Source organism: Podarcis gaigeae (genome assembly GCF_964106915.1).
Source record: "Podarcis gaigeae genome assembly, chromosome: 9".
Taxonomy (NCBI): Eukaryota; Metazoa; Chordata; class Lepidosauria; order Squamata; family Lacertidae; genus Podarcis; species Podarcis gaigeae.
The window spans coordinates 52,021,317-52,123,419 of NC_139685.1; the positions used below are offsets into that span (position 1 = coordinate 52,021,317).

The window sequence follows — 102,103 nt, forward strand, 5'->3', positions numbered from 1 at the left end:
TTTGTTTAAAAATATCCTACATCCTGCAGTAACAAAAACATCTTTGCTCCCTAGGAAAGCTGATGAGTAAAAGGGATTTTATTATAAGGCTTATTTAGCAATACATTCTGATTCAAGTGATAAGGGCATATCCTCCATGAGCTAAATCACATAGCTAAATCACATCATAGAACAGTCCAAATATGCATTTAATGTCTTGTGCCAAAAGACAGCGTCATGCGTTGTTTTCTTTTTAATGATCAAATGTAGACTCCCAAAGATTGATCAGTGGTGATTCTGAAGCTGTCTTCTTGCCAATCAATCTAGATAATTATGAAAAAGCATATATTTATGAAGATAACAATGTTCAGTGAGCGGTAAATATCAGGCATGTCTAGACCACAAATTTGTATCAGTTTCATGCCATTTTAAAGGCTTGTCTCCAAAGAATCTCAAGAAACATACCTCAAGAGATGCTACCACCATGAGGTATTATCCTACACACCAACAGAGAACTAAGTTTGCTAAGACTGTGAACACACTATATCTTTAAAGCCTGTCTAAAGCACACAACTTGCACACATTCAGCTTTATGAATGTGGCAAAAAATAAATAAACCTAAAATGGAAAGTGATCAGGGTTGTGGGAAAAATGACTTGGGAAATCTCACCTGCCATGAAGCCCAATGTGTTTCGACTATACACAATTTTGGCTTTAGGTGCAACCCCCATGTGAGCTGTGGGCTTAATGTATAACAAAAGCTTTTGGAGGGAGAGGCTCCCATGGAGCAGTTCAGTGAGGACGAAATATGCTCAGTGGGTATGAAATGCTGGCTGGCTGCTGGAGGGAGGATTGGAAAACCAAATGCCAGGACTGAAAGAGAAGGAATGGAATAGAATATACTGGAAGAATGCACGGCATGTGCATTGAATGCGAGCACTCCATATTATGTCATTTTATTGCAGGACCAACCTGTATGTATACATTATCAAGCATGTTATTATATATAGTGGTACCTCCGGTTGTGAACTTAATCCGTTCCAGAGGTCCGTTCATAACCAGAAACCGCTTGTAACATGAGGCGTGCTTTCGCTAATGGCACCCCTCTGCTGCCACGCCACTGGGGTGTGATTTCTGCTCACATCCTGGGGCAAAGGTCACAACAAGGAGACCTACTTTGGGGTTAGCGGAGCACATAACCCAAAGGATACATAAGGGGGTACGTAACAATCAGTACAACTGTACAGCGCTATTTTTCTGTTTAAAACAAAGGTGCTGGAACTCACCAAGAATGTTTCCTTTGTTCTCCTAAAATAGCAATGGCGCCCACCTGAGAGGTTCTGGCAAGTTCTGGCTGAAAAAAGCCCTGATCGTACAGAGGCCAGGCTTGATTTGCCTGTTGCAATTACAGTAATACCTCCGCGAACGTCCGCCTCATCTAGCGTCCATTCCAGGGAACATCCATGGCAAACCTGGAAGTACCAGAAAGGGTTACTTCCGGGTTTGCCACTCACACATGTGCAGAAGTGCTAAATCATGCATCGCTCATGCACAGAAGCGCAAACCGCTCTGCGCCCATGTGCAGATGCAATGCTTTGCCCTGTGTTCTTTTCAGCTAGCGGTCAGGGCTCCGGAATGCATCCTGGTCGCAAAACAAGGTACGACTGTAGTCAGGTTCTTGGTTCACTCAGCAAAGTGTAAATGCTACCTGAACTGGGTCATTAAATGGGCTCCATTTAATTAATTAGTACACCAATGGGCAGTTCATCTAGTTTAGGTGTGAAGAACCTTTCTCCAGGCACCAGCCATTTCCAACAATCCATGGCTCCAAAATGCAAATCATCTGACTACAAAGAAGTAGATCTCAGTCCAACTCACCATTTCCTCTATTCTTCATCGTCTGCATTATTCTGCTCCTTCTTCTTCTTCTTCTTCTGACCTTTCTTCTTCTTATTCTCATCTCTCTTCTGCTCTTTGCTCTGCTGACTTTGGTCTTCGTTCAATATTTTCTGAAAATGCAGTGTTAATGTGTGTTTATACACACCCACAAACCACTTTCAAGATCTTCAGATCATTCTGACGCTGTCCCTCAAGTTCAGCAACATGTTATTCTAGTTTATGTTTATTGCTTTGAGAGATATATATCCAAAAGACAGTTTTAGCACGGGGATTCCATGACCTTTTATAAGCTCTGTGCTAAATATCCACATACCATTTTTTAAAGCATTGGAGGGAACTATTTGCACTGGCAAAGATTGCTTTGAACACGGTGGGTACAGAATTTTCTCAATAGAGAAATAAATATTGCAGGGTCCAACAAGGGGGCTTGCATTTACTTTTTGAGCACGACAAGGTGGTGAAGGGTCTTCCTTAACCCCCAAAACATTGAGGGTAAAGCCTACACTCTCTCAGATTACCCTGAATGCTTTGGATATTAAGGAAGATTCTATGCCCACTCCACCCAGCCAGCTCATTAAGATGAAATGATAATGCAACAGGCTTGTTTTCTCCTGCTCCAGAGTAAGACCTGAACCAATGGATTCAAGTTACAAGAAAAGAGATTCCCATGCAACATCAGGAATAACTTTATGATAGTAAGAACTGTAAGATAGTGGAACGGACTCCCTTGGAAGGTGATGGCCTCCTTTTCCTTGGAGGTTTGTAAGCAGAGGTTGGGTGGTCATATGTCATGGGTGCTTTAGATGACATTCCTGCATGGCAGAGGACTAGATGGCCATCAGGGTTCCTCCAGAGTCTATGCTTGTATGATAGGGTTGCCATACGGTCAGAATTTCCTGGACATAGCAGGAAAATGGCAGTTGGAAACAGCATCCGAGTGGAAATCTCTGAAATGTCTGGGAAAATGCAAACATATGGCAAGCCATGTCGGAAGTCTAGGTTTTGGCGAATTTCCTTAACAATAGCTCAAAAAGTCAATTTTAAGATTTTGCACAACCACTTTGGGCAACACTTAAAAAAAAAAGCTAAAAGCTCAACAACTTTTGTGTCTGAATTTTTTACTTTTGGGCAACCCTATATTCTATGATAAATAGAATTGCCCTGTTCTCCCTCCCCTGGGTCCATGAATTAGCGTAGCTTTCTTTTATTTACTGGGAAAGCTCATTTGCTCCTCACGATTGTATGGGAGAATATACAGTGGTACCTCGGGTTAAGTACTTAATTCGTTCCGGAGGTCCGTTCTTAACCTGAAACTGTTCTTAACCTGAACCACCAATTTAGCTTATGGGGCCTCCTGCTGCTGCCGTGCCGCCGGAGCACGATTTCTGTTCTCATCCTGAAGCAAAGTTCTTAACCCGAAGTACTATTTCTGGGTTAGCGGAGTCTGTAACCTGAAGCGTATGTAACCCGAGGTACCGATGTAAAGGCAAAACGTAGGAAAGTGATGGTCAGAAAGTGATGTTGCTTCCTGGACAATATGACAAGTGAATAAGGGCAAGGATCAGAATGACTCTTTCCTTAGAGTGCAGAAAGAATGTATTTGCTGTGGCCACTGGAATTCATGACAATCTCTTCCCTTTTGCATGCCCACTCACATTGAATCTACACTTTGGGCTTTTCATGAGATGCGTTTGGGTACCTTAATATCTTTAGACAGAAACTCACATTTTTGTCTTTATCGTCTTGCCCAGTTTTCTGTAAAGCAAAGCAAAGGGTTACTTCTAAACATCAGCATTTCAAAGAAAAACAGAGAGCAGTGCAGCACAGGAGGTCAAGGGTGGAATTCAACACCATGCTCTTCCAATCACTCTGCATCTGCAAGCATTTCTTTCAACTTGCCAAGTGGAATAATCCCCCTTTTCTCTATCTGCACACTGTTCTAGGACATATCCCACCCCCCCAAAGCCAATTTCAGGGGATGTGTGGGGCACAGGAGAGAAGCCTTGTTGTGCAAGTGGGTGTCCTTGTGCAAGGGTGAATCTAACTCAAAGTGCAAAGTGTTGTAAACAAAATCTGCCCTTTCTCCCTTATGGGGTATCCAAGAGTCCTTACGTGGGTTACCTATCGGTAGGAGGAAAATAACAGAGGCCAACCAGAGAATATTGAAAAGCAAAGCAGCTAGTAAGCCTGATCTTTATTGATCTGTTGCAACAGGGTGCTCTCCTCACACGCAGGAGGACGGAGGAGGACCTAGAACAAAGGTGCGCCTGCCCTTATATAGACATTTTAAATTCCCTGCCCTGGAGCTCAAGACCACCCCTCCATACATCGTACATACATCACAGAAAAGGCGGCCTACAACAGAAATTTGAATGTTGTTGTTTTTTCTGTCTGCCAGGTTATCTGATAATGCCTTATCTGATTGCCTTTCCTGGTAGCCTGCCCATTCCTTTGAAATGGTGATTACTAAATTCCTGTAAAAAGGAAGGTTTTTTTTCACCTCCTCCCTCCTTGCAGAGAAACATTTGGTCAGCTTGGGAGTCAAAATGGTTTCAGGACTGTCTTCCTGTGCTGCTTCAGACATGTGGTTTATATATTTATGTACGTGTTTGCTTGGTACATTTATGAACATTTATTTTATATCTAAGACCTTAAAATTCTTATTACAATAGCAGAAGGATACTTTACAGCGCTGAATTCTGAACCATTTTAAGATACCTTGCCCTGTCTAGGTGGAGGCAAAACAACATTCCCACCCACCCAATTTTATGGAATTGGTATAAGGAGAGGAAAATCACATTAAAATAAAATCTAGGAGGATGCCAGAAATCTCAAAGGAGCTGGGTTTGTCATTTAGATCTCTCCAGGGTTCTGCAAAATCCAATATTTCGTTAAGGAAAATCAGTTCTGTACTGAAAGACAATGGCATGGAATAAATAACTGAAAGCAGGGGAGGGCTAATGAGACTTACCACTCCAATATTGAAATTTATACCTGCCTGGAAGAAAAGAGACAGGGGTTAATGTATATATGTTTCTTTGGCTGGCCTACATTTCATGAGACAAAAAGGATCTTCCAAACTGGATTATTTGATGTATGATTCTTTGTATGACAGCAGCTGTTACATTTCTTTCACTCCATTCTGCTCCTTCTCTGCATCACCCCCTAGGATGATGTTTACAGTCCCTAGGAACTGTTTATAATAAGCGTATGTTGATGCTGGGTAGCCATATTAAGCTGCGTTATTACCATTGCTCTGTAGCTCAGTGTCAGTGCTGCCAACTCCGAATGGTAGCTTCTTTTTAGGACCTTAGGTAGGGATGGCCAAATCTGTCAGTAAGTCTGTTTCTCATTTTTTCTAATCAAATAAGTTTTTCTAATCTAATCAGTATGTGATTTTTTATTTTTTATTTTTTAAAAGAATCCTAATGGAAATCTATCAGCATTTGAGTGCATCTTTTTCTAATAGATATACTTTAATGCAATATTTTTGCAATCAATTTTTCCTAATATACTGCATAGGGTTTTTTGTTTTAAAAATGAATACTCTTTTTTGATACACTTTCCCTTAAAGTTCACTTTTTTTTGTTTGGAGAACATGGTTGCAAAATTTTAAAATGTGTTTTGGTTCTTTTATTACTTTGGGAAATCCCCCCCCCCCATCTTAAGCATTGAACCTTTTACAGGCCTGCTACTAGATTTCCTTTTAATTGGGACTACCAACGATTGTAATCTTCTTCTTCATCATCATCATTATCATCATCTAATCATCTACTAGATTTCCTTTTAATTGGGACTACCAATGATTGTAATCTTCTTCTTCTTCTTCTTCTTCTTCATCATCTATACATACATCACATTCCCCAAAATGTAACTCACCATAAGTAGAAGTCTCAAGCAAATGGACCCTTGGACTGGCTGAAATCCTGGAATTTCACATCCTTTATTCACTTCTACAATCTATAGTTAAAACCGTAGTCGAAATGATTCAGAATAATGTAACAAATATTTCAGATTTCCCATTTATCCCCATTTACTAGAAATTTAGCATTATGGCACAACTTGCTACATCTTCCCAGGGAGGGAGGTATTCTTTTATGCCAATCATTATTTTATGCCAAAGTATTCTCTTTGCAGTTGTCCAAGCTGACATGGCTTTATTCCAAGTAGAACAGCCACACATTGTTAAAAAGGAGGAAATGCACCAGCCAAAAAAGAGGACAAAGGGGGACACAGATTTTCATAAAATTTGTGCAACCTCATTTATATGTGTAAATCCGAATTTAGTAATACTTGCTGTAATTTAAATAGAAACGTGAGGTTTCCAGGATCTAGCTGTTAATGGCAACTTAAAGACCACTTCTGTCCCTTATTAGGGTTCTTTAACTTTAAACTAGGTTTCAGCTGGACAAAGTGACGACTGTCCTCTGGTAGCCCTTCAAACAGGGAATGGTCCTCTGTAAAGTAGGGCACACGGCTGCCCTAATTCCAAGATGGCCTGTGGGTGAGCTGATTACTCTGGTGTCACCTGGATGAAATGCTTTTGGGGTGGGGTGAGGGGAAGGAAACCAACCCATTTATAGCCCACGACAATTGTGGTCAGCAATGGTGAGTATCACATTGCAGAAATGAATTGGCACCCATTTGCTGCCTGGAAACATCTTCTAAGGTGGCACTCAGCTGAGTTAAACTCAGAAATGAATGGGCCTAACTTGGCTGTGTTCATTAATTCCAATGGGTCTACTCTGAGTAAAAGTTGAATACAATCCCTATGTTCAGAGTTCGTTTTTCCTGGCGCATTGACTGTGATCTAAGATTTCAGAAGCTGCTGTTCTCACCATATTTTAAACTTTATAGTAACAATTTCATGGGGCCAGCCCCCACCTTATTTTTTAAAAGGCTGAAGCAAAATAAAGACAGGGCCTTCCATATATTGCAGCAGAAATAATTACGTTTTAAAAATATGTCTTGATGCACTACTATCAAAACTGAAACAAATAATAACTACTATAAATGTAAGTTGTGGATCTTACTGCACTCGATTTCTCATTATAATGACAGAATACAGTTTAGCCTATTCAGCCTTAACAAAATGGACACATCTGTGACCCTATAATGCATGTAAATGCATACTTTGATTAACAGGCTAGCAAAATTGTATCTGGGTATCTACTTCCACTTTTTGTTGTTTTTTCTTGGTCTTCCTGGATGTTTTTTAAAAAAGAAAAGTAAAAAAGAAAAAAGTTATTATTTTGCTTCCACAGTGGAATTTTAAGTACAAGAAGAACATGAAAAGTTCATGGAAAACCACAGGCCATATTCTTATAACAGAAATCAAGTTCAGGAAAATGTCTCCCATTTGTGGACAAACTATGCCAGAACACACCTAGATCATTCACACACACCTAGAACTGTCCTAGATAACCCTTCGAAACAGGGTTGGGAGTTCCGGAACAACCCATAACAATAATCCTGTAAGTTCCCGTCTAAAGTCACCCATCAGCCTAACCTTTTTTGTTACTGGAACAGCCTTGGTCACCCCCAGTGCCAGAAAACAGACGAAAAGCACACCAGCCAGGAATGGCAGCCTCATTGCGTCCAGATCTAGCCTCTTCACAGCAGGTTTTGTGTTATCAAGAATGCACTGTTAGGTTACCCAGTTCTGATTTCTGTTTGTCTTTATATCCTATACAGAGCCACACAGCCTGGAAAGGCAGCCCAATGGATCCTTCTGTTATGATAGCCCTCCCCTTTCCCTGTCCTATATGACTGTCTTGCCCCCCACCCACCTCAGTTCCTCGTGGCTTTCAAAGTTCTCCTCTTTCATTCTTCTCCTTATCTCTCCTGGCATTCACGATGCCTTAAGCAATACCATTTAGGAAAAGGACTCTTGCATACATGGCTGTCTAAAAGTCTGTCAAAGGTCTCTGAGCTCAGTTGCGTAAGAGGCAAGAAGTCCTGAGGTGGGCCTCAAGTGTATTAAAATGGCTGATCAAGAGTGGCGGTTGGGGACTTGAATGAAAGATCTTCCATGAGCACCGAAGTTCTTCCATGAACTTCGACAAGGCCCCTGGCAACTCCTAGACACGTTCCATATTACCCATGGCACCATGGATTGTAGATAGATACAAATAAGCACGTGTTGATGACAGGAATGCCATATTAACTTCATGGACCTCGTCCACCCACTGTTCCACATTCAGCGCATATCTTCTCCTCAGAAAGAGCCATGGCATATCCCCCATCAGAGCTGCTTCATAGCCTCACATGTGGGTCACAGCCTTCCTACAGGAACCGGGGCATTCTTCTGAAACCAAAGTTTTCACACAGGTAATGCAGAATGCTGCAGCTAATAATAATTCTTTAAAATCTGAGTAACGAGAGCATTTCACAAGGGAGGGAAACACAGAGCCACATGGGCAAGGATAGTCACTACAATAGCCAGGTCTCAAGCAGCAATGCTATGAGTTGTCCTCATTGCTCAGATCCATATGAGAAACAGCAGGTGTGTATTTGATTCCCAATCCTCCGTAATGCAGATTCTACCATCTGCATTTCCTGATGGCAACAATAATTTTGAAAGTCTTCTAGCATGCCTGCTTTACCAAGAATGCTAATAAGCTGTTAGAATATTAAATGAAACTTCTTTATTTGCCATTGTTTTTTGAGGAAGCTTTGAAATGTAACCTACAGTATTACCCCCATTAAAAAAAGGATAGTTTAGATTAGCCTTTGCTAACCTGGTATCCTCCAGATGTTCTGGACTAAAATTCCCATGGCTGATGGGAATTGTAGTCTGGAGGACATCAGGTTGGCAAAAGCTCGTTTAGATGGCAGGTTGTTTGGGGCAGCAATTTTAAAAACAAACAGTTCTTTTAGTCTACTACAGTAAAATATTTTGTTACCCTATCTAGTTAACAGCTGTTGGTGGGATGATTGGTAAGGCCACAACAACTTCTTATAAACTCTCATTTCTTTTCATTTCACCATTACCAACAGATATAGAGTGGTAGGAAACAAAAAGAGAATGATGATGTTTTAGAAGGACTTGCGTGAATTTACTTGACAGGGCTGATATTAAATTGAATTGTACATACTAGAATGAGAAATTCTGGACTTATGGAAACACTAGTATTCAGAAGATCTTGGGCAAATACGCTTGGCAGTTAATAACAGAAGTATTTTGGGTGTCATCCTAGGCACACTCACCTGGGAAAAAGTTCAATTGAAATCAGTGGGGTTTACTTTTGAGTAGATGCACACAGCACCGGGTTGTTGATTGGGTCTTCTCTATGGTCAGAAAGACAAGCAAACAGTGGAAAAAGAGCTATGCTAGATTTTATAAGGTAATTTTTTAAGAGCCTCGTGAATAAGACAGGAGTTTATGATATGAGAAAGAATGTTCTGAATGCTGTCATAAATGTGTATTCAAGACCTAAATTTATTACTCAGTTAGACATCGGCTTGGATTCTGAGATAAGTTAACAAGGAAGTTGGTGGAAGGAGAGTTTCCCATCCCTTACTCCTCAAGCAAGTACATGAAGGGCCACGGGGCTCCTCTTTAATAATTTGGGGTGGCGTGTGAGAGGCTGCTGGGAAGGAAGGAATCATTCCAAAATTGGAGACGCCTCCAATCTCCCCTGCCCCCAGTATGGACTTAAAGATTTCTTCCAGTTTATTTTTCCATGCATTCTTTTAAAAATCTTGACCTTTTTAATGGGTTGTTAGGTCCTGAAATATTTATGGATAAAAATGTCCCTTTAGTATTTTTTTGTGTTAATATATAAACATGAAGGGATGTGGGTGACGCTGTGGGTTAAACCACAGAGCCTAGGACTTGCCGATCAGAAGGTCGGCGGTTCGAATCCCTGCGACGGGGTGAGCTCCCATTGCTCGGTCCCAGCTCCTGTCAACTTAGCAGTTTGAAAGCACATCAGAGTGCAAGTAGATAAATAGGTACTGCTCCGTCAGGAAGGTAAACGGCGTTTCCGTGCGCTGCTCTGGTTTGCCAGAAGCGGCTTCGTCATACTGGCCACGTGACCCAGAAGCTGTACGCCGGCTCCCTCAGCCAATAAAGCAAGATGAGCGCCACAACCCCAGAGTCGGCCATGACTGGACCTAATGGTCAGGGGTCCCTTTACCTATACATGAAACCATTCTATCCCCAAATTAGCATTTTTAGATATTGTGTCTGTTTCCCATGTATTTTATGCCGTAAGTCACTTGGGCACACCTTTCATATGTGCAAAGAATAAATATAATATATAAGAATAAAACCAAAAGAACCATCAGAAAAGAACAAAAGGAGTGAAGAAAGCAGGAGATATCCTATCTAGAAATAGTGCAATTTAATCTGATGGATTTTATACATATATCAAATTCCTCTTCTTGGAAATCTTCTTGTACCCATGTCTTCTTCCTTCAACATACCTGCTTCAACCTCATCAGAATGCCAACAATTCCATACATTTCTTAGATTCAGTAGATCTTTTGGTCGGTGTTTTGCTTTTAAGCTTAATAGTAACTTAAAAGGGAAACAGCATGTATAAAGTATTCTTCCAGATTCTATATTGCCAGCTTTTGAAATTAATTGAATACTGCACTCTTTCAGCCCCTAATATTGAAATTTAGATCTTATTAATGAGCTCTCCAACAAAATGTTGCAGTCGAGAGTGCTCCTCTTCTTCGTTCCCAGTCCCCCTTTTCAAACATAAATTCTTGCCCTATGCCACCATATTTTTGTTTTTAAACTGTTTACAGTTTTATGTTCAGGCTGCAACTGCTGTTCCAAACCATTTCTCATTTCCACAAAAGCCCCACAGGAAGCTGGGATCCGGCATTGACTGTAAGTATGTGGAAATGGCTACGTCAGAAAGAAGCAGACCTGAACATCTGTGATATAAAAAGTTATGGGGTTTTAGCAGGAAACTATGAGACATGCACTGATTGCAGTCAGAGTGATATTACCGGTCCATAACATTTAAAGGTTTACGTCGGGAGCACAAATGTTCACGAATGCCCAATAAAAGGGACATCTGGAAAGTCCCTCAGTCAGCATCCCATGGCCATTGAGCATGCTCCGTCCATGTTGAACCAAAAATGACAGATTCATCAATCCTTATCCCAGGATTAACACATTACAGTTGACTAACCTGAATGCTTATCGTAGCATCAGTCACTGAAGCCAGGCTGTCTCTGATTTTGCTTTGCTATTTGCAGGGGAGTAAAGACCTATTTATTTTGTTCCACCAGTTCTGTTTGTGCTATTCTTTTTCCTCTGATGTATTTATTTATTTATTGTAATTGCTAATTATAGTTTTAAATTGTTAAATTGTTATTGTTTTTAAATCGTGTCTTCATTGTTACTGTGAAACACTTTGAGAAGAATCATGGCCGAAATGTGGTACACCAGTATTGTAAATAAAAACATATAGATAAGTAAATGTTCATAGCTTTCTTCATAAGGCTACAGGATCTAACTCTCTCAGTAATGCTGCCCGTATGCAAGCTTTGCACTAGATGAAATGAACTGTGTAAACTACTCTCTCTGGACAAATACATTTTATACTGTGGACCAGAAGAGGGTGTTAGAGTTATAACTACCAGAAAAAGAGAGGCATTATTATTTAATATAGTGAGGGAGCTGGCAAGTAGATCTCTAAAAAACCAAGTGATTGTTTTCTTCCACATATAAAGTGGCATTAAAGAATTGTAACCCAATGATTCTTTATACATGGACTGACAGAACTTCCAATAATAAATGTTCTCCTAATTGTGGAATTTGATGCCTAATTCCTTGTGATTAAGTCCCACTGAACTCAGTAATTTTCTGAGTAAATAATAAATAATAATAAGTGCTGTAAAACGTGTACAGTAATTTTCACTATCATTGTCTAGGGGCTCCTATTAAGGTCTCTGTTGTTGGATTTACTGCACCAACTATTAAAAATGTTCTACTTTAATCTGTGGAATTTCAAATTTTTGTGTTTTTCTTTTTATTTAAACGCGCATAGGATGTGCCTGGGAAGAGAGGGGAAGGGAGGGGAAGGCAGGGGGCTAATGACAGTGGTTTTTGGTAGGTGGCAGGCGGTATGGGGGGTGCAGAACAGGTAAGGGACACACAGCACAGGCAGTTGGTGACTGTGCAGTGCGCCAACCCCTCCTCCAGCCTGGGGAATTGTGGCTGTCCTATCAGCCAACCCTCAAGTCTGTGGCTGCTGTTTTGAATGACAGGTCAGTTTGGAGTAAGACCTCTCTCATCCATGATCTGAATAGGAATGAGGAGACCAATCTGGTCTCTATCATTATCACTGAGACTTAGGTGGGTGAACAGAGTGGAGTTGTGAATCAGCTATACAGGTGCAAATACAATGTATTAAGTGTGTTTTAAGTGCATTATACAAATGTGACACTAGATGATGATGGTGAGTGAATTCAATATATTTTTCAAAACGCTTTTTAAAAAAGCATTTTCACAGTGTTTTTTATATGTGTCTAGAGTCCACCTTGGTCTCATTCAGCTGTGCCCACCTGGGTACTTAGTGCAGCACCAGGGCAGGTCTGATGGTCAGGGAGGAGGAGATGCTGTGGTCTAATAGAAATTCTTGTCAACAAAGGTTGGTATAGTAAAAGCTATGGTTTTCCCAGGAGTGATGTATGCAAGTGAGAGCTGGACCATAAAGAAGGCTGATCGCCAAAGAATTGATACTTTTGAATTATGGTGCTGGAGGAGACTCTTGAGAGTCCCATGGACTTCAAGAAGATCAAACCTATCCATTCTGAAGGAAATTAGCCCTGAGTACTCACTGGAAGGACAGATCGTGAAGCTGAGGCTCCAATACTTTGGCCACCTCATGAGAAGAGAAGACTCCCTGGAAAAGACCCTGATGTTGGGAAAGATGGAGGGCACAAGGAGAAGGGGACGGCAGAGGACGAGATGGCTGGACAGTGTTCTCGAAGCTACAAACATGAGTCTGACCAAACTGTGGGAGGCAGTGGAAGACAGGAATGCCTGGCGTGCTCTGGTCCATGGGGTCACGAAGAGTCGGACACGACTAAACGACTAAACAACAAATAGAAATTCTCTGTCTTCTCTTCAGGCTGTTTGTGTGTGTGTGTGTGTGTGTGTGACATTGGGCATTCGGTTTGGATTAGGGACTCTGATGGTTTACTGCTCAGTGGTCTCCCTGACTGAGCTGACAGAGCTGGTCTCAGAGGTGGTGTTGGGGACTCCTAGACTGCTGCTGGTTTTGTGTGCTTTCATGCCGGTGAGACTGGCTCTGGGGTGGTTCAGGATCTCTTGGCTGCCATGACGACGGGGCTGTTCCAACATGTCATTGGCCCAATGCATGTGGAAGGCCACATTCTGGACCTTCTTTCTCTCAACTAGGCAGGAAAAGAAGGACCTGAAAGTGGGGGGTATTGATATTAGCCCCTTTTCATGGTCCGATCACTTCCTGTTGAGATTTAGGCCAGCAGCACCTTTTCCCCTCTGCAGCAGAGGGGGACCTGTTAAGGCGGCCTGCCCTCAGAAGCTAATGGATCTTACTGGTTTCCTGTCGACTTTAGGATTTTCCAGCTGAGATGAGTGGTACTCCTGTCGAAGCCCTGGCTGACCTGTGGAACATCTAAATGGCTTGGGGCACATGAGCGCCTCTGAGCTCCCTCTCCCGCTTTGTGGTGTCTAATGGGCTCCCTGGTACTCTCCAGAGGTTAGGGCGAGGAAACTAATGACTTAAAACCAGGTACACATTCAAACTGAGCCTCTTCAGTTGAGGCACAAGTTTAGTCATGCCAGCCCAGGTCTCTTTTTCTGTAGCAACTGATAATGCTTTCAGACCTTGAAAGAGAACCTGACCTTTGGAATTCTGCTCAATTCTTGTGGGGCAACTTTATCCTATATGCTCTTGATTATCAGTGATGGGTTGATTAGATGTCTTTCTTAGTTAATGATTTCTTCCGATGGGCCTAAATTAGCAGGCACCAGCTGGCACTGCAAGAAAACCCTTTCATCAGGAAAAGATTCTTGGGCAATTGAGGTCACGCAACTTATCACAACAAACTTGCTCTCAATAGATGCCTTTAGAAAGAATTCATTGACCTCAAACAAGATCTGCTCTGGGAGCTAAAACGCATGGTCAAGAGAACCACATGGAACATCTCCTACATAGCTGAAACATTTCAGGTTGCAGATTGGGAGACATGGGTCTCAGTGGTCCCCTCTGTGCATGGACACCCCACCCAGAAAAGAAAACATACCAGAGGAAAAGGTTGTAGGCTGATTTTCTAAAAGAGATGCTAGTTTTTTAAGTACAGCTTGTTTCTATGTGGAGAGCATGCAGACATGTGTTTTCTTGCTTCCCCTCTTTGTGGTTGTTGTTCGACTCTCCGTGACCCCATGAACCAGAGCATGCCTTGGAAACTCTCACTTTCTTCTCAAAGCTTCTCCTTTTTTATGTCCATGGAGTTTTCCTGGCAAAATACTGGACTGGTTTGCCAGTTCCTTCTCCAGGTGGATCACATTTAGTCTAAACTTTTGGCTATGACCTGTCCATCTTGGGTGGCCCTGCACGGCATAGCTCAGAGCTTCTTGGAGTTATTCAAGCCCCTTTGCCACGACAAGGCAGTGATCCATGAAGGGGCTCTTTGTGGTAGACTCCAATAAAAGCTTTCCCATATGATTCTCTTGACTGCTTCAGCTCCAAGTGGCAGCATTTACAAGGTCCCCCATGCAGTTGTAAACCACTCACTCCCTATGCACCTTTGCAACCACAATGGCACTTTTCTGGTCCCCAGCTACTGCCAATTCTGCTGTGTGTGCGCTGCATACCCATGTTTAATTGAAGCCATGTTGATCAGAGGGAGGGAATGCAGGAAGGCGGAGGAAAGGCTGACACACTCAAGGGGCAATAAAGCAGTTGGTCACGCACGGGCATCAGCTTATGCCTCTCCATTCTGGGCACCTTGGTGTGCATCTAGTTCATCCCTGTCTTTGATCTCCAGCAGCAGAAGCAAGGCATGGGCATTGAGGGCCAACTCCAGTTGGTTGGAATATGGTGCTGATAATGCCAAGGTTGCAGGTTCAATCCCCTGTATGGGACAGCTGCATATTCCTGCATTGCAGGGGCTTGGACTAGATGATCACCAAGGTCCCTTCCAACTCTATGATTCTATGATCACACACTTTGGATTTCTTTTTTGGGTGGGCACCCACCTGATGCTAAGATCCCCAGGCTGAGTAACTTGCAAATAACAAATCCTCTGTCTCTGCACAATCTCTTCTCCTGGGTTCTCATTTTGCCACTTACAGAACTGAATGGAGGAGTTCCTATTGGGAGCCATTTGTGAAATTATCGTCTGATATATTGCATGGTTGAAAATCATTGCTGATAACAAGAATGTCACAGTTCAGGTGCCAAGACCTGTTTCTTAACTGCAGCAATGAAATCGATAGGATGTGCCAAGAGTATGGTTGATCCTCATTTAGCTAGCTGGCTAAAACACAGGGAAGTGCTTATCTTATCTCTCAGAATATCGTTTGAGAATTGCAGCTGAAATGTACCTGACAAAGTCCAGCCTGGCATCCTGCCTGCTAAATAGTTCCAGTCAACATTCATCCAATCAACTTAATATAGCAACTCCCTCCCCTGACTAGTAGAGCAATTTTGATCTCACAGATGGGATAGAAATATGAATGGGAATAGTGGGGCTCTTGGCTGCAAATATACATTTATAGCTTCAACTTCCCCAGTGGTGCTGTATCCAAAATTTCAGCTGCAAATTATATACACACTATTCTTTTAAAGCATGTTCAAAGCACAGTTTTCTCCTCAAAACATTCTGGACACTGTAGTTTGTCAAGGGTTTCTGGGAATTTGAACTCTGTGAGGGATAAACTACAGTGCCCAGATTGCTTTGAGGAGGGGAAATATGCTTTGAATGTGGTTTAAGGGCACAGAACAGGCCTTCACCGTGTTGGCGCCCCACTTCTGGAATGCTGTCCCAAGGAAGGCACCATTATTACTTAGCTTTTCTACATTTCTTGCATTTCTTTTCCACCAGACCTTTGTATTTTAGTAATCTATGGGCTCCTTCTCTCTTGAGGTAATGTAACCCTGAAGCTACAGACCTGCTCCTTCTGGGGGAGTGCAATCCCATCTAGAAGAGGCCATCTCTGTACTTCTTGGACCCGAGAACTTGGAACACAAAGCAGCTCTGTCTTATCAGCATTCTATTTCAATTTACTGGCCCATATACATGTTCAAGCCCTGGTCTACCACCTGCACGGCAACTCCTGATTCATATGGAACAGACAGATAGAGCTTAGTATTATCTGCATATTGATGACATCTCATGTATATCTCCGAAGGACAGCTCCCAGCATTTTCAGATAGATGTGGGGGACACAGGGGGCAAGGTGGAACCCTGCATTATGCCACAAGACAACTCCCATAGTGCAATAGCTCTCACCGTAACTACTTTCCGGAAATGACCCTGCAAGTAGGAGCAGAACCACTTAGAAGGATGGCATGGTTAACAGTGTCAAAAGAAATCTAGAAATCTAAGAAGTCCAGAGCAAACAGGGTTGTACTTCTCCTATCTAGCTCCCAGCAAATGTGGGTGACCAAGGTAGTTTCAGTGTCATGAGCCGATTGGAAACCAACCGAAATGGGTCCAGATAATCAATTTCTTTCAAGTATCCCTGAAGCTGGGCCACCACTCTTCCCCCACAATCACCTTGCCTCCAAAGTGGATATTCATCACTGGTGATAGTTGTTACACCAACCAAAGCATCACAAAATAGTGTGCAAGCTCTAGAACTCTTCATCAAGCTGAACAGTAAACAGAGTAATGGGTGGGTGGGGAGAGGAATCTTTTTTGGCTGATGTTGTAGCCAAACAATATTAAGATGAATGTGAAACGAGACAGTAAATATTCAAATGAAGCTCTTTATGTGCTGTGCAGGTATTAGGTTCCACCTGCTGGGAACAAAAAGCAGAACAATGACTAACTCCTCATTTCTGAAAATGTAACAAAATTGTTTAACCATTTAACCACCTGACAAAATGGTATGGAGAACTCAGAAGCTTGCCACACCAATTTTGTATATTTTGGTTGCTTTAATATTTTGGTATTGTCCTAAAACAAACTTTGGAATTCTACTCATATGTAATGCTTCTTCAAATATTTAATCCAAGCACCCAGCCTACAGACAAGTGGAGTGGGACTTTTTTTAATTTAAAAAAAAATCATAATCATCAATGTTTGTTAAGTTTTTTAAATCAGTGGGCATTTAGAGAGGCCTGGAGAGGAGGAAAGAGTTAAGAAAGTATGTGTGGGACTTCAGACGTAGTCTAGAACTGACTGAAGCCAAAAGTAGGTTGCTTAAGAGCTATTATCATGCATGTTTGAATTGCTGGCAGCACACATTTCAAGTTCCTGATAGGTTCACATAGATGTAAGAGTCGTTGTTCCTCAGAAAGTCAGTGTTGACTTTTTACTAGGCTTAGAGTGCTATATGGGGACGCAGGTGGCGCTGTGGGTTAAAGCCTCAGCGCCTAGGCCTTGCCGATCTAAAGGTCAGCGGTTCGAATCCCTGCGGCGGGGTGCGCTCCCGCTGCTCGGTCCCAGCGCCTGCCAACCTAGCAGTTCGAAAGCACCTCCGGGTGCAAGTAGATAAATAGGGACCGCTTACCAGCGGGAAGGTAAAACGGCGTTTCCGTGTGCGGCTCTGGCTCGCCAGATGCAGCTTTGTCATGCTGGCCACGTGACCCGGAAGTGTCTCCGGACAGCGCTGGCCCCTGGCCTCTTAAGTGAGATGGGCGCACAACCCCAGAGTCTGTCAAGACTGGCCCGTACGGGCAGGAGTACCTTTACCTTTCCCTTTAGAGTGCTATACAGTGGTACCTCGGGTTAAGAACTTAATTCATTCTGGAGGTCCATTCTTAACCTGAAACTGTTCTTAACCTGAGGTACCATGTTAGCTAATGGGGCCTCCTGCTGCCGCTGCGCTGCCAGAGCATGATTTCTGTTCTCATCCTGAAGCAAAGTTCTTAACCTGGGGTACTATTTCTGGGTTAGTGGAGTCTGTAACCTGAAGCGTCTGTAACCCGAGGTACCACTGTACTTGCTACTCATGTGTAAGCTTTACTGAGTTTAGTGGGGCGGTATATAAAGTTAAGAGTACAGGATTCTCACCCTTGTTTAAAATACTTCGCCACCAATTTAGAAAATACACATGCTAAGATGTTGCTCTCAAACCAGTCCTATGCTGAGCAGGCATGTCAATGCTTTTTTTTTTTTTTTTTGGGCACTATGGAGACACAGACATCTTCAGCAGGAGAGGTAATTTAGTACAGTCTGATCTTGTTTGCCTTGGCTGACCTGACAAATTCAAACCAATTAGTTGCCCTATACTTAGATTCTCAGAATTTGAATTGGCAAAGCACCTAAGGCAAAACGGACAACAATGGTCAGGGTCCAGATTGAATGCTCTGCACTTGTCTTTCCCGCCCTTATTATACAGAGTGGAACAGCTTCCAAACACCACCTGGGGTTGGTTGCAACAAGGCAGCATGAAGAAGCTTTGTGCTCTCTCTCCTTGGGTCAATATTTAATTTCTCTCAGCAGTAAGACACCCGCAAAGAGGATTGATAAAAGTTTGCTAGTTCAAATAAGGACTTTCAATTAAACTAAACCCCCAGCCTGATTCCTTTTCTCTCTGTGTTTTCTCTCTCTCTTTAAATCAACAGTCACAGTTTAATATGTTATTCAAAGCTGTACCTCAGAGAACTGTGGACTTGGGAACACTTACTCACTTCAGCTGGGTTTTCACAGGCACTCTTTGCAACAGGGTAAATAATCAGTTTTAGAAGCTAAATCTTATAGGGCCATGTGACTAAATTGCACTTTAGTCAGCCACACCAGTGTGTGAATTGCTTTCAAGATAAGTGAAGGCATAAATCCCCCCCAGGGAACTAAGGAATACCTCAGGTTGAGCAGAAATCACCTCTGCGTTAAGCTCCCCTCTTACAGCAGATAAGCATGGCATTTGATGGCACCTGGAAGGTGGAGAAGAGTGAAAACTATGAGAAGTTCATGGAGGCGATGGGTAAGATGTGGATCCCCTTTGCCTCCTATGGCAATGCTTGTTATCACTGCTATTTGAAAGCTTGGTGGAGATGCTGCCCTTCTTTTCATGGTCTCCTTAGCCACTGATGTTCTGCTGCATTGCCTGCTACCTACTAAATCTTCTATCCTTTAGAGGGAGCTTCCTGAAAAAGAAAAAAAAACCTTGCCAGTAAATGAATCTTGCACAACCATTAGGGTTGCCTCTCCTCCTCCTCCTCCTATTCGTCCAACACGGGAGATGTAGTGATGTTGAAATGTTTTGCTAGGTTTTTTTCCCCGCCTGCAGAGGGAAAAAATATATTTAGCACTGCTGGCACGTTCAACAAAGAATTCACTGGTCTTTATTTTTATCCTGCGCTTTTCTTGAAGCAGCTCAGTGTGGTGTGCGTAATTTATGCCCTTGCCACCACTGTTTTATCTTCACAAGCACCTCTGTGAGGTGGGATGGCTGATAAAGCACATTTGAAACACATTCTTTCCTTCAGAGAATTCTGGCAATGGAGTTTGCCCCTCACAGTCACAATTCCCAGTACAGTGGTACCTCGGGTTAAGTACTTAATTTGTTCCGGAGGTCTGTTCTTAACCTGAAACTCTTCTTAACGTGAAGCACCACTTTAGCTAATGGGGTCTCCTGCTGCCACTGCATCGCCGGAGCATGATTTCTGTTCTCATCCTGAAGCAAATTTCTTAACCTGAAGCACTATTTCTGGGTTAGCGGAGTCTGTAACCTGAAGCGTATGTAACCCAAGGTACCACTGTATCCCTTAACAAACTACAGTGCCTATATATATGTGTATATATACACTGGTGGGGAAGAATGTGCTTCCTATGTGCTTTAAAGTTATAGTGTTTATGCAGCCAGTCACCCTGTGAGCTTCACGGCTAAGCAGATATTTCAACTCAGGTTTTCAATCTCTTGGTTTCACACACATGCAAGCTCTTATCTTAGAAAGTTTAAGGTAAAGGTAAAGGTACCCCTGCCCGTACGGGCCAGTCTTGACAGACTCTGGGGTTGTGCGCCCATCTCACTCAAGAGGCCAGGGGCCAGCGCTGTCCGGAGACACTTCCGGGTCGCGTGGCCAGCGTGACATCGCTGCTCTGGCGAGCCAGAGCCGCACACGGAAACGCCGTTTACCTTCCCGCTGGTAAGCGGTCCCTATTTATCTACTTGCACCCGGAGGTGCTTTCGAACTGCTAGGTTGGGAGGCGCTGGGACCGAGCAGCGGGAGCGCACCCCGCCGCAGGGATTCGAACCGCCGACCTTTCGATCGGCAAGTCCTAGGCGCTGAGGCTTTAACCCACAGCGCCAACTTAGAAAGTTTACCTTTCCTCTTAATCGTGCTTGCAAAACTCAAGGCAATTATTTCCTGCTCTCATACTTTTCTAAGACTTAACATCTCCTTGAGCACTCAATGGAATATGCCATATGCCCGCTATACAGCATTTGCAGCCCTCAAGCTACTGCTGGGAGTCCAATTTTTAAGAAAATTAAATTTATATACCACCCCATATCCACAGGTCTCAGGGCAGTTCACAGGATTAAATCTCATCAACACCAGCCCTCTTCAGCCCATACCTTCACCATATAGGCCAGCCACGTATATGCAGCTTTCTTCAGTTGACTCTCACCCACTCCCAAAAAAACTTTCCTGCCCAATATTTGGTGCTTCCAAGTAAGGGCTTAATACTGCAAATGCATCATTGAGAAATTCCAAATGGGTGGTTGATAGGAACGAACTTCGATTCAGTTCACATTTGGAGGCAAACTTACCTAATCTACACTTTCTAAACACTGTATTTTACTCTGCAAACCACCTTGAGATCTTACGATGAAGTGCAGTATCTAAATCTAAATAATAATAATAATAATAATAATAATAATAATAATAATAATAAACAATACCCCCATTAAAAAAGAAGTCACATTTTTCTTAATTTTGCAATGCAATCCTCTAGTCAAGTAATGTGTGTGCAAAAGTGCACACGCTAGGGTAAAATGTGCATATAAAAATGAATATGTTAGTGAAAATAGCAAAGAAAAATGCTTTATAGTAGGGAAGGTTGCTTTGCAAACATGACCAATATTTGCATACCAAAATGTATCTATTAGGAGAAAACGTTGGTGAATTTTTGTGAAGGTAGCTTTTAATAGTTGCAAACTGATGTAAAAATGTGAAGAACTGAAGACTGGAAAAATGAGAAACAACAAATTATTTGGGACAGGTTTTTTTTTTTATTAAAAAATTTAGTGCATTTTCCAGGGAAAGAGAAAATCCAAATTAAATGAGAAGAAATGCAGGCTTTGATACTGACTATATCAGGTACACACTGCAAAAAACATGCATGCATGAGGAATGTACATTCCACAACGAACATCTGGAAGCAGCCCTACATAGCTGTTTCACGTTGAGCAGCATCAACTTATGCCACCCCCAAGATGTTTTGCAATGATATCTTCCTTCCCCCTGGCTCAGAAGAATATAGAGAGCAACATAAATCAATTGCTGAATGGATTTACACTAATAAGGGCTCTTTTCAAAGAGAGCAGAACAGAAGGACAGAAAGTTATCTATGAACTCAGGGTTATTGAGGTAACAAATATTAAAGAGAAATGTCAAGAACCCAGCATTAGTTTATCCAATGTGCTTTCCAAGCCTTTGTCTATGGCATATTGCAGATCACATATGGTTCACACACTGCCTTAAAACCATGGCAGGCCAAGAGCATGGGGATATGCAGAAAGGATATCTAGAATGGGTGTGTTAGCAGTGAACACCATAGAAAACTATTTCAGAGTTCAAAAAGAAGAGAGTCTTGGGTACAACTTGCTCAGTGCTAGCCTTCTATTAGTCAATTTGCTTACTTTTTTTTCTTTTTTAAAGAACATTCCTACTGGGTGTTTTACTTGCTACCCTCTTCCCTTCCCAGGTATTAATTTAGTAAAGAGAAAACTAGGGGCCCATGACAACCTGAAGATCATTATTCAACAAGACGGAAACAAATTCACCATCAAAGAATCCAGCAATTTCCGCACAATAGAGATAGTATTCAACCTGAAAGAGAATTTTGACTACAGCTTGGCTGACGGAACGGAACTCCATGTAAGACACCTGTTCTCCTGTGATGGTTTTGTTCCTGTGGGGCGAGTCTGCAGAGAGCAGTACACAACTGATTTGGTTTGGGGTGGTTTCTAGGAACGTTTAAGCTGAACTGTATTTTAAAATGTCCATGTCTTTCTTTATGTTGTAGGGCAACTGGGACCTGAAAGGCAGCCAACTTGTAGGCACATTCAACCGGAAAGATAACGGGAAGGAACTTAAGGCACTGAGAGAAATCGAAGGAGATGAAATGATTCAGGTACGTTCAGCAGGAAAAGCTAATGGATCTTCTTAAGTTTTATTTTCCTTTGCCAACAACAAAAATCATTTACCGGTAGGTTCTTGATGAGGAACAAAGGAGTTGTTCTTAAATTCTGACCCTAAGCCAATTTCCTTGAAAGCACAATTTACTTTCTGTTTAAAGGAAACAGGAAGGAGATACCTGTTTTTCTTTGGTGAATTGAAAGGGTTAGGATTACTACCTGTGGGAGACATTTCTTCTTGGCCGTAAAAGTTCAGAACTTGGGTTACCTCAACCTGTTAAAAAAAAAAAAAGGTATTATAACAAGTTGGAGCTGCCACAGTGCTCAGCGACTCAGCCAGCGACTCACTCGATCAGACTTCTGCATGTCATCCCCAAATTCTTATTTTTCTGTATCTTCACAATAAGCTTACTTATTGGGATGATTCTGGTAATTCTGGAAACCTTTGGGTTTCCCCAAACCTGCTGATACTGCCCTCTTGTGTTTCCGGTGCCATTTTGGCTAACCAACTTTTACTTTCTAAAATAATGCATAAATGGAAGCACAACCGTCCTTTGAAATTCTCACCTCTCCAAATTTTGTAGGGCCTCTCCCTAGCCAAGTAATGTCTATGAAATAACAGCTACTAGCATAAAATGTATATATTTCTGAAACTGTCATACAAAATCGCATTACTAGCCAGTTGAGGGAGAGGGGAGTCCACCCATTTGCTGTCTTCCAGAGATTTACTTCCTTTGTTCCCCTTAATGTCCCTCTAAATATGCATTGGGTGTGCTTTAAATATAGGGTGTGGATCTGCTTAGTAACTGACAGCATTTTTCTCTCCTCTCCTTCCTCTTCACTCCAATAAGTAATATTCTGATTCTCTCTCTCTCTTTTTGTACTATTTCAGACTTACATCTATGAAGGAGTTACAGCAAAGAGAATCTTCAAGAGAGGTTGAACAACAGCCCAGGATTGAAATCTGAAATAAAACTGTACTTTATTTATGGCAACTGTAATTTCCCCACCGAGCACAAGAGTAATGGAGTTCTGATATGCTTGGCAACATACTATAACTGAAATGCAACTAATGTATGTTTATCTATAATACCCATGTCTGTTTAGATAAATCAGCAATACCATTCTACCTTTTATAATATCTACCTTTTATAATAATAATGATGATGGTGTTGGTGGAAATAAACATTACTTCTACTCTGCTTTTTGGAAGCTGCATTTGTCTTTCATTATTGCACATGAATGTTGTTTTGTTTTTTTTAAAAAAACCCACACAATTAGATCACTCCATTTACATAATGAAAACAATATGAGGGCACAACCCAGCACTTAAGTCCGTTTACTTGATCTGTCCACCCCATTCCCTTGATGAACAGATTTACAAGTGATATTAATATTACCAGTTTAAAAGATTTTAAAATAATTAAAAATTATTAGTAAAAGAGGTGAAAACATCAGCACCTATGTGTCTGGATAGGCTTGCCTAAGCAAAAAATGTTTCAACCAGGCACCGAAAAGAGGACAGCAAAGGCAGCCGCTACACTAAAGTATCAATTTCTTACAACCGCAGAGCAAATAATATTGCAGATCACCTATTCAGTACTTGGTTTTTCCGTTTGACACTTCTGCCCCTGAAGGAAAGAATGGAAAAAAAGTCTATTGAAACACGACAATATCGTTCTCCGACTCTTCTTTCTTTGACTATCTCTATGTCCTCTATGACGCAGTCACGCACGTGGCAATGAGATAGGAAACTAATAGAGTCGCGCCTCACAAGCACATCCTGAGCCTCTACCTCCGCTCGCTTCGGCTTTAACCTTATGGGCGAAAAGTATAGAAAGTTTCCGCGAGGTGAGGCTCCGATTTCCGTGTTCCGCCGGAAGTCTCTGTCCGGGTGCGCGCGTCTCTCTCTCTACTTTTCCGCCGTTGAATCTCTACGGGCGCAGGCTGCGGACGTGCGCCGGGCGTCGTCTTGCCGGCCGGACCTGCTTCCCGCGTGGGCGAGCCGCATCCTCCCTCCGCCGCGCCCTGCCTGGCTTGCTCACTTTCCGGCGCAGGGGCGATGGAGGTGCCGAACGGAGTGGAGCTGCGAGAGCGGCGTCCGGCGCAGCGGGAGCCGGGGCTGGCGGGGGCCGCGTTCCGCGGGCCGCCCCTCTCGGGGACGTCCTACTGGCTGGACTTGTGGCTCATGGCCGCCTTCAACCTGGCGCTCTTCGTCTTCGTCTACCTGCTGCCGTGACGGTAAGAAAAAAGAGACCCTCCCCTCCCCAAAAACCCTGCATTTCGCATCCAAACTTTTCCTCCAAGAGGCTGGAGGCGACTTGCGTCTCCTCGCTGCCCTCCAGCGTATCCTCAACATCAGCCCTGCGAGGTAGGCTAGGCTGGCCCGATGGCGAGGTGGGGATTCGAACTCGGGTCCTCCCTAGTCGAAGGCTTCCTTCTACGCCAAATGGCCTGAGGGTCCTTTTTCTAGGGCTCTTCCTCAGGCTGGAGGTTAAACAAATTGGAGAAGGGGAGCTTGATGCTTAAAGCCAAAGCTTTCCAGTGTAGGAGGAGCGTAGGAGGAGAAGACAGCAAGCTCCTTGGTCGGGTTCTGCTAGCCTAGCAAGGGTGTGCAGGTAACAAACAGCGCTGGGAGGAGGAAATACTTACCTGTGACAAAAGAGGGAGACAGATGTCCAAGGGGGGGATTAGGGGTGAGCTCGTGTTTTTAAGTTCCTTCTCCAAAATGCCACCCTGCCGTGGTGATAAGGGTTGTGAGAGTTACCTGGGTGAGAGGCAGCTTGCCTGTGGTTGACCCCCTGTTTCAGTTGGGAATTATTGGCATGCCTCAAATAGCTTTAAAACTCTTTTGGTTGCTAGAGTCTTTAGGCAAGAATTTGGACTCTTAGAAAATAAGAAATCTTCGCGGTGCTGCTACCTTTTACAGTCATACCTCATGTTGCGTTTGGTACAGGTTGGGCGTTTTCAGGTTGGGTCCCGCAGCAGCCTGGAAGTAACGGAACTGGTTACTTCTGGGTTTCACTGCTCAAAATGACGTCATGCGCAGAAGCGGCGAATCGCGACCCATGCAGATGCAGGTTGCATTCTGCTCATGTCTCCAGAGACAATGGAGTGTGCCTCCGGAGGGTGAAGTTGAACCTCTGCATTAGCAGCACCAAAGTGACCTTCCCAGGGTGCAAGCCTAGGAGGTGGGCTGTATGGAGGTCCTGAGCTGCCCAGATGGCAAGACTCCTTGATCTCATTGATATGATCCAAAGGAAAGCAGAGCAACGTGTTTGGCAGCAGCTTGGCTGCAGTAATTGCTGGGAGGAGGCGTACAAGGCGACATCCAACTGCTTTAAGGGACTCCACTCTGCATTTGAGTAGGTTTACTTCCTCAGCTTTTCTTCTCTCCAAGATCTGAAAGGCAACAGAAGTTTAGGATGGGTTTTCCTTCTTTTGAAGTTGAGCCCATCCCCCTCTACAGCTCCTGCCGAAACCACTTTCTAGTTCAGGGGTCAGCAACCTTTTTCAGCCGTGGGCCGGTCCACCGTCCCTCAGACCATGTGGTGGGCTTTTTTGAAGAAAAAATGAACGAATTCCTATGCCCCACAAATAACCCAGAGATGCATTTTAAATAAAAGGACATATTCTACTCATGTAAAAACACACTTATTCCTGGACCGTCTGTGGGCCGGATTGAGAAGGCGATTGGGCGGCTTCCACCCCCCCCCCCCGGTCTTAGGTTGCCTACCCCCTGTTATAGTTTAACCAGCCAGTTGAAGCCATTTCCCCAGGTGTGGCCACTGTTGCATACTGAAAGCTTCTAGGTTCCATAAGTGAGAGCTGAGTGCAGTGTGGGGACCAAAGGTGGACATACTACCGCTGAAGGAGCACAATGTGTCCCCCACCAGCGGCACTACCCCTCCCCGAATTAGTTTATTCTAATAGCCCTTTACCAGAACAATATAAAGCAAAGCATTAAAACAGTCGGAAACAAATTACACTCACAACTAGAGTGGGGCCTAAATTGCTACTTAACTATTCCTTTGGTGTGTATGTATAAAAGGTTTAAAAAGTGGGAGAGGGGGAGCTGAAAATATGTAAAATGCTGGTTTGGACCATAAGATTCACACATTTTGGCCAATTACAGCTCAAGAGAATTCAAAATGACTGGATAAGGTCCATAATATTTTGCTTAAAATTTTTTGGGAGCGTCATTGAAAAGATGTGGGGAAAGTCTTACCCTTTAGATTTTGCTTAAAAATAGAAGTGTTCATAGAGGTGTCATCTGTCTTCTACGTGTTATTCACCAAAATTTTATGAATATAGGAAAGTTATTAACCACTAGTGAGAAGTGCCCAGGAATTTTCAGAATCCAGAAAATATTGAGATTTTTAAATGGATAGTGTCATTTGTGAATTTTGCTCCGTCATGCTGAAGATCAGGTGAAATAATGCTGAAGTCACATTTTGGTCAGCCTCCTTGACTCAAAATGGAACCTGGCATCCAGACGTTTGTGAGGGCCCCTCCCCCATTTGGGTGGCTCTCATGCCAGCCTTAGGGACGATACCTCAAGAGGCAGCCAAACCCATAGAAAACAAATCGTTTCCCAAAATACATAGCAGATGATGGTTGTTGGTAATGAATAACTTTCACTATTCTAAGGCAGCCCACTCGTCTATCTAACTAGATGACAGCAAGCAACTCCCCAGGGTTTTATGCAGGAGTCTTTTTCCAGCCCTATCTGGAGATACCAAGGATTGAACCTAGAACATTCTTCAAGTAGAGCATGTCCTTTACCACTGAACTCCCTGTTAGTTTCTGTTTTGCCACTGAGCAGTTGCGTGAAGTCACAGGGTTACATTCCTGGGATTCCATACTATTGGAAGTCTCACAGGAGAGGAGACGAGATGTGACATTAGTGGTTTCCTGTTTCCTTTGTTCAGTTGCTCTCTGCTTTCATGGAGAGAGGATGTCTTTTCTGTTTGCGTAGCTTAGAAATACAACTCTTTGCAATGTACAGTGGTACCTCGCAAGACGAAATTAATTCGTTCTGCGAGTTTTTTCGTCTTGCGAATTTTTCGTCTTGCGAAGCACGGATTCCCATAGGAATGCATTGAAAATCAATTAATGCGTTCCTATGGTCAAAAAAAGTTTAAAAATCACCAAAGTGTACAGTACTGTACGTACATTTTCTAAGACTCTGGGGGACAACTCGAAGAAGGTTCCTCTTCCACTCTTTGTTTCTTGCTGAAGAACCTGTCCATGGTCTGCTGCTTCATCCGCCTTTTCAGCACCTCCCTGAAAGACGACATGACCCTCGTATCAAAAGTGTTCACAAGGTCACGTGACAGGTCCTTGTCAGGGTGGTGCCGCTGTGCAAAAGCCTGCACATCTTTTCACTTCTGGCAAATGTCCCTCAGTTCTTTCTTCTCCTTCTTCTCGCCGGCCTCTGCAGCAGCAGTCTTCTTGGGCCCCATGGCAGCACAGCTCCTACCTTCGCAAACCCAAAAGAAATAATAACCAGTGCTTCATATCCAAAAAAAATCAAAAGCACCAAACCTCCTAGAAAACACCCCAACCCAAAATCCAAAACCCCCCAAAAAAGTTTTAAAAGTTTAACTTACCAAATGGCTGCAAAAGAAGTTTTGGAAAAGCTTCAAAAATCACCAAAGTCTTCAAAAACCTCAAAAAAGGCTACCACACTATGAGTTGTGCTATGAGTTGCTCCTCGAAGTCAAGTCGCAACTGCACCTTTTCAAGCAATGCACCCTGGGTATTAACGGTTTTAAGAAAAAGGAAACAAACTTGCAAGACGTTTTCGTCTTGTGAAGCAAGCCCATAGGGAAATTCGTCTTGCGAAGCAACTCAAAAAACGAAAAACTCTTTCGTCTTGCGAGTTTTTCGTCTTACGAGGCATTCGTCTTGCAAGGTACCACTGTAGCCATAAATCTCATCACTTTCACATGCTGCTGGAAACTCTGCTTAATGGAATGTGTCTGAGGCCTCATCAAAGGCTCGGGTTGTTAATTATTCATCGGAGGTGATTCTGAAGGCTCGGCCGGAGGAAAATGAGGCTTTATCAGCTTGGCGGAGTGGAAATTCCGATTATAAGGCAGCCCACTCGTCTATCTAACTAGGTGACAGCAAGCAACTCTCCAGGGTTTTATGCAAGAGTCTTTTTCCAGCCTTATCTGGCAATACCAAGGATTGAAGCTGGAACCTTCTTCAAGTAGAGCATGTCCTTTACCACTGAACTCTCCCCCCCCCCCCCGTTTTTTTAAGGTTGTGTAAAAAGAAAAAAGAAAGTCCAAAGTCTGTACTACTCAAACGTTCTCATAAGGTGAGAAAGCAGCTTGGCAAATGCAACATTTTTGATGTGAAATAAAAGTGAAGAGGGGGAAAGAAAGAAAGAAAGAAAGAAAGAAAGAAAGAAAGAAAACTCAAATCAAAAGTGGGTACTTTTTATTATTCCAGTGTGTTGCTATCATGCCTTCATCGACAAATCCAAAAAACATAAAAGTTGAAGTGCAAAGTTTTCTCAAACATTTTAACTGTTCGTAAAACCTAGTTATTATCTTCCTCAAGGACAGCTTGGTTGTTGCAATACATATATAGAGGCCAAATATTGTTTCTATTGCATCGGTTGGACATGGTTGTCTGGCATGCTGTCAGTTGGACTGGGCTCAACATCAGGGTGGGAGGTGATACCCAACTTTGTCCAGCATCACATTAGTATCGTCCTATAATTGATGCTGCTGTGGTGTCCATCAGTGGATGCCAAAGGTGTAAGAACAGGCTGAAAGAACGCACGGCCATTTAGAGAGACATTACTATGGTTGGAGGAGTTTCACATATGTGTTCTATTAAGTACTGCAGTCAAACATTTTACTGATGCTGAGATTAGATTGGATTTGGAGCTTTTGCAAATAATGGCATACTGACAATGCAATAGAGCCGACTTGGTAAGTGATTTTGCTGATTGTGGCAAATGTACAGGCTTGCCCAGAATTTCATGTAATGTTTTCAGGATCTGGAGAAACGGCATACAACGGAACTCTTACAATGTCTTGAAGTTGTTGTTTTTTAATATGTCACCTGTGGTTTTGAGAACACAGAGGTAGTCAAAACACGTGCAGCAGAATGTATCAACTGCCACCTTGCCAAAACTAACTTCAGCACATTAATTAACAGGAGTGCCTGGCGTGCTCTGGTCCATGGGGTCACGAAGAGTCGGACACGATTAAACAACAATTGCCAAACCTGGGCTTGGAAAAACTGCTTGTTCCAATTTGTGCATGTTCACAGCAGAAAAGAAACCCCACAGGCACCAGTCACATTATGTGATTAGCACAGATCCAATTGTGCCCACATGGAAATCTCTGGATGCCAAGTTGGCAACTGACATCTCTATCTAGCTGGCTTCTGTACCTTTCTTAAGCAGATAAACAGAGCAGCTCATTTATTGCCTGTACATCACACCTTGTTCTCCAAGGAGTACATGGTTCACCCCCCCCCTTTAATCCCTACAGCCACCTGTGAGGTATGGTTAAGGCAGGCATGGCCAAACTTGGCCTTCCAGCTGTTTGGGGACTACAACTCCCATCATCCCTGACCACTGGTCCTGATAGTTAGGGATGATGGGAGTTGTAGTCCCAAAATAGCTGGAGGGCCAAATTTCGCCATGCCTGGGTTAAGATGCTGTGACTGGCTCAAGGTCGCCCAGTGAGCTTCATGACTGAGCTTTGATTTGGACTTTGAACTGCCAGTTCCTAGACCGACACTCTAACCACATATCACAACAGATTCCTACAGTACTTCAGCTGTTGGACCCCTATTTATTAGGTAAATGAATATGGGGAAAGCAGAATGTCACTTAGAGAAGGATCTGAAGTATTTTCCTTGAAGCTTCATTTTGCTTTCTTCTGCATTGTTTTCTTTGATGTTTTAATGTGTTGCATTGGGATTTGTTCTTTAAAATCTAAAGTGGTATAGAAATGAAATGAAATGAATAATAAGAATTTTCATGGGGTGGAAATGCCACCTAGACACCCCACTGTGCAGACCATAACCTAGGTTTAAGGTGCCATTTGGCATTAGCTTATATACCCAAGTTTCTAACACTAATTCAGTCTTGATGGTTATGGATGAAAAACAATACAGTCGTACCTTGGAAGTCAAACAGAATCTGTTTTGGAAGTCCGTTCGACTTCCAAAACTTCCGGAAACCAAAGAACCGATTTAAGGGGTGTGCATGGTGAGAAAATCTTTATGGTGGTTGAGCTTTTACCTTAGTGCTACATGGACTGCAACCTATGGTGGGTGTGGGTGGTTTTTGTATGATTAAAAATGCTTTTATGTCCTGCTGGCAGGCTTTGCAGAGGCATCTGCTTGGCTACAGTGGGAAACAGAGTTCTGGCCTGCTTAGGTCTTTCGTCCGGTTCATTGGGTCTGCTTACATATTCAGTTTGTAGCGGGCACATTGACATACTATGTCCTAACTCCAGTTTTCTTCATCCAGCAGGACAACCTGATTCCATGGTAGCAAAGCTATTGTTGCCATTCCTCCAGCAGCATGTCTGTTCGGAACAAAGAGACGTTTGGGAAACTGTTACAGACTGTTCTCTCGAGAAGTGATGCCTGCGACAACTGCATTTGAACTGTTAGCACTCTTTGTTGAGCCTGCCAGACGTGTGGTTTGACCTTCTACTTTTCAACCTGAAATGGATGGAAGTTGTGCCTTATGACAAATGTTACGCTGCTGTTGATACACTTAAAGGTTTTCCACTATATTAAAATGGTTCATTTTATCTATGCATTCACACTTTAAAGAGTAATTTGGAATAGATTGGAAGGCATATTTAACTGTTGATGTGCAGAAGAGTTTAAAAGTCTGTTGTGCAGATGGTTAAGGGTAAGCGGATATCCCTTTTATTGGGCATTATGGCCAATTCCAACAGCCAAACTGAATTAGATAGGACAGCTGTGTTTGTCCTTTGCAGTGACTGGCCTGTGTGGGTTCAGAGTTTCAGAACATAACATATGCATGCCTGAAGGTAAGCACAGTGCCTTCCTAGCCTCTTATCACACACTGAGCAGTTTCTCTTTAAAAACACTTTGTTCTCAGCGTTGCCTAAGAGCTGTCACATGGAAGAGGGAGCAATCTTGTTTTCTCCTGCTCTGGAGGGTAGGTCTCGAACCAAAGGCTTCAAGTCGCAAGAAACGAAATTCCGGCTGAACATTCAGAAAAAACTTTCTGACAGTAAGAGCTGTTCAGCAGTGGAACAGACTCCCACAAGAGGTGGTGGAGGTGGACTCTGCTTCATTAGAGGTTTTTAAACAGGTTGGATGGCCATCTGTCATGGATACATTAGCTGAGATTCCTGCATTACGGGGGGGGGGGGGTTGGACTAGATGACCCTTGGGTCCCCTCCCAACTCCTAAGATTCTATGCTATGAAAGGAGTGGTTGAGAAGAAAAAAACCATTCAAAAATGGAGGGGTGGGCAGGGAATGAAGGTGTGTCTCCCTTGCCATACAATACGAACAGGGTATGAACTAACATTGCTGCCACCAATGTGGGCCCCAGTATCACTGTGCATGGTAGTTACAGTATATGCTTATACAGTCAAATCCATTCTGCAAGTCCGTTAGGCTTCCAAAAATAGTTCGCAAACCAGAACAGTCACTTCCAAGTTTGCAGCGTTCTGGAGCCAAAACGTTTGGGAACTAAGCTATTCCAAAACCAAGGTACGACTGTATGTATTGAAAATCTGAAACTAGAGCACATAAGAAAATTGGTATTTAAAAGGTCAATCACTTTTATGCTAGTCTGGTTATAGCCCCAAAGCTCTTGTTCCACTTGTGTGTACAGAGCTGCAGGCTTATCAAAGAGGAGACCACACTAAATGGACTTAATCCTGAACTTGACCCATGTCAAATATGTTTCACATCAAGGAATTCATTTCATTTCAGCCTTTGTACAGCACAGGCAGCTGCACCCTTCCAGATTTTGTTAAATTCCCAATTCCCAGCAGCAGCTGGAGGACCACAGGTTAGCCACCTGTTTACAGGAACACAAGCCTCACAAGGTTAATTCTTAGATGCAATGAAAAATGCAATAGAGCAGAAGGAAGTCACGAAAACCGATTTTCTACCAGCTAGCTTGCTCATTTGACACAAAGGTTAACAATCCCAGTGTGAGAAGTCTTTCAGTGGTAAGCAACATTATATCCCTTTTCTTGAAAATAACATTTATCAACAGTAAAACGCAAACCTTGCTAGGAACAAACACACATACAAGTGAAGTAGATAAACACTCCGTAGGGTAACTCCATTTTTATCTGACAGTTGAATGGGCAGAAAAATGCAATTTTGGATTAAAATTTTCTAGACAATGAAAATATTTTTACAAGACATGTTAAATGCATTTAACATTACAAAAGTCATACAAATCTATAATCTGAAGGGAACAATTATAAAAATAGGCACCCTGGAGAAGTCAAAAATCAATGTATGCACATTTGCTAGCAAATATTCATCTACTAAGAGTGCATGGTCAGTTAAAATTGACCATCTGTTATGACAGAAGCATTATCTGGTAGCCACAGATCTGTACAAAAGTTTGTCTACAAAGACTGAAAACGAAGAAACATCTAAGTTTCTTTAAAGGACATGTACACTTCAGAAAGTATGACGCTACTCAACTTTCTTACAAACAGAATACATTTGTTGACTGTGCCCACAAGCACGTTAGAAACAAATTTACAAATTAACATTTCTTGTTTGTAAAGTGACACTTTGCTATGCACATTTTTAAAATGTAGTAACGCTCTTACAGTAGGTCATTCACATTTGTTAGTCTTTACATAAATACTGCAAATTCAAATACATTTCAGTAAGAGCTTTCAACTGTACACTTAAGATTCCAGTACTTGTCACAATGCCACTTCTGCCTCTGAAGGCTTTACAACAACATCACATGTTATTTGTGTATAAGGAATGAGAGAGAAAAGTTTATTTACTTATTTTAAAAACCCTCAAGTACTGTATTAGAAACAGGAACTTTACACGACTGCTTTTAGATGAAATTCCTTCTGTCCTAAATGAAGGGGAAAAGGTTTGGTTTCACTTGCAGTTGTAAGTGTGTGTTATATGTACAAGCTTGCAGCAGCACTACTGATAGAAGCAGCAAAGGAGGCAAGAAGATGTGGAGCAACTGTTGAAGGATATTTGGTCTGGTGCATACATACTGGTAAGCAACAAATCTTAGGTTATGTTTATGGTTAAGACACTTAACGTAAACGTAAGAGGTCTGTTCAGACATTACATGGCCTCCAAATCTAGACTAGGCATGACTGAAGATCCCAGATTCAAATAAATGTGAAATCTCACAATGCAGACATTACTTTATGCCAACAATGATGAAGCATGCAAGTCCTCAAACAAAGCAATGTCTTGAATAGACCCAAAGTCTTGGGCAGCTATGCTATGATTGTCACAATTTGGTTAAAAGCACAAACATATTCTGGATTTAATCCAAGTACAGTGCAAGCATTATGGAGTGTTTGAAAAATATATTAACTATCACTACGATTAAAGCTAAAAGGCATTTACATTTTCTCTCCCAGCAATCATCTTGAAGGCCTTATTTATTCAAAACACTTCTAAAAAGTGAATTAAAGGGTTTTATCCAGTAAAGTTGTCCTGTCCATGCAAGGACTTAGGCTTAAGCATCTTCAGACAGTTGAGGAACCCCCAGAACATATTTAGGGGGCAGCTGAGAGAGGGAGAGGAAGCTCCATAATACAAGTGGAAGTCCTTTCACAAACAGGATCACTTTGCAGCATGCAACCCACAGTCTTGCCATAACATTTCCCATCCTCAAAGATCTGACTGATTCCATGATAGCTCCTGAGGAATATTTTGTTTTGTGCCCCCTGCTTGTAGTTTTAAATAAAATGTTTGGAAAGCCAAACAGTATTTTCCATACATGCAGAGATATATAAATAATGTTTTCCAGAGCAAGTTTCAATATAAAAATATATTTATACAATTCATGATATGAAAATCTTTCCTGCAGCACAAAGACAGTCCCAACCAACCCCTAGTACATCCAACTGCTATGCAGAATTTGCAATATTTAAAGTAGGCTGTGTGGAACACCAGCTATTGCTATTTGAAATTCTAGCTACTATTTTATATATTAAACTCAAAGTCACTTATTAAGGCATCATTTCAAATACTAAACATCTGATGGACTGACTTTGTTACAAGATATCCAGGGCAACGGAAATAATTGACTCAAGGAACTCAACATACTTTCTGCACAATTTTTCAGATTATATGTACCATTCTGTGCATAGTTCTGATATCAGGATATCCTCCAGCATTTGTAAGATTGAAGTCTAAACTAAAATAGTTTTAAAGCCTACAACAGCAAGAAAAACCTACAACAGCAAAAAAAAAAAAAAAATCTTACCAATGTGGCAAGGCGACAGTAGTATTAGAACTACTGTAACTTTTTAGTTAACAGTACCTGAATATAAAGGGAAAGTCAAGACAACACTCCCATTAAATGCACTTTTCACAATCTTGCAAGGAATTCCAGGTAAGAGTCTTAGGTCGGGCCAGTACTTTATAAAGCATCTTCAAAAATACTTATTCTCTGTTTGCTCAGAACTCCTTAACAAGGGTCTGTCTCCATAGAAAAGCTCACCTCCTTACACCTATAACCACATACAGCCTGCAAAGGTTCTTATCCTGGAAATGACCAATCTACAGGCAGGTAGCTAAATATTGATATCACAAAGCTATGTAAGCCTGGGTCAGATGCAGCATGCAACCCATACATTGGCTACCCCTGAACTAACGAAATTCCCTTGGTTTATGTACACTAAGGACAGACCAGTGGCGGAGCTTCATGCTCTGGCACCGGGGGGGGGGGGTGGAAAGCAGACGGGGCGTGCGTCCTGGGGGCGGGGCGGGCCACCCGTAGGGGTGTGGCGCCCAGCGTGGGCGGTGGGGGGGCAGCCACAATGGCACCCCACCGGGATCGTGCTGCCGGGGGTGGTACGCTCCCCCCGCACACTTCTTCCTCCGTCAGTGGGACAGAATCAATATGCCATATTGAGGTAGTACAGTTCCCAAAAGTCTATCACTTCAGTTTTAACATGAGCTGGTCTGAAAGTGCCTCCATGGTAAAATAAACTTCCCATACAAACACACAAATCATTCCTTATTGTGAAAACTTTACATTACCAGGGAGCAAAATATTCCAATTGAAACCCAAGGTGACAGAAACCCCTAGGAGACTGTACTTCTTTGTTACTGCATGTATCCTTTGGCGAAGTTTGTAAGTATAAACACCAAATAAATAATACAACACTGTAGCCATAATTCATTAAGCCAGAACAGAAACCATCATGGGATGGACTTCCTTACCCACAACCTACCATTCTAAAACCATGAAAGGCTATTCTACATTAGAGATCTTGAACAATTATGCATAAGCATTTCCTGCCTGGAGAAGGGCCTTGGCTCAGTGATAGAGGACATGCTTTGCATGCAAAAGGTCTCAGGTTCAATCCCCAGGTAGGGCTGGGAGAAATCCCGGTCTAAAACCATGGTGAGCCCCTGACACTCAGTGCAGACACTACTGAGCTAGATGGACCAATGATCTGACTTGGTGTAAGGCAGCATCCTATCTTTCTATGACTGATAAAATGGTGGTTGGTGATTAAAAGAGGCATGGTTTCCATTATGTAATATAAAGAAAGTGCCCTGAAATAGAGATGAGTAACTAATATTAAACACTTGTGAGATCGGAACCCAAAGGAGGTATTTCATAATGATTTCTACTAGTTAGTCCAAGTCATATTAAAAAGGTGCAGCATTCATTAGTTGCAAAAAGCAAACTATTCCTATTTATCAAATGAATGCCAGTTTAAAGGGGATTTCTTGTAGATTCTAATCTTAAAAGTGTAACAATGCTGGCTGAATAATTATGCATTAGCCTATAATGAGTGCAAATCTTGTTAAAGCACAAAAGTAACAGGTCCAAGTCTTTGTATCTCTCTTAAACACGCATGCATGTGCAAAACCATCATTCAATAGCGGTAACTTCTAAATGAAGTCAAAACAAAAAAAATTCCTTTCGTGTGCATGCACACTTCTTCAGAAGTGTACTTGGCATCTGAAGAAGTGTGCATGCACACGAAAGCTCATACCAAGAACTGACTTAGTTGGTCTTTAAGGTGCTACTGGAAGGAATTTTTTTTGTTTTGACTATGGCAGACCAACACGGCTACCTATCTGTAACTTCTAAATGAAGTATAAGTGAGGTACAGAAACCTAAACATTGCAACATGTTGGGGCGCCAAGCATTTATGCTCAATGGTTGCATATTCTACCTATTGCAATATATATTTCCAAGGCTGGGTTTATGTCTCTGATCAGTTGTAGGATAATTTGATTCGGAATTACTGTGGTATGAAGTGTTCATCTGTATTCCACTTGGTGGCAAAGGTGTCTCTTTGTTTAACACGCCAGTGTCTGCAAAATACAGCTTGGGTCTCTGGTGGTATTTCATCCTGTATGTATCAGTCATACAGTTGTCAACTGAAAAGTAAGTAGTAAGAGATACAATATCATTGGCATTTGCATCCAGGGAGCTAGCACCTTGTCCTGTGAGGCAAGCTCCCTTATGTATAGGATTATTGGATACAGCCTGCAGATCGTTTACTGATAAACTTGATGGAAAATTCATCTTGGAAGACTCATTCCCGTGAAATGATTTAAGTCTTTCTTCATGTGTAAATGGACTTGCTTCAGGTACAGTCTTTGAAGTTACTCTTGCAACATGCCTTTCAACACTGGAAGGATTTGTGCCCGATACTTCTGTTGGTTTTAAATCCACAGCAGATTCATATTCTAATCCATGCAAACCAGTGAGAGCATATTTCTTTGGTGGTAAAGGAGGAGGAAGATTTTGGTAAATCGCTTCTTGTGTGTCATCATCAGTTCCACTACTATACAAATGAAGTTTACGTTCAGCAGGTGCAGCAGATTCAGTATAGGAAGGTTTGGATATATTCTGTTGTAAGAAAAATGCAAGCGCTGGCCTGGGTCTAACGGTCCTTGAATGAGGCAACTGCAAATGGGAAGAGAAAGACTCACTGTTCTGAACCTTTTCAGACATTGTTAAGTTCTCGCCATTGTAAGAAGCTGAATTATCAGCACTGTGTACTGCTATGTTTGTTTCATCAAGTATCTCTTCAGTAGGCCACTGTGCAGAGCTTTGCTCACTAAGTGCATTGTACTTCATCTCTCTCTCAGAGTGGTCTTTTAAAGCAGTATGTAGTGTTAACGAAGGAAAAAGCTTCTTATTGCCATCAGGTATGTCAGTCCTAGAAAACAAAGCATTAAAGAATGAAAACCACCGAACACTTAAAACTGCAATCCAATTCTAGTTGAAGTCAACAAAAGAAGTTTCATGTTATTTCAATTATTCTGGTTGAGCTGCATATTTTGAAGGTTAGGCTAAGCCAGTTTCAACACTACCCAGCATTCAGAATGGATTGCTGATTAAGAGGCAGGACTATATAGTTATCAGTATGGTTGATTATTCATGGCTGAGTCATTAGGGCAGAGTGTGTGTTTAAGAAGGCCTATCCCAATTCAGCCCTCTTTCTTATCAAACATATGAAAAATTGTCACAACACACTACATCTCAGGAGAATACTGTAGAGAAAGGGCAAATCTTGCCCTACACTACTGATGGTGAGTGGCCTGATCCTCCCCAACAGGGAAGCTGTGGAGAGCACAGTATTTTGCATTATATGGTCTTCACACCACCACATCATGACCACAGACTTTTTGCTAATTTTCAAATAATTCAACATCCAGTTGTTTTTCAGGATCTCGGGGGGAAAAGTAAACTATTTTTATTGCACTGTTTTCTATGCATCTGAAGTGACCAACACCAGTTAACAGCTACAGGTATCACCTGAAGATAACAGAATTCAAGTTAAAACACAGAAATAAAAAGGATTAACAAAACACCTTCCTCAAATGCTCATCAGAACAATACTGATTTTACCTGGCATCACAAAGAAAGGATGCCACAATTTCCAAACCCTGAGAATCACAAAGCTTTATCTGGGTTGCCACCTACTACATTTTAAAGCAGGCACACAGAGCAAAGCTTAAACTAATTATCACAGCATATTACTAGTTTGGCATTAGAAAAGGAAAGAGATCTTAAAGGCAGTTCCACACAGTACCCCTTACACTAATTTAACCTACACATTTACAAAAGAACAATGGTGCAAGATTGTCTTTAAGATTTTCAAACAGGGATGGGTGTTCCAGTTGTTGTTGGACTGGAACTATTATCATCTCTGACTTTTGGTCATGGCACCTGAAGGAGCGACAGGGCCCCTTAAAACAATCTTGCATTGTTCTTTATGCTCTGAAATCTCAAAAATGCAATTTCAAGGCAATGTTCAGGAATTAGGCTAAGCCTTCAACAACTGGCCAAAATAACTAACAAACCTGAAAACCCAATATTTGCTATACAATGGCTGTGTTGGCACCGCAATGCTAAGCCATCCTGTGCACACAGCCCAAGTACTCCCACTTCACCTTCTTTCAGATGTGTGCGTAAGCAAACCATGACAACTAGGTTAGTGGGATGTCCAAATCCCAGACTGTGGTTTGTTTTGCCTTAACAAACCATGACTGCAAGGTCATCAAGCCATGGTTTAGGCTGACATAGTCATTGTGAGGGGTGGATTGGAGTCGGAGTGCTTGGACTGTGTACACAAGCATGTAGCTCATGCACAGTATGACTTACCAAAGCACATTTTATGATTTGGTGTTATGTGAGAACACTGCCAATTTGTAGAATTGAGGATCTTGGATATCAGCAAAAATTCTTTTAAAAATATGAAAGTTCTAAATGCAAATTTAAAACATTTTTTACAAAAAAATAAACTTGTTTTTTCTACAATAGCTGCTTTAGACTACATAATTGCATAAAGGTTACCTTTGCATATGCAGATGAGATGTTGAAGGTAGGTTATGAGATCTATAGTTCATATGAGTATTAACCTGGTCTTTCTTCAAGGCTGCAAAACAGTGTTGTTGTTTACCTTAAGCACATTATGATGTATTTTTTTTAAATATGCACAGGAAATATCAGCAATACCAGTAATGAGCAAAAAATCTTGTGAACTTAACATTTGCTTTCTAAAATAAAAAAATCCCACTTGAAATCCTATGGTAAACGTAAATAAAGCATGAGGTATGCCTAGGATTCTTTTTAAGTACAAGGAGAATCAGCCAAATGTAATACCTTAATGCCCCCCTTCTACCATAATGCCTGAAAAGGACGACAGTCTAATATTTCAGCTGGAGATATTAAAGCAGGAGCTTGCAGTTGCCATCAATGCATAAAAATTCTATCATCTGTAACTAGACATCTGCCCTTGGATATCGGTGAATTGTATACTTTCAGGCAGCAGGCCAACACAACATGATTTGAATATATGTTTTATAGAAGTACATAATTTTCTTGCTGATCATTTGCTTTTTTCTGCTTTTTAACTGTTGTTCTTATTTTGAGCATTAGCTACCCTCAGGACAAGGTTTGGTTTGAAGGTGTGAGATACAAATACTTTTATAAATAAATCTGCAATACACTTAGAAATTTACAAGATATAAAACTTACCAATAGAATATAGAAGCCATACTGACAACCTTATTTTAAGATTTGATGTATTCACAAGTAAGTTAACAGAGAGAGGCATGTTACCAGTCTTTTTGGGCAGTCAAGCATAATGCTGTACCGGTACCAAAGATAGATACACCTGAACAAATTATTAAGGTGCCAAATACAATTAAGTCATCCTGAAGCATAATGTTTTGAAAACATTTTCTACATAGATTTCCATGTGAATATATTTAAGCTTCCAATAATGCACTGCTGACAAATTCGCTACAAACATAAATGGTTAAGTTGTCCATGCAAAATCTTTTGAAGTTTCAGAGTTACTTGACTAGATTGCTCTTTGTTACCATGCAGTTGCCTGTACTGTACGTAAGATGGCAGCAAATGCTTACAAGAGAGGACTCCTATATAATATCACTATGGCAAGTGTTCAATCAAAGCTGCTCACTGACACCCAGAGGCTTGTGCCTTCAGAATTCCAGCTAATTTAAAAATAGATGTGTTATTTTTCTCTTCTGCTGACATGAAGATCCATGCATGGTTAAAACCAGAGACAGTACGGTAGGAATTTTGGCTCTAGGTTCTAGTCAAACTAAATATGGCAGATGTTAGGCTCACATAGCAGAGGTTTCACTATTATCAATGGAGCACAAATAGTTTAACAGTAATAGAAGGAATTCTGACTTTTGTAATTATAGAACTTATTTGGAGAATTGTTACATAGCAGGAACACTTTTAAAGCTTTCTTGGACTGGGTTAAATAAGCTGCCTCTCCATCAAAGTAGTGAGCTCTCTTTTCAGAAAACAGTTCAGAATACAAATGACTAAGGTGGACAGTGATAGAAGAAATTAGGGAGCAACAAAGCACAATGTGATGAGATAGAAACTTAATTTTTTAGTGTTAGATAAATTTGTTTTATAAACTTAGAAACCTTTAAGAGTTGAATACACTTAAACTGAGAACAACTGAGTTCTTACCATCTGAAGAGTTTTTGTTCAGCTGGGAGGTAGACTGCAAGATACACCCAGAATATCTGATTAACTGGTCACTGTGAAAAAAGATTAAGTAAAAACCGTAAGATTCAGATTCTGCCAAGATTTCATTAAACCTAAAGTATCAAACAATATTTCACAGAAATATTTACTGATATTTACAACATCAGAAGTTCAAAATTCAAAATGGAACTCCACTGTACAAGACGACTTATTTGGAAATATCTTTTAATCCAAATTTCTCCCTCTCTCCCACCTTCCAATCTTGCAAGAGCTTATATTTTGTCACACTATTTGTCCACCTTTCAATAACATATGCACAGCCAATGCAGAAGCACCATTATAATGTGCCTGACCAAGCAGAAGGTATATTGGAAAATACAAGCAGAGAACTTTACAAGGTCACAGACTTCTTATTCTGCATACATACCCTTCTGCCATATTCTGCCTCAGCTTTAATGGAAAAATAAATCTATTTTTGCTTGTGCATCTTTCAAGTATTTGCCAGCACAAGTAGCTCAATCAATGTCAAATATGAATTACTACAAATACAATGCAGTAAGGACAGATGAGTTCTCATTCTCACAAATGTATATAACAATATCTGTGCTGAGTAGCAGCTTAATGAAACTGTACTCAAACACTAAATTCCCTTTCCAGCCTGCAAATCTTAAAGGCAGACCCAAGGTTTGAGTAGCAGTCCAAAGTTTTGAGTTGCTTCAGAGAAGCTCTGTTTTGTCTCAGACAATGTCCAAATCACTCCAAAGCAGTCTGCTTTGGTTATGGATTCAGGCTTCATCCAAACTGGATCCCCACTCCTAATTACACATACTTTCACAAGACAACTTTCATGTTTATTACCTGCAGGAAACAGATTCCTTAACTGTGGTAGTATCTACTGGGCTGGTTCCTTCAATGACAGGTGAATCCAGATTAGCAGATGCATTGCTTATATGATCACTGCTTTCATAACCAGATTCAGTCCTTTGTATCTGCCAACTATCAGTATGAGTTTTCCTCTCTGTAAATCCTACACTTTTTTCTGCATTTCCTTTCCCTTCTGAATCCAACGAACTCCGGCTCCCTTTCTGTTTTGCTTCATCTTCATAGATAGTCATCAAGCCTTTTTGACTTCGAGTTTCTTTCGGCCAGTTGTTTGAACTCTGCTCCTTTTCATGTTTAGGTTTATTGCTTGCATTTAATTTGGGCTTTGAACTGTGTTCTTTTTTCTCAGATTCACTAAAGATGCTATCCACATTTAGTGTCTCTCTCATTGGCTTCCAACCTCTGCTTCGACTTTTGCTGCTACTGATGCTTCCCTTGTCTTTGGAGTCTTGGCTACTGTCTGTATCGTAACCAGTGGTGCTATCAGTCTTTACACGGCTCATCTTCTCTCCATCAGAAAAGCCATCTGTTTTGTTTGAGCCCAACACTTGTGCAGTGGATCTGATTTGGTTATGCACTTTTTCATGTCTGTAAGGTCCTTTTCCCTGACTGCCATACACACGTTCATTAGAATGCTGCTTAAATCCATTCCCAGAAGGTGGCGATCCTGGCTTAAAATTGTTGCGGACCTCTCCAGATAGATCTATGGGGGGGAAACACCACAACATCACATTTTAAATATTCTATCGCATTAAAGCAACCTCTTTTAAGCTTTAAGGGCAATTTATTATTCTTGTTAATACAATCAAATTTCAGAAAAAATAATAAATAGCACTTTTAAGACAGGGGGTTCTTTAATCATAGTAGGTGAAAGTTAGTCATTGGAAGTGCTCTCCTCGAAGTAGGTTCTGTTACCTCTCTGTTTTCCAGATTCTCTCTTTGATCCTCTGTCAGTGTCTTTTCGTAGGGAGGATGAGAAGCTTTTCATCTCAGCTACCTTCTGAGCGCACTCTCTGGAAAGATCCTTTGCCTTTTCCCTATGTTCATTATGCCCTAATTTAGCTGAAAAAATAGAAATGAATATGCATTAAAGGTTCACAGTCATAGAAACAACCAAAAGGCCAAATAGTCCACCCCCTGCCATCAGACAAAACCATCTATCTCAGAGCCACCAGACCAACATGGCAGATTTCAGCATGCTACCAGCAGACCAGCCAAGCACTAGAAGTATAAATAGCTGAGGATGCTGCATATATGTAAACCAAAACATTCTACGGGGAGACCCTAATGGTCAGAAATTTCAAAACAGCCAAAATGATATATCTAAAATAATGTAATGTTACATTACTGTTCAGTTCAAATGTGCTACCCACTAAAACTATTACACATTCAATTCAACAATACCAGTGCATAATAAACACTGTAAGTAAGCATTACTATAATGTTTAAGATATATACCTGATCCTCTGACACCACCAGACTGAACATGGTTTCGACTAAAAGTTGAGTCATCTGGCTGATATTTTTTAGTGCTCTTCTGAGTAACTGATTCTCCAAACCCATTCTCTTTCGGACGATCTGACTTAGAAAAAGTAGACTTTTCAAATCCTAGGGAAAGGAATGTTAAACTATGTTAATATATTTGAGGCTAAAAAACCCGAACAATCATCTCTAGCACTAGAATTAAGGCCTAAGCTCTGTATGTGTCATCAAGCATGTGTTTAAGTGAGCATATGTAAACCTGACTGCCTTTTCTCATTGGAGTACCACACAGGTTTTCTGCTGAAAATCACCTTCTACCTGATGCTATTTGCTCCTGACAATGCTGTTTACGGTAAGCAACACTGTCAGTCAGAAATTGTTCCCATGAGGGAACTATTTTCAGCAATGCCCACCCCTCAGGCAGAATGATTCCTTGGTCTGATTTGGAGGTATTTTCTGGATCACACCATGCACCTGCTTTCTCTTCAAATGAAAAGCAGTCAAATTAAATGGCAGTTTGTTGAAATATGTCATTAATGTGACTGGTAGTTAAGCCCTTTTCTTACCAGACTTGTTTGAAGTTCCATGTAGTACAGTGGAAAAAAATGTCAGCATAAATGTGATAACATTCAAACAATTCTATAGCTAGATGCTGAATGTAGAAAATCAAAAAAACCTACAATACTAATTTAACTCCCCACATTGAAAAACTAAAATACCTAAGATTTCAAACTATATTTCCAAAGGACCTCCTTCCTATGCTACCTTACTCCAACAGAAACACTGCAACTGTTCTAAGCCCATTCCTCCTTAATATGGGAGGTAGGTCCATTATATTGCCTCAGCTGAAATATTAATAGTACCCAGACCCTTCAATCTCCTCCACACCCACCGCCCCCAGCTTCCCTGACACATTAAGAACTTACCTAACTACTTTCACCACAGGGATACTAATTTCCATGATGTTTCCCACTCTCAGATTGTATCATGAGAACCATCAAGTAGTCAGTTTCACTGCACAGCAACTGACATTAAACGTAGATCATTAGGAATGGGAAACTCAGCATATACAATGGCTAGTTAATACTACCCAAGGCTAGAGTAGAGGACTGGCTGCTTCCTTCTTTCCAGCTACTAACTCAGGACACACCAATAGATCATGTATATGTAGACTGTGTACAGTTAAGCACTTAGTAAATTATTTTTTAATAATATGAAGAAAGAGCCAAGTGTATTACCAAGTTCTTCTCCATTTCCTGCACAGGCTTTATAATGAGACCAGTGAATTGTCTGCCTTGGTGCATCTTCTGTTGATACAGGTGTACCATCTGGATTTGCATAAAACAGCAGCAATGGCTGATAGTGACACCGAATGCATTTGGACACCACATCTTTCCATTTTGTTCCAACCTAAAAAGTTATGTTTTCATGAGATATGTAAGTAATTTAATTTAGTTAAGTAATAGTTATAATTCAATGATAAAATAGATATAATCTATATTCAATTGACTCTTAACTTCTCAGAGAGATTATTCTGACTTCTTAAGAGAAAAGAGCTACTTTCATGTCAGTGTTTGATCTCTTTTCTAACAGTGAAAACAAATTTCCTTTCATTTAAGTGCCACCTTGTCAGAAAGTATGTGTGCTTTAGAAGAATTCAGGTAATTTGTTTGACATCAAGGCTGTCAGAACTACATATAAGTATTGCATTTTACTTTTGAACACATCTAGGCAGTTATGTAGAAAGATACCAAATCAGAACAGCTAAACATACCTCTTTCACATTAGCATCATCAAACAGCACCCATTTGCAACTCTTGGTATGAAAGGCAAAGGCACAATAATGTTTGCTTGCGTAGCAAATCATCCCCACGAGATAAAGCTCACTATTTTTGGCATTTTCATCTGTAACTCTATAGAACAGCTGCAAAAATGATTCATCAGTCAAAAAGTGTGGCAGAGCTAAAAAGCATGAAAACTATGTAACAAAGCTGAAAAATTGGATATATATAAAAACAGTATAAAAACAAACTGTAGACAAAATCATTGATGTCAAGAATTGGTCATTATATGATAATTAGTCACCTTTCCCAGCACTGTAATTTACTACACATAACTGTGTATGTAGTTGCTATTGATGACATGTTCCCAATTACAGCATGACTGGACCACAACAGGGCAAACTCCTTCAGGCAATCTCAAAAATGATTCAGTCAAATTTTTTGCTCTGAATCAGGATTTCCCATCTCCTTAAACTGCTCTAAAATTTGTTTGTGTCCTGCAATCTTTAGTCAGAGAACTGAAAAAGATTAAGAATTGTTGGGTTTTTTATTGAATTGTTACTGTTTTTAAAAAGTTATTTATACTAGTTTAGCTATACTATAACCCACTGCGCTAAAGTTTCGGTTTGTTTTGTAGAGGTATAAATACCTTAAAATTTAAAAACTCTATAAATAAGCATGCACCATCTTGTAAGGTGGCATCTTTGTCAACAGAAATGACTATTTGTCCACACAATACAATATTTTCAATACAACACAAAATTTACAAATAGATGTAGCATTACATGTAATGAAAAGTATTAGGGACTTAACAAAGATATGCTGTCCATTTAATTTGGAGTGCCTTATTAATCAAAATATTTTAAGTCTATTGACAATTAATCAGCCAATGCCCTGATTGTGGAATCCACTTGGCACTTCCTTTCGGTGCCAGGTGAACACCAGGTGAGCACATTATTTTCCAGGGCTTTTAAGTAAGCTTGTTCCCTGATGAAATTAAACATTATTATTTGCTTTATCTTTTGTTAGTTGGTGACCAAGGAGATCAGGTACCACTGTTAAACACACTATCTGTGAAATACCCTCCCCGGACAGGCTTACCAAGAGTCAACTATGATGTTATTTTGACACTAGGCAAACATCTTGTGCTACATTCAGCTAACTATTATTCAGAGTAGACCCACCAAAATTAATGGATCTAAGTTAAGTTTTGTCTACTCTGAGTAAAAGTTAGTTGCATACAACCTTTTTTATATGCCTGGCCATGTCATAGTGTAATGTAAGCTAGTCCTGATTAAAGTTTTGATTGTTCTGCTGGATTTATATAACCTTTATAAATGCTGTTTCTGCAGCTTTATTTTACAGGATTTCATACATTTATTTTACTGCATGCCACCTGGAAACGTTACTAACCACCACCAATGAATTTTTCAAAATAAATGTTTTTAAAAATTGTAATAGAATAGTGGGTGGAAACTCTAAAATAGTTTAAAGCAACGTAAATTCTGTAGCTGTACTGCAGCATTTTATGGTAACTGAAAAGAAGACATTTCAAATATTAAGGTATTTTTTAAAAGAGACTTTTCCTCCTTTCATCTTGCAATCCTATGCACATTTACCTAAGATAAAGTCTCACTGAACTCAGTGGGGCTTCTGAGTAGATATGCATAGGATGGCACTATGAGACAGGAATGAATGAGCACCTCTTTGGCACACAAAGCTCTCAAAAGAACACAGAAGTTTTTAAATGGTGAGGATGACCCAAAACAATTATATTAAATGCTGTTGCTCAAATACCCCTGGAAGATGAAGTTGTGTTGCCAAATTCCGGATGACATCTTCTGTTAGGTCAGAATGTTCTGAATCCCAGACTAAGCCAATTGTGACAATTTCAGGACAATTCATGAGAACACGTCGGATTTTTATTTTTTGGCCACAGTTACTCTAGAAAAAGGAGAAAAGATAAAAACTAATTAGTTTAAATCCTCAGGGTTTATCTATTTCTCATTGAATTCAGAATAAATGTTACAATATATGTCTCACAATTACTTAACAGCATGTTACTTTAGCAACTTATTATTTAGATCTAAAATAAACACCAAACTAATCATAATTATGCCCTATTCAGCTGAGTTTCTTACTACTACTTTCTACAATAGATTCCAGAAGACAGAGAGATAGATTACTGTTATTTAGTCCTCAGATCACTGCTCTTTGACAGACTTGGATATTTCTGCAACACATCCAGATACTGACAGAATGAGGAGGGAAGTAATTGAAGGCAAAATATTATTTTTGTTTAGTAAGTCATGCCACTTAAGGGACAGGCTACACCACTGTGTTTTATAAAGCATTATATTTTACTCTGACTTCTTAAGCCCTTTACTACCACATAATTTACATCTGAAAGGTCTAAATCACAACAGTTATTTTCAGGTCAAATGATCTGAAAGGACCATTCCTATACTTCTAAGTTTGAGTGTATGCAGAGTAATAAATTTTATGAATATATATTAATTTAGCCGTGTGCACAACTGTATGCACTCTAAACAATAAGCACACTGTCCTGCCCCATATATAGAACCCAATAAGGTACACCAATTTTAAAAAATAGATGCCCAAAGCGACTTGCTTCATTTGAGAGCCAGAGGAAAATAAGCAGTGGTCCTCATTCACACATCCAAGAGGCAGTTTTCTATCTTCCTGAGGACCTTGTCCATGCCCTACTTGCCTTCTACACTCAAGCCGTCTTTAGGTATTCATAGACACATGGCAGTAACCCCATGAAAGAGAAGAGCATGGCAGTATGTGCTCATGGTGACCAGTCTCAAAAACTGTCTGTGGATTAAGAGCATGTGTGCAGCAGAGTGGCCTACTGAATGCATGTGGGGTGTCCCTGTGAGCTGGAACTCCAAGCAGGCTATGTGTGTTTGGTACAGTGAGCTGCTGCAGACATGCCCCCAACCCAAAGAGAACCTTTGGGAAGAATCTGCACAAGTGGAGGGCAAATGTGTGCGTTCCCATTCTCCTCCTTCATGGGATTATCAGTACATGTTTTTTAACATCTAAAGAAGGCTTCAGAATGTGGTAATCCAAGGCAGTTTTACAATATTAGTCTAAATTAAAGATAAATCAATGAGAAAGAAACAGACCAAATTCCCTTTTCAGTTATGGAATGTTCAGCTTCATCACTTTTATGAAGTTGAAGTTAGCCCAAACAGAAACATTTTTTGTTTACTCACAGGACAGCTCCTGAAGTCATCAGTAGTATTTGCAGTCTGAAGCAGTTCTGCAAACATTTCAGGCTTGAGCCGCTCATGTCTTTCCAACATTCTATCAACTTCATTGCTGCAGAGAAGTAGTAGTAAATTTTAAACTTAGCATATAATACTATAGTAGCAAACAGCTATTTTCCGCTATTTGGCCCATGTACTATACAACAAATATGGGTGTTTTAGAACTCTAAAATCTTAATCTATGCAGAGAATGAAGAATCAGACAGAGGTACTATGTATGAAAAGGAATAAGGGAATTATATAACCATTACTATTTTGCACCCTAATTTCTTTTGAAGGATTTCAAAAATCAATAATATTTGAGAAATGCATTCCAGAGTAATACCAGAGTAAGGCAACTCAAATACCCTGCAGGTTATGGACACATTAATAAATAGTTTAAATCTGTATGTTATGCATTCAGTATTGGTATACATCACTGTAAACCAGCCATTTTATTTCTGGAAGGGGCCATTTATGACATATAGTCTAAATACTCATAAATGTGATGAAGTGTATGGATAAAGTCTTATAATAATGCCATAATCATATGTTTTGTAATATTCCCCTGGTTAAAAGTATTTTGATAGCTTCTTGCCTGCATTCTACCTAGAAGCAGAACTACAGCCTAAACTGACTGGAGGTTACTCTACCTGGTAGGGCAAGACCCAGGACTGAAATTGAACATTTGGTCCCAAGAGAGAGGCTTCCTTTGTTGCCTGCTCAAACCGTCCAGGGCACTCACCTCCCGACCCTGCTTAACTCAGCAAGGTGTGAGACTGGGTGAGAGAAAGGCAAATAAACTGTCCCTAGTGTTCCCTCATCAGAGGCCAGAAACAGTCGTGTCTTTAAGTAGCTCCTGCCATGGAACATAAGTCAATTCCAATCTTGCTTCCTGTCGTCCCAGTGGGATTCAATTCCTATCAGTCCAAATTGATGTCCTGCTCTTGAGGGTGAAAGACAAGAGCTGATTCAATGGCCTGGCTCCTACAGAACACTGAGCCATAGTTTAGGGCTACATGAACTTCCCTGCAGAAGTCTGGTGCTCAAGCATGCAGCTTCCCCTCTCCTTATCTAGCAAGTGCCAGAAGGAGGAGATCAAAAGCATCTGCTACCTGATTTAAACTTATAATCTGTTGCTATGTCCAAACTAGGTTAATAACTATGTTTTATTAGAAAGAACCAGAATCAGATAGATGGTGTGAAATGTTACCGCAGAGGAAGGGTAGATGTAAGACATGTTGAATGTGCGTATTTTCAAGCATGACCCAATTCCACTGGTTCCTCAAATGTCATTGAATCCTTAACTCTTGCAGAATAGTCATCTCTCTTGTTTCTCTGTTTTATTGTGTTATGATGTATTAGGATATTTCAAATAAATAAATAAACCAGTGATTCCCAGTTCTCATACTATGAGAATCTGGAAATAAAAAGAACAAAATGAAGGAGGTCTGGGGAAGAATAAAGGAGAAAGCAAGGTCTCTTACCATAGAGCTGTTGTTGAAATGTAACGCACAAATTCTGTGAAAGGCAAAGGATCTGAAGATGCCCCACAACTGCGACATACACACTACAAATAAAAAAAAGTTTTAATTTTTGTAACTTTGGAAACTTTAAGAGCACTAAATTCACCAACAAACACAAATCTTACCTGTTCATATAATGTCATAGCAAACTTCTGATGGGAAATGCAGGATTTAGAAGTACACATATCTGTTTCACTGCTTGGCACTATGTGATAGTGAATTCTCTCAAGGATGTTTTCCTAAACAAAGGAATGCATTGATTCATTTAATAGATTTATACCCTGCTTTCCCACCATTCAGATTCCCTATAAGGCTATGCCAGACTCACATGCTGAAGGTCCAGAACCCTCCCAGATACCCTCATGATGGTGAAGCAAAGCACAAGGCACATTGTTTCTTCACTTGTTATGAATTACAGTTCACTTAACTCCAGGTAATGGACAGTAAACAACGTCTCCAACAATAATTGTATTAAATATATACCATGTGTATTCTTCTCAAGTCCGCCTTTTTAAAAAAGGCTATAGAACTTTAGTGTCCAAAATATTTAGATTCCTTTTAATTTATTCTCATCCTAAACCCCAGTGATACCAAACACCTACAGGTTAAGATGCTTCAGTGAGAGCTGTGAATATGGCTCTCTTGTATCCAAACTAACCACATCACTGCCAGAAAGTATCAAAGACAAATTTTAAAGAAAAGCATAATATCAAGCTCTTACAAAACATTCTGCTGCATCATCCATGAAACCAAGTTGAAATCGCTGTTCATCTTTAAAGCTTTCAGCCAAGGCATGCCTCATATTATTTGATGGGAGTGCTTTTTCTCGACTGTGCTGGAACTGTGCAAATATAGTCTGAAAGTCAACAGTACCATTAATTAATACTTCTGAATAGCCAGTTTTTAAATAGGCTAGCATACTCCAATGGTTTCTTCATCTAGGAGAAAATTCAGTGAAGTCTGATGTATTGAACATAGTGCAATACCAAATACTTCTTCTAGTAGAGAAAAGATTTATTACCTGCCCTCTCTATTGGGCCATGTTCCCCATTTTCTGCACAACTACACCTTGAAGAAAATAAATGGGATTTGCAATGAGACATTGCCCTAGGGTGGTAGCAATCCTTGCACTGGTGAAGGGAATGTAAGCGCCCTCTGAATCAGAAACTATCAATCTAATCTAACAACCTGCTTCCCTCCATGTCTAATCAGTAATCTCCAGAAAACCCAAAAGCAGTGCATGAGGACATTAACCCAATTCCACAGTTGCTCCCCAGCAGCTGGTATACTGAGCATGGAAGTTCCATGCAACAATGACAAATGGGACCAGCAACACAATGTTTCAATATATCTTCAAAGAAGTGTTCATGCTCGGATTTCTAGCACTCCCTGCTCTCCCTCTGAAGGATATGCTATTAGGGATTTAAAGAGACTTCTCTGTCCACTCTTTCCCAGTTTTCTAATCCATATTCCATTGCTGTAATTACAACAGTATACAAAATCCTTAAGTGGCAGCAATTATAGCTGTTAACAAATGCTCCTTTACAAAAACAAGTTTTGAATCATGTTTCTCTTGAATAAGAATTTCAAAATCTCTTTATGAACTGGATACTGTGATTCTAGACTTACCTTTAAAGCACAGAATATGCAGGCATCACCCTGACAAACATGTCCTGATAGACCTCTTAAACTTCGCCGAAATATGTCAAGTTGCCATAAAACCTAAGATGAGGAGGCAGAAAATAAAAGCTTCAATTTCTTCAATAAGTTATTTGTCCACATATATAGCTGAAGGCCTACAATAAACTGATTTTTCATTACAGTACTGATACACCATGACAACATGGAGCACTAGACCCCGGATCCTGCGATCATTATCTGAGTCCCTTCTTTATCTGCTTCCTCTTGGGAGGTCCAGAGGGCTGCAACACAAGAATGGGCCTTTTCTGTGGTGACTCCCCTCTTGTGGAATGCTCTCCCCAGGGAGTTTCACCTGGCACCTTCGTTACATATCTTTAGGCATAAGGCAAAACATTGCTCTTCTCCCAGGTCTTTGGCTAATTAAACAATCCATGACCTTTTAAACTGTGGGGAGAGTGGTATTATTTTTGTTTGTTATTATGGTATGTACTTTTGTAAACCAGCCTGTGATCTTTCTATGATGGACGGTAAAATGAATGAATGATGGTTCAGAGCAGGGATGGGGATAACCTGTAGTTCTTCAGATGTTGCTGGACTACAATTCCCATCATTCATGACTACTGATCATGCTGCCAAGGGATGCTGGGAATTGTAGGTTCATCATCTCTGGTTTAGAAATAGGATCCTTTTAGTTGTGCCACTAGATTCACTGAAAAAAAATTTAAGTTATGCATATGCAAATTCAAACTGCTACTTGTTAGAAGGGAGAATAATTGGAAGATCAAAAACTAAGAAATATTAGAATTTTCACTGAAATACTGTAGCTACTTTCCCCCATGACAGCTGAAAGGATATCACACACAGAGCTGTTTTCACTGGCTGGGATGACCAGCTATGGTTCAATTTAAACAGTGGTTTGTCTCTAATACAGCAATTCTAACTGCTGAAACATCAAATCAAGCTTTGTCTGCACATGTAATTCTCTCCATGAACAAATCCCAAATCCTTCTATCCTATCTTACTCTTTTTGAACAAATACTAGAAAGAAGGGATACAATGTCAAAGTGCAAAGACATTTAAAGTAGGACTATGAAGAAAACCTAATGCCAGCATGGCCCTATTTAAATGCATATATTAGCAGTGCATATTCACTCCAAACACATCAATTACAAGTTATCATTTAACTTCATTTAATGTGCATTCTAAAATGCTCTCAATTTACTTCTGATGGTAATTTATGTTCACATATTCTTGAATCTTTTGTAACTGTGTGTGTGGCCTTAATAGGTTAGTAAAAGAAACCTATTAAAGGCTTTTCAAAGGAATTATTTTCTTCCTACTTAAGCAAAGCTTGATAACACCCATGTTGAAATGCTGATCAATTAAAGGGAAAGTTTTCCAATTATGAGTGATGTATTCAAGTCTGCAGTCCTACTTTGTTTAAGTGGTACCTCTTGGCCAAGGAAGATAACCACTACTTCATCAACCAATGAAAACACAGTGTCAAATTTGTTTAAATACATGTGGGTAAGCTCCCGTTGCTCTGTCCCCAGCTTCTGCCAACCTAGCAGTTCGAAACCACACCAGTGCAAGTACACAAATAGGTACCGCTGTGGTGAGAAGGTAAACGGCATTTCCATGTCTTCTACCAAAAATGATTAAATGACAAACATTGATAATATGTGCATACTAAAGCAAAATGTAATTTAGCACAACTAAGGTAAAATTCAGTTGCAGCTTAACATGTATTTTCTATGGAATACAAATGACCACAATATTATGAAGTCCTACAAATTCAGCATAAGTAGAATAAGAGCCTGTTCATACAAACAAGCAGCAATTATCAGACATGCTAGCCACCATACAAGGGAAAATGGCAGCCCTTTCTGGAAAATACACCAGCTCAATAATGGGAAGCCACTGTGGTCATTTGCTAGCCTTGTGGGTGTTTTTTTAAAAAAGTTTCAAATTACATGAAAGTTATTTGTTGGCCTGAATTGCTTAGCAAATACATTGGGAGACTCAAGGTTAGGAACGGTAAGATCTATAAATTATATACAGTAGACTTCAATTTGCTGCTGGCTGTTGGGTTCTTGTGGACTCACCTCCTCATCACAGTCACTATTGCCAATTCACTTGCATCCCCTCCTTCTGGAACCAAACTGTACAAAAGGCAAGGCAAGGAAAATGGAGGCTGTTGCTCCTTCTCTTTCTTGTCACCATGTACAATCTTGGAAGATACATAGTGAATGGCGGAGGGGGGGTGCATTTTAAAGATATTAATAGCCAGCTTTCAATATAACTTATGAAGCTTGTAGGCTTCATCTGATTGGACACTACGTGAAATACGATGCTGGACTAAATAGGTCTTTGAGCTGTGTTTTACTGCATTAAATATGAGGAGTTCCTTACCTGTACAGCACTATTAAGAAAGCAACTGTTTTGTCCTGGTTCATTTAGCAAGCCCTTGGTAGGCGCCAAAGACATCACACTTCCAGGTTGATATACTTTCCCAAGGTTTCCTCCAGGTTTCCTCAAGAACTTTACCCATGCCATTATTTAGGAAACAATGTTTAGAAAATAAGACTGAAGGATTCCAAGCAAAGCAAACCTAGTCCGGACAATTGCCTTTCAGTTACGGCATTGTGTTCAGAAGTCCAAGTCTTCAGATTGCATTAAGTCAATATCGCATCTGCTCTTTTTATTTTTAAAAATAGAGATAAAATAAAATGTGAAAAACTTTGTTCTGATGAGTAGATCATGTAATATTATGATGATAAGCCATACAAATACTTATGGACTATCTTTATAGCATTTCACCTTTTCCTCTTCTTTAATATTAGTGCAAATGACTCTTTGGAAGATAATTCTTAAATACTATGGCAGCTTTATATTGAAAAAAACCAGGAATTCTTAGCTAGTTTTAGCTATAATCAGTCTTTTTGCAGGTTGGTTCTTTCTCTTCGTTTTAAGAAATAAATCACATTTCTTCCTGTGGTTTGCAAAAGTAATTCCACCGTGTATCTGTCTTCTTTCAAAATCTGTAAGGAGAAAGGGAGAGGGAATCTGAAATTAGCAAAAGAGTTGAAGTACACAGCTGACAGCAGCAAAGACAGAACATGGATGGATACACAGGGCTTCTCTATATTCCAGCTATTTAGTTGGGATGAAGAGATGGGTTGTAAGAGCTGAAGAGAGAGAGATAGTAAGTGGATTTAATAACTTCAATTTCCAAGACCATTTCACCATTTGAAATGAGTGATCCCAGGAATCTGTCAGAAGAACATACAGATGATGCAACATGCATTTCACCTAAACATTTGCCAATGGAACCTTGGTATAAAGCATCTACCAAGTATAATACATCTACCAACTGATTAAAAAAACTTCCTAAAATCATCACCTCATATTTAACTACTGTCAACCACTACAAAAAGAGAGTGTTAGCTAATCAAGGCATTTCGTAAGCTGACCATGTTGAACTCAATCATAGAAAAGTAGAATGGGAAGGGTTATCTAGTCCAACCTCCTGCAGTGTAGGAATCATTCGCCCAACATTGGTCTCAATGTGGGGAATGTAGTTATGATAATAGAACAGAAAGCTTTCTTTCTATGGACCCTTGAATTAACTTATCTTAAGATCCAGCTGTTAGCTTTCTTTTCCAATTCTTGGTTTCTATATATTGATAGCATAACATATGAAGTCCTTGGGGCACAAATACCTGTTGGCAGCCAACTCAATGTGCTTTTGGATGAAACTCATTACCTAGACTCATTTCATTCTGTGCCTAGGTTTGGTTTTATACTGAAACAGCTTTAGTTGCCCTAATGATCACTGCCAGGAGTTGGAATGCAACCCTGCTCGTCTCCTCCTTGCTCCTACAGTGACTTTTAATAAAATAAAATGCAGTAACACAGGCTTCGTGGATTGGGGGCAGAAGGCATAGATATAGGGCGGCTCCAACCTATCTACAGGGTTAGCTTCAGAAGATGGCATGGGGGGGCTGCTCAACCCCCATGCCAGTTGTGCTGTGGGATCCCACAATGTTCTATTCTATCAATCTTTTTAACATCTATATCAGAGATGGAGAATCTGTGGCCCTCAAAATATTGCTGGATTACAACTTCCATCATCTCTGACCACTTGCCATGCTGGCTGGGATTGATGGGAGCTGGAGTCCAATATCTAGAGGACCACAGGTTCCCATCTCTGATCTATATGAAGCCACTGACTGGGTGGTGGCATTAGGAGAATTTGTGTGAGGCACCATCAATAAGCTAATAATATTTAGCTCTACTTCTCTTGCCACTGAATCAGGTGAGACTGACCAATATTTGGACGGTATTGGGTTGGATGAAGATCAAGAAACTGAAGCTAAATCCCAGTAAGTCTGAGGTCACATGCACCAGTGTTCTTGTGTTCAGACTCTGGGAGTGCAGACTGTTCTGGATGAAGCTGTACTCAACAAAACAGATGTATTGCTTAGCAATATCCCTTGATCAAGCTCTGTCATTTGAGGCCCAGGTGGCCTTTTTCCAGCTTTAGCTGGTTCAGCAGCTATGACTGCTCTTGGATGGGGATGGTCTGCCCATGATCATCTATGCTCTTGAAATATCCTGACTGGATTACTATTAATATTATTCTGACAGTTACTCAGTGCTGCTCAGTTAGCTGTCTCTTTAGAGCTACAATACAACCAAAAGGATACACAGGTAATGAGTAAATCCAGAAGACAAAATAAAAACATTAGATAGTTGACTTCTGAGAAAAGATATTTGTAGTACTGAATGAGTGTAACTACAGATAAAGGCTGTACAAAAAGAGAATAACGTTACTTTGAACCAAGCCAACATTTTATGTATTTTTCCACTAGTTCAATAGAACTCTTTGTACTCATGCAATGGTATCACTTAAACTGCACTTCTTGTAGCAACTTGTTATTTCAGTTCCAGAGGTACTAGCACTAAATTTTAACAGCTAAGGTATGCTCAAAACAAGAGCCTATATACATTTCCACATAAATTGGAATACATCTACATACCCAAAATGTCAGATGAATGAAACATCCGAAGCAACTTGGTAGAAGCCCAGCATTACAATATATTTTCAGTTACAGATAGGTAGCCGTGTTGGTCTGCCATAGTCAAAACAAAAAAAAAATCCTTCCAGTAGCACCTTAAAGACCAACTAAGTTAGTTCTTGGTATGAGCTTTCGTGTGCATGCACACTTCTTCAGATACACTGAGACAACCAATTGATGAGACATTGGATTCTTATCTCATTATACATGACAAAGCCATTTTTCACCTTCTCACCCCTTGCTTTTTCCTGTAAGACCTATTGCAGTCCTTAAGAGTCATTAACAGGCTCATCACAGCTATCTGCCAATCACTCATTCCCACCACCCTTCTGAGTAATACCCCTCCCCACCTTCTCACTATATAGAAGGGTCTGGTGACTTCTGTTTCAGTGTATCTGAAGAAGTGTGCATGCACACAAAAGCTCATACCAAGAACTAACTTAGTTGGTCTTTAAGGTGCTACTGGAAGGAATTTTTTTTTGTTTTTAATATATTTTCAAACACTAAATCCACCTTATGTGAGTAACACATTAGGTTTATTTCCCTATCCAACCTCTTGCACATTTTCTGAACCACTCCACATTTTTTGTGCTTCTAGACCCAGATTCAAACAACAGACTGACAATTTTTCTTTGTGTGTGAGGTTACTGAAATAATATGTTTATGGTATTAACCAAAATTAGAGAAAACAAACATGAAAATATTCATTTCATCATTTGATGCTAGGCACCATGGGTGGTCTAAAAACAAAACACTGTTCTCAGAGAACCAATAATTATTACAAAAATGCTGACAAATGTATGCAGGCCAGTCTCAAAAGAACTTTCTTTTTGGCTGACTTAAAATACTGTTATGAGTGATAGCAAATACGAGATACCTTTTTCAACACAAAGCAACACAACACAAAGGAATATTAACCCATGTGCAACATTCAGCAGAAGTCCAGAATAATTTGTCCTATGAACAGAAACTGCAAGTGGCTTTTTAACACCCAGAATCCCCATGTCAAAAAGAGTATCAGAGCTGTGAAAGTTGGCAACTCCAATGATCAAGGGGATGAGATACTTTCCCTAACAACAGAAAGGCTGGGGCTTTTTAGTTCAGAAGAGGGAACATCATGATAGAAGTTAAGAATGTTGTAGAGAAAGCAGAGAAATGCTTCACCTTTTCTCATACTATTGACACTCAGGCAAAATAAATATGGTAGATTCACAATAGTCAAAAGGAAGTACTACTTCACACATGATGCATAAACTTATGGAATTTCCTGCCACAAAATATAAATGATTGTCACTTGCTTAGACACATTAATGGAAGGTTTGTTTATCAACAGTTTGTTTATCAACCATAAATATCCATGATCAGTGGCCACACACCTTGGCTGTGGGAGAACTGTTGTTATCATGCCCTTTTTGTGCACTTTCAGGAAACTCCAGGGTTACCACTTTGGAAAATAGGATGCCAGACAGGCCTTTGGTCTGATCCAGTACAGGTCTTATGTACTTAGCTAACAGTGGCAGGCCATTTGTAATACCTGCTGATTTAAACAGAGTTCCTGACATCATCCCCACTGTATCAGCCATTACCACCACTATTCTTCCATGATAAAGCAGCCACAACATGCAGCATTGTCCGACTCACTTCTCCCAGTAAGAACAATAAAAAGTACAGCAACTTCCATTTAATGAAGTTAAAATATGACCATATTTAATAAATATATTTATTGACATAGTGAGCTTTTTAGTTTGAAGGAGAGCTATCTCTTCCCCAAAATCCTTCAAATTTCATAGGACCTAGGATTAGACAGGGCCCTTCCTGTTGAACCTCCAGCATCTACTGAATATGTTCTTATTCCAGCAGGTATTTTAAGTAATTTCTGATTTTATAGTTTAACTGATTTAATCTTTATTGTATTCAGTCTGATCCACAAAGCTTGGAGACAATTGTGATTTTAAATAAATACATACTCAGAAATTGCTTCTGATCCCCAATAATTTACCTTTAGTGGAACTCTACCCTTGTTTGAACCTTGGGGGGGGGGTATGATTTTAGTTCTTCCTCCTTCTGGATAAACAGTCCCTTATGCAAATGGAACGAGCTCCCCCCCACCACAGAAAATATACTTTTTTGAGTGGTGCACATTGTTTGAATATTCAGTTTTGCACGACTGTGCTAAACTAGTGCTAGTGCATCCCTCTTGCAACTAATGATCTAGAGTTATTTCGTTTTATAGCTGAAGGTCCTATGTTATACCTAAAAGGCAAAAAAAATAAAATATTTTTACCCATTTTAAAATTTCAACGCTCTACTCTCCAGAAAGCCAGTTGACATAAAAACAAGTTCTACACTGCTTCCTCAATATGCTCATATTTTTATTCTGAGAAGTTTCCTTGGAAAGAGTATTTCATAGTTTCATATTGCAAAATGGTATACTTTAACACTATAAGCCCACTCCCCTAGCACAGGCATAAGCAAACTCGGCCCTCTATATGTTTTGGGACTACAACTCTCATCATCCCTAGCTAACAGGACCAGTGGTCAGGGATGGTGGGAGTTGTAGTCCCAAAACATCTGGAGGGCCGAGTTTGCCTATGCATGCTCTAGCAAACTAAATCTTAGAAGACTTAGAAAGAACTTCTATGTCACGAGGCTTGTGAATTTAACATCAAGATTCCAGTAATAATCTTTTCATACAATGCGCAGGGGTGGAACCACGTCCTGAATACGTGAAGTCAGTTTTCAGGAAGGTGGAAATATTTACAAAACTAAATAAACGGGAAAGTTTTGAAAACATCAAATAACTATGGCTTGAGAGTTTCCACTTCTTACTCTGCAAGGCATTTGACAGATTACTGAAACAATGCCTGAATCTGATGTTTTGAATCTAGTTTGAAACGCTTCCAAGATTTATGGCCGTTTAACATTACTGGCAAATACTGCAATCTGATCTGCTTTATTCAGTTCAAAGTATGAATTATATTCACTTAAGACAATTGCTACAATATTTTTTTACTATTTGACTTTTCAATGGGTTTCTTCAGAAATGCTGTCTCCCTCAGCCTGCAAGCAAAGATGAGTGCCGCACCCCACAGTCAAATTCGACTGGACTTAACCATTCAGGGGTCCTTTACCTTTATTACCTTTACTGCATTAAAAGAATTAACACATTGGGTATTGAAGCTCGGAGGAGCAAATACTACTGTGCTCAACTGGACCTGTTTTCAGAAAGGTACTTCTGTTCACTCAAGGGTGAAGGGCTCCAATTTCTGTTAATTCTCCCCACCCCCACTGCAGCCACCTGTGCTGCACTACTTGCTTCTATGAAGCGTGGCTTTGGGCAAGAAATATATCCCACCCAACAAACAAGCTAATAATGTACATGTATTTATCCATTCAATGCATACTGCAAGTATTTATTCATCCAAATACTGTGTTATTACCAAAGTTCCCTGGGTGACTCTTTCACAAAAGCATGAATATGGTATCTGAAAAACTTCACAGAAAACAAAGTATCAATTCTACTGCTCAGTGAAGAAAACTGTAAATACCTAATAGTTATGTCACCCTTTCATTTCATAAGCACTACAGCAAGCCACACATAAACTGCCTATAAGCTTTAAAAGCAGTTTCCTTACTTAATGCCAATCACTGAGCATGTGTGTAACATCCAGGTTAAAAATTAACACTTATGTTAACACTTTTGAAGCTAGCCACATTAACAAAATGAAGTTTCATTGATTTAGCATGTTCATGAACATAAATACTTAGAATTTGGGTATCCCAAGTATTTTATGCAAACCACAAAAATATTTTTTAAAGAATATAGCATGTCATTTGTGGGTCTTTTTCATGCAAGAAGATCAACAAACTCAAATTAGAGAAGACACAGGATTAAAACAGGGCCAAAAATCTGCTGGAAACTGACTAACACATACCCAAGAATGGGAAATCAGATACTGTACTGGATACTATGCAGATCCTATTCACACAGGTTTCAATGATCTGGAAAGGTTAAATTTAGCAAAACCTTGTCTGATGCAACGGCAGTCAAAACAATGGCCCAGTGCGTAGACCAGTCTCTCAACCCCGGAGCATTCCTCGCCCTAAACACGCTTTCCAGTCACAAGCATGCTGATTACTTGCTTCTGCATTCGATGTAATAATATCTGCTGAAATTAACCATGGAGGGGGCTTTTAGGAGGAGAGGAGAGGGGGAAAAATCAGAAACCGTACCACACGCTGTGGCTGAGCGGCAGCATGTAAACACTTAAGGAAGGCTCCGGATTAAAGAGCAAGGTATGGGCGGAGAGTCATAAACCCAGCCATTTCAACAGCCAATAAACAGATACGGCTGGAGCAGAAAGCGTGAAGTAGTAAACAAGGAGGAAGAGAGTTTTATTATTATTTTTAAAGGGTTAAAAAAACGGCTCGAAGGGCTCGACAAACAGAAGGAAAAATATACAGCGGGGAGGAGAGGAACAGGTTCTTCTTGTTGTTTTAAAGGCGATGGTGGACGAGAAAGAAAGGCTTTTCACCAAGGAGACCCTACCGTCCAACACCCTCGCCCACCCCGCGAAGGGCCCTGGAGGGATGCGTGAGAATGCGAGGGGTGGTGGTGGCAGCAGAGGCGTGTCGTGTCTGGGGTGCCCCCCCCGCACAAGAAGCCGATCAGCTCGACCACCAGACATGCTGGGCCAAATCCGAGGGGGCAGCAACGAGCTGGCCCGTGAGGGGGCAAGCTCAGCTCACACCCGCCGCCGCCGCCGCCTCAGGCACCTGCCGCCAAAAACTTTCCGTGCCAGGAAGTTCCAGGCTGGAGGGAGGAGGGTGAGGGTGTGTGTGGACGTGGAAGGGAGAGAAGCTGGGCAAGGGCCCCGCTCCCTACCGCCCCCCCCCCCAGTTCACAACCGACCGGCTTTTCGAAAGGCCAGCCGTTGGCCACCTCGCTTCCCTTCCCCTCCTCCTCCTCCCCAGTCGTGCCTCTTCGGCCGGCGCTCCTCACTCGCTCTCTCTCCCCGCGTCTGAGGCGCCGCTTCCTCCTCATGGGAGCCCCCCACACCCCAGCCACCTCAGCAACACCGCCGCCACATCCCCTGAGGGACCTCACCTCCTCCAGTGCGACGCCGCCGCCACGCCAATCGCTTCTCCCCATCCCGAGCGCGGGCTCCTCCGTCCGGCAGGCGAGCAGACTATGCCGCAGGCAGGGCTCCTTCCCCCGCCCACCAGCACCAGGCGGTGGCCCCGCCCCCTCGCTCCCTCTTCGCTCCCCCCCTCCCCGCTGAGTAACTTTCTTCTTTCCCGCTTGGAGCGGCGACGCTCGAGCGCCCCCGCTGAGAGGGGCGGGGGGGGGGAGAGAGGGACAGAACCTGAGGAGGCGGGAGGAGGAAAGAGAAGCGGCTGGGCGGGAGTTCTCGCGAGCGGCGCGCTCGCGCACGGGCAGGCCGGGCGCGCGCAGCAGTAGCAGCAGCAGCAGCTGACTGGCGTGGGCGGGGCAAGTAGTCGGGGCAGTCTGGAGCGAGTTCCTGCTCATTCCGATGACTTCAGACGCTGAGGGAGAAGTGGGAAAGGGGAGGAGGGAGAGAGAGAGAGAGAGCGCGCGCGGGGGAAATGCCGGCTTCCGATTGGGCAAAGGAAAGGGAGGCCGTAGGGAAACGAAGGCTGGGAGTGATTGGAAGCGCGAGGACGTGACGTCATCCCAGGAGCATCCAACCCAAGCTCAGGGTTTTGCCCACTCCCCCTCCTTTAATCAATCAATCAACCCCAGAGCCTGGGACGACGGTGGCGAGGAAGGTTGGCCGCGCGCGGGATTCCGGTTCAGTTCATCCTGCGGGCTGCGCGACCCAGAGTGCTGATGAAGGATGCTGGGAAGAAGCCGAAGGTAGAGCTGTCAGCAAGCTGCGGAACTGGAACTGGCAGCCCACACTTCACTCTAAGGTCTCAGCATCCTGTTTTCACAGTGGCCTACCAGGTGCCTGGGTGCCTGTACAAGCTCTGCAAGCTGGACCTGAGCTGAACAGCACTCTGTGCCCACTCACAGTTCTCGATAGCTAGTATTGAGACACATCATTTTCCTGATAGTGCAGGTAAAACATAGCCATGGTGGCAAGTGCCCATTGATAAGGGGCAGGGCATTTGCCATCAAGCAGCTCCACTTTTCTTTCTTGCAGAAATCTAATGAATGGAACAACGCTGAAAACATACAAATAACCCCATAAAAGACCCTGATGTTGGGAAAGATTGAGGGCACAAGGAGAAGGGGACGACAGAGGATGAGATGGTTGGACTGTGTTCTCGAAGCTACCAGCATGAGTTTGACCAAACTGCGAGAGGCAGTGGAAGACAGGAGTGCCTGGCGTGCTCTGGTCCATGGGGTCACGGAGAGTCAGACATGACTAAATGACTAAACAAAAACATACTCTTATTATTTTTATTCGTCACACACACCGCGTTCATATCCTACTCTAGGGCTGGCAGCAGAGGCTGGTATTGGTGAATAGCTTAGGCACCAGTACTTTGGAAAGGTCCGCTGGTACCCACCCCTGACAAGCCGCTGCTGCCACCACCACCACCACTGTCAGGGGGATCCACAGAGAAGTCTGAATCCTGTTTGGATGTTGTGACAAGACATGTCACAGTGGCAGCAGTAGCTCCTAACACCCATGCAGGGAAGCAGGCAACTGTCCAATGAAGTGGCTTTTCTGTCTGCAGTCAGTAGCAATAGGAAATAGGCTGGGCACTGCTGCTTAGAAGGAGTGAGCAGGCAAGGTGAGACTGATCTGTGGGCAAGTGATGGAGGTTAAGAGCAGCCATTGCCTCCACTTCATCACCGTCTCCCTCTGGGCAGCACAGAGGACGGGGCTTTGCTTCTAGCATCTCTACTGTCAGGTATCCTCAAGGAGCAGCTTCATAGGCTCCCTCTGGGAAGGCTAGGCCTGTTTCACCCAGTTCCAGTGGCCATGCCATCTAGCACAATGCTCCTCAACCTTGGGTCTCCAGGTGTTGGACTAGAATTCCCATCATGTCCAGCCAGCTTGCCCAGTGGTCGGGGATGATGGGAACTGCAGTCTAACAACATTTGGAGACCCATGATTGAAGAACACTCAGACAGAAAAAGTGAAGGTAGCACCAGATGCTTCTTGCCTGCTCAGGTCAGCAAGTTGTGGAGGTAGTTGCAAGGAGCAGTAGCTGCTGATTTGGTCATCTCCCTCTGGGCGGTTTGTTGGGAGGATTAGACCTCTCCCGGGAAGCTAGGAGAAGTGTCCACCAGGGGATTATTGCTGAGAGCTTCCCAAACCATGGAACCTGCTTTGCCTTGTCTTGTGCTTGGTCCCCTCTTCTTACCTCACCTAGTATCCCTTTGTCTTCCCCTGCCTAGCATATTTACCATCTCTCTTGTCTCCCTATGTGCTCTCCCTCTCCCCTCCTTTTCTTGTCCTATTCTGTGACGCTGGGAGCAAGTCCGCCCAGGAGAGTCATTTTCCATGAATCCTGGCCCCTGGTTGAGGTTTGTGTAACTCAGTGATGAAGAAAACGTATGCTCATCTTCATATCCTGCTGCAACAACATGGAATGTTCATAAGCATTACAGTGGCTAAGGGAATGAAACTGTGAGCTGTTCATATGAAAAATATCATAGGCCCCAGGGGAAGGAAGTGTTGTGGAAGAGATCCAAGGAGAGGAGGATTCCAGGCATAAGGAACCCAGACATGGAGTTCATTGAGGGAGTGCAGAGTAGCCTAGGGCTGTGAGTCAGAAACCGGAGGGAAGAGTAAGTAGAGGAGGCAGTGGCCACTGAAAAGACAGGCAAGCAAATTAACCTAGGTATTGAAAGGAGTGGTTAATAAGAATGGGAAATCTTTGGGCTTAAGAAAGGTGAGAAAATGTATTCTGTTGCCTGAAGTATGATGTGAGATGGGGGCGGGGGATGGGGATGGGACAGAAGGGTTGAAAAAGCATGGAGGAGGACTATGAACCAATGGCTGATGCAAGCAGTCATGACTGATGTGAGACTGGGCCACGAGACAGGGAATTGAGGGAAAGGAATGGCCAACATGAATCTCGAAAAAGGAGAGACAATGGTCTGATGCAAGATTTCACAAAGGGCTTAAGAACTGGAGGGACTAAATATTATTGGAAGGAAGGACATGGACAAACAAGGAAGGTATGGAGGCTCAGGAACTGTGGGGCCATATCATTGCCATGAAAACTCTTGTTATGTTTGGGTTTTCCTGACATTGGAAACAGATGACATTGTGCAGTAGGGGTAAAAGCTATTGTGAATTTGTCCCGCGTTGGAATTTGTTGGGAGCAATGTGATGGCGATGGCAGAAACTTCAGATTGGGTGGGGCGATTAGGCAGTCACAATTTTGTTGTTTTACTACACTGCTTTGACCTTTCAGCAATAGCAGAAAACAAGTTTATTCCGTGTTCCATTTTGTCACTGTTCTCATCATCATGTGGACAAAGCATGTGGACAAGTTGCATGGAGAAGCTGCATGGCAGTTGTATGGGTCATATTTGGGGAACAGTCTCTTCTGCAGCTGCTAAAATGCCCTCTCTCACTTCTGGATTCCTAGATCCACTTTGAGGCTTGATGGTTCATTTGAATTTGTAGCCTGCCGTTCACTATAAGGTCTCAGGGCAGGTTATGGACATCTCCAGAACACAATTTAAGTACCGGTAATTAAAAATAAGTTCAAAACAGTATTTTAAAAGAGTTTATAAAACAGAAGCAGGTACTCCATATCACTAAGCTGTATCCAAAGGTTTGGGCAAAAAGGTGCATCTTGACCTGTCAATGGAATTGTACAGTGACAGGGGCAGGTGCATCTTGGACAATAGAGCTGTTCATTCACTGAGGGCCACCACCAAAAAGGCCCTTGCTTATGCTGCCGCCCTTTAAACCTCAGAGGTTGGTGATAGTACCAGGAGGACCCCACCTACAGATCTTTACAACTGGGCAGGTCTACGTGGTAGGACAGGGTCCTTCAGATATCTGGGTTAGACTCAATACTCATGTTGTTCCTGCAGTTTTTTTATAGCGTATACTGCTACCATGCTACCACAAGTAGCTCCAGACCACACAGGAGGAGTTTGCAATGTTGTTATTCTGCATCTCGGCATCATCCTTTGGGCTACTGGCATGGGCTCCTCCTGAGTGGTCCTGGGTTTCTTGTGCTACCTGCAAGCACAGTAGGGAGCAGCGCTGCTGTGATTTCACATTCCTACTACAACATAAATAGTGTGCCTTAGATCAGACTACAGCTCCCATCATCTCTCACCACTGGGCATACTGGCTGGGCTGATGGAGTCCAACAACATCTAGAAGGCCACAAGTTCCCAATCTCTGCTTTAAATGGATAAATGACTCCTGGCTGACATAGCTTGCAAGAAAAAGGCTAGATAAAAAAACATGTTTGAAAAATAGATATGTTGAAAAGGGTTAGACAGAAGTGTGGGGAAATAGAGATTAGTAGTGTGAGGCACCTTTAATGCCTAAAATGTAACTTTCCTCAAGATATCAGATTAGAAAAGCATAATTTTGTAAAAATAAGAACAAGGTTTGAGAAGCAATACAAAGGACAGTGTGCATCTTATAACCATACCTACCTACATTCTTAGATTTTCAAATTAAAGACAGATTTGATTTTGAATGGAAGGTTATTTTTTAAAATGAATTTACATTTTATTCAATCTGGCCGTTGGGAATTGTTTAGTTGTACTACTCACCAGACAGTTTTCTTAAATTCAGTGGAAGAATATGCACTTATTTTTTAAAAATTTCTGATTTCCTGTTGTTTTCTCTTTGAGATGTCTAATAATGTTGCAGATAATTTCACTATGCAAATCTATATTGGTTCAGTTCTAACTTAGTTGGCCTAAGCAGAATAGCATCTTCACAAAGACATGAACTCTCCAAGGCAATGTTTTCTGGCCTTTTCACTTTTTCTTGCTTGGTAGCCAATATCCTAAGAGAAATAGCTGGAGCATGTCAGCAAATTTGTAAGGATGACGCAGGCAACGAAAAGATCAGTTACTTACCCTCTAACACTGATTACCGGTATGTTTTGTTAGGAACACACTTTTCATAATACAGTGTCCAGTTCTAGCATTGCTATGTCATGTGGTGATATTATTGCAGTTTTCACAGTAGGGAACATTAGGAAGTTTACAAACAAGTGCTCCCTAAATTGTGGGAGGCTTATTTGTGTCATTGAATTAGAAACTGTATTACCGAGGAAATGAGACAGCTTTTTACAAGGCACATACAGCTCTGTTCCCACCTTTGTTCTTGTTTGTATTAATTTGTGTCCTCCTTCCCCTCTGTTGCTCCAAGCCCAGTATTAACATTAGTCATGATAAATAAAAGAAAGGCACCCTGTTTCATTGGATAGCGAATAGATTTTTTTGCTCTGGCAGGTAAGTGCTAGGGATTTTCATAGAACTTACAAAAGAGAACAAATTTGCTTGAGGCAAGTTAAGGGTGAAGGCAATGTGGTTGAAATAAACAAAGCAGCAGCAGTAAGGTTTATTACGTGACTTCTCTGACTACTGGGAAATGCACAGGAAGGAAAAAACCCAAGAGCGACTGTTTAAAGTATTTACAAGTGTGCCTGAAGCTAAGCTTGTAAGAACTGGAGGATACACGGGGAGGGGGGGGGGAGTGTTCTAAAGAAATGTACAAAGTGAGCTGGGAGGCAAAATTTCGGGCTCTGTCATGATGGGTCATACAGCAAAATGATGGCACCCAGTCAGAAAAGATAGGAAAAGAATAAAATCAATAATAAGCACAATACAGCATGGAATTTATTAAATGGATAGGAAACTCAGCATCTTCCAGCCTGAGGAAAGTTCCAAGTTAGAGGAGAAAATCAGTTCAGAAGACTGGTTCAGGCATAATAACCTTGGACTTATAAACCATGGCTGATCAACCCAAGAACAAGCTATATATAGTACCCCTGGGTATTCTTTCCTCCCCCTGACCCCCTCCCCCTGAGGAGGTGAAATCTGAGACCATGACTTGTTTAAATCACATTTTTCTATTACATCCAAACCAGGAAACTGCTTGAGTCCCAGCTTACTAACCAGGATATGAATCCAGGATCTTATCTTTGGTTCATATCCTGATTGCTAAGGGGATTAAGCCACAGTTTCCCAGTTTAGATTTAAAGGCCAACCATGGTTAAAACAAGCCACCATCTCAGCACCAACACTTTAGGTAGCCTGTAGAAATTTGATGTAACTAGGGTAAAATGCCTATAAACTGCTTTTCTTGTGAACTGCTTAGAGGTTATTTACAATTAAGCAGTACATAAATTTTGTTAAATAAATAAAATCTAACTCATGGGCATTAATCTGATTCATCTGCAGCTAAAAATAGAATCCTAGACATGCGTACCCAGAAATAAAGTCCCTCTTTCTTCAGGGGAGCTTACTTGCAGGTAAGTGGGTACAGGATTACAGCCTAAAATCCTTATTTAGAATTAAGGCTTTATAAGTCATGTAGAAAGCTCCCTCAATTATTGCTTCCTCAGGCCTCAACCCTAAATGATGACTGATTTTTGTGAGCCACTCAGATATTTTTTAACTAAAGGCCAGTACGGTATATAAAGGCCATAAATAAATAACTTCAGTTTCTCCTGTGTTGTGAATGATTATTTGTCTGTGGTAGAGCAAGCAGCTGGGCTTTCTCTGGGGGCAAAATCTGAGTTTCTGAATGGGACAGATTTAGGAAGTAGCCCATTAAGGAGTGGACAATCCCAAATATCTCATTGACACAACTTCTCCCTTTTAGAGGAGGAAGTGCCAATGTCTCTCTGCTTTTGTTACTCCCCTATTCGGACTATGTCTTATTAAGGCATATTTGAATGACATAAAGCACACATTGTATGGAAAGCAATTTTTGTTTATTTTCATAACCACAAATCATAGATTGTAAATAATTGGGACATGAGAAAAGTGCACCCATAATTAGGATTACACTGGTTTACATGTTTAATATGGAAAACTCCAGCGAATAACACATTATGCAAGGATTACATAGTATCAGTCCTGCCTTTTCACCCACCTGTGGGAAACTGCATTACCATAGATTAGGAATGGTATTGATAGCCACCTTTTTGTGCAATTATCCAGGTAATATTTTGCTTCTTTTGCTTGGAGGGTAAGAGGATCCAGTTCCCATTAAATTAAGGTCCCTTTGCATTGGGTAACATCCACACCATATACAGTATTTAAAGCATGTGGCTTTCCCCAGAGAATCCTGGGAACTGTAATTGGTTAAGCGTGCTGTGAAATGTAACTCTATGAGAAGTAAACTCTAGTTCCCAGGATTCCTTCAGGGAAGCCATGGGCTTTAAATGCGCTTAAAGTGTATGGCATGAGTGACTTTCGGAGGGCTTGCTAATACAATGGCTGACTATTCCCTGTTGATTCAAGTTCAAAGTTTTGTTGTTGACATTTAAAACCCCTAAACAACTTGGGATCAGGAGACCTAGTAAACCATCTCCCCTGCTAGACAGCAATCTAATCATTAAGTTCTTCCAAGGAGATCCACCAGCAGATTGTCACAGGTGACAACACTGAAGCAAGCCTTCTTGGTGGACAGCATCCATCTATTTAAATGCCCTCCCATGAGTAATTTGTGAAGCGGAGGCAGTCTCTCTCTCTCTCTCTATATATATATTTACCCTGGCTTTCTGGACACTTGATTTTTGTTTTATTTTGTACCCTGTGCTATTTGTGATGTTCAGTTGCATTTTGTCTTTATCTGCTTTAATGAAATGTTATCAAATATTGCTCTTTATTTATATATTTCTTACATTTCTATCCCACCCTTCCTCCCAAAGGAGCTGGGGGGCAGGGGGCAAACATCAGAAAGTTGAAACAATGCAATGATGATGATGATGATGATGATGATTATATTAAGTAGAGAAAAACTTTCTAAGTAAATAAATAGGCCCATGGAATCTCTGTGAGTCTTACTTCTGGGTAAACACGCACAGGATTGAATTCCATAGTCAATTCAGTTCACTCTTGAAAACTCCACAAACGAGCTTGTTTGCCAGCATGCAGCTGCATCACAGATAGCATGTGTACAATATCAAAGACATGAGAAACTCAGTGCGAGAGCAGGATTACGATGGTCATAGTCCTGCATTAAAGAGGGCAGTGAAGGTGACGTATATGAGGAAGACGGTCTGGTCCCAAATGTGATTTGAAAATAATCCTAAGAAGGGAGACTAGGGAAGCCTGGAAGTTGCCCATCAACAAAGAAGAAGAAGAAGAAGAAGAAGAAGAAGAAGAGGAGGAGGAGGAAGAAGAAGAAGAAGAAGAAGAAGAAGGAGGAGGAGGAGGAGGAGGAGGAGGAGGAGGAGGAGGAGGAGGTTTTATTTATACCCTGCCCATCTGGCTGGGTTTCCTGGGGAACAGACTGGACACACACACAGCTCACCTGGCCACAGTCTTGTTGACCTCTATGGTGAGATGCATTTTTTTTTAAGTTATAGCAATTATTTTGTATCTATGCATATACATTAACTCATGCAAATTACCTACAAATCGGTGCCATCCTTGAGTCTCTTTTTTTGTTGGTGATGCATTTCCTCTTTTTTGGCGAAAAATAACTGGCCACCCGAAGCATTATCTAGGCACTGCTTTTTTACTATTATTATTATTATTATTATTATTATTATTAGCCGCCCATCCGACTGGGTTGGCCCAGCCACTCTGAACAATCTAGAATGGTTTGCGATGATTGTGGTTTGGACAAAAGACTGGGAGGGGACCCAATCATGGTGAATGCTAGAAGGAAATGAGTCGTTTGCATGCAACTGAAGCAAAAAGCAAATCAGGAACCAGGCTGGAGTACAGTTGGAGGCGTCTTGGTCCAGAGAAGCAGAAGCAAGGGACAAATCAAGGCTAGAGGAAATGTAGGAGGCCTGAGCAGCAAGTAGGAGCTGGTGGCTTGTTGCCTAGAGAAGGGATCAAAGAATGAGCTGGGAACCAAGAGAGAGGCTCTGCTCCTCCCTTTGCAATCAGGAGTTGTTATGAGCTAATAGTGCTGGGACTCTCCTCCCATCTGTGGACATGTTTTCATTCCCCAGTGGCTTAAGCGCTCTTACAAATTGGTGCCTGCTTTATTCTCCAGAGCAGTGTTGGTTCCTGGTGCTCCTTCACAATAAAATTAGAAGTTGAATTTACAGACCATATTTTGTAGCGCAGAGGTTCAAATGTGACCTGTGCGTGCATCCTCCGTCAAAGCAGGGGAAAAGGCACGTCCCATTCATAACTTTTATGGTGTATTCTCATTTGTTATCCATTGATTCAACAGTCTTCCTCCTTCACAAGTTTCACATTCTCTTTTTCACACGTATCACGTAGGTGACCACGTCATTCACCTGATGAAGTGGGCTCCTGACCATGAGCAAGCTTACATCACAGTAAAGTTGCTCGCCTTTCAGGTGCCGCAAGGCTTTGTTGTTACTCTTATTATGTCACCTCTATTGCATCTGGTCCTTATTTCACTATTGACGCAGCAGCATGCATCACTATCACAGCAAAACTGGCTTTGAAAACACAAGTCTACTAAAGCATTTCATTTACTTAATCAATGCTTAACTTACAGATGATGTCATTTTTATAAGGCCTGTCACATGTAGATATTACTTGTGCAACTGCATAACTCTGCCAACCGCTGGGGATCCCAGCCATGTGAAGATCCATACACAAATAGAATCTGCATGATGCTATGATGCAAACGACGTCTTTCCTGACACATGGGACCTAAGCGTCTGCAAGCATCTGCAAGAGTATAATGTGAGCATCAACCTGAAGGCTGATGGCAAATTTTGTTTTAAAGTGCACTTTCAAAATTGATCTTACATACACAAAAAGTTATTAAAGCTGCAAACATTCAGAATTGGCTTAATCAAATTAAACTTATATTAAAATGCAACTTTACACTGTTTTGCAAACAACATGCAAAGGTTTTATTGTCTCTAATATACATTTTTAAAAGATTCAATTACCGTATTTTTTGCTCTATAAGACTCACTTTTTCCCTCCTAAAAAGTAAGGGGAAATGTGTGTGTGTCTTATGGAGCGAATGCAGGCTGTGCAGCTATCACAGAAGCCAGAACAGCAAGAGGGATTGCTGCTTTCACTGTGCAGCGATCCCTCTTGCTGTTCTGGCTTCTGAGATTCATAATATTTTTTTTCTTGTTTTCCTTCTCCAAAAACTAGGTGCATCTTGTGGTCTGGTGCATCTTATAGAGAAAAAATACTGTAATTATTCCTTCATGCAAAATATGTTACTTTCTGAATAAGGAATTAGCATTATTCTTTGATATATATTCCCTTATTTTACTTTAAACATGATCTAGTGCTTTTTTGGTAAAATTTCAGTCCATTCTTGTATCATTCACAGCAACATTTTATGCTAATCCTATGCTGTTAAACTGCTGTATGTATCGGTCAAACAAACATATGTGTTTACACTGGGAGAGTTTCTCAAGCATTTAATCTTCTATTTTGTTTTATTTACACATATTGTTTTTATTCCTGTTTATATAGACACACCTTGTTCAGAATAACACTCAGTAATAAATTGATTTTCACAGAGGATGGCAGAAGACCACATTTCCTTCATAGAATCAATAGCCAAATATTTTTCTTTCACAGTTCTGCCAGTATCTCTGTAAGCAAGTCTGCCCAAAACAGAATTGACAAATAAACTAGTAACATGAAAGTATAATTTTTATCACTTCCCCTTTTAATAGGAAAATGCAACAATGTAAAATCAAGCCAGATATTATTTTAATAAACAGAAAGAGCAAAGAGGAGCTAGAGAAATAAAAGAGAGAGAGGCAAAACTAGTTTTTCAAAGGTAATGGGCAAGTTATTTTATTTGTGTTAGTAGAACAAACTTAACTTCAGAAACTGTTAACAGCATCAGATGGTATTACATTTTAGCTGCATAAGAAAATGATGTAGCACATGTTGAAAGATCAGAGTATCACCAGACTGATTCTGATGTGTGTGGAGTGCTCCACTCTCTCTTCACAGATCATCCGTTTCTGGAACGCCATTTACCTCTGTAGGGTGTATAGTTATCATTATGGGAATATTCTCAGAGGTCCATCCTTTAGGAGTCCTGTTGAAAGACCGCCTGGTAGAAAGTGGATTGGCAAGGACCATAAATCGTGGATCATTTAGCAGGAGGAAGTTGAAATCTGGTACCTTGAACTTAACCAGTTTCGATGCTCTCTCAAAACCACCAAAAGGAGTGGCAACTCTGGACGACGGGGACAAGAGTAAAGGAAAGGTGAATCAAAACATATACCGGTACTCACTCTGCTTTGAACCTACAATTAAAAGGGGTATTTCAGAACATTCATATGGCTTTTCTTTTGAAACACTTGTTATTGGTTTCCTCTGTAGTACTTTTTAGTAGGTAGGTAGGTAGCCGTTATCTCATTAATCCTCATGGCAACCTTTTGAAGTAGGGCACTAGCATCCCCATTTTACAGCTGGGGTGGAACTGTGGTAGAAGGAGTGAGCTGACCAAGGTGATGCAGATATCTCATCAAGTCTAGCAACACTGGAACAAACCACTTCATTGAGAGAAGGCAGCAAGAGTTCAGTGTGTATCAGACAATAAACCACTGCAAGAACTGTAACTGTAAGGGATTTATTATTCCGTTCTCTCTAATAATGATGATTTGAATGGAAATAAGCATGCTACCTTACAGAAAAACCTTGAAAAATTCAGCTGAATTGCTTTAGAGAAGTTAATACTGTAGTTGAAACTCATTGCTGCAAATGTGTGTAACTACAGTGGTACCTTGGGTTAAGTACTTAATTCGTTCTGGAGGTCCGTTCTTAACCTGAAACTGTTCTTAACCTGAAGCACCACTTTAGCTAATGGGGCCTCCCACTGTCGCCATGCCGCCAGAGCACGATTTCTGTTCTCATCCTGAAACAAAGTTCTTAACCTGAGGTACTATTTCTGGGTTAGTGGAGTCTGTAACCTGAAGCATCTGTAACCTGAAGCGTATGTAACCCAAGGTACCACTGTAATCTCTTTCTAGAAATGGTCAGAAACGACAGTCCTAGTCTAGATGGAGCAATGCTTTGACTAATTCTAAGACAGCTTCATATGTAATTCTATTTCATAACATATTGTCATTGTTTCCTAATGACATTGCCAAAAATATACACATGAGCTGTCTGGTTCCTCGTAACCTTCAGTCTTGGATATTACAGGCAGATTTCTGAAAGGCCAGGAAATAGCTTTCTAATATGTTAAAAGTACCTTCTTAAAAACAAAATGTGTTACAACTAGATCAAATGTTCAGAATACATGTTTTCTGGATAGGGATCAAGATAAAGAAGAGCAGAGTAATTAATTAATTCAAGTTCAAGAGTAAATCTTCTGAAGCAATCATTTCGATGATGTCAAGGAGTTGTAATGCCCTACATTTTATGAAAGCAAAACATGTAATTTCAATCTGACTCATTGTATACAATCAAAACCCAGCATAATAAAGCTTGTTGATTGTAATAGAGAAGTGCAGGTCTTTTACACAGGAAAAAAAATTAGCCTGAGCTTAGGTTCATTTCCCAGTTTTGTGACTTGCGAAAGCAGGTGACCATACATATGCAATGCAGTTACACAACAACTAGGAATTATTAATCACATATAATTGTAGGTTAGAACACAACCATTGTTGTATGTTTCATGAAATGCAGTTCAGTTCCTAGTTTCAAATCTAGCCCATAGAGTCCCAGTGTTGGTCTTTGTGAACTGATAAAACATTTGAAGGAGGTGGTATCCAGTTTTAACTTTTTTCTTCTAATAGAAACATGGGAAGCTGGCTGATACTGGATTAGATCATGGATCCATTTAGCTCAGCAATGTCTACAATGACTGGCAGTGGGTCTCCAAGATTTCAGACAGGGATCTCTCCCAGCCTTGCGTAGAGATGCTAGAGATTGAACCTGAAACCTTTCACATGCAAAGCACATGCTCTACCACTGAGCTACAGCCCTTCCTCAACACCACTATATTTCTTGTACCTTACTTCTGCCCCCCCATCATTTCCCCCCTTCTTGGTATGGTCAACAACAGTGTCTAGCAGTTCTTGCAAAAAGCAATGGCTACCAAGCAATCAGTGTGGGAAAGCAACTTTACATTGCAATAGAAGAAAAGGATGCAGATTTGGATGAATTACTATTGTGGAATCAGTGGCTTAAAAGCTTGTGGTGCATATGTAGTACATGGCAACCTGCAGGAGATGGTTTTGTAGCTTGAGGAGTTGGGATGCTGCATTTAGTGCAGTAACACAGAACAACTTCCAGATGAACTGGATTCCTTCTAGTGCTTTGAAAACAATCCATTTCAGGAGGGGAACTTTGCTTCACTGACAAGGGAGGGAGGCATAACCGGTCAAGCCTGCTTCTTGTTACATCCAGGCTTTCTGTGGTGCCTCACTTCTCACCAAGGGTTCTTCTTTTGGATAGTTTTCCTTCTTGGGAAAAATGATAATAAAGGTGGAGGAAATTTCCTCCCCAATTCATTGCATAATTAAAAACAATGAGTCAAGAGAGTTTTGAGGTGCCTTACGTCAAGGATAACACAGGTTTCCTATTAGGGAAAAGGCAGGGTAGTAGTAATAATAATAATAATAATAATTAATAATAATGGTCAACATGATGCCTGTTCCCTCTGTCTGGGCCAAACTAGGCATCTATTAATTGTGTGAACGTAATTAACAAGTATTTTTGTTGTTATGTAAATAGCAGCAGTGGAGACAGGTGGGCAGCCTTCAGTCCATGGGGATGAAGAGTTTAACCCTTATCTTTTCCTGCCGCAGTCTCAACATCTTGTCTCTGATGCTGCTGTTTGGATTTCAAGGGAAGCTCCCACTGGCACCAGTGGGGGTTTCCCTTGACATACAAATATCAGAAAAGTAACTTTTGTCAGAATCATAGCACAGAGAGCGTTGAACTTGCCCACCACATTCCACACAGTTCTGAGGTGATCAAGCTCTGCCAAAATTACTGCTGATGTAACAAAGGTGTGTACTAATTGTATTCTCATCATTAATGTAACATCTTGTTTCTCTCTCAGAGAGGATGGGTCAAATTCAGTGTCCATATGCTGGAATACTTGTCCCACAAATATCCACTTGAATTTTTATTTCTTTTTGCTGCCAAGTGAATAATCTTCTCACTTCTTGTTTTATTTTGTTTGTTTTGTTTTGTAAGTTGTTTCCAGGCCTTTGAGTTGCTTGGTCTGCAATCCTATACCCACCTAAGTGGAAGTCCCATTGAATTCAGTAAGACATTTCTAAACAAACATTTAGGATTACATAGTTTATTTACTTTTTTCTGCTGATGCTGCTTATCGGGTTTAGATCATCTTGACCTTATTTCAGTTACTGCTTTGTGTGTTTTGACTGCTTTATAGTTTTAGTGTGTTTTATGCTGCCTGTTATGGCTTTTGTTGTTTGAGGTGCTGTGCATTGGTTTGGGTCCTATTGTGGCAGAGACTGTGACTCAAACGTTTTTTCAAAAATAAATAAATGAAGTAATAATAAATAACATTTTCCTCCTAGGTCTCTTGGATCCTTTTAGCTGTCTTCTGAATCCATTCCAGGTTTGTTATGAATTGTCACAGCCGGATGTGAACACTACACCAATATGGTAGTGCCTGATAACTGAGGGGATGTTTGCAGCTGAATTCAGTCTTTTTATCTGAGCCCATTCTATTAAAGTCAATAATAGCAGCTGATTAGAAACACACATTGCTTTCCTAGTGTAAAGCTTTTTTTTTTTTTAAACAGGTTCAGAAGTGGGAGTTGGCCTTCACAGTTCGATGATCAGGAATGAGTCTGTGTCTGATGTGAAAAACCCAGAATTACAATTCCTGGAAATATTTCTTCCTGCAGTGACACAATGCCAGCAGAAGGACCTGACTCACTGAAAGAGTGGTGTCACTATTATATCACTGGGGTCTCTTGAAGGTGATGTCATTTTCTGCATTTCCCCCGAAACAATAACCAGATTAATTACTTATAATGACTGGAGAGTATAGAGCCTAAAAATAGGCATTTGGTTGTTGGACTCTTATATTCAGCCGAGTAGAAATCCGACAGAAAGAAACATATGCGAGGAGTTGTGGGTTTTTGCTTTTGTTTAAAATACTTGCCCTGTTCTCACCCCACCCCAATCATTGCTTTCAGTTTCCCACAATTTCAGCTGGGTTGCCTTAACTGTATGCTTCGTATGTTCCCCTCACTGCCCCAAATTTGCTCTGAGTGTCTTTTTGGGCTTCTTTACTCCCACCATTTCCATGATTTCAAAGTAGGCTCTTGCACAGAAAGACTCAGGTTATCAGTAAAATAATATCAGAGGAGTTGGGGTCTTGAGAACAACTAGGCTTATTGACGTATTAGCCCGAATATAAGCTGCACCCAAACATAAGCTGCACCTTTAAAATTGGAGAGGGGGGAGAAAAAAGACCGCAATATAAGCCGCTTCATTCCTTGCTGCTCCAAACTGCATGCTGGCGGGGGGGGGGGGGAGCGAGCCATGCTGTGTTGCTGGAGGCCTTTCCCCTTCCTCGCACTCTCCCTTCCCGGCCTTGGGGGAGAGGACAGGGGACTACATGTGGGGTGGGCACTACTTTGCCGTGCTCCTGTCACTGTTTGCCCCACGTTCCTGGCTGCATACTGTAAGGTCACGAATATAAGCTGCACTTTAACTTTTCACGGTTGGAATTTGGGGGGAAAGTGTGGCTTACATTCAGGCCAATACGGTAAATCTTAGTGGCTTCAGTGAGGCCACCTGTGGTCAGGTTCGCAGCCTTACAGCACAACGCAGTTACACACTTTTCACTCCAGCTTAGACCCTATGGGAGATAGATGGGCATGTTCAACATTAGCTGTACTGTACCCTTTGCCTTTAAGTGTCACAGGACCCTCAGCTGTAGCAAACCATTGTTTGTTCTTGTGAGAGTGTGTCAGGGTAAGCCTCAGGCTTGCTTGATCCCCACTGCGCTTCTTTGTTTGTGTGGGGAAGGGGGGTACGTGAGCTCAAGGTTCACCCCCAGCCTGGTCTTGTAACAACAACAAGCCGTATCGTTTTGTTACATCTGAATGGGGCCTTTGTCTTGATTCACAGCTTATGCAATTATGAGATCACTTCCATCAGCATCTGTTGCATCATTTTATGAAGAGACCATATCCTCGGGAAGAACAGTCAGTACCAGGTTTTGCCATATATGGCATCTTCCTCTCCCCCTTCCTCATCCTACTGCGTGGCTCCAAGGTGGCAAGAAACAGCTACCCAACTTTACGCTGCCCATGTGTTCCCCCCCACTGCATAGCCTTCTGAATGAGGGTGGATCTTGGCAGTCTATGAGAGAAGTTGGAGGCAGCTACAGGAGGAATCAGAGACTCCCTGTTGATAATGGCGGACCAGATTGTGGTTATCGCTATGCCAGGTACAGTGTGGTAGGGCTCCAGTTGCCAGCTACCTCACTCCTTACTTGGAGACATTTGCTTCCTTTGATTCTGCAGAATGGAAATACTAGTCTTGACCAGCTGCTAAAGGCATGCAGTGCCTGCTTCCTGTTTTCTGCAGCAATGGACTGCTACCTTTTGGCTTTCTGAAAGGATTTTTTGTGCTGTGTTAGTCATTTGGAATTAAATGCCAGCTATTCATTAAAGGGAAAAACACACACACACACCACACACACTGTTTCAATAAATGAAATTACTGTATCAAGTTTGAATAAGCATGCGCCACAGCCTGGATGTTTTGTCAAAATGTTCCCAAAATACTTCCAGTCAATGTCAACATGTCTAGAGCTTCTGCTAAAAGCCAAAGGACACCATTTGAAACGTAAACATTTTCTTTCTCTGTTTATCTCTTGCCATTAGCACACTCGGCTCTTTGTATGCAATACTGTACCTAGATTTTATTTTCACAAGAATTTCACCAGTTTTTTGCTGGTTTTAAAAAGTCTGAAAATGTGGGTGTTTTTTTTTAAAAAAGGTATAAACAAGCTCAGAAATTCAGCTTCTTGTTATCTAGTGACGTTGTGAGCTCTCAGATTCCCTAAGGGACAGAGAGGAACATGTGTGGCAGCTGCGCCTGCCTCAGATCTTTGTGGGATTAGATCCCAACTCCCAAACCACAATTTGCATATCTATAAACCAAGAGATAGAGGGAGGATATAATGCCTATAAAAATATGTGTGCCGATATCTTAATCGGTCTTACTCATTTGCCTCATGGCAGACAAAATGGTGGTTGTGGCACCTCTAGTGTAGGGGAACCTCAGCGTGTGATACAACCTATTCTGTTCATTCTAAGACTGATGGTGCACACATACATGTTAGTTCCTGAATTTAGAACAATCTGGATCAAAGGGTGAGGGGCTTGATACATTAATGGAATTAAATATACAGAAGAAAAGTTTTCAGTTCTCCCCAAAGCTTCTCTGGAGGCTTAGCCCCCCCCCCCCTTGAAATATGTGTGATGGGGTGCAGTGCGAGGGGGGGGGAGGGAAACTTTCTTTCTGCAAACTTTCTTCCATTCTTTTGTCTTAGGCTCCAAGCCACAGTTTCCACACAAATCCATCTCTTATAAAACTTGGTGTTTGTTTATTTATTTATTGGTCAAAATTACCTGTTAAAGCTCTTAAAGTCAGGCAGCTCGGGCTTTGCTTCAGGCTTAAACAGTTTGGGGTATAAGGCCTCCAACAGCTCTGGGTCGTTGCTGATGGCTTCAATCCAAGGTGATTGATAGTACTTTGGCACAGATGTAGTGTTGAACCTCTCTGGAGGAATTGTCTTCAGTGGTCCAGAATATCCTTTGAGAGGAAAATTATACACAGTGTTTGGATTTTGCAGTAGCAACGTCCCATCTGTCTCACACAACATTCCAACTCATTCTCACCATGGTCCCCCTAGGCACCACATAAGAGGTTCTACATTAATTGTCACTTAAAGATCATTTGATTAAGATTGTGGTTTCAGCCACAATCCTCAATGCTGCTCTTCTAAATTCTGTTGTAAACAATGGATTAACTCTGGCAAGAAAAGTCTAAGGATTTAATAGAATTTCAGCTGTGGCAGTATTAGACAAATATATCTTGGGTGATGGAGAGAAAGGTAGAAGACTGTGAGTGGAAAACTCTTGTCTCATGTGCTCAAACATTTTTTTTAATAACACTGGCATATTTAACATATATTCAAAATACACTGTAAAACCTGGAGATTTACCTGCAGTGATCTCACTTTGTAACACACAGGGGCAAAGCAAACTACAAAACACATCAAGTAATCAGTTTAAGTTTTTTTTAAAGGCTTTAAAAAGCCCACCTGTTTCAAATGGCTTTTAATTGATGTCTTTTATGGGCCATGCTGTTGTTTTATTGCTGCGGCTCTGGAAAAGACTGGATTATATTTTATTGTACTGTTGGTTGGTGTAGCTTCTGGAATTTAAAAAGTTTTTATTATAATATGTTTGTATTTTTATGGTTGTATTTTGTTCTCCACTTTGGTTGGACTTGTTAGGGACATGTGGCTTACAGATATTTACATAAGGAAATAAATAAGTGCATGTACAGACACATGTAACTAGTGTGGCCAAGCTGTTGTGGAACTGCATTCAAATCACATTGCTCAGATGTAAAATCTGCCCTGTAAGATCCAGACTAGGAGAAGCAGGTTTGGCTAGTTTCCAGCAGAAACCAACTACAGTATGCACAAAGCTGATTGGCTGGCTCCTGTGATGTCATGAAGCCACTGGCTCTTCACGTCCCAGAGCAGTTTTTAAAGTTTTTTTTTAAAAAAAAACAACTTATTGAGGGTTTTAAAATAATAATAAGGTGTGAAACAAATGTCTAATCATATCAACTTGGAAGATATTTGAAAAATAAAATTTAAAAGACAGGCAGCCTGCCTGAAGCATAGGGAAAGAAATGGAGAGAGAGAGGAAATCATTGTGGGATTCAGAAGAAAATAAGTATGCAGTATGTGATGAGTAGCCGATATTCCTGCATAGTGGTGGGGGGTTGGACTAGATGTCCCTTGGTCCCTTCCAGCTCTAAGATTCTATAAGTAAAGACAACTAGGGAGGGAAGCCAAGACAACATTTTTTTTTTAAAAAAATGCACTGACTCCTTTTTATCTACACATCCTTGCAAGGTATGCACGCATCTATAAGAGAGGGGAAAGCCCATTTCAACACGAGCCGGTCAAATATTCAAAACGTTTATGATGACATGTAGCCTCCAGCTATTTAAGCATGTGTTTGGCCAGTTAACATTAAGCTTCCAAGAGGGCATGTAATTGGTACAATGTACACATCATAACAGCAGATTCTTATGTGTGCTTTCTTGTGTGTAAGTTTCACTGTGCACAGTTTACTTTCAGGGAAGTTTGTGTAGGATTCCAGCCTTAATTAAATAAATCTATACATAAATATGGTGCTGAATCCATTATGCAACAGTCGCACAAGTGGCGAAAAGGCTGTGATCAGTTTACAAATTATGCCCCAATAAATCTCTCTGTTCTTGTTTTGAAAAGGGCAGACAAAGAAAAGACTTCTTTGTTGCTCAGTGCCTCTAGATAAAGGAAACACGTGTCCTTGCTACTGTCTAAAATGTTCTTGCTACAAGAGAGCCAAATTGTCCTCCTATTTACTCTTGTATAAGGGTTTTCTTTCAAACATTCTTTCACGCTAAATATTGTATAATTGGTCAAGTCTGCATCCGCTGAAAGATTTCCCCTAACAACCAAAACAGACAGATAGATTTGCAGAGCTTTGTTGTGCATAAGATAACTCTGTTTGTGTGACCTCCCCTGACCTTTTTAATAAGATCTATTCATTTATGATTGGTTTCAAATAAAGAAGCTACACATTTAGTAGATCCAGGCTGAAGAACTTTGTGCCTACATTCTACAGATAGTAACTCAAAGATATAATTTCACTGAATTGGGCCTTCACAGGTTTTAGCACAATAAATGCAGAAGAATAAACCAAACCTCCTGCATCAAGCTTGAACTTTTGTACCAGGGCATTTATATTTCCATAACAAGTGCTGTAGATTGTATAGAGGTAAATCCTAGTGTGACCTAAACCAGTAACTGCTGCTATTATGATGGCAACATGGGACATGATTTATTTTAATGCCATTTTATGAATTGCTTTTCATGTAAATTTCAAGGTGATTTAAAATTGTACAATAAAAAGGGCTGAAAAGAATTGCACGTACAAATGACTTATTTTGCACTCTGGACTATGAGTGAAAGGGTTGGGGAGAATGACCCTCATGCAAAAATCAACCTTGATTCACATGGGACTACTTCATATTGTGCTGCTGATATGCCATCAGGTTTAATGGCAGATTTATGTGTTGGAAAACAGTGAAGGTAGAGTTATCATGTGGTAACTTTTGTACCTTTTGGCTTGGCCACTTCACAGAGGTCGTAGGTGACTCATCTATGCTTCCACTAAAGATACCACACTGTAGGTCTCCTCTATGGAAGAATTTTTATTGTTTTTACTTTGCCCGGAAAATAAGAGGTTTGTCTGGCTGGGATATTCCACGGTGGCTTACCTGGGGCAAGGGTTTCGGGGTTCGGTGGACTCCGTGGATCAGGGGTATTAGGCGGTGTTGTTGGTGCATGCTCTTGAGCTGCCTCCATGCTGTTAGCATCCAGCTGAATGCACTGTATAACCTCGCTGCGCTGCATTTGAATGATAAATAGCACAGCTATCAGGTTCATAACAGAGACGCCAAAGGACTGCTGAAAACAGTGTCCTGGTTCCTTGGCGTTTCTTAACTGGCAAACTGATACACTAAATGCTTTGTTCAAGCATCTTCTTTTTTCCTGACCACTTTTTTTTCTGGCCTTCCTATCCTGCTGTCTGAGCACCCTGCTGAACTGCTGAAGTGTTATTCTTGCTTTAGACTTGTGGGATGAAGATGCCACAGAGATTAATTGGCTTTCTAAAGCTAGAATAGAAAGTATCTGGCAAGTTGGGAATGATAGGCCTCTTGTGCTCTAGGGAAACAAGTTATCTATTAAAATATCCTTTTTCCTGAAGCAAAGGCTGTCAAATGGTGCCCTAATTTTAAAATGATGTACTCACTGTCCCCAACAAAACAAACAAACCTTATTCCAGAAACCTCTCTACTTCAAGTGCCCTGATTCAGTTTGGATCCAGGTACATAATGGGGGGGGAGAGGTTATAACCTTCCTACCTTGACGACATGACCCCGATTCATAAACACACACACCCCACCCCACAAAGTTGCTATTAACTTTGGAGGGGGAAGCATTCTAGAATGGCCCCCTCCTCCCCAAGTGCAGCAGTCCTGACCCAAATTGCCCTTCCTTGTTTGTCTTAGCAAAAGAAAAAATATGTTGGGAGATGCATGAGCACATTTCTTGCAACACCTTTGTGATCTCAGAGAGTACTCTAAGAAGGCCTTGAATTTAATAAAACATCTCAACACAAAGCTGTCTAATAGCTCCAGCAGTTGAGAGGGCTCTGATGGTTTCCACCAAGTAGGACTCACACATAGAACAAATGACGTTCCTGAGTGATGAAAGAAAATTGGGGATAAGTAACTGCTGTAATATTTAGGATGGAAATATCCCTCTAAGATGGAATTTGCCTGTTGGCTTGATTGGCAGCTTCCCCTCTCTACCCACGCAGCTGAAATTCCCCATCTGTTAAGGAGCTCTATTTTCCTTTGTGTTTGGTCATGCTTACCTCACTTGGACACCTAAATATTGGCTTTATCCCTAAGCAGTTTCCATAAAGAATTCCCGCAATGACACCTCAATTTGTAATCATAATAATAACCTTAGCGCAGGCCACTTCACAAAGATTAATGACAGGCTGGAGTGAGCCATTCTTTCTGCTGGGTCATTAGTTCCATGGCTGCATCCGAAGCCTTAATCATTGTTTCTTTAACATAGAATTAGAGCGCTCTAAAAAGTCAGAACCTTATTTTAGCCATGACATTAAAATGAAAAGGTTTGTAAGTATAGGCTGCCTTTGAGGACAATTTTCTGTAGGTATGGGTGGGGGAGAGAAATACAAACAAGGCTTTAAAACAAGAGTCCTCGACTGAGAAATTCAAACAGATTTTGTCCACCCATAGGAGCCTTGACATATCACAAGATTTACAATGCAGTTGTTTCCATGTTTACTCAAAATAGTGTGTTTTAATGTAATTTGCTTGGTCCCTGCTCCTGCCAACCTTGCAGTACGAAAGCACGTCAAAGTGCAAGTAGATAAATAGGTACCGCTCTGGCGGAAAGGTAAACAGCATTTCCATGCGCTGCTCTGGTTCGCCAGAAGTGGCTTAGTCATGCTGGCTACATGACCCGGAAGCTGTACGCTGGCTCCCTCGGCCAATAAAGTGAGATGAGTGCTGCAACCCCAGAGTGGGTCACGACTGGACCTAATGGTCAGGGGTCCCTTTACCTTTATCCCTTAGTTACCCAGCAGAGCAACATCTGCACTATACATTTAATGTCTTTGTCTTTAACACTTTAACAGTCATGGCTTCCTCAAAGGGATATGGGAACTGTAGTTTGTGAAGAGGTCTGAGAGTTATTAGATGGCCCCTTCACAGAGCTACAGTTCCCAAAGTTTCCTGAGAAGAAGGGTTGATTGTTAAACCATAATGGGAACTGTAGCTCTGTGAGGGAAACAGGAGCGTCCTATTTTTATTTTTTATTTTAAATAAAAATATTTATATACCATAGAATCATAGAAATGTGGTCTGAAGAGCCCCAGAGGATTATCTAGTGCAACCCCTTTCAATGCATCTACTGTAACAGAAACCATTAAAAAAATCGTAACAACTCTCAGCACCCTTAGCAAACTACAGTTCCCATTTCTTTGTGGGGAAGCCATGGTGACTGAAAGTGGCATAATACTTGTACTGCTTTAAATGTATGGTATGGATGTGGCTTAAGTATACTGTGGATTCCAGCTTTAGAATCCCTAGGCTAGTGCATGTAGTTATGATATGGGTTTTGGAGGTAAAACAATAAGGACTGAGGGGGGAAAATATAGCAGTTTATGCACAGAGTGTTAAGCTAGTTTTCTAAAATAGCTTCCATCTAAAAAAGGCAGCAAAGCAACCCCTTTGTCTCTCTGGAATGCAGAGATGTTTTTACTGGCATTTGTTTGAACTGACCTGAATAACTTGGTGCTTTGCCACTTGTGAGTGATGATCGTTTCCCATATATCTGGCAACGAGAACTGTAAGCTACACCACGTCAATGCATTTCAACTGACAGCAAAAGATTGAGCCCATCTTCTTGAGTCCTGGTATGTGTCCTTTCCAGTTCTTAGATTCCAGTTCTTAGATTGCCTCTGTAGCCCCCTAAGTCTAAGGGTGCATTCAGACATGCGGAAACATTGTGCTTGTTTCCCTCATTATGATATTAGCACTTTTGTCCCATTTTCTAAGGTTCTTTTCACAATGCAATACCCATTGTGTTGTGGAATTGTGGTGTTTGGACAGATAAACCAGCATGTCAGTTTCACTTTTTGTTTCAATTGATACTGTACGGACCCTGTTTAATACCCTTTTACTGTCTAGATTTGATCATTATAATGCTGTCTGGCATAAGATAATAATCTTCAGTCACTTTCCTTTCCTCCTATTTTAGGTTCCACAACACATTTAGTTTGTCTTGTAACCTAAGTTTACCCATTCTTCTCTTCTTCTTTCTGCTCTTCCATTTTCTTATAAGACCCAATCTAATCTTCCTTTAGTAGCTTATAAATATCTCAACACTCTGGCTTCTTATCTTTCTGATTGTATAACTCTAGTCCTCATTCTTTATGTCCTAGTATTACTTTGCTTCTTGTCAACCACAAAATCTTATCTCTTATTTGTACCCCTTCCCTCTTTTTGTTCCTTATCTCTGGAATGCCCTGCCTCCGAATGTCAGAACACCTCCATCATTTTTTTCCATTTTAAACTACACCTGAATATTTGTTGTTTTCTCTGGTTTTTGCTTATTATCTCATTTCAGTTCCATTTCCTTTCCTATTATATCCCTACCTTTCTGCAGTCTAATTTTTTTGTATGAGGCTTTGCTTGGTAGCCTTTCAACAATAATAAAAATTTTATCATATTTTTGACGTATCCATTGCTATTTCTTCCTATCTGTATGGTTCCTATCTCTTGCCCTTGCTTCTATATTATTATTATTATTATTATTATTATTATTATTATTATTATTATTATTATTATCATTATTATTATTATTTTAATTTATACCTTGCCTTCTTCCCAAAGGACCAAGGGCAGCATATGCTTGCTAATTTTTTATGATTTAGTGTTCTCACCTTTTATTCTAGTCTACTTCCTTCTGCCCTTTGCTATCAGTTTCTGGGCTCTTAACTGTTCTGCTACCTCATATTCTGTCCTTCCATGCTGAAATCAGATTGCTTTATCCCTTGTCTGCAGTGGCATATGATAGTAGTATCTTGTTTTACATCTAATATTCAGGACTAGTACTTCTGGCTATTAAACAGAATGAACAGCAGACAGACCTTTTTAAGCCCCTTGAGATTCTTATTCTTGCTGCTGATTTATTTACTTTGATGAGTCACTAATTGTGCAGTCCAGACATGCACAAAAAGGTGATAAAGTGTAAAATACTCACATTTCTTGGCTTGCTGGATAAAAAGTGAAGATTTTCATATGTGTATTTGTCAGATCTTCGTTGGCGCATCTTGAATAGCCGCGCTCCTCTGTTACTTAACAATGACAACTCTTCTAACATGATGTCCCTGGGGATACTGACCTTTTTTCCAAGGTCTATTCCAGGTGATTCTGCAAAATAATATAAGCACACATTTCTTAGAAAAATTCTTCCAGGTAATTGGTATGATTCAGCTAAAGTGAAGCTCTAGTAAATTCTGTTGATTTCAGTGGGAGGGTTCAACAGAGGCAAAGCAAAGCTGAGTGTGATCTCTTAAGCAAGAGACCATCAGCGGACTTTTTCACCCGTGGACATCATGAGAACATGCAAAGGGTTTTCACTTGCCACAGAAACCCACTGGGGATTTGGGAGGGAAAAGGCTGTTACTCCCATACAGCAGCTCTCACTTCATAAATTTATGAAAGCAACATACATAGTCTGGATTAAACCAAAGATTCATGTTACTAGGATGCATGGGATGCTAGGATGCACAGTCCCACAAATGCAAACCATCAGGGGAAAATGGCAGGGACTGAGTCACTCAGTGGTCTCTGGGCTCCAGAAAAGTATTATCAGTGGTGCATTGATAGCAACTGGACACCTTCGTGGGGCATTGGTCCATAGAATCTCCATGTTCAGAGGCAGGATAATAGAATTACAGTGTGGGAAGGGACCCTGAGGGTCATGTAGTCCAACCAATGCAGGTATTTCAACTAAATAATTCATGACAGGTGGCCATCCAACCTCTGCTTAAAAACCACCAAGGAAAGAGTCCACTACCTCTCGTGGAAGTCTGTTACACTGTCCAACAGCTCTTATTATAGAATAATATATATATATATATTTATAAATATTTATTAAAGATTTTCTTAGTACAATAGAAAAAACGAACAAAATAACATAATTTTTCCAATATCCACATTTTCTTCACTTCTTTGGACTTCCTCGCATCTCTCGTTCCTGCGTTCCAAATTTTCGAACTTTACCCAGCAATTTATCACCTTGTTTCAATTCTTATATTATAATTTTCTGATATTGTATCCCTAATTTTAGATAATTTAACCCAGACCTTAAAAGCTTAATTTTAACATAATATTTATCCAAAATTTATCTTTTCTTATATTTTCATTTATCTTCATATTCCTTTTAACTAACTTATTGGCGCCATATTGTTGATAATCTTACATCTTTCTTAACATTCATACAATTTACAATATTTTTGTAAATAGTCCTTAAATTTCTTCCAGTCCTCCTCCACAACTTCTTCTCCCAGGTCTCGGATTCTGCCAGTCATTTCTGCAAGCTCCATATAGTCTATCAGTTGCATCTGCCATTCTTCCAGTGTGGGCAAAATCTTGGGTTTTCCAGTATTTAGCGACAAGTATCCTTGCTGCTGTTGTTGCATACATTAAAAATGTTCGGTCCTTCTTTAACACCCTCTGGCCAACGATGCCCAAAAGAAAGGCCTCTGGTTTCTTAGGGAAGGTATACTTAAATACCTTTTTCAACTCGTTATATATCATTTCCCAGAAAGCCTTAACTCTAGGGCAGGTCCACCAGAGGTGAAAGAACGTTCCTTCAGTTTCTTTACATTTCCAACATTTATTATCAGACAAATGGTATATTTTTGCAAGCTTGACTGGGGTCATGTACCACCTATATATCATTTTCATAATATTTTCTTTCAAGGCATTACATGCCGTGAATTTCAAACCGGTGGTCCATAACCTTTCCCAGTCAGCAAACATAATATTATACCCTATGTCCTGTGCCCATTTTATCATAGCCGATTTGACCGTTTCATCTTGTGTGTTCCATTTTAGCAGCAAATTATACATTCTTGAAACTACCTTAGTCTTAGGTTCTAACAATTCCGTTTCTAACTTTGATTTTTCCACCTGGAATCCTATCTTTTTATCCAACTTAAAAACTTCTTTGATCTGAGCATAATGTAACCAATCTCGCACTTTATCTTTTAATTTCTCCAAACTCTGCAACTCCATCTTTTTCTCCATCTTTTTCTATTATTTCCCAATATTTTGGCCATTTGACCTCCATATTGAGTCTTTTCCGGGCCTTAGCTTCCATTGGTGATAACCACCTTGGGGTCTTATTTTCCAATAAGTCTTTATATTTTATCCAGACATTGAACACTGCTTTCCTGACAATATGGTTCTTGAAAGCCTTATGAATTTTAACCTTGTCATACCACAAATATGCATGCCATCCAAAAACATTGTTAAATCCTCTCAAATCTAAAACATCAGTGTTTTCAAGAAGCAGCCAATCTTTCAACCAGCAGAAAGCTGCTGATTCATAGTACAGCTTTAAGTCTGGCAGGGCAAAGCCCCCTCTTTCTTTAGCATCAGTTAGTATCTTAAACTTAATTCTGGGCTTTTTGCCCTGCCAGACAAATTTGGAGATATCTCTTTGCCACCTCCCAAAACACTCCATTTTGTCCACAATCTGTAAAGTCTGGAATAAAAACAGCATTTTTGGCAATACATTCATCTTTATAGCAGCAATTCGTCCTGACAAGGAAAGTTTCAATCTTGACCAAACTTCTAAATCCCTTTTAATTTCAGACCAACACTTTTCATAGTTATCCTTAAATAGACTCATATTCTTCGCTGTTATGTTTACCCCTAGGTATCTTACTTTTTTAACCACATTTAACTCTGTCTCTTTCTGAAACCTTTCTGATTCTAAAGGTGTCAATTTTTTCCCCAAAACCTTGGTTTTCTGCTTGTTAAGTTTAAATCCCGCCACCCGACCAAACTCCTGAATCAATTGTAATACCCTTTTCGTACTAGACTCTGGCTCCTGTAGGGTCAAAACTAGGTCATCTGCAAATGCTTTAAGTTTATACTGTTTCGCTCCGACCTACAGCTCTTATTATAGAATAATATAGATTGCTAGAAAGCAACAGTTAGGGTGGGGAGCAATTGCCTTCATGCTATGACCATAATAAAGGTTTAGATTGGATTGATTTGTGGGTTTTCTGGAGTCATTTGGGTGGCCAATGAGGAGCACTCATTGGTTTTTTGTTTATCTGACTATCTATGTCCACTGCTGACATTAATTGTGCCCACTGATATGTATGATTCCTCAAAGCACTTAACTTTGACTGGATGATACTTGAACTGGGATATCCAGTTTCTACACTGTTATGGGAGGCCCAGGAGGCCTTGGCAGGTTGCAAGGCTGTCTCTGAGGGTACCCACTGGTGCCATATTGGGGACCCCAGATCTAGAAAATATGGACTGAGTTTTCCCACCTCACAGTCAAAGAATACAATCAGAGCTCTATCGGTGAAAAGCTCTTTTATGTACCACCTCTCAGCTACATAAATCTATGGGGCCAGGGTCTCTGCCATTTTATTTTATAGGAGGAAATACTATTTTTCCACAGACAAATCCTCTTTATTTTTAAATTTCTGTCTCATGAATCTTGAATTATCCCCAAATGTTTTTCCCTGGCTGGCCAGCCAGTTGGTATTTTCCACAGGAAAGTGGGAGAAACTCAAAATGAATCTTCCAGAAAGTAAGTGTGGTTTTAGTCTGGCAGTCCTCTTTCAAATGTAAATAGCGATGAACAAAAACTCAGAAAATGTGTTTTGAGTTGGGTAAGTTCAGACCTCAAAAACAACAGCAGGACATCCTGTGTAGCATGAAGAAGGTTAATAAGCTGTGTTAATTAATGTGGTGTTATGAAACTTGCAGGGAGCAATTCTCAGAGTGCTGAAACAACAATGAAGGGTAATGTATTGTCTCTGCTGCCTAAAAGTGCAAAAGCTCAACATTTAACTACATTTTGTATGCAGGGTGCAAGTGAGTGACTTTTGCTTCCCTTGCAGACCATACAGCACATGTTGCTCTCTAGGTGGACTGATTTATTTATTTATAGCCTTTATATCCCACCTTTTTCTCCAAGGATCCCCTCATTTACCGTATTTTTCCGTATATAAGACTAGGTCCCCCCCCCAAAAAAAATAATGTCAAAAATTAGGGGGTGTCATACACGGATACATCTTCCGCCCATTTTCTTAAATCTGAGTCCCCCAAAATAGGGGGAATCTTATACATGGGAGCGTCTTATAGACGGAAAAATACAGTAATCCCCAGATCAGCTTTCAGGCAAGTGAAACCAGAACCAGTGCCAATCTCCTTACCCATCCTGACTGCCTAACAGTTGATCAGTATTGTAAGAGCTAAGAATGCTGATCACAGATTTAGAAATATGTTCAGAGAAGTCAGTAGCTCACAAAACATTTTACTAGCTTGTCTGCCTATACATACCAACACAAGTCATTTGTGGCATATCCACAGTCCTCCCTCATTCCTCAAATGACTGATTTCTCATAGAAAGAAATTTCCCTGCCTGGCCACCTGGAGAAAATTCTTACTTGCCACTGACAAAGAGCTGGGTGATAAGCTGGCATATGGAACTGGGAAAATGCATGTGCAAGTGTTGTTACATCAACAGCAATCCCTGACTTTCTGGGATGGAGTTGGTGATTGAAGCCACTATGAATAAGAACCAAGCATTCATTCAAACAGCTTGACTATAGTTGGAAAACTAAATTGAACCATCTTATTTGTTAAAAAATGCTGCAGTCCTATGTGTGTTTATTTGTCAGTATATCCCACTGAACTCAGTAAGATTTACTTCCATGTGGATGTGCACAGGGTTGAGGACAAGAGATTTCAAAAGAACTGGTAGCAGTCAGTTGCATATTTGTTTTTCTTTAAGAATCTGTGCTTATGCTAGCCTTAAGCATAAGAATTTACATTTACACCATCAAAATAACTAACGAATAAAATCCTACAGCAAAATTCCCCAAGGTTATTTGTAACATCATAGCATAAGATTACAGCAAATAAAGCATTGGCACATTAGAATTCATCTGCTAAACCATGAGAGATACATGCATGAGAGATATGTATACTTCTGGATAATATTCTCTTTCTGTACCATAATCAACTTATTCCAACTGAAAATCAAAAATACTTTCAGATTTCAAAATGGCATTTTGATTTACCGTATTTTTCGCTCTATAACACGCACCCGACCATAACACGCACGTGGTTTTTAGAGGAGGAAAATCCGTAGGCATGCCACCTGTAGGAATTCCCTCCACAACACGCACAGAAATTTCCCCTTACTTTCTAGGAGAAAAAAGTGAGTGTTATGGTGCAAAAAATACGGTAGGTCTGGGCTCACTGCTTTAGGCTGTAATCCTAAAAACACTTACTAGGGATTAAAGTGCCTACTGAACTTTGTGTGGTGTACCCTGGAATAAACATGCTTGAGATTGCACTGCACAACGTCTCTTGTCTTAATAAAACAGGGTTTGCTGGCTTTTGCAGACTGACCTCTTGTACATCGCTTGCTAGTGAACGTTATATATTTGAACTTGATTAATCCCTCAAACACATGCTTCTCTCGGCCTTTCTGCTCCAGAACTTTCATTAGTCATCTCATGTTTCAAGTGAGGATTTAAACCACTTTGTGTGTCTAGGCAGCTTCCCAGAAATGTTAAGTGTAAGATTAATTTGAGCCTTCTGTCAATTAAAACATAATTCTGCAGTCTGTTTCAATTAAGCTGTGCATAGATCTTGTCTGATGCTAGCTAAGTGCAAAGAGGATGAGGAGAAGAAAAGGTGGAGACAAGAGGAAGCCAATCTCATATAGGAAATTCACATGAAAACCCAAAATACAAGGATTCCTACCGACTTCTGTCAGTCATGGAGCAGTAGACCCAGTCAAATCAATGGACTTGTTCAATTTAATTGGCAGTTCTAGGCACACATACCTGGGACTTACTCCCAGGTAAGAATGGGTGGATTTGTCCATTTTCGTTTCTCTACATTTCTAATTTTTCCAATAGAAACTTCAGCCCTCTACAATTCCACAACATTTTGTGGGTGGTGGGGGGCAGGGATGTTATGTCATCATGGAAATTTATCAGCATTTTATTTTGAATTTATTCTAAAATACACATTTTTGTATGCAATTTTCCTTAGTGTTTTAATTTTTGCATTTATATACAGTAATGCATTTTGTGTGATTTTTCTTTTTACTATTGTACACATTTTTATGCACACTTTACCCTAGTATATGCATTTTTATTTTTATTTTACACATTACTTGGCTGGGGAATTGCATTACAAAATTCAGAGAAGTGAAGATTTTGAAAGTTAGTTGTGTTCCGGTTCCCATATTGTTCTGGAAGGTGTAAATTAAGGAAATTCATCTTTAAAAGCAAACTGCATAAATTTTCTTCCCCTTAGATGAAGTTTATGGTGGGAAATGCCGATTCTTCCAGAGAGGGGATGAATTTATCTTTCTCTGGAGAGATTACAGCACTTCCTATGAGAAACAAAATGATTTAGTGGATATAAAGGAAATAATACAATAAAAAGGAAATAATATAATATAAAGGAAAAAGCCACTCAACAGATACCAGAAAATGTGGCTTTCTGGGCTTATTATAATATTTTACATCCTAAACACAACACATGGACTTACTGAAACACATTGGACAGGGTGATTTGATTGGTGAAATTACTTAATTAAAAAAAAGAAAGTTTCAAATTAAAAGTGTTTAAGATGTCCTTTTCCCTATTATTTTTTTAAAAAATAATGTTTTCTCCATTATTAAATAATAAAACCAAATTTCCACCATTATTATTATTATTATTATTATTATTATTATTATATCTGCTCATCAGATTAAAAGGACAGAACTAGGGTATTCATGGTTGAATTATAGCTCAGTCAGTAGAGCATGAGGCTCTGAATCTCAAAGTTGTGGGTTTAGGCCCCCACGTTGGGCAAAAAAGTTCCTACATTGCAGAGGTTTGGACTAGATGACTCTCATATTCCCTTCCAGCCCTACAATTCTATGATTATGTGATCTGAAGAAACTTCAATGTGTTCTGCCTTTCATTACTAAATTATGGCTTGGATCGCTTCCTTTCACTGATGACTCCTTCCACTAGAGAAAGGGAAGCTTTTGAATTTGGACCTATGTGTTTTGCAGCACCAGAGAGCCACAACACTTTAAAAGCGAGAGAATGAATAAGGATACTTCCCCACCCCATGTAGAAATAGATGTGTTGTCATACCCTTTCTGAAAATAAAATTCCAATGTGAGCTAATAAGGGGCTGTAATAACTCTTACTTGGGACGCAGGTGGCGCTGTGGGTTAAAGCCTCAGCGCCTAGGACTTGCCGATCGAAAGGTCGGCGGTTCGAATCCCTGCGGCGGGGTGCGCTCCCGCTGCTCGGTCCCAGCGCCTGCCAACCTAGCAGTTCGAAAGCACCTCTGGGTGCAAGTAGATAAATAGGGACCGCTTACCAGCGGGAAGGTAAACGGCGTTTCTGTGTGTGGCTCTGGCTCGCCAGAGCAGCGATGTCACGCTGGCCACGTGACCCGGAAGTGTCTCCGGACAGCGCTGGCCACTGGCCTCTTAAGTGAGATGGGCGCACAACCCCAGAGTCTGTCAAGACTGGCCCGTACGGGCAGGGGTACCTTTACCTTTAATAACTCTTAGGCACTATGATCCCTTTTCAAGTTTAATATTTAATAATTATAATAATTAACACCGTGTAACTAGCTGCACATGCTTTTGCTGTGGTCACAGCAAACCTCTTGATGGCCTAATTGTTTTGATCCATGGATGCATGAAATGGCCGACTGTCCATAGGCATAGCTGTCAACTTTCCCCCTTTTTTAAGGGAAATTCCCTTATTCCGAATAGGATTCCTCACAAGAAAAGGGAAAAGTTGACAGCTATGTCCATAGGATGCCAGGTTAAATGGTGGCAGCCCTAGTATGAGGGAGAAAAATTATGCAATGGGAGTCTCTATGAAGTATGTGTCTATCTGTCTTCAGTTTGCAGATTCAAGGGGAACTTCAGAGCTGTGTTTTACAATTTCTGGATTCATGTCATTACTAGTTTTAGGTTCTGTTTCCAGTCCACAGACAGTGCAAGCGAGGATCTGAGCATATGGTATTCAAATGACCACTTTCCCTTGTGCATATCCTATCTGGGCTGAATGGAAATACATTCAGAAATGGGGCCATATGGCACTGCCCTAACATACGATGAAACCAGGAAATAAATTAACCACAGAACACTTGAAGTCTTTGGAAAACTTTTGCAAAATCCATCTCCCTGCCGGCTTACACTGGTATGAGGGAAGGAACAATCTGAAAACAGACCAGCCCTTGAGATAGAAACAGGCCTTGGCTGAGTCTCCTGAAAAGGCAGGTCACTGGATTTTCTTCTGCTCTCTAACAGGGCTTATGATATCACAAACAAGCCAGTGGGGGAATGCCTAGTCAAGCAGATTTTTGTAATATTAACTTCAAAATGCAGCATTCTTGACCATTTCAGGAAACACTTTTTTCACATTTAGCTGACATGTGATTATTAAAGTTTACGATCACACATCATCTTACTCCAAAAAACTAATAGTGACATTTCAAATAACAACAACAACAACAATAATAAAAAATAAATCAGGGTGTACTAGAAGAACTGGGTGCCATAGAGCTATGGGTGTATATGCCCTGGTTTCTAATAGAGAAACGTCAGACAGCAAACCCATCCAACAAAATGACAGACAAGTGACATTTCTGGAAGAGGCAGGGGAAAATCTTATCTAGCCACTAGATAAGAACAGCCTGGTTTTGCATGTGAGTGAATATGTGTGCATAGACTGACTGAAGAATGTTTGGGTGTTTAGATGTGAGATTCAGCATTTGGGGTTGGTGAAGAGAAGAGGGTGATAGGATCTGCGGGCCTACCCTCAGTAGTGGTCTTCAGATGAAGGCTGCTTAGTTCCACTGGTTTGGTCATCTCTATAGTAAGCCATATTTCCTACTGCTTCTTGTGGAAATGTAGATCAGTCAAACAAGCCTGTCAGAATTCTCCTCCAAAGATGGCAAAAAACCCTAATGCAAAACATTTCTTAACAGAGATTAGTTGGGAACTGTGCCTTGAATGGTTGGATAAGACTACAGACAGCTTTGAGTGGGTGGAGGCGGAAATTGAAACACAGCGTATATTACAAATATCCTTGTGTGTGGGGGGGTTTGTTGCAATTTTTGAAAATACAAAAGACAGCTCTAAAACTGAGGAGAGATACATCTTCCCTGCGTGAATAGTTCTGTAATAGGGAATCCAGACATATTAACCCCCCTCCCCAAATAATATTCCGAAAGTCAATCCCAGGCAGAATGTACATCAGCTGTTAGATTACTTCATTCCTCCACAACAGTTGTTCATCTGAAAATAGCTTTCAAATGAAAAGAGGCAACTACAAAAGGATTAGTTACCATAGGCAGCATGATAGCCCCATGAGATTATTTATGGCAGCACACCCAGAGGCAAAGCTGTAAGAAAGTTAATGCTATAAGATTAAAAAGAAAGGTTAGAGAGTGACAAGGGACATACAGTCATAACAGGGATTTAACGCTATACCATTTCTCTGGATTTCTTTCATGATGGCGGATGCTTGCTGCCTCCTCTCTTTGACCATGTCAGAATGTGAGAGCATTGTCCAGTGAGATTTTCTTACTAGAAGTAGAAGGGAAAGAGACGTTTTGATGCTATTCAGTAATGGCCTCAGGAGCTGAATAATATTCTGCGTTTTTCACTTCAGCTATCGGGAACTGTTTCTTGCACACAGAGGAAAGGATGCATGTTGTGCTAACACTGCAAATGAAGCCCCAATGAGTCAACTGTTTCTTGAATGTACAAAGCGAACTATGTGACACAGTGACACGGAACTTCTTACCTCTTCGCATGCCGGCTTATCTTCACAAGGATGGGCAAGCCTTCTTCAGCTTCCATATTGTATATACAGTGGTACCTTGGGTTAAGTACTTAATTCGTTCTGGAGGTCCGTTCTTAACCTGAAACTGTTCTTAACCTGAAGCACCACTTTAGCTAATGGGGCCTTCTGTTGCCAGAGCATGATTTCTGTTCTCATCCTGAAGCAAAGTTCTTAACTCGAGGTACTATTTCTGGGTTAACGGAGTCTGTAACCTGAAGCGTATGTAACCTGAGGTACACTGTATAGTTATATACCCATCCATGAATGACTTCAGTGTTGTTTCCCTACCTGAAGCCTCTGAAACACTACATCTTTTACAAACCCTCCAAAAATTGATGAAATAGTCAAATCTTTGAACTAGCACATGTTATTCAGCAACCATCCAGAGAAATAAGCATTGCAAAACAAGTGCAAGAAATTGTATGTTGTCCATTTACTGTTTGTAAGTTTAGAAGTGGCCGGCTCATAGGACAACCAATGTCAGATTATTTCAGGAAACAATACACTTACCTTATTGTTCTGGAGAACAGCGATCCTGATCCTTTGGGTGAAGTTTATGGAGTTTATGGAGTTTGTGATGAATGGGGATGACCTATCCGGTCCCAAGTGATTTCTATGCTTGTTCTTGGGTCTGCATGATGCCTTGTACCAAGACAAACTGGGGACTGACCCTCTCCAAAAAGATTGGCATCTAACTGACATAAAGTAACTATTTATAGAAGCAAACACTCCAGCCACTCATATCTTCCTGGCGAAAGAAGAGAACAGAAAGGATTCTGCCGCACGCCCCACAACAGTGTGTGTATCTCTTCCACAGCTTGTTGAAATATTTGATAGAACACTTCTTCATAGTTGTACAGCTTGTCCCATCATCACGTTTGAGAATGATAATCTCCACATTATAATTTAGAAGAAAGATATTTTTAAAATATGGTCAATTAAATACATGGGTGGCAAAGACTATATTTGATGGGACTGGAATGGAGTAATCCTTTGCTGAAAGATAAAACCATGCTTCTATACTGCCTAATAGCTAAAGTTAGTGTTGAACAAAGACTGCACTTAAGAGTCTGAGAGTAGTGTGCACTGAAAAAAACAATTTTCACTTTGTTGGTGGTAGTGGTGGTGGTGGGGGGTGAGAATAAAGTCCTATATCACAGTCGCATGATTTTTAATGCAGATTGCTGGAAGTGACAGTCCCAAACTTCCATTTTACACACTGCTTCTGTCATTTCCTCCATGCTCAGGCTAAAGGAACACTTGATTATTTGCATACAGCTAGTTTTACCATGTTAAAGTGGTTATGCTTGCTTTTTTGTAGCTATTGTTGCTTGATAAGACATCATACGCCATACTTGGCATCTCATAGTGAGTTGTTCCAGCGGAATGAAATGGGAAGAAGTTTCTCAGATATCCCAAGCAAGCTGTACCCGTTATCATGCAGCTATAGTTTTGGAGATGAACAAATCAGCCTCTGTTTTTATTCTTTTAAAACGGGCAGTTCTAGAGCGATAGCTTGATTTCTGAAAGCCTATCCTACTGATAAACACACAACAATTATATAACGAAATCTACGTAGTGTTCCTCTACACTTTCCTAGAGCAACTGACCTGTGAAGTACCCTCTTGTGTTGAATAAAGATGAAATGCTTTTAGACATCACAAGATTGACCCTTTTATATTCACTAGTCATGAAACTGGCCTTTACCTTCAGATAGATCACCAGTTAATGCCTTACAACTGAAAGCTTCTTATACCATTACTCCAGTGTCTACTTCAGCTTTTGGTGTGTGTCCCTGCCCAAGCCATATAATTCCAAGTTGTTGTGTTGACCTATAAAGCTCTGAAGCCCTTAAAGGCAGCTTCCATCCTTGTGTTTTGATGCAGCCCTTTAAGCTTAACAAAGAACTCACTTTAATTGTATAATTCGTGTGTTGAATTTGATCAGCAATGTCACATGAAGGTCACACACACACACCATCGATTTAGAGCATATATAGAGGACATATCCTCCCCACCAAATAACCCTGGGAACTGTAGTTTGCTCCTCACAAACCCCTGATTCCCTGTACTCTTAATGAACTACAGTTCCCAGGATTTTGAGGGCTTTTAAATTATGGTCTTCTTGGGGACTGCCCCTTGACTATGGTCTCTTAACTGATATTCTTTACAAGGTGATAATTACCCTAGGAGTTGTGTTGAGGAAATGTACAGTAAGCAGTTTTGGGGTTATTTTAGCTTATTTTGAGTATATGTTTGTTATATTACACTGGGCTTTTTTAAAACAATAGATCTCTCACCATACTCTATTGAGGGAATGGGTTAAGAATATTTAAAAATCTGTTTTGACCATCTGTACCTCTTGTTATCAAGATCTTAATGGTCCCTTTCCCAGAAAAATTCCTTAGACAAATTGTATTATGTTTAATGTAGAACTATACAATTAGTAGAGCAAATAAATTATATGCTGTATAATAGACGTTCAATACTTAGCTGTTGTGGGGTACCGCAGGGTTCTTCCTCCTAGTAAGCCCTTCTTTGGAATGCTGCATCCAAAGTGGTGTAATGTTTATTAAACAGCTGGAATTTTAAACTAGGGAGGGAAATCATTAGCAATTGTTCTGGCTGCAAAAAGGAAACCAGTAATTAACTCATTGATTAATGTATGGCCACTTCAGGAATGCCAACGCCATAAGAGTGAACAGGAAGAAACTCATTTAATGGGCAGAATCCAAAACAGATAAGCAGGAAACTATGATTTAAGTGACCAATTGAAGAGAGAAAAGCCACAGCAGCTCTTTAAGAGGCCACACTGGACAAGCAAGTGTTACAATTGCCTTTTATGGAAGTGGGTGGCATTGTAGTCTAAACCACTGAGTCTCTTGAGCAGGCTTGCTGATTGGAATGTTAGCGGTTTGAATCCGCACAGCGGGGTGAGCTCCCGTTGCTCTGTCCCAGCTCCTGCCAACCTAGAAGTTCAAAAGCACACCAGTGCAAGTAGATAAATAGGTACCACTGCAGCGGGAAGGTAAACAGCATTTCCGTGCACTCTGGCTTCCATCACAGTGTTGCCCCAGAAGCGGTTTAGTCATGCTGGCCACACGACACGGAAAGTTATTTGTGGGCAAATGCCAGCTCCGTTAGCCTGAAGTGAGATGAGCGCCACAACCCCATAGTCACCTTTGACTGGAGTCCTTTACCTTGCCTTTTACCTTACCTTTACAATTGCCTTTTGAATTTACCATAATTTTCTCTAAAAATTTTTTTTTTACCACAAATCAGGTGCGAGAAAGGATGGGAGGCAACTCAGACACAGCGGATTGCAATAGTTTGTTCGGAATGACCTCCGGGTTTTCCATAAAACCTAAGAGAATGAATTATGTACATTCCAAAGAAAACAGTTACTGTAGAAACAATCTACAACTCTCTGGACTGTGTTCACTTTTGAACATCTTAGGTCTGGCTATGTGTTATTTTTGAGTCTCCTAGTGGAGTCTGGAACAAAACAAATGGTTCCTCAAATATCTCTGGTGTCAACCGGATAATGTCCAAAACATTTTTAGCAATGGGCAACATCTCCATGACTGCACCATTTTATAAATGTTTTTAAAAGATTTATTTTTTTTCTCCCCCCCCCCTTAGGAAATAACAATATACCACTTCTCTCCAATGAGGAGTGCGTTCTTCCCCCTCCAAACAGATTATTTGCCATGACTGCAACAGCATCCCCCCGCTGCAGCAAAGATACACTTGATTCATTTTGTGAGGTCAGGATAATGCACTTACTAATGCTGGCAGGGCTACTGCTACTGAACTAAAATCTATTTTTTCCGGTCATCTGAAAAGACCATAACATTACTGCTATGACTCAGCAGTAATGTTACTGCCTTTTCGTAGAACAGTGCAGCACCTGATAAGAGGATGAAATTAAGCTGGTGCAAAAGAAAAAGTTGCTGTATAAGACAAAATATTCTGTCCATGCAGCTAAACACAAGGACCAATTGGAAAATGCAATGCGGTCTTATAACATAAAAAATAATTTGATTCCAAAGTGTACCATACTGGTTGTTCTTTATTTTAAATAAAATGCGGTTTTGTTTTGTTTTTAAATGTAAGAGAATCTTCCTTTTCTTAAGCAAGCAGACCAGTTTTCGCAAGATCTGCTTCACAAAGCCAAATTATTTACATGAAGTTTGATATTTTAGCCAGCCAGCTATGATAAATGATGCAATTTATCGTTGCACAGTCATTTGGCATTAAATATAAGAGCTGTTCAAATCAAAGAAAGGAAGAAAATGACCTAAGTGATTTTGAATAAACATGAATGACAGGGCAGGTTCACACCATACATTAAAAACATACAGTATTCTATGCATGTTTAAACTACATGACTTCTCTCAAAGTGCAGGGCAGCACTTCCCCTACGCAGCCCCTGACTAGACACAATGTCACATAGATATGCCAGCAGAGTTCTACTGAGCAAGGCTTGAAGATCTCTGGGGCCTCACAGAGCCAAGCTCAAAAGAAGTGAGTTTTACAAGTGATACAAGCAATAGTTTTACAAGCAATAGATTAATATCTGGTCATATAAAGCTGTCTTGCCTGGCTCACCAGTCTGCACAACTTACTAAGATGCAACATTATCTTCCTGATTACCTGTGGAACATTATCTTCCTGATTACCTGTGGAACCTGTGGAACCATCAGCAGGCCTCCAGATCACCAACCTTGACATTAGCTTATATTGTTGGACTGCAGTTTCCATAATCCCTGACCGTTAGCCATGCTGGCTGGAACTGATGGGAGTTGCCTCTGTAAACAGCATTGACTATCCCTGACTTGTGCTATCATAAAAGCCATCTGACATTGCAATGCTTTGGTACAGAATTTTGGTCCTCATTTTTTTCAAGCAGTAGCACAGACCCACTTTTTTCATCTGAATTTTCAGTTGTGAGTGTTGTGGATATCTTTGGTTTTTCCCCTATAAAAGCAACATCTGACTACTGCAGCTCCTTCAGGACATTTGTTCCAGTTTCATCACTGCTAAGAAGTTGGTAGTGTAGATTTGTTGGGTATTCCTGTTTTGGCTTGGGCGAGACACTTCCTACTGCCAAACTGCTTCATGTGATACTATTGGACCTAGATCTTCAACTCATATGCTGCATAAAAAATGCATGCCTGAGGCCATATTTTAAAAGGTGCAACATGAAGGAAACAAACACATATTTTTGCAAATGTACACATGGCAGTGATTTGTACATTATGACCCCATTTCATGAACTTCAATGGAGGAACAAAAGGGCCTTGGTGGAGTAGAATATTTGAGTTGCAGATGGGGAGCTATTTTTTGAATGCTCTCCTATATATAAAAGAACAAGCAGGTGATCACTACAATTAAACCAGACTAGTCTTTTCAGAGAGAAAAGTCCTATCCCAATCCTCTCTTTGCTGTATTTGTTTTCTTATTGCAGTGACTTTTTAAAAATTAGCATAAGGAACCATTCACAAATATTACTCTAGCTGTGTGCAGTCTTAAGTGGTACAGTCCATTCTACCACCTCATTCTGCAGCAGGTGTCTATGAGGTAAAAAAAAAATCAACATCTAGCAGAGTTGAGAAAATGTTTTGATTAGGTTTTATTGGAATCATAAAAACTACAGCAGAAAGTCTGAAGGCCTTTCACCAGAGATTATTTAATGATAACCATTTATACGTCAAGTTTACTGGTGAACGTTCTGTACTCAAGC

The 102,103-nt window shown here is 40.9% G+C and overlaps 3 protein-coding genes and 3 long non-coding RNA genes across 11 annotated transcripts; 3 read left to right on the forward strand and 3 right to left on the reverse strand.

The window, feature by feature from the left end:
* Positions 1–232: 232 nt before the first annotated feature.
* On the reverse strand, positions 233–24,126 carry LOC310852884. Of its 5 annotated transcripts, none has more exons than XR_014568373.1 (6): positions 23,699–24,126; positions 5,758–5,838; positions 4,850–4,876; positions 3,604–3,633; positions 1,858–1,988; positions 233–302 (listed from the first exon to the last, which is right to left on the reverse strand). It is a non-coding gene; the product is annotated as an uncharacterized lncRNA (long non-coding RNA). The 5 variants fall into 5 exon arrangements; XR_014568374.1 differs by lacking the exon at positions 23,699–24,126 and adding an exon at positions 19,171–19,534; XR_014568375.1 differs by lacking the exon at positions 23,699–24,126 and adding an exon at positions 18,692–18,711.
* FABP2 (fatty acid binding protein 2) lies at positions 18,794–23,581 on the forward strand. Its single transcript, XM_083757006.1, has 4 exons — positions 18,794–18,988; positions 21,937–22,109; positions 22,258–22,365; positions 23,262–23,581. Exons 1-4 carry the CDS (start codon positions 18,922–18,924, stop codon positions 23,310–23,312), a joined length of 399 nt encoding a protein of 132 aa, XP_083613132.1. The 5' UTR covers positions 18,794–18,921; the 3' UTR covers positions 23,313–23,581.
* A 33-nt stretch (positions 24,127–24,159) lies between the features above and the next one.
* Positions 24,160–31,164, forward strand: LOC310852892. Its single transcript, XR_014568390.1, has 2 exons — positions 24,160–24,610; positions 30,876–31,164. It is a non-coding gene; the product is annotated as an uncharacterized lncRNA (long non-coding RNA).
* Positions 31,165–32,676: 1,512 nt separating this feature from the next.
* USP53 (ubiquitin specific peptidase 53) lies at positions 32,677–62,366 on the reverse strand. The gene is made up of 17 exons (XM_083756381.1): positions 61,856–62,366; positions 54,080–54,708; positions 51,656–51,748; positions 50,748–50,882; positions 50,152–50,265; positions 49,988–50,070; positions 48,468–48,573; positions 47,023–47,169; positions 45,219–45,368; positions 44,683–44,854; positions 43,421–43,570; positions 42,878–43,024; positions 41,939–42,665; positions 41,063–41,133; positions 39,401–39,482; positions 36,674–37,760; positions 32,677–36,477 (listed from the first exon to the last, which is right to left on the reverse strand). The coding sequence occupies exons 2-16, from the start codon at positions 54,221–54,223 to the stop codon at positions 36,761–36,763; spliced, it is 3,321 nt and encodes a 1,106-aa protein (XP_083612507.1). The 5' UTR covers positions 54,224–54,708; positions 61,856–62,366; the 3' UTR covers positions 32,677–36,477; positions 36,674–36,760.
* Positions 62,367–62,472: 106 nt separating this feature from the next.
* Positions 62,473–82,034, forward strand: LOC310852925. Its single transcript, XR_014568445.1, has 2 exons — positions 62,473–62,626; positions 76,597–82,034. It is a non-coding gene; the product is annotated as an uncharacterized lncRNA (long non-coding RNA).
* Positions 72,623–97,040, reverse strand: MYOZ2 (myozenin 2). 2 transcript variants are annotated; one of them, XM_083756930.1, is made up of 6 exons: positions 96,863–97,040; positions 96,004–96,099; positions 86,472–86,641; positions 82,385–82,514; positions 79,447–79,630; positions 72,623–73,043 (listed from the first exon to the last, which is right to left on the reverse strand). In XM_083756930.1, the coding sequence occupies exons 2-6, from the start codon at positions 96,077–96,079 to the stop codon at positions 72,809–72,811; spliced, it is 795 nt and encodes a 264-aa protein (XP_083613056.1). In that variant the 5' UTR covers positions 96,080–96,099; positions 96,863–97,040; the 3' UTR covers positions 72,623–72,808. The 2 variants fall into 2 exon arrangements, with proteins under 2 accessions (XP_083613056.1, XP_083613057.1); XM_083756931.1 differs by lacking the exon at positions 96,863–97,040 and adding an exon at positions 95,328–95,474 and having other exon boundaries at positions 96,004–96,062.
* Positions 97,041–102,103: the final 5,063 nt, after the last annotated feature.

Excerpts from the sequence above, each read along its gene's own strand:
- MYOZ2 (XM_083756930.1), bottom strand. The coding sequence starts at position 96,079 with ATGCTCTCACATTCTGACATGGTCAAAGAGAGGAGGCAGCAAGCATCC. Across the intron at positions 79,631-82,384 it reads CCCCGAAACCCTTGCCCCAG|GATATTCTGGACCACTGAAG; the intron begins GTAAGCCACCGT and ends TTCCTCTCAAAG. Across the intron at positions 73,044-79,446 it reads GACTTTAAGAGCTTTAACAG|AGTTGCCACTCCTTTTGGTG; the intron begins GTAATTTTGACC and ends CCCGTCGTCCAG.
- USP53 (XM_083756381.1), bottom strand. The coding sequence starts at position 54,223 with ATGGCATGGGTAAAGTTCTTGAGGAAACCTGGAGGAAACCTTGGGAAA. Across the intron at positions 51,749-54,079 it reads TTCTTAATAGTGCTGTACAG|GTTTTATGGCAACTTGACAT; the intron begins GTAAGGAACTCC and ends TCCTCATCTTAG. Across the intron at positions 43,571-44,682 it reads AGGAAATGGAGAAGAACTTG|GATTTGAAAAGTCTACTTTT; the intron begins GTAATACACTTG and ends TCCTTTCCCTAG.
- FABP2 (XM_083757006.1), top strand. The coding sequence starts at position 18,922 with ATGGCATTTGATGGCACCTGGAAGGTGGAGAAGAGTGAAAACTATGAG. Across the intron at positions 18,989-21,936 it reads GAAGTTCATGGAGGCGATGG|GTATTAATTTAGTAAAGAGA; the intron begins GTAAGATGTGGA and ends TTCCCTTCCCAG. Across the intron at positions 22,366-23,261 it reads AAGGAGATGAAATGATTCAG|ACTTACATCTATGAAGGAGT; the intron begins GTACGTTCAGCA and ends GTACTATTTCAG.